General features: G+C 39.2%; 2 protein-coding genes across 5 annotated transcripts in view; both read right to left on the bottom strand.

Moving 5' to 3' along the window:
• Positions 1-57,162, bottom strand: part of LOC106877346 (thioredoxin domain-containing protein 11) — a 78,292-nt gene extending 21,130 nt beyond the window's left edge. The window contains exons 1-14 of one of the 2 annotated variants that reach the window (XM_089347788.1): positions 56,897-57,017; positions 55,465-55,554; positions 43,801-44,023; positions 40,070-40,190; positions 36,960-37,066; positions 35,554-35,647; positions 33,998-34,113; positions 32,721-32,789; positions 29,140-29,271; positions 27,432-28,412; positions 25,083-25,131; positions 23,377-23,591; positions 22,353-22,465; positions 18,958-19,038 (exon numbers count right to left, since the gene is read on the bottom strand). In XM_089347788.1, coding sequence (XP_089203914.1) covers positions 18,958-19,038; positions 22,353-22,465; positions 23,377-23,591; positions 25,083-25,131; positions 27,432-28,412; positions 29,140-29,271; positions 32,721-32,789; positions 33,998-34,113; positions 35,554-35,647; positions 36,960-37,066; positions 40,070-40,190; positions 43,801-43,989 — 2,267 coding nt within the window. In that variant the 5' untranslated portion in view covers positions 43,990-44,023; positions 55,465-55,554; positions 56,897-57,017. Of the gene's footprint in view, positions 1-18,957; positions 19,039-22,352; positions 22,466-23,376; positions 23,592-25,082; positions 25,132-27,431; positions 28,413-29,139; positions 29,272-32,720; positions 32,790-33,997; positions 34,114-35,553; positions 35,648-36,959; positions 37,067-40,069; positions 40,191-43,800; positions 44,024-55,464; positions 55,555-56,896 lie in introns of both variants that reach the window. The other variant, XM_089347787.1, reaches the window with a different exon arrangement.
• A 19,252-nt stretch (positions 57,163-76,414) lies between these two features.
• On the bottom strand, positions 76,415-131,889 carry LOC106877347 (BTB/POZ domain-containing protein KCTD20). 3 transcript variants are annotated; one of them, XM_014926231.3, is made up of 11 exons: positions 131,782-131,889; positions 127,122-127,165; positions 103,111-103,323; positions 91,718-92,059; positions 88,787-88,889; positions 87,452-87,572; positions 86,357-86,454; positions 81,638-81,737; positions 80,514-80,624; positions 78,385-78,438; positions 76,415-77,377 (listed from the first exon to the last, which is right to left on the bottom strand). In XM_014926231.3, exons 3-11 carry the CDS (start codon positions 103,215-103,217, stop codon positions 76,941-76,943), a joined length of 1,473 nt encoding a protein of 490 aa, XP_014781717.1. In that variant the 5' UTR covers positions 103,218-103,323; positions 127,122-127,165; positions 131,782-131,889; the 3' UTR covers positions 76,415-76,940. The 3 variants fall into 3 exon arrangements, with proteins under 3 accessions (XP_014781717.1, XP_014781715.1, XP_014781716.1); XM_014926229.3 differs by lacking the exon at positions 127,122-127,165; XM_014926230.3 differs by lacking the exons at positions 127,122-127,165; positions 131,782-131,889 and adding an exon at positions 116,252-116,317.
• Between the last annotated feature and the right edge of the window lie 5,611 nt (positions 131,890-137,500).

Genomic DNA, 137,500 nt, shown 5'->3' with positions numbered 1-137,500 from the left:
GGCACGGGAGCCAGTCTGGGGGTACTGGCATCGGCTACGTTCGGATGGTGTTTTTTACATGCCACCAGCACAAGAGCCACGATCAATTGGTGCTTTTTATATTATTAATGTTTGTTTTTATATCCAGTTATATTAAAAACAATTCTATATTAATTTGGTGGGTTACTCTCTACTTTTGTAGAGTATAAATTTATTATTGACATCATCATCATCATCATCATCAACATCCAGTGTTGACTTTTCAGAGTACTCTGAAATCACATGATCTGGCAGTTCCGGCGCCAATACCAGACGATTATTGTCTGCGCTATAGTATATGTCTGTGCACTTAACATCATACGTCTACAGGAGAGAACCCCTTAAAGTGAATACCAGAGTATTGGACACTCAAATAACATATCCCCTAAGTTATATGAGACAAGTACCTGATTAAGATAAGTTAACTAGTCAATCTTACAAAAAAAATTATAAAAGGGGTGTTCCAGCATGGCCACAGCTCTATCAATGAAACCAGTAAAAGAAAGCTAAACAATACAAGAATTTATTTTATTTTTATTTTTATTTGTGGGAGCATGATCGTTACCAGCATCACCTTACTAGCACTTGTGAAAACACGTTCAAGCGAGGTCATTGCCAGTGCCGCTGGACTGGCTCCTGTGCAGGTGGAACGTAAAAAACACCATTTTGAGTGTGGCCGTTGCGAGTACCATCTGACTGGCCTTCGTGCTGGTGGCACGTAAAAGCACCCACTACGCTCTCGGAGTGGTTGGCGTTAGGAAGGGCATCCAGCTGTAGAAACTCTGCCAAATCAGATTGGAGTCTGGTGTAGCTATCCAGTTCGCCAGTCCCCAGTCAAATCGTCCAACCCATGCTAGCATGGAAAGCGGACGTTAAACGACGATGATGATGATGATGATGATGATTTCTTCTCTGCTAAATTTTTCCCCAAAATTTTTTTAATTTTTTGCCAAATATCTGAGAAGATGATTTCCCATCTCGTTAACTCCAAGCATCGATATGAACCAGAGGAGTGACTGCCATCTCAGCTTGGTGAGACAGCAATAAATCTCTTACAGACTGATTTTCTGCCAAACTACATTCTATGTATATAAGACTTCGATACACCAAAAAGAACTATTCTTCCACTTATATCTTCTGATAATAACTGACACCATAAATAGTAATAATAATAACAACAATAACAACAGCTACAGTAACAACAACAACAACAACCCCACCAGCCAACCACATTCTGCTGATTGTTCTGAAGTTTATGGCTCTGGTAATTCTGGTAATGAAGCATTACTAAGGAACCATTTAGGGAAATGGTTAACAGACTAATGTGAGAGTATAAAGGGCAAGTGTATACACACACACATAACCTTTTCACCATCCAACACAAGATCACCTCCTCCAATGCCTCCTCCCCTCTTAAAAGTTTTTTGTCTTGCAAGTACTTGGATACCCTGTCAGTGCAGGTGCCACTTAAAAGCACCGGTTGTCAAGTGATGTGGTAGGACAAACACAGATACACAAATACCTACACACACACACACACACACACACACACACACACATATATATATGATGAACTTCTTACAGTTTCCATCTACCAAATCCACTCACAAGGCTCTAGTCAGCCCAAGGCTATAGTAGAAGACACTTGCCCAAGGTGCCATGCAGTGGGACTGAACCCGGAACCATATGGTTGGTAAGCAAGCTTCTTACCACACAGCTGCTCTAGTGCCTATAATTATATATTATTAAGAATTATATAAAAAAAAAATTGTTAAAATATTTTGTGTGTTGTAGAAGTATAATCAGTTTATCACTGTTAAATTTCAACAACAAAATCTCCTGTATGGATCTCGAAGGATCATATGGACCCTGGCTGATAACCACTGATCTAAAGAAACATTAACCCTTTAGCGTTGATTACTCTGTTAAATGTAATACTTTTTCACTCAAATCGTTTTTAATTAATCATGCATTATCTTATAGCTTTGAGGTTTCAATGATGTGATTGTTTATTTTTAGAATGTCAATGTAGGTTATGTATGAGAGGCTAGATATCGCCAGTTTGAATATAAAATATGTAGAATATCTGGGCTGGATATGGCCGGTTTAAACACTAAAGGAACACTAAATCACTGCCAATAATTAACAGGTACTGTATTTGATGGTATAAAAGACAAACACACCATACATGTGACATGTACCCCAATTTCAACAGCACATATTCAGGAAAGAAGTTTTTAGTGCATTAAACCATTTTCTATTTAAAGAAATTTAACATATAAAACCTAGGGTGATTTTTTTAAATCATTTTTGGAGGGAAAAAAAGTGCATTGTAAAACCAAAGTAGAAAAATGGAAGGCAGAGTTGACCTTTGTAAGATTTTAACCTAAAATGTAAACCATAATTTAAAACCACTAGGTATTTTTTTTTAATGTTGCTCTACAGATTCTGTCATAAATAACGATACAGGTCGTTATCGACTTACAACCACAATTGGTTCGAGTTGATTGGTCATAAGTCAATTTGGTCATAAGTCAATTTAGTCTTAAGTCAGCTTATAGGCCTGCATAGCTTTCTTTTACATTTTTACTTTCTTAAAGTAAATTCTCAGGTAGAAGACACGCAGCATTCTGTATTATACTATTATACTGGAATTAGTCAAAAATTTCAGAGTCTCAAGCAGTCATCTTATAAACAAATACGAGGTTGCCTCGATGTCTCCACAACAGGATAGTCAACCAACACAGTGGCGATTGATAACCAAATCTAGGGGAAGCGTATGTTGGTTGACATCATCCATAGACGAGTTAATTTCTAAGAAACTAAACTCATTAGATTTCAACTGGATTATCTATTACTGCTGCCGGGAGCTGGCACACCAATCATCGTAAACTTGACTGATCCGAAGTCAGATAGGTTGTAAGTCGACAACAACCTGTCTTCCTTTCGACTGAACACATAACTACTGTTTGACAGTTGAGATATAGTCTGTTTAATTAATTAAGTATTAATCAATTCAGTTTAATTAATTCGGTATATTATTGGTACTAATAAGATGTTACCCTGTTGCTAATGAAATCCCAATGCAGGATTATTAGTAATTATATACTTATATTTTGGCCAGTGCCCCTTGACTGGCTCCCATGCCGGTGACACATAAAAAGCATCATCCAAATGCAGTTGAGTCCAGGTCTGCCTGACTGGCTCCCTTGCCGGTAGCAAGTAAAAAGCACCATCTGAACGTGGTCGATGCCAGTACCCCCTGACTGGCCTTCATGCTGGTACCACATAAAAAGCACTATCCAAACATGATCAATGCCAGGCCCGCCTGACTGGCCTCTGTACCCGTAAAAAGCACCCACTACACTCTCGGAGAGGTTGGCGTTAGGAAGGGCTGTAGAGACATTACCAGATCAGATTGGAGCCTGGTGCAGCCGCTGGCTCTCCAGACCTCAATCAAACCATCCAACCCATGCCAGCATGAAAAACAGACGTTAAACAACAATTATGATAATTTTAACTAAGAGAAAATAACAGAAACAGTAAAAAAACTAACTTTCTTCAGAACCAGAAAATATATCAGCTCCCAATAATCACTAACCCCTTACAAAGCTTGACTGAAGCCATCAGCCACCCACCCTGGAAGGGCATCCAGCTGTAGAGACTTTGCCAAAGCTGACCCTGCCTGTGATTGTGCCATGAAAAGCACTCAGTCCACTCTGCTGGGTGGTTGGTGTTAGGAAGGGCATCCGGCTGTAAAAACCCTGCCAAAACAGTTACAGAAGTCTGGTGCAGGCTTCTGCCTGGTCAGCTGCTGTCCAACCCATGCCAGCATGGAAGGTGGACGTTAAACAATGATGATAATGATAATGATGTTGATGATGATGTGTAAACAGCTTCATAAAGAAGCGCCGATCTCTCAAAGTAGATGTCACGTGTGGAAGAGGGTAACCCAGAAAGACATGGGACGAAGTACTAAAGGACAACCTCAGGACACTGAACCTTTCAGACAAGATGACAAAGACCCAAGATACATGGTACCTGGCTGTATTCAAGAATTCTCGTACTCCACAGCAGAAGAGGTAAGTGCATCTCCACAGCAGAAGAGGATTAGCCTACAAGAATCCTGAGCCAGTGTCACATAAAAAGCATTCATGCAGTACCATGCAAAAGCACTTAAGCACATTCTGTAAAAGTGGTTGGCATGTCAGGAAGGGCATCCAGCCGTAGAAACCATGCCAAAGCAGACCAGAGCTTGGTGCAGTTCTCCAGCTTGACAGCTCTGGGTCAAGCTGTCCAACCCATGCCGGCATTGAAAATGGACATTAAACGATGATGGTGGTTGTGGTGGTGGTGATGATAAGGAGGAGGAGGAGGAGGAGGAGGAGGAGGAGGATACAGAACAGGCTTCTTTCAATTTCAGTCTACCAAATCCAATCATAAGACTTTGGTCAGCCTGAGGCCAAGAAAGAAGATGCTTGTGCAAGGTGCCACGCAGTGGGACTGAACCCAGAGCCATGCGGTTGGGAAGCAAACTTCTTACCACACAGCCATACCCTGTGCCTAATTACTACAGGCTCTACCTTTCTTCCTGATTGGAAAAGATTTTTAAAAAATAGCCACTGACCACCTCCAATTTTTTTTTTTTTTTTTAGATTTTAATCTTTCCTTCCAGTCTCTGATTTGCATTTATTCAAGATGGAGATCAATCACTTGCAGATTGCTCTCACTGGTCTTGACGGGACTTGCAAAGGCCATGGGTGCAATCAGAGTTTAAAGAAAGCCAAACAGACTTTAAATAACCTCAAAACCAAAAGAGCTGGTGAGAGAGAGAGAGAAAAAAGAAAGACTAAATACTATTAAATATTTATTCCGAAAACAGTCTACTGTTAAACAGACAGGTTATTGAGATCGTTAATTATGATGTAACTTTTGACTTAACTCATGGCAAAAAAAACAAAACGCAAAAAAAAAAACAATTAAAAGCTAAACAGAAATAATTTTTAAAAATTCATCTCGAATCTAAATGCAAAAATAATTCTGGCTTCAGTTTTTCGAAAAGAAATGAAAAACCTCCCCACAGGGTTTCAAATTACACGAGTCCTTTTCTAAAGAAATCAATTTCCAATCTCCAAAGAAGAAAGAAAATATTATTATGATTATTGTTATTCATCATAATCATCATCATCATTATCATTGTTATTGTTTTTGTTGTTGTTATAAAATAAACTTGCTTATAAAATAAACTTGCTTTAAAAAAAAATCAATTTTCTATTTTAACTTTCTTTTAAATTTTCATTTATTTATGTGTGTGTGTGTGTGTGTGTGTACGAGTGTGTGTTGTAAGTTTCCAGCCAAGAATCAATTTTAATGTGTGTACATGTGTACACGTTTAGGAGGAATGTGTACACATCCAGACAGGCACACACACACATACAAATATTATGCACAGCAGGTACATGAACACAGCCACACATACACTCACTGTTTAGCTGGTGTATGCACACATCCACTTACACACACACACACACACACGTTTTGTAGCAGCATGCAGTCATACGCCCCCACCACACATGCACACATATACACACACACACACATACACAAACACACACATACACACACACACACACACAAACGCACATTCATATGCCGCTACCACACACACACACACACATACATGACACAGAGCAGGTGTATGCACACAGGCACAAAGGCACAAGCACACACACACACGCACACAGCCAATTATGTACAGTGTTTAGCTGGTGCCAAATCCCAAATGTGTGTTGTGTTGGGCAAATTTGGAGCCGAAGCAGAAAATGAAAAATGACAAATGAGGAGCTAAAAAAAAAAAGAGAAAACAAAAAATTTCAGTTTCAAAGGAAATGACAAAAAAAATTGGTAAAATTGAAATTTGTCTTTCATCTTTAATTTGTTTGTTTTCTACTCTAGGCACAAGGCCCGAAATTTTTGAGGAGGTGGGGGGGGCAGTCGATTAGATTGACCCCAGTACGCAACTGGTATTTAATTCATCGACCCGAAAGGATGAAAGAGTCGACCTCGGTGGAATTTGAACTCAGAACGTAAAGACAGACGAAATACCACTAAGCATTTTGACCAGCATGCTAACGTTTCTGTCACCTCGCCACCTTTCATCATCATCATCATCATCGTCATCATCATCATCGTCATCATCATCATCGTCATCATCATCATCGTCATCATCATCATCATTATCGTTTAACGTTCGTTTTCCATGGGTTGGACGGTTCAACTGGGTTTTGGGCCCAAATATTCTTTTCTACTCTAGGCACAAGACCCGAAATTCATGGGGAGGGGGTGGGGGCCAGTCGATTAGATCAACCCCAGTACGCAACTGGTACTTAATTTATTGACCCCAAAAGGATGAAAGGCAAAGTCGACCTCAGTGGAATTTGAACTCAGAACGTAAAGACAGACGAAATACCGCTAAGCATTTCGCCCGGCGTGCTAACATTTCTAACAGCTCGTTGCCTTACCTTTAATTTGTTTCTGTCATTAGACTCTGGCCATGCTGGAGCACCACCTTGCAGAAATCTGATTTAGTCAAATGAATCCACCCCACAACTTTGTTTTTTTGTTTTTGTTTAAGCCTGATAATTTTTCAATTGGCCCCTTTTGCTGAATGGTTACATTAAAGGGATGTAAACATACCAACACTGGTTGTCATACACTGGTTGTCATGAATGACCATGGGATTGAACCTAGAAAGTTACCCTTCGAAGCACAAATCCAGGCAAGGTTGTTTGTGGAAGGCCAGCAATCGCCCATGCATACCGGCCTCCCCTCTCCACACCACTGATGTTTTCCAAGGGAAACGCAAAGGGGCCGATACAGCTTGGCACCAGTGATGTCGCAACTCATTTCTACAGCTGAGTGAACTGGAGTAACATGAAATAAAGTGTCTTGCTCAAGAACACAACACATAGCCCGGTCCAGGAATCGAACTCTCAGCCTCACAATTGCAAGCTCAACGCTCCAACCACCGAGCCATGCGCCTTCACATCGGGACATTCACACTGAGCCATGCGCCTTCACCCTCTACTATTACCCCCAAGGTAATAGTAGAAGATACTGGCCCAAGGTACCACACATTGGGACTGAAACCAGAACTGTGTGGTTGGGAAGCAAGCTGTTTACCACATAGCCACACCTATGCCTATCTTCGTAATCAATTAGGGTATTTTTAATTAAGGAATCCCAGGTCTTTCTATTGGGTGTAAATTTATTAGATGGGCATTGGAGCCAATGATAAAGGTTGGGCATGAAGAACAGGTATTAAAGGCAGATCTAAATCTCCTTCATTGGAATTTCAACATCAACACAGGTTATGTATGTATGTATGAAGGATAGCAGGATTCTTAAGCAGATGCTATATGGAGAACTTGTGAATGGAAGGAGACTCCAGCAGAAACCAAGGCTGCGATTTAAGGACTGTGTCAAGTCATCATTAAACGCCTGTGATATGCAGGACACTGATTGGGAGAACAATGCCTGTCATCGCCACAGATGAAGGAAGCAGGTTAAGAAGGGGATCGACACTTTTGAGAGAGCACGTATTCTGCATGAAGAATTTAAGCGTGCTGCGCGAAAGCGCACGGCTCGTATGGTGAATGGGGAAAGCTTGGTCTGCAATGTTTGCAGTCGTGTATGCTTGTCAAGAGCAGAGCTCATTAGCCACCACCGGAGCCACAAATGCAAAATATAAGTTAGTCCTAGAGCGCTCAATGTTTCTGAAGGTCAGCAATGGTCTTCCTCGGTCACAAGTGGATGGCCATCATGTATGTATGGATGTATGTATGTGCAGATTTGTAATATTTTATGTATGTATTCTTATGCATATTGTTGCATATCTAGACATGCTCAGATATATTTAAATGATAAACCTCTGGAAAGTTTTACAGATCTTTACAGTTCCAGTGATGGATTGGATCTGTAGACTTCAAATTAGCTTTCTCCTTTCTGGTTTTGAGAAGCCTAATTTCTCAAGATTGGTATTTAGGCAGTTTGTTACATATCCCAGGGCCCTAATAATTACAGGTATAAACCTGAACTTGTAATCTGGATAGAATAGCCACAGATTTCTCAGTAGTTCAGCATAGCTATTCTCTTTTTCACTGATCTTCAGCTTTATATTAACATCCGCTAAGTAGCTAATTTCTACAACTGTGCACAGTTTCTCTTCTCTATCCCAAATCATTATATCAGGTCTGTTGTATATATATGTATCTATGTATGTAAGTACATATGTATGTGTGTATCATGTATAAACTTGTGTAACAATTGTGTAGACATAACAAGAAATCAAATATGTCACCTACAGATTTTCTCAAAGAGCAACAAGCCACTTGCAGTTCAATCATAATGATACATATACCATATGTAGGTTGGTGGAGTCCTAAAGTATCAGAGACAAGGTAAGACATTGCTCCCCCCATTCCCCCTCTCTCTCTCTCTTGTAAGTCCCACATGTAAAGAACACTTCAAATATTCAAATGTACACACAGACACACACACACACACACATGCACACACACACACACACACACACACACACACACAATGCTTGAAGTGAGCAAACAATGAAATCAGCTGTTGAAGAATATCCTCCTGACAACTCTTCAAAATGGCATTGATCTTGTCACTAACAATGGTTTAGTGAAGTTTCAGACAAGAGGAGGAAGGGAGGGAAGGAGGGAGAGAGGGAGGGAAGGAGGGAGAGAGGGAGGGAGGGAGAGAGGGAGGGAGGGAGGGAGGAGGGAGGGAGGGAGGGAAGGAGGGAGGAAAACAATAAAGGAAGGAGAGAGAGAAAGGTATAAAAGACAGACTGAGACAGAGAGAAGAAGAAGGGGAGAGGAAGAGGGGAACAAATGAAGGACACAAAGACAAGCAGATAGAAGAGTAAAGAAAGAAAGAAAGAAAGAACGAATGAAGGAAAAAGAAAGAAATACGGAAGAAACAAATAAAAACAAGTGACAAACAAATGTAAAGTGCTTCCAGGCTGGCATAATAATAATGGTGTTGTTAGAGAATGAGGGGGGGTGCAGAAAAAGAGAATGAGAAATCTGATTGAGAGGAAATTTTCCAGTGAAACTGGGCGTCTGTCTGAGAAAACATTGTCTTAACCTTGCAGGAAACTTTATATTCCTGATGGAATTAGACCAGAACAGAATGGAATGGAAGAGAATAGGACGGAATGGAATGGAACGGAATAGAAAAAAGAATTGAAGAGAATGGAATGGTACAGAACAGAATGGAATGGTATGGAACAGAATGGATGACAATATGGAATAAAAGAGAATATTTCAAAGAGCGCATACAATATTCTACACTTTACAAAAAAACATGAAGAAATAATGTTAATAAATGTATTCTAAATATAAAGGATTGTTACATATTTTTATTATTATCATTATTATTATTATTATTATTATTATTATTATTATCATTATTATTATTAAGGCTGAGGGCTGGCAGAATCATTAGCACACTGGATGAAACGCTTAGCGGTATTTTGTCCATCGCTACATTCTGAGGGACATGTTCAACTGGTTACGGTCAAACAACGGACCAGCAAATCTGTGGTATTGAGCAGAATATTTGCTGTAGCCCATCTTTTTATACCAAGACAAAACAATGTACATGATGACACTTCCAATCAGTTAAGATCAGAAGCCATGCGAGCCACTGTCTGGTACTGCATCTGGGCATGGTCAAACAACTGACAAGCAAATCTGTGGTATTAAGCAGATTATTATTATTATTATTATTATTATTATTAATATTATTATTATTATTATGTGTTTGCCTTTTGCTTTATATTTATACAAGTTGACTCTAAGTCTCACCCAGAAACCTCAAGAGACGACAAGTTCAAGTTGGTGTTATCACTAGGGTACCATATATTTGGTTTTACGCAGATATTGTTTTAGAGAATGTCTGTCAAAACATAGGTAAATTAGAAATCATCATCATCATCATCATCATTATTTTATGTTTGACTTTTGCTTTGCATTTGTACAAGTTGGATCCAAGTCTCACCCAGAGACCTCAAGAGACAACAAGCTAGAAGTTCATGTAGATGTTGTGCCTAGGGTACCATATTTTTGGATTTGTACATAGTGTTGTTCTAGAGAATGTTTAAGAAACCATAAGAAAATTATGTGTTTGCTTTAAAATTTGAGATCACATAAACAGTATTTTACGTAGGATATGGGCAGTTCCCATGAGCACTATCTTTTGAATTTCAGCCATTTTGGGGTTTCCTGGTATCTGAGCTAGGTAGTAATCAGCCCGTTTCGCTATCATTCCCAGGGCACCTATGACAATAGGTATTTATTATTATTATTATTATTATTGCCACCATTAAGCTAATAGAATTTCCATATGGTGTTTCAAAGATTCTATTCCAATGGGTCCATCCAATACTCTGGCGATTCTTTGGCGATTCTTCCAACGCACTACCCTGGTGCTAAACAACAGTTACAACAACAACAACAATGGTATTTATTCTCCATAAACTGACAACATTCATTCCAGCTGCTCTGTTCTCACAATGTACACATGAAAGCAATGGTAAACTCGAAAAATAATTTTCAACATAGATGTCCATTCTTCCAGCGCCATAATGCAAAACATTTATTCAAGATATACAAGCTGTACAACTAACACCAATTATTAGTGATCTCTTGAACTGTTTCTTTAAATCTCAGAATATATTTATACCCACTCTTCTACCATTTCCTTTCATCGGCACAGCTTTAAAACCTACCAAATGCAGTACTGTAATTATCGTTAGTGAATGTGATAAATTTTTTTTTTCCTATTATATCAGCTTTTCGCCGAAGTATTCTTGGTGTATTTTGTAACAGTTTTAACTATTTCCATTCAGTTGGGTGTTTTTGGATCGCAATTAGCTTTGACTGCCATCCAGTATTTTTCCTTTAACCTACAGAATAATTACAGGGAAGATTTTCGCTTAACCATGCTTGATTCTATCTGCAGCAGTTCCACAGGAAATCAATTCTATATATCTCCCTTTTTCCTTTTTATTCTTTTTTTTTTTTTTTGCCATGCTTAATCAACTGCACAGATGGCAATTACAGAATTCACAATCGCTTAAAATTTGGTACCATCACATGAAAATCATTGATGCCTCTTGAGAATCTAAGTTCTCTTTAACAGTGAGAATATTCCATGTTTTGCAGGTAGATTTTTGTTTTTTTTTGATGTAAAGTAATAATGTAATTTGATTTTTGCATATTTAGAGGGGAGGGGGAAAGAGATATTGATGTTCTGGGACTAACCAGTTCCTTCAGACAAAACGTTAATTTTTTTTTTTCTTTTGTTCTTAATTTGGTTGGCAATGTTTCTCTTGAAAATGTGTCTATCACTCATTAGTCAGAGTCACTAGGCAACTGAAAAGAAATTATGTATTTCTTATCACAATGATACACACACTCATACATATGTGTGAGTGTGTGTGTGTGTGTGTGTGTGTGTATGTACCGGTCAACCCATGCCAGCATGGAAAGTGGACGTTCAATGACGATGGTGATGATGATGACAGAATAATAGAAAGAAAAAAGTCAACCAGAAGTGCAGGCATGGTTGTGTGGTTAAGAATTTTGCTTCCCAGTCACAGGTCTCAGGTTCAGCCCCACTGTATGACATCTTGGGCAAGTGTCTTCAACAATAGCCCTGGGTTGACTAAAGCCTTGTGAGTGGATTTGGTTAACAGAAACTGAAAGAAGGCGACAAGCTGGCAGAAACGTTAGCACGTCGGGCAAAATGCTTAGCGGTATTTCGTCTGTCTTTACGTTCTGAGTTCAAATTCCGCCGAGGTCGACTTTGCCGTTCATCCTTTCGGGGTCGATAAATTAAGTACCAGTTATGCACTGAGGTCGATGTAATCGACTTAATTCCTTTGTCTGTCCTTGTTTGTCCCCTCTATGTTTATCCCCTTGTGGGCAATGAAGAAATAAGAAACTGAAAGAAGGCCATACTGTGTGTGTATGTGTGTGAGAGAGAGAGAGAGAGAGTGCTAGTGTCGCATTTTGACATTGCATGGTAGTCGTAAATGAGCGCCACCAATACACAAGCAGTGTTCTTTATTTCCAATCTTCTAAGTGAATGTGTCTGGCCATGGGGAAAAATTATTTTGATTGAAAACAGGTAAGAGCTGGTAAGAAGAAGGACATCAGGCTATAAAGAACGTGCCTCGATAAATTCCATCAGACCCGTACAAGCATGGATTAGTAGAGGTTAAAGTAATGATGATGATGATGATGATGAGCCTCAGTGAGATATGAACTTGGAACATAAAGAAATATAAGCAAATACCACAAGGTATTTTGTTTGACACTCTACCGACTCTGCCATCTGCCTAACACTAAATGACTCACAGAAAGAGATTAAGAAGTTACAACAAAATTATTAAATACTCTCTCTCTTTCCTTTTATCATTGTCTCATTCTGTTAATTACCAAATGTTAACTACTAGAAATAGACTGAAAGAAATTAATTAATTAACATATTTCTGCAGTAATTAGTTCAGCTGAACATTATAACTGGAATTGCTCTGATTGCCATTCCTATGACAAATAAAAAGTATGACACAAAATGTTTTCATGCAAGTGCACACACACATACACACACACACACATACAATTGTATGTGTGTGTATAAATATATATGCATACATGCATACATACATACATACATACATAATACGTACATACACACACAAACACACAGATACAATTGTATGTGTGTGTATAAATACAAATACACAATACATACTTATAGACATACATTCATACATGCATGCATGTATATATACACACTCACACACATGCATACATGTATACATAATATGTACGTACATACATACATACACACATACATAGATACAATTGTGTGTATATAAATACACATACATACATACATATATACCTACATATAGACATACATTCATACATACACATTTACGTAAGTACCTACATACATATATATGTACATACATAACCTACATACATACATACATACATGCATACATATACTAGTTCATTATGGCATATACTAGTTCATTATCACAACATTCATAAATTGATTTAATAAATTAATTAAATTTACTAGATCACAAAACAGTCATAGACATCTGCCATGTTTCAGATTGTTTCATGTATCAAATGAATTTAATTAACTTATGTAATTAATTTATGAATTTTGTGATGGATAAAATCCTTGGGTATACTCCATAGTAATTTTTAGTATGAAAAATAAACAGTGCCACAGTGTCTGTATTACACATACATAAATACATACAAGCAGATTGTCTTCAAGGACATAAAAAAAGAGATTAGCTGAACTGGTTTCAATCCCGTGTTGGGATTATGTCAGCAATTGAGCACTTCGATAAATTAGATCAACGGGTTTGCACATACATACACACACATATATATACAATATACTATATATATATATATATATATAAAATTAGTGTACATTTAAGCACAAAAGAGGTGACCCTTAACAAGCAGCCTAATATACTAGAAGAAGCAGTCACAATGTCAAAAACATCAAAAACGTTTTGACTGCTCCTTCTAGCATGTAAGGCTGCCAGTTAAGGGTCGCCTCTTTTGTGTTTAAATGTGTATATATACATATATATATATATATATATATATATATATATATATATATATATATATATATATATATATACATATACACATACATAAATGATATATATAAAAATACTTACATTGCGTGTGTGTGTGTGTGTGTGTGTGTGCATGTCTATGCATGTGTGGTAAAATGCTGACTTCCTAACCACATGGTTCTAGGTTCACTCCTATTGCATGGCACCTTAGACAAGTATCTTCTACTATAGCCATGGGCTAAATAAAGCTTTGTGAGTGGATTGGGTAGACGGAAACTGAAAGAAGCCCATTATATGCGTGTGTGTGTGTATGTGTGTGTGTGTGTGCACGTGCACATGCATTTGTTCCCCACCACTGCTGACAACTGATGTTAGAATGTTTACATCTCCATAACTTAGCAGTTTGGCAAAAGGAACTGATAGAATACCAGGCTTTAAAGAAAATACGTATTGGAGTCAATTCATTCAGCATAAGAATTCTTCGAGGCCACGCCCCAGCATACATATATAGAGAGACAGCGAAGGAGAGAGAAGGAGAGAGTAAGAGAGAGGGAGAGGAAGAGAGAGGGAGAGGAAGAGAGAGGGAGAGTAAGAGAGAGGGATAAAAGAGAGAGAGACAGAGAGACAGACAGACAGACAGACAGAGTGATAGTTAGTAATATTCTTAGCAGCTAGTTTAATTGTCAACTAATTGTGTTCACCAGCTGAAAACATTTACAATCATCATCATCATTGTTGTCATTATCATTTCAAAGTCTATTTTTATATGCTTGCACAAGTCAGACAGCAGATTTTCTACAGCCAGAAGCCATTCCTGTTGCCAAGCTTCTCCTATTTCCAAGCAAGATAAGATTTCCCCAAGGCCAGACATGTTTTCAGAGAAGACTGCAAGTAAATGACATTGTTTGTATGATGATGATGATGATGATGATGATGATGATGATGGTCGTCGTCGTTTAACGTCCGCTTTCCACGCTGGCATGGGCTGGTTGGTTTGACTGAGGACTGGCAAGCCAGAAGGCTGCACCAGGATCCAATCTGATCTGACAAGGTTTCTACAGCTGGATGCCCCTTCCTAATGCCAACCACTCTGAGAGTGTAGTGGGTGCTTTCTACATGCAACTGGTACGAGGGTTAATCAGGTGGCAGTGGCATTGACCATGTTCGTATGGTGCTTTTTATGTGGCACCAGCATGGGAGCCAGTCAGGCAGCGCTGGCATCAACCATGCTTGTACGGCATTTTTACATGCCACCGGCACGGGAGCCAGTCAGGTGGCACTGGTATCAACCATGCTCGTATGGTGTTTTTTACATGCCATCATTATCTTATAACGACACTTCTTTATAAATATTGCATGATGTCAAGACAAACGGACAAACGCGCGCACACACACACACACACACACACACACACACACACACACACACACACTACAGCCACCATCATTCATTATCCATCTTCCTTGGAAGCACTCCATTTCACATTGCTCCTGTACACTCAGCTCGCAAAAATTAATATTATAGCAATGGACCAATTTCGTGTCCAGATGGGGACTATACACACCACAGAATCCAGGAAACTGACTCCATTAGTCTATATGACTCAGGATGTGGTTTTATTGGATGGCCTGACAGGATCCGGCAGGCTAGAGGACTGCATCAAATTCCAAAGTCTGCTTTGACTTAATTTCTACGGCTAGATGCCCTTCCAAACACCAATAACTTTACAGAGTGTGCTGGGTGCTCTTTCCGTGGTATTGGCACTTGTGGGGTTGCCAGCAGTTAACAAAACAAAAAAAAATGGCCCTCCCACAACTGAGAGGAGGTGTATATATTATGATGGGCTTCTTCCAGTTTCCACTAACAAAATCCACTGACAAAACTTTGGTCAGCCTGAGGCAGCAGCAGAAGACACTAGCCCAAGGTGCTGCACAATGAGACTGAACCCAAGGCCACATGGTTGGGAAGTGAATTTCTTAATCACACAATCATGCTTTATTTATCATCGTTTAACATTCACTTTCCATGCTAGCATGGGTTGGACAATTTGACTGAGGACTGGCGAACCAGATGGCTGCACCAGACTCCAATCTGATCTGGCAGAGTTTCTACAGCTGGATGCCCTTCCTAATGCCAACCACTCAGAGAGTGTGGTGGGTGCTTTTACGTACCACCGGCACGAGAGCCAGTCACATGGTACTGGCAATGGCCACGCTCAAAATGGTGTTTTTTAGGTGCCACCTGCACAGGAGCCAGTCCAGCGGCACTGGCAAAAAGAATTGCTATCATCACCATAGCTAATGGAAGAGGCTTTGAAATGTTGGCATTCACTGTTTAACCTTTCCGTTACTGCATTTATTTTGAGATGTTCTGTATTTCTTTCAATTACTTTAAATATAACAAAGAATTTAGTAAAATAACTTGGTTACCATTAAGCTAGCGTTAGGAACATAAATTGTGACTAAGGTTTGGTGGAAGATTTTAATTCAAAACTTATGGAAACAAGACATTTGTACTCAAAGCCAGAACCGGTTTCAACCGGGTTGGTAACGAAAGGGTTAATGTCCACTCTTTAACCCTTTTGTTACTGTATTTATTTTGCGATGTTCTGTGCTTCTTTCAATTACTTGAAATACAACAAAGAATTTAGTAAAATAACTTAGTTACCATTAAGCTAGTGTTAGGAACATAAATTGTGACTAAGGTTTGGTGGAAGATCTCAATTCAAAACTTATGGAAACAAGACATTTGTACTCAGAGACAGAGCCGGTTTCAGCCAGGTCAGTTAATGAGATGGTTAAGTATTAGCAGCTGAATTAGTTACAGTGATGAGAACAGATCTCACAGTACTTCATTCCAAAGGACACATAGCCCCTTACATCATCCTTTCTACTGCACATGCTACTTCATAATCCTCATCTCAAGATACGAGTTAAAAATCTCATTTATTCGGCTCTCAGTGTGTCACCCAAAAAAATCAATAGTCATATATATCATCATCATCATCATCATCATCATCATCATTTAACATCCATTTTCCATGCTGGCATGGGTTGGACAGTTTGACTAGGAGCTGGTAAGGTGGAAGGCTGCCCCAGGCTCTGCCAAGGTTTGCATTGCCTTTCATCCTTTTGGGATCAATTAAACAAGTACTAGTTGAACAAAGAGGTTGATGGAACCGACTCACCCCAGCCCCCCAAAAATGGCTGCCCTTGTCACAAAATGTGAAACCATTATTATTATTATTGTTATTATTATTATTATTATTGTCATTATTATTATTATTATTATTATTATTATTCCGCCAAGGTCAACTTTGCCTTTCGTCCTTTTGGGGTCGATAAATTAAGTACCAGTGAAACATTGGGGTTGATGTAATCGACTAGTCCCCTCCCTCCAAACTTGAGGCCTTGTGCCTCCAGTAGAAAAGATTATTATTATCATTTTTATCATTCTTCGTTTAATGTCCGTTTTCCATGCCGGCATGAGTTAGACGCTTTGACTGGGGACTGGCAAGCCAGAAGGCCGCACCAGGCTCCAGTCTTTGCCTTTGCCTTTCATCTTTTCGGGGTCGGTAAAATTAAGTACCAGTGAAACACTGTAATCGACTAGTCCCCTCCCACAAAATTTCAGGCCTCGTGCCTATAATAGAAAGGATTATTATTATTATTATTATTTGACATTATGTTTTGTAGTATTCCCTCGTAATCTATATCGACAATTTAAGATTTAAAAAAAAAACAAATTCTATGATTTCAAGGGAGGCAATTTCAAGGGAAATAACTAAGAAATAAAAACATGGAGTTATTGCCCTTGTTAATGCTCCCCGCCCAGCAGCATTTGTTTTCGTTTTTCAATTCCTTCCCTGCTAAAGCAGGAGTTTATCTTACTGGACCCATGGCGATCTAATCATTGATCACCATGGTTCCTTTTTCAAAAAGTGTTCTATGGCTAGATAGCCTTCCTCACACCAACACTTTTAGCTGCTGCTTACAACTTCAAGAGATACGGTGTACCTTTTCTAATACTGAGATCATCATCGGCGTTTAACGTCCGCTTTCCATGCTAGCATGGGTTGGACGATTTGACTGAGGACTGGTGAACCAGGTGGCTACACCAGACTCCAATCTGATTTGACAGAGTTTCTACAGCTGGATGCCTTTCCTAACGCCAGGATGCCCTGGAGGAGACACCCCTTCGGTCATGACTGACCATGGGATTGCACCTAGAAAATTACCCTCCCAGGCACAAGTCCGGGAAAGGTTGTTTATGGAAGACCAGCAGTCGCCCATGCATACCAACCTCACCTCTCCACGCCACTAGTGTTATCCAAGGGAAAGGCAAAGGCCGATACAGCTTGGCACCTGTGACATCGCAACTCATTTTCTACAGTTGAGTGAACTGGAGCAACGTGAAATAAAGTGTCTTGCTCAAGAAAAACAACACGCAGCCCGGTCTGGGAATCGAACTTACAACCTCACGATCGCAAGCTCGACACTCTAACCACTGAGCCATGTGCCTTCACTGTACCTAATATACCTCTTATAAAACAGGGGTGCAGTGTATGTGTAGCAAAGAAGGATACAGTGTACCTATCTTAAAACAGAGGTACATACAAACAGAGGTACATCACAGAGGTTCATTACAAATAGGTACATCACAAACAGATGTACATCACAAACAGAGGTACATTACAAATAGGTACATCACAAACAGAGGTACATCACAAACAGATGTACATCACAAACAGATGTACATCACAAACAGAGGTACATCACAAACAGATGTACATCACAAACAGAGGTACATCACAAGCAGAGGTACATCACAAACAGAGGTACATCACAAACAGAGGTACATCATGCAATAAACTATTAAGAAATAAAATGGCAAGCAAATTACTATTTTCCAAATTTTCCAAAATATAATCAAAATATATAAGTAGTTGGGTGGTAAGAGCAAGTGTGGGTGTGAGTAAGAAAGGGTGTGTGTGTGCATGTGTGTGGGGGTGGGCTGAGGGGTAGATGTGTGTGTGTGAGTGAATGAGAGTGTGCACAAGTGAGTGTGCATGTTTGTGCATTGTGCTACAAGAGAAAGACTGAATCTCGATAAGAATGACTTCACAATAAACAGAGACAACGATAGTGTGCTACCCCCAGCACCATGACCAACACCACTAGGACCACAAGGAGAAGGAGGAGCAGTAAGAGAAGGGACACATGAAGCTACTTACCGGCCAGAAGGGAAGAAGAGCAACGTAGGGTATGTATCCGCAGTGTACTCCCATGGTAAGTCTTCCGTATCACCATTGATCCTAAATAACAATAAGAACAATCAGACATGCAAATGGTTTGGTTTTGTTATTGAATTGGTGGTGGGGGAGGGGGCTATCTCAGAGGAAAAGGAGCAAATGGTCCCATGATTCATTTTTCTTTCTTCTTTTTCCACAGCCTTCCCACCACTCTGAAAGATGGGTAAAGTAAGATACAACACATTGCGATAATGAGTTGCCTACAGAAGAGAAAGAACTGGTTTGAACTGTTTGCAACAGAATGTGAAGAGGTTACTAAAGGCAGGAAATAGTTAGGGAAAGGTGTCAAGCCATGGGATAGATTAACTACACCACCCAAAAAGAGTAATGGAGGGCTGCCAAACCAAATGAAGGATCAACACTACCATCCCTGATAGATCAACTCCACCATCCCTAATAGATCAACTCCACCACCCCCAATAGATCAACTCCACCACCCCTAATAGATCAACTCCACCACCCCTAATAGATCAACTCCACTACCCCTAATAGATCACTTCCACCACCCCTAATAGATCAACTCCACCACCCCTAATAGATCAACTCCACCACTCCCAATAGGTCAACTCCACCACCCCCAATAGGTCAACTTCAACACTCCTAATAGGTCAACTCCACTACTCCTAATAGATCAAACTCCACCACCCTTAATAGATCAATTCGACCACTCCTAATTCACCAACTCTGCTGAAGATACAGGTCTGGGTGGGGAGAGCAGGTGACGTCACCTGGGTGGAGGATCATCAAGTTTCCAAGATCACACTGTATGACAAACTCTGCTCTGCTCCCAGTGATAGAGCAACCCCAGAGAAGAAGTACAAGGACTCCCTAAAGAAATCCCTAGGTGCCTACCACATCGATCACCACAAGGGGTCTGTTCTTGCTGCTGATCACGAAGCTTGGCATCTCATTGTCCACTGGGTAAAGGCCTCCTCTGAAGACACCCACACGACCATACTTGCAGACAAGAGAAAAAGGAAGAATACCAAGGAGACAGCGACCAACTCTGGCAAGCCTATCTTCCCATACAACCTCTGCAGTGGTGCCTGTTTGTCCCAAACTGGACTTGTTGGACATCGGTAAGCTTGTAAATAGACGTGGATATCTGACCTCCGTAAATCTTCACTCAGGAAGCCAAACCAAGAGGAATGTGTGTGTGTGTGTGCTTGAAAAAAAAGTTTTTTATAGGCGCAGGAGTGGCTGTGTGGTAAGTAGCTTGCTTACCAACCACATGGTTCTGGGTTCATTCCCACTGTGTTATTTCTTTACTACCCACAAGGGGCTACACACAGAGGGGACAAACAAGGACAGACAAACGGATTAAGTCGATTATATCAACTTCCAGTGCGTAACTGGTACTTATTTAATCGACCCCGAATGGATGAAAGGCAAAGTCGACCTCGGTTGAATATGAACTCAGAACGTAGCGGCAGACGAAATACTGCTAAGCATTTCGCCCGGCATGCTAACGTTTCTGCCAGCTCGTCTGTGTGGCAACTTGGGCAAGTGTCTCCTACTATAGCCTCGGGCCGACCAAAGCCTTGTGAGTGGATTTGGTAGACGGAAACTGAAAGAAGCCCGTCGTATATATGTGTGTGTGTGTGTGTGTGTGTGTGTGTGTGTGTGTGTGTGTGTGTGTGTGTGTTTGTCCCCCCCAGCATCACTTGACAACCGATGGTGGTGTATTTACGTCCCTGTAACTTAGCGGTTCGGCAAAAGAAACAGCTAAAATAAGTACTAAGCTTCCAAAGAATAAGTCCTGAGGTCGATTTGCTCGACTAAAGGCGGTGCTCCAGCATGGCCGCAGTCAAATGACTGAAACAACTAAAAGAGTAAAAAGAGTAAAAGAGTAATAAAATGTCAGAGTTATGTCCCTGGAAATATCAGCTGCCATCTTTTAGTATTTTGTTTTCCCCGGTTGTTACTGTGTTTGAAACAGACAGATTTTTCTGGAATATACAAATAAGTGAGATGATCGAAGTGGACAATTCAGCGCCGACAATTCAGAATTTTACAGAATTACATAATACAATTAAGGTGTTGTAACTGCTGTTTAGCCCAATACAGTATTCATTGAACAGACGTTCCAGCTATGATCATCCCGGTGACACAGCAATTCAGCACAAAGACAATTAATAATCATCGTCGTTTAACGTCCATTTTCCATGTTGGCATGGGTTGGACGGTTTGACTGAGGTCTGGAGAGCCAGTGGCAGCACCAGGCTCCAATCTAATCTGGCAACGTTTCTACAGCTGGATGCCCTTCCTAATGCCACTCACTCTGAGAGTGTAGTGGGTATTTTTTTACATGCTACCGGCACGGGAGCTAGCCAGTGGGTACTGGCATCGGCCACGTTCAGATGGTGCTTTTTACATGCCACCGGCACAAGTTCCAGTCAGGCGGTCCTGACATCAATCACGTTTGGATAGTGCTTTTTACATGCCATTGACACAGGGGCCAGTCAGTGGGTACTAATATATGTAATTTATTATGACATTATATCAGTGTTAGTTGTATATCTAAAATGCATGCACAAGCAACCTACAAACACGGCAGTCACAGGATAGATTAAATATACATAAACAAAAAGCATACATATACATGAAACAAACACCAGCAAAAAAAACATATATACACACGTCCATACCAAATAACCTTTACCTAATGCAGTTCTATATTTACAATATTTACATTTGAAGGATATTTGTCCTCATCAGGTTCAAAATTTCCTCAAGACACCTGATGAAGGCTGGAGGGTATATCAGCCAAAACGTTGTATTAACAAACAAGAGGAGGACAAATATGCATTAAATGTAAATAATGTAAATAACCTTTACCTAAGTTCAATAAGATTCTCTGCCCTGAATTGTTGCGTCATGGGAGTGATCATAGCTGAAACGTCTGTTCAATGAATATTGCCTTGGGCTAAACAAGTGATAATATCTTACCCAACTTTATGTAATTCTTTATGTTCTTCTCCACCTAAAGTCTTGCTGCCTCAACAAACCAAGGAAACTTGTACATGGACGTTTGACATGCCAAAAACAACAGCTAAATCTCCCTCAAAATTACACTCTACTGTCTTCGATATAAAAGGACACACCGTAAAATATAATAAAAAAACTCCTAAAAAAGTTGGATGGTCACACGTGGAACACCTCTAATCATAACCAGCTCAACCAGGGCCTAACGAGAAAGCTAAACAATAACAACAATATACCCTCGACAAATTAAATAATTAACACTTTTTAACATGAAAGAAAAACAAAGCAACTATGAAATATATTTCTGTTGTAATATCACACCTGAAGCTTACCTGGCAAATAGGAGACTTGTAGCTGCTCGGAAGTATTTAGCTAACGACAGGTAGATGTGGGCAAAGCTAGCACAAAATCCACACCAGGGGGCATAATAAAGTAGCAGGACATCCTGGCAAAAGAGAACAATAGTGTTTTGGTAAATAAAGAATTATTTTAAAATTCTTCTGATGAATAAGTCATGTCATCATAATTTATATTAATGCTGCATATATTCTTTTCTGCTCTCGGCACAAGGCCTGAAATTTTGGGGGAGGTGCCAGTCAATTAGATCGACCCCACTACACAAATGGTACTTATTTTATCGACCCCGAAACAATGAAAGGCAAAGTCGACCTCGGCAGAATTTGAACTCAGAACATAAAGACAGACAAAATACCGCTAAGCATTTCGCCCGGTGTGTTCACGTTTCTGCCAGCTCGCCACCTTGTAATGCTGTGTATATTATATACAATATCGTATTAATAAGATTCAACAACAGCCATATACATGTGCATCCTCAGGTGACCAGTGAAAGCATTGATGCGTTGAAACAATTGAAGTGAATTGTAATAAGGCTTCTCCGATCCATCTTCTCGTATTAAAACTTCTTTGTTTAAACTCTACAGATCTTTGCATATTTCCACAGATACATCTAGTGACAGGAAGTCTTACTACATGCTAACATTTGGTAGCCAATACCAGGAAAGAAGCTTTGGAAAACACACTATGTTACCCAAAATGTGAATGTGTGGGTGTGTCATAGTGGACTGTGTAGGTGCAGGCATGACTATGTGGTACAGAATTTGCTTCCCAGCTACACAGGTTCAAATTCATTCCCACTGCACAGCACCTTGGGCAAGTGTCTTCTACTATAGCCACAGGCCAACCAAAGCCTAGTGAGTGGATTTGGTAGATGGAAACTGAAAGAAGCCTGTCATTTGTGTCCATGCACGTGTGTGTGTGTGTGTGTGTGCCTTTCCTCACCCCCAGACAGACATCTCTGCTTAAGAGAACTGAAGGCAATGATCTTTTGCAACTTACCTTTGAAGTGTTTAGAACAATTTTGTGAAATGTGTGTGCTGTTACTTCTGTGATATACAGATATTTGGGTTCACTGTCAGCTGAGGGATCAGGCGGAGGCTGGTGATCACAGTCTTCCGGGTTCAAACTGCAATTTAAACTACCGGCACGATCAACAGGGGCTGTCAACATCTCCCTTTCTAAATGACCTTCAGTATAATTCAGAACAAACTCAGCTGAAAAACAAGAAGTAAATGAACAGTTTAGAGTGACCAACACATAGACCATCATCATCATCATCATCATCATCATTATCTAATGTTTGTCTTTCCTGCTGGCATGGGTTGGACCATTTGGCAGGAGCTAGCAAGCCAGAGAGCAGTGCCAGGCTCCGGGTTGTCTGTTTTGGCATGGTTTCTATGGCTGGATGCCCTTCCTGGTGCCAACGACTTTACAGAGTGTACTGCATGCTTTTCATGTGACACAAGTACCGATGCATGGGTGCTTTTCACAAGGCACCATTATGGGTCCCCTTTACGTGGCACCAGCACGGGTACCCCTTATGTGGCACCAGCACGGGTACCCCTTATATGGCACCAGCACAGGTGTTCTGTACATAGCAACAGCAAGGCATACTTTTTCCTGGCTCCAGCATGAGTGCATTTGCATAACCCCAGCACAGGTGATTTTTATGTGGCACCCGCACCCATGAGCTCACAAGACAAAGACCTCTCAGCTAAGGAGTAAAATGTTCATCAAAATGGCAGTGCCCTAGCATGGCCACAACCTCTGGTTGAAACAAGTGAAGCTACATTCTTGCTGATTACATTCATTGTTTAATCCAGGACCAAACAAAAAATAAATGTTTACTCTCTGATATTTTCACTGGATTCAGTCATTGGTATTGGACGTGACCATGCTACAGCACAACTGCTTGAATTCCATAAACAACCTTGCCCAGACTTGTACCTCGGAGGGTAACTTTGTAGGAGCAATCCCACGGTTATTCATGACCAAACAGAGTCTTTACCCATTTTTTTACCCTTTTACAGCACTGCTCTGAAGGGTTTTTAGTCAAGTACCTTCTACTACAGCCCCAGGTACCACTGGGACTAAGCCCAAAACCATGTGGTTGGGAAGCAAACATCTTAACAACATTATCGTCATCATCATTGTTTTAATGTCTGTCTTCCATGCTAGCATGGGTGGGATGGTACAAGAGCCAGCCAGGCCAAAGTTCGCACCAGGCTTCTGTGAGTGTTTTGGCAGGATTTTTACAGTGGGATGCCCTTCTTAACACCAACCACTCAGCAGAGTGGACTTAGTGCTTTTTACATGGCACAAGCACAGGAAAGGTCAGTTTTGGTGAGGTTTCTACAGCTGGATGCCTTTCTGAACGTCCAACCACTTTACAGTGTGGACTGGGTGCTTTTAAGTGGCACCTGCACTGACAGGGTCACCAAGTACTTGCAAGACAAGAAAAAATAAACACACTTTTAAGAGGGGAGGAGGCATTGGAGGAAGTGATGATGGAAAGGTAATAGTGAGACAGATACAGGTGTCTTGCTATAGTACCCAGCTGGAGAGAGACAGATCAGGAATGAAGACAGAAATAGGTAGGCTACTGCAAGGAAAATATACGGTTGCCCAACTTGAGGGAAGTGCAGGAGAAGGAGAGAGAGTGGGAAACAGCAGGATTCCTATTAAACAACTCAAAAAACACTTACCAACTGAGGTTTTAGAGAACGGCTTCTTAAGGACATAATTTTTTTCATCCTGCAGAAAAAGAAACAAAAAATTGTTAGAAGGGCATTGTAGTTCGCTTGAAGTATTGTGGTAGAGAAGTAGAATGAATGAATGAAATGAGAAAAAAGGAAGGCTTCTAACAATGCAGGAAGTTTTAAAAACCTTTATATTTTAGGTGCAAAGGCCTATCTTCAGATGAGACAGCCGGATGGGCAGTGACCATTCGGTCATCCAAAATAGCAGGATCTATGTAAATCCATATTTCTTTAACTGTATTTTTCTGAAGATAGTCCTTTGCATCTGAAATTTATATAAATTTAAGTGCAAAAGAGAAAAGCTAATAAAACATTTTAAATAATTTTTTTAAAGATTAATTAGCTTTTTCTCTCATGCATGTTTGTCTTTTTAACATGAATTAAACAAAAAGGATTTGAAATTCTTACACTGATATTTCAGTGTTATTATGAAAGAGTATTATTTAGCCAATGTGCCACATTAAATTGAGAATGGAAGTAATTCACCATAACATAGCTTTATTAGTGTGAGTCGGAGGCTCATCGTTATAGCATGGCTAATGTTACAACAACAATAATAACAGAAAACTCAGGGATCACGGGGGCAAAGTGGATGAGTTCCTTTTGAATGTTGGGCCTCACAGAGGCAATGACTGAGACCTTTGGCATTATGTCGTGCTTGAGAAGAAGCCCCATCAAGCTGAGCAAAATCACAGTCGTGGCAGATACCAGTGTCACACAAATTGGCACCCATGTTGGTGGCATGTAAAAGCACCCCAGCATCACACAAATAGCATTCGTACTGGTGGCACATAAAAGCACCCATTACACTCTGGGAGTGGTTGGCATTAGGAAGGGCATCCAGCCATAGAAAACCATGGCAAATCAAACTGGATTTGGTGCAGCTTTCCAGCATGCCGGTCTGGTCAAACTTTCCAGTCTTCATGGTTGATTAGGTGCACACAACAACAGAATCTGTATATTTTTCATGGTTGATTAAAGTCACAATAAGTTTCATTCTGACATCACTGTTGATTTGATATACACCACAACAGGTACTACTTCTATTTCATAGTTTATTAAATACACAACAACAGGTTCTACTTATTTTTTTATGATTCATGACATTCGAACAAGGTCGTTGCCAGTGCCACTGGACTGGCTCCTGTGCAGGTGGCACGTAAAAAAAACACCATTTGAGCATGGCCGCTGCCAGTACCGCCTGACTGGCCCTCTTGCCAGTGGCATGTAAAAGCACCCACTACACTCTCAGAGTGGTTGGCATTAGGAAGGGCATCCAGCTATAGAAACTCTGCCAGATCAGATTGAAGCCTGGAGCAGCCATCTGGCTCGCCAGTCCTCAGTCAAACCGTCCAACCCATGCCAGCATGGAAAGTGGACGTTAAACGATGATGATGATGAAATTCACAATGGCTTCCCATCTCACTTTGTGGTTAATCAGACACACAACAGGTTCCACCACTTTTTCATGGTTGATTAGATATACAAAACAATAACAGATTAGAACACTCATATTTCATGGTTGATTAGATTCCAGTAGAAAGATATACAACAACCAACAAAAACCATCTAATGATAGAAAAAAAAATATGTAAAACAATAAAAACTACCAATTTCCCCCCTTTTGGTATCAAATCATCTGAGACCATTCCTGGTTCTCGGATACCAACCTACTTGTTATATCAAGGCTGTTCGTACACAAGCATTGTATAATCTGCCTTTCACTTTGGCAGATTGTACAATGGCAGTGTACGAACAGCCATGCAGTATGGCAGTGAGACATGGGCTGTGACTACTTAGGATATGCGAAAACTTGAAAGAAACAAAGCCAGTATGCTTCCCTTTATAATTTAGTGTAAGGACCTTTCTTTCAGTTTATTCTAAATATCAGCTTAACCCTTTAGAATTTAAACCAGCCATCAGGCCCAAACATTCTAACGGTTTTCTGTTCAAACTAGCTACATTTGGCCCCTCACACCTACCCTACAATGTTACTATAAAACTAAACAATCACATCGTCAAAATTTCAAAGCTAAAAGACAATGCATAATTAATTCAAAACCATGAAAATCAATACGTATTACATTTGGCAGAGTAATCTGAATGCTAAAGAATTAACAATGTGAAAACTAGTTATTTTACGAAATTCCCCCAAAATTTTTGATTATTTTCGATATCAATTGAAACGCAGGTTGTGTATTTAGTTAGCAATGTGGTAATGAAAGGCTTAAATAAAATACAAGAATAAAGTAGAAAAACAAAGATGATGATAAAACAGAGACAGTTTCTTCTTACCGCCAAGTCCACCATCACAACTGCTGGTTGGTCAGTTTCTAGTAGTTTTGTGCTATTCAGACCAAACCGATCAGCAAACATCCAATGGTTTGTAAGATCCATAGCATAGAAATGGACAGTCTTGTTGGTTCGGCATGACAAACCAGAAAAATTCTTAACAAGAGTTAATGACAAAACATTAAAATTGGTGTCAATAGGAACACCCTGTACAAATTGTAAATTATAATGATCACATAATTGTTGCGTCCGATTCTTTAAGACTTGTATGATGAAAGGATCTTGTAGTGTGTTATCTACAGAACTGTTAGAAGGATCTTTAGAGGAGGGAGTCTTGTTAGCTGTTTTGGAATAAGAAACGTTAGAAGAATCGGAGGAAGAGGAAGGACTTGGAGGAACAGGAAAAGAGAATGAAGAGGAAGAAAAAGGTTTGGTAGAATTGGTTGTGAGTTTATGCATTTTATGACAGCAGACCGATTTGTACTGAGTGGGAATGTAATCTGGAGAAAATTGAAGGCACTTGTTTTGTAAAGTACTGTAAATACGGTCTTCATTGAATTTGTAAGTTGATCCCTTGGGACAGTTGCACGGTACGTGACAACTTCTGGCCGACTTCACACTGTTGTAGCAGACTTCGCACACATTGCGATAAAGGTGTCCCTCCAATAAATGTTTCTGTAACACACTCACACAGCACTGGCAGACGAGCAAAGATGAAGATGCAGGGAAATACTTGCTGCTGGCAAGATAGGTAAATGGGAGACTTTTAGGAAGATGCTGCTCTGCTTTTTGTGAAACAACACGATGAGGATCTGCTTGTTTAGCATGGCTAGGGAAACCTTCCCGCTGTTGCTCTTTGCTACACTTTGTAAGTTCTTGCAGTTTCTTCATAGAAGAAAGACGGTGAGTTAAACTGTACAACAGGTTTTCATTACTGATTTCATCCATTTCACATTTAGCATATTCTAATGCAATTTCTCGCAACTGTTAAAACAAAAATAAAAAAAAGATTTTAAAAATATTTTAAACTGACATGGAGTGACAAAAGCATACATAGTTCTGGGTTCAGTCCCACTGTGTGGCACTTTGGACCGGTGTCTTCTACTATAGCCTTGGGTCGACCAAAGCCTCGTGAATGGATTTGGTAGACGGAAACTGAAAGAAGCCCGTCGTATATATATATATATATATATATATATATATATATATATATATAGCAAGTGAAGCAACCACATCTTTGTCTCAGTTATTATGTATCACCACCAGGTAACATACATAATCAACTAGCTCCAGCGATCGCTAATTCACAAGCACTCGTAGACAGACTTGCACTCCATTGATTATGACGAGGGTTGCAGTTGATCTGATCGACAGAGAAGCCTGCTTGTGAAATTAACGGGCAAGTGGGCTGAGCACTCTACAGACACATGTAACCTTAATGTAGTTCTCAGGGAATGTGACAAAGCTGGCCCCTTTGAATTACAGGTACAACTCATTTTTGCCAGCTGAGTGGACTGGAGCAATGTGGAATAAAGTGTCTTGCTCAAGGACACAATGTGCCACTGGATATTGAACTCACAGCTTTACGATTGTAAGCAGAATACCCTAACCACTGAACCATGCATGTCGTTATTGGCTTACTGACCCTCCCAATACACAACAAGCTGGAATCTTGCAAACGAAATACAAAATGAAGTGAAATATATCTTACCATGTGGTAATTGTGATTTACATGAAATAAAGGATAATGGTTAGAGAACATAATTAAGGTGGGACCCTTTGCTATTTCACTAGACAGCTGAAGACTCTTTGTTCCTGAGGGATTCAATATTTGGACAAGAGGCTGCAAAATAAATAAGAAAAATACAATAAGGAAAAGAAAATAAATTAGTGTTTTCTCAAGTCCCTTAACCCTTTTGATACTAACCCCACCTTAGACTGCCCCTAGTTCCATGATATGAATTTCCTGTTTTAAAGTGATCTAAACACAAAAAAATCTTCCATTAAAATTTCATGGTATGTTACAAACATAAGGTTAATAATTCTTTCTAATTTAAGCAGAAGGCCAGTAATTTTTGAGGAGAGGGGAAGTCGTTCATATCGGCCCTAGAGCTAAACTGGTACCTATTTTATCAATCCTGGAACTGATGAAAGGCAAAGTCAACCTAAGCAGAATCTCAACTCAGAATTTCAAGAAAAAGGAGAAATGCAGCTATCCATTTTGTCCAGCTTGGTAATGGCTTTGCTAGCTTGCTGCCTTCAAAAAAAAACATCAGATTAATAATGACAAAATTCATCATCATCATCACCATCATCGCTGTCGTCGTTTAACGTCCGCTTCCCATGCTGGCATGGGTTGGACGATCTGACTGAGGACTGGTGAGCCAGAAGGCTGCACCAGGCTCCAATCCAATCTGGCGAAGTTTCTACAGCTGGACGCCCTTCCTAACACCAACCACTCCAAGGGTGTAGTGGGTGCATTTTTAAATGCCACTGACACGAAAGCCAGTCAGGCAGTACTGGCATCGACCATGTTTGGATGGAGTTTTTACATGCCACTGGCACGCGAGCCAGTCAGGCTGTACTGGCATCAACCACGATCGAATGGTGTGTTTTATGTGCCACCGGCATGGGAGCCAGTCAGGCGGCACTGGAAACGATCATGCTTGAATGGTGCTTTTAACATAAATTCTTTCTGAGTTCCCAATTAATAGAAATGAAGACAATATATATCAATAAAGATACAATTTAAAAAAGGGGGGGGGGGGGAGTTAAGAAACAACAGTTCAGGAAAAGAATCTACATACACTCATAGATGTCTTACCTTCCTTGCACTCGGGCATTTTAAACTTGGTGGAGCCCATCCCTCTCCTTGCCTGTCCACAGTCAATTTCTTTCCAAGAAAGATAGGTGGGGCGGAGGAGAGAAGGAGGACAATAAGAGGAATAGAGAGGGGAAGAAGAAAGCGGGAGGCGGATCGACATGTGACGATTCCATTTTAACACTGAAACTACAATGTAATGTCGCCTCAGTCTTTACAAAATAATGGGATAAAATCTATATTATGGGGAAGTAGGACACTTGGAGGTAGACTAAGTTAAAAACTCAACAGTTGGCAGAGTCGGACGACAGAGGTGGAAATCTTATTGAAAGAGTAGATGGTTACGAAAGATAACTCTAGTATGACTTTTCAACATAAGTTATTTCCCTTTATATCACAGTGTGTCCTTCATGAAGGAATTTTCACTACACGACATATTTTGGTGACGTTGGGTTAAAAAAAAAGAAAGTGGTAAGAAAATCACTGCTATTCAATAAATTGGTTTCGATTTCATGAAAGACAACAACGACTCTGAATCAAATCCCCGAAGGATGATAAGGGATACCATAACGATTCTAATTCACCCCTCTAAAATATGTACAAACCACATTAGTGAACAAACTATATTACACAAGTACACACACACACCTGCTCGTTCTCTCTCTATCCCATAGAGAGAGAGAGAGAGAGAGAGAGAGAGAGAGAAATACACACATGCCTGCTCATTCTTTCTCTCTCTTTATTTCTACCAAAATTAGTCGATGAGATGGTTGTTCTCATCAATGAAGATAACTTTAAAGAATTAATATTTTTTCTCTAACTGCTACATCAAGTACACTAGCACTGAAATTACTATTAAAATGAATGCCATGTCTTAAATTCTAGAATATATACCCCTCCACACACGCACACAAACACACACACAACAAAGACAGGAGGGCCACACCAAGTAACATCAACAGAATGCTTTAATAACATCAGCCTATTTGGACAGAGATGACTGGATTAACCCTCTAGCATTGAGATTATTGTTAAATGTAATGCTTATTGATTCAGTGTTTAGAAATTAATCATTGCATTATCTCACAGCTTTGAGATTTTGATAATGTGATGGCTTATATTTAGAATGACATTGTGTGGGTTTGGTGTGAAAGGCTGTATTTGGCCAGTTGGAGCATAAACGTTAAAGGATTAAACTATAACAAACAGAGAAATAGGAAGCATGCAGTTATGAGGTCCCTTAGTCCTGTCTCACCAAGGTCTATTCAACCTCTCTAATGGGAGAAATGCACTTAGTACCCTTCTGTAAAGGGGTTGGCATTAGAAAGGGCATCCAGCCATAGAAACCCAACCAAATGACACACATGAGCACCAGGCTTTAGGAACAGTGGCTCTCCCAATAAGGAATGACTCAGATCATAATGATAATCCAACACATGATCAGATTAATTAGGTTATTTTCTAATGAGATCTTAAATGAACTAATATTCCAGTAATAATTCCTTCTCTTAAGGCAGTGAGCTGGCAGAAACGTTAACATGCCGGGGCGAAATGCTTAGTCTTTAGACTAAATGCTTAATTTAAAGTCAGAATAAAACGCCACTAAGCTTTTTATCTGATATGTTAACAATTCTGCAAGCTCCACTGCCTTATAAGAGAAGGAAATATTCTTTTCTACTCTAGGCACAAGGCCCAAAATTTTGGGGGAGGGGGTCAGTTGATTAGATCGACCCCAGTACGCAACTGGTACTTAATTTATTGACCCTGAAAGGATGAAAGGCAAAGTTGACCTTGGCTGAATTTGAACTCAGAACATGAAGACAGATAAAATGCTTTTCCTGACACTGGTATACGCCATGACTGCAATTTTTCTTGGCTTCTCAAGCAAGACATAATACCAAAGGCCTTGACCATTGCTTCTGTGAGGCCCAACACTCGAAAGGAACTCGGCCACTATGCCCTCCATGAGGCCCAACACGCAAAAGGAACTCGGCCACTTTGCCTCCATGAGGCCCAACACTCGAAAGGAACTCAGCCACTTTGTCTCCATGACACCAAATGCTCATGGAGGCAAAGTGGCTGAGTTCCTTTCGAAAGAAAAGAAAAACAAACATTAAAAATATAAAAGAGTAAATTACTGAGATAAAAAACATCAGAACTACCCCACCAAGAAAAAGAGAAAGGGTGGAAAGGAGGGAGGGAGGGAATTAAGCAGCAAAATATGGGTGGGGAGTAATAGATTGTACACCCCAGATCAAATATCAGGAGTGTACAATCAAATGTACATGAAATGTTTGGGGCATTCAGCCATGCCTCACAGACATAACTTCAAAGCCATTACTGCAGAGAATGGCCGGTGACACTTGCTGCAGTAGCAACCCCCACTTCATAGGGCTAACAAGCAATTTTTTTTTTTTGTTAAATTATTATCCCCCAGTGTTTAAAAAGCAAAACAAAAGTGATGTTCTTACTTGTTGTTGCTCTTGGAAAGCCCATTTCACCAATTCTGAACTGGTAAAATTATCCAACTCTGGATAATTCTGAAACAAATATTCAAAATAAAAATGCAATGAGTTTATGTTTTCAAGAAATTAAACACAAAGAAAATGATAAATAGTAATAGTAGTAGCAGCAGCACTACATCCACTACTTGTTGGTGATTCCCTACTACTCCTGGCAGATTGTTTTGGGTAGTCATTGCTGGAGAGGGTTTTACAAGGTCAGAGTTCAAATCTTACCTCAACTACTTTAAGTCACCTTTTATGACATGCAATGGAAATTTCGGGTCTATTCTTCAACATGCCAGTCTCCAAACAGCTAAATACTGACCTTAAATGCACCATCGATTCATTGGCTTATTTGGGGGTTAGATGGATCTGCAAATTCAGATATTTGGTTTACTGGCTAGATCACTGATTGACAACCTTTCTCAAAAACTGGTCTACAAAAATTCATGAGGAAAACCTCAAGGATTATCTAATATCTTCTTTTTCAGATGTCATACCTACAGATATTGATAACCATAGATCGTTGTGTATATATACTCATATATATAATATCTCCTCCATAGTAAAAGAGTTATCTCTTATTTCTTTATTGCCCACATAGCTTTATTGCAAAACATAGAGGGGACAAACAAGGACAGACAAAGGGATTAAGTCAATTACATCGACCCCAGTGCGTAACTGGTGCTTAATTTATCAATCCCGAAAGGATGAAAGGCAAAGTCGATCTAGGTGGAATTTGAACTCAGAACATAGCGGCAGATGAAATATCGCTAAGCATTTCGCCCAACATGCTAAGGTTTCTGCCAGGAGCCAGTCAGGCAGGCCTGGCATCGATCACATTCAGATGGTGCTTTTTACATGTCACTGGCACAGGGGCCAGTCAGGGGGCATTGACATCGATCACATTTGGAAAGTGCTTTTTACATGCCACCGGCATGGGTGGGGTGGGGAACAGTCAGTGGGTACTTGTATCAACCACATTCGGATGGTGCTTTTTACATGCCACTGGAACAGGAGCCAGTCAGGGGGCACTGGCCAAAAATAATACTCCTATAGCACTCATTTACTGGTTGAAGTTAGTTGGGTGTGGTCATACTGGAGCATCACCAAATTGGATCTAGAGTGGTCATTTTAAATGACCAGATGGCTTGCACCAAAACAACACTTGTACAAGCAGTGCAGCCACTGCAAGGATGAACTAGACAGCTGAAATGAAGAATTTGTCCAAGAATAATACATACCAATATGATACTGCCATGTTTAACCAAAACTGCCGAACTACTTTTGGGTGGCATATTTAATATATCGGTGTGATAAGGAGAAGTTAGAACTCCAAACTTGAGTATTTGAACAGGACCTGAAATAAAGACGAAAACGTATTAGGGTGGATTGTGAACATAACTGGGGTAGAACAAAGAAGTCCTGAGAGAAAATGGTAAGGTTAGATTACAGAATATTTGTAATTTACAGACAAGATAACAGGGGATCAAGATGCATTGGTTTATGTTGTTTTATGCTGTTAGTGGGACCCGAAAATGCAAAGAGAAATAAGCATTAAAATTATTGGGAGAAGCGGATAAGATGGCGGGTAAGAGGAGAGGGATGGAAGATGTGGGAGGGAGGATGGAGAGGGACAGAGGAAGAGGGAGAGTGAGGATGCAGAAAGAGTAGGAGTGAGATGGGTAGAGAGAGAATGGGAGGGAGGTGGAGGGCAACAAATGAGGCAGGGGAGGGGTGAGGAGGACGACAACAACAACAACAACTATGATGGAGGCAGTAAAGAGTCAAGATACAGAAGACGAGGAGAAGGCACGTAAAATAAAACCACATCATCATCATCATCATCATCATCATCCTCATCCTCCTCCTCCTCCTCATCCTCATCCTCCTCCTCCTCCTCCTCATCATCATCGTCGTCGTTTAAGGTCCGCCTTCCATGTTGGCATGGGTGGGATGGTTTCGCAAGAGCCAGCCAGGCAGAAGCTTGCACCAGACTTTTGTGTCTGTTTTACATCCATATTAGGAAGAGCATTGGCGTTAGGAAGGGCATCCAGCTGTAGAAACTTTGCCAGATCAGATTGAGCCTGGTGCAGCCATCTGGTTCACCAGTCCTCAGTCAAATCGTCCAACCCATGCCAGCATGGAAAGCGGACGTTAAACGATGATGATGATGATGATGATGATGATGATGATGGCTTTTCTATAGTGATGAATATAGGTTCAGGCATTCTTTTACAACCAGGCACTCTTCTTGTCATAAACCCTTATCAGTTTTTCAAGTGAAGGATCTCTTATTCCACACGTCTTTGAATGCATAAGGCCAGCAAACAATTTGCAGACAGGGGATAACAAGTAATTAACCATTATTTAGTAAAAAAAAAAAAAAAAAAGGTGCAGGAGTGGCTGTGTGGTAAGTAGCTTGCTTACCAAACACATGGTTCCGGGTTCAGTCCCACTGCGTGGCACCTTGGGCAAGTGTCTTCTACTATAGTCTTGGGCTGACCAAAGCCTTGTGAGTGGATTTGGTAGACGGAAACTGAAAGAAGCCTGTTGTATATATGTATATGTATGTGTGTTTGTGTGTCTGTGTTTGTCCTCCCCAACATCGCTTGACAACCAATGCTGGTGTGTTTATGTCCTTGTAACTTAGCAGTTAGAATAAGTACTAGGCTTACAAAGAATAAGTCTTGGGGTCGATTTGCTCGACTAAAGGCGGTGCTCTAGCATGGCCGCAGTCAAATGACTGAAACAAATAAAAGAGTAAAAGAGTAAGTAGAAAAATGTAAAAAGTACTTACTTCGTTCAATTGCCCTCATTGAAGCGTAATAAAACTGTTGATATCCTGGTGGTTGAGGGGAGGAATTAAAATCAAAATAACCAATTACGGCATTCTAGAAGAGGAAAAACGGTAAAAAAAATATATAAAAGAAATAAGAAACATTTTGCTGGGTTTTTTGTATGTTTGTTTTTGGAAAATTCATAAGTGCTTGGTTTTGTTAAAGGTTCCTTGACATGCTGGAGCACTATAATCTTACAAGTAGTGTCAGTTGTTTCTAATCTTCCATGGAAATATGTTCACCCATGTGGAAATACGATGTCTGACCAATAAGTAACCAGACTGATGCCATAGTAATGAAGCTAAAGCACGCAGAGTGAAGCAGTTGGCATAGATTGACCTTGACCTCTGCTGTGCATGCACACTAAGTTCTAACATTCTAGCACACTTCTGCTGTTTACAGCAGTACTTGGAAGGAAGGTGTGTCACACTGACCATGACAGAGAAAGGTGTCGTGGCGATACCTGATCAGAGGCCGATGCAAAGTTGCAGAAAGCATATGGAGAGGAGTGAATGAGGTACACACAAGTGTATGAGTGGTTCAGACATTTCCAAGATGGCTGAAAAAATGTCAATAGTGACGGACGTTTACGGAGACCTGCAACAAGCAGAACTGAGTAAAACATTGCAGATGTGTGTGCAGCTGTAAGAGGAAATTGTCGAATCACTATCCATGAGTTATCAGAAGAGGTGCAGATTAGTTACGGTTCAGTTAAGTCCGTTATCATCGAAGATTTGGGTACGAGACATGTGTGTGCCAAAACTACTTGCAGCTGACCAAAAAGACACTTGGGTTTCAGTTGCACAAGATCTACTTGATTGTGTCGAGAACATAAAGAACTTTTTGAAAATTTTGCATAGGCGCAGGAGTGGCTATGTGGTAAGTAGCTTGCTTACCAACCACAAGGTCCCAGGTTCAGTTCCACTGCGTGGCACCTTGGGCAAGTGTCTTCTACTATAACCTCGGGCTGACCAAAGCCTTGTAAGTGGATTTGGTCAACGGAAACTGAAAGAAGCTCATCGTATATATGTGTGTGTATGTATGTATATGTTTGTGTGTCTGTTCTTTGTCCCCCCCCAACATCGCTTGACAACCGATGCTGGTGTGTTTACGTCCCCGTAACTTAGCGGTTCGCCAACAGACACCGATAGCATAAGTACCAGGCTTACAAAGAATAAGTCCTGGGGTCGATTTGCTCGACTAGCGGCAGTGCTCCAGCATGGCCGCAGTCAAATTACTGCAACAAACAAACAAATAAAAGAATAAAAGAAATTATTATTATTATTATTATTATTATTGCTACTATTTCATTCAGACAATTAGTATTTAAGAAAGAGACATAGATACGTTAGAAAGAAATACTCACATCATGTAAAGAAACAAACTTCTTGATCCCCTTTTCATCAAAGAGATGAGTAATTGGATAAATAAGGTTTTCAAGGAAATGTACAAAATAATCAGCTGTAGGGATACCTGTAATTATATGAAAAAAGTTAATCATTACTGAAATATTCATCATCATTATCATCATCGTTGTTTAGTGTCTGCTCTCCCTGCTGACATGGGTTGGACGGTTTGACTAAGGACTGGCAAGCCGGGAGGCTGAACCATGCTCCGGTCTGATCTGACAAGGTCTCTACAGCTGGATGCCCTTCCTAACGCCAACCGCTCCAAAAGTGTAGTGGATGCTTTTTCATGCCACCGGCATGGGGGCCAGTCAGGCAGCACTGGCATCGATTCTGCTTGAATGGTGCTTTTTATGTGCCACTGGCATGGGAGCCAGTCAGGCGGTACTGGCACTGACCACGCTTGAATGGTGCTTTTTACATGCCACGGCACAGGAGCCAGTCCTGTGGCACTGACATCGACCACGCTCAAATGGTGCTTTCTACATGCCCGTGGCAAAGGTGCCGGTCAGACGGCACTGGCATCGCCCACGACAACAAAATGATTAATTATATTCACTTTAATAATGTTTGTTGACGCTTCCATATCGTCTCATGCTATGTCATGGTCCATCAACTGTTTTAATGTCCACTTTTCTATGCTTGCATGGATCAGATAGAATTTATTGAGGCAGATTTTCTACAGCAGGATGTCCTTCCTGTTGCCAACCTCATCTGTTTCAAAGCAAAGTGATATTTCACCATGGCCAGACATGTTTTCACAGAAGACTGGAAATGAAGGACATTGCGCATCATCATCATCATCATCGTTTAACGTCCGCTTTCCATGCTAGCATGGGTTGGACGATTTGACTGAGGACTGGTGCAACCGGATGACTACACCAGGCTCCAATCTAATTTGGCAGAGTTTCTACATCTGGATGCCCTTCCTAACGCCAACCACTCAGAGAGTAACAGTGAAAAAACAACCCCTGTAATTAGTGGCAGCAGTGTAAAATTACCAAATGTTTAATCGGGTTGCTAATGATACACATACACACACACACATACATATGACCAAAGCTTTGTAATTGAATTTGGGAGGCAGAAGTTCCCATCATGTGTATACATGTGTGTAAATGCTAGTGCCTCCTAACATACACACACACACACACACACACACACACATACAACAGGCTTCTTTCAGTTTCTGTCTACCAAATCCACTCACAAGGCTTTGGTTGGCCCAAGGCTATAGTAAAAGACACTCGCTCAAGGTGCCACACGGTGGGACTGAACCCGGAATCATGTGGCTGGGAAGCAAGCTTCTTACCACACAGCCACTATTAAATAGTTATATATTTGATGTAATACCACGCCATCAGTCAAGACCAATGATGACTTGGTAGCAAGAATTATATATTTGCTAATTGCTTTTTTATGTAGTCATGTGGTTGCAAGGCAAGTATAGACTTATTTTTGGTTCCCCTGCACATGACAGCTGGAGAGATAAAGAAGGCTGCACCAGCCCCTCTCCCTCCACACACACACACACACATATCATATAATAAGCAGGGAACAGGTGTGATATTCAGAGCTTTGTAGGTCATACATGCACTTCTAGTGTCTGACACGTATCCAACACTCTAGCCTATTCTGAATTTGGTGACCTACACTGAGTAATGGAGTGGAGTGTGGAACCCACTAATCATCTTGAATTTGGTTGCATGTAGCACATAACAGCACCCCCTACTTTGATATACATATATATATATATTTATTTATTTTATTCTTTTTTTATTAACTTGTATCAGTCATTTGATTGCGGCCATGCTGGAGCACTGCCTTTAGGACTTATTGTTTGTATACCTAGTACTTATTCTATCGGTCTCTTCTGCCAAACTGCTAAGTTACGGAGACATGAACACACTAACATCAGTTGTCAAGCAATGCTAGGGGGACAAACACAGTTACAAAAATACATACATATGTATATATATATATATACACAATGAGCTTCTTTCAGTTTCCATCTACCAAATCCACTCAGAAGGCTTTGGTCAGCCCGAGGCTATAGTAGAAGACACTTGCCCAAGGTGCTACGCAATGGGACTGAACCTGGAACCATGTGGTTGGGAAGCAAGCTTCTTTTCTTACCACACAGCTACGCCTCTGCCTGTATATGTATATATATATATATATATATATATATATATATATACATACAGCTCACAGATATATATATATGCACATACACACACACTCACAGATACACACACGTGCACACATGCATACACACACACACATATATATATATATATATATATATATATATATATATATCTATAGAAAGTCCACCTCAACTGGCCCATGTGAGAATGGGCTTCCACACAGTTTCCATCAACCAATTTAACTCACAAGGCATTGGTCAGCCCGAGGCTGTAGTAGAAGACAATTGCCCTAGGTGCCATGCAGTGGAACTGAACCTGGAACCATGTGGTTGGTAAATAAGCCAAACCTATGTCGTCATCATCATCATCATCATCATCATCATCGTCGTTTAACGACCACTTTCCATGCTGGCATAGGTTGGACAATTTGGCTGAGGACTGGCGAACCAGATGGCTACACCAGGCTCCAATCTGATCTGGCAGAGTTTCTACAGCTGGATGCCCTTCTTAACACCAACCACTCCAAGAGTGTAGTGGGTGCTTTTACGTGCCACCGGCACGAGGGCTAGTCAGGTGGTACTGAAAACGGCCATGCTCAAATGGTGTTTTTTATGTCCACCCGCACAGAAGCCAGTCAGGCGGCACTGGCAACGACCTTACTCGAATATTTTTTCACATGCCACCGGCACAAGTGCCAGTAAGGTGATGCTGGTAATGATCACGCTTGAATGGTGCTTTTTATGTGCCACTGGCACGGGGGCCAGCCAGCGACCCTGGTGACAATCACGATTGGATGGTGCTCTAACTTATTAGCCAAACACTTGTACAATTATATTTTGTCAGCAAGTAAGGGAGACAACTGCAGACATGCTTTAGCCTTATTGAAACCTCATTATAGAAAACTGAATAAATCATTATACCTGTGTACTGAAACCCATCCAAGTTGGTGTGATAAACATACAGCATTGGATGGGATATGAATTTATACTTTCGATGACATTCTCCTTCATTCCACCAACAATTAACAGCCACAAACTTGACCTGAAAATAGTGAGACATAATTATATATAAATGTTAATAATTACCTGTGTATGTGTGTGTGTGTGTGTGTGTGTGTGTGTGTGTGTGTGTGTTTGTGTGTGTGTGTGTGTGTGTGTGTGTATACGTGTGTGTGTAAGTGTTTGTACGTGTGTGTAAGTGTGTGTGTGTACGTCTGTACGTGTGTGTGTGTGTGTGTATGTGTGTGTGTACGTGTGTGTGTACGTGTGTGTGTGTACGTGTACATGTGTGTGCGTGTGTGTGTGTGTGTGTGTACATGTGTGTGTATATGTGTGTGTATGTGTAGGTGTGTGTGCATACGTGTACATGTGTGTGTGTATGTGTGTTTATTAGTATTCAGCAGAAGTAACAGACTGACTCAACTTCCTGTTTTGTTATACAATAACCCTGAAAACAATACATTCAGAATTCTCAACTGTAACACATACCCCTCACAGCAACGCAACAACAACAACAACAACCACATACTGGATATTAAGTGCTTCAAGTGGAAACAGCTGGGATTTTAACTTACCTGCCTACCTACCTACCTACCTACATTGTATACACACACACACACACACACACATATATATATATATACATACATATACATACACACACACATTTATATAAACAATATATATACACATACATATATGTACACATACATACATATATATATATATATATATATATATATATATATATATACAGATACCCACAAACACACATATTTATACACACAAACACACATTTATATAAACAATATATGTGTGTAGATATATATATATATATATATATATATCATCATCATCATCATCGTTTAACGTCCGCTTTCCATGCTAGCTTGGGTTGGACAATTTGACTGTGGACTGGCGAACCAGATAGCTGCACCAGGTTCCAATCTGATCTGGCAGAGTTTCTACAGCTGGATGCTCTTCCTAATGCCCACTCTGAGAGTGTAGTGGGTGCTTTTACGTGCCACCGGCATGAGGGCCATTCCTGCAGTACTGGCAACGACCACGCTTAAAATGGTGTTTTTTACATGCCACTTGCACAGGAGCCAGTCCAGCGACGTACACACACATATTTACATACTAACTTTTAAAGCTTTGACACAACAAAACACACACACACACACACACACACACACAACATTATGATGTGGTTTGTGAAATTCTGAAATATTTATATATTTATTTAGAAAACTAACTTCTGAGACTGTTTAAAATTGGGTACCTTTACTGACACAGACCAAAGAGCTATGAAATAATAGTACCTTATTTTCAACTCCACTGAATTAAATAATTAGAATTATAGCAAGGCTGTCAACTTATGACCTTCCAAATCTATTGACCAACCCTTCAGATATACATTCAATACGTTTCCCTATTAAACTAGTTCATTAAACTTGGATATTAAAGCACAATTAAGAACAATTACAGATTGTGTACTTGAGTGCAATAATGAACTTTAATGACACAGTATCTATTTACTGTTAGATAGACTAAGCCATTTGCAGATAATTTCTCAGAACATTCAGTTGATTCTCCTCCAGTTCTACAGATTGAGTTATACAGCATCATCATCATCATCCTCCTCATTTAATGTCCGTATTCCATGCTAGCATGGGTGGGACGGTACCACGAGCCAGCCAGGCCGAAGCCTGCACCAGATTACTGTGACTATTTTGGCAGGATTTTTACAGCTGGATGCCCTTCCTAATACTAACCACTCAGCAGAGTGGACTTCGTGCTTTTTACGTGGCACAAACACAGCCGAGGTTAGTTTTGGCAAGGTTTTTCCAGCTGGATGCCCTTCCGAACACGAACCACTTTACAGTGTGGACTGGATGCTTTTAAGTGGCACCTGTACTGACAGGGTTGCCATTGTTATAATATCCACTTTTCCATGGTCATGTGGGTGAGATAGAATTCAATGAAGCAACTGGATGCCCTTCCTGTCACCATCCCTTAACTGTTTCTATGCAAATATTTCCCTATGACTGGACAAGTTTTCATGGAAGTTTGAAAACAAAGGACACCAACTGCATGACTGGTGACACTTGTTTAAAACTATCAAACAATGTCAAGACAAGGAGACAAAACACACCCCCCACACACACACACACATATACAAATGTGTATATATATATGTATATATATATACATGTATATATATCATCATCATCATCATCATCGTTTAACGTCCGTTTTCCATGCTAGCATGGGTTGGACGATTTGATTGACTGTCTTTTTGTTCTGAGTTCAAATTCCACCACAGCCAACTTTGCCTTTCATCCCTTCAGGGTTGATAAAATAAGTACCAGTTGAGTACTGGAGTCAATGTAATCGACCTACTGTCTGCCCTGAAATTGCTGGCCTTGTGCCTAAATTTGAAACCATTATTATTATTATTATTGCTTTTGCACAGCTCCTAACCCTGGAGATGTACTACAGTGTCAGCTGTTCACTACCAGTGAACTAAAGTAACACCCATTATTTTTCGAACACCTTCTGGAGTATTCGAGCAGTTTCAAGCAGTGCTGTTTTCTGCAAGTGCTCCACCCTTATTGCAGCCCCTATTTATTCCACGTACTTCTTGAGATTTTTGCTCACTGTTCCGAGAACTCCGACAATTACTAGTACTACTATCACCTTTTTTCAGTGTCCACAACAGCTTAACTTCTCAAGCTAACCTGTCATATTTATTGACTTTTCTTTCTTCCTCATTGCATACCTTGTTGTCAGCTGGGCATGCTATATCTGTGATCCAGCATCGTTTGCTTTCTTTGTCATTATTATTATTATTATTATTATTATTATGATTATTATTATTATTAAGACGGCAAGCTAGCAGAATCATTAGAGCATCAGAAAAAAATGCTTAGTGGCATTTCACTTGTCTTTATGTTCTGAGTTCAAATTCCACCAAGGTCGACTTTGCCTTTCATCCTTTCAGGTTCGATAAATTAAGTACCAGATAAGTGCTGGGGTCAATGTAATCAACCTACTGTCAGCCCTGAAATTGCAGGCCTTGTGCCAAAATTTGAAACAACAACAGCAGCAGCAGCAACGACAACAACTACTACTACTACTACTACTACTACTACTACTATTATTATTATTATTAAGACCGCGAGCTGGTGAAATTGTTAGCATGCCAGGAAAAAATGCTTAGTGGCCTTTCACCTATCTTTATGTTCTGAGTCCAAATTCCACCAAGGTCGACTTTGCCTTTCATCCATTCGGGGTCAATGAATTAAGTACCAGTTGAGTACTGAAGTTGATGTAATAAACTAGTGCCCTCCCACAAAATTTCAGGCTTTGTGCCTGTAGGAGAAAGGATTATAATGGTATAATTAAGGGAGCAAGCTGGCAGAATCGTTATCACACTGGACAAAATGCTTAGCAGCATTTCATCTGCCTTGACATTCTGAGTTCAAATTCCACCACTTTCATCCTTTCAGGGCTGATAAAATAGGTCCCAGCTGAGCACTGGGGTCGATGTAATCGGTCTACTCTCTGCCCTGAAATTGCTGGCTTTGTGCCTAAATTTGAAAGCAATATAATAATACACATTTATATGTAGAAGGAAATTAAGAACTTACCTGGTCTTTCATGAAACTGGCTGCTTTATGGAACTCCCATCTGACAGCCATTGACCTGGTGCACCAGGGAGCGTAGTACATGACGAAAATGATTTCATCATCTCTTACAAAGTCTAGCAGGGAACTGATAGAGCCAAAAGGGAATTCCACAACCAGAGAGTCAAAAGGGAAGAACCTCCGAGGGGGCATCGGAGGCAGAATAACAGGCTTCGAGCTGAATGCACTGTGGGAAGAAAGAATTTGAAGAAATGTATGAGAAGTCATGGGAGTTGCAGAAAGGAGAAACAATTAGGCTGTTAGGAAAATATAAAACGACATCGTCATCATCATCATCGTTTAACGTCCGCTTTCCATGCTGGCATGGGTTGGACGATTTGACTGAGGACTGGTGAACCGGATGGCTACACCAGGCTCCAATCTGATTTGGCAGAGTTTCTACAGCTGGATGCCCTTCCTAATGCCAACCACTCCGAGAGTGTAGTGTGTGCTTTTACGTTCCACCAGTACGAAGGCCAGTCAGCCGGTACTGGCAATGGCCATGCTCAAAATGGTGCATTTTACGTGCCACCTGCACAGGAGCCAGACCAGTGGCACTGGCAACGATCTCGCTCGAATGCTTTTTTCACGTGCCAGTAAGGCGATGCTGGTAACGACCACGCTCAAATGGTGCTATTTATGTGCCACTGGCACAGAAGCCAGACAGCTGCTCTGGCAACGATCACGCTCGGACGGTGCTGTGCCAACACGATTTCGAATTCACTTGCCCCAACAGGTCTTTGCAAGCCGAGTTTAGTGTCCAATGAGGGAGAGGTTGGCATGGGTGCCACCTTTTGATAGCAACCTGCCTTAGAATGGCCCCTGGTTCTATGATCCAAACTTTCTGTTTTAAAGTCATCAGCATCATTGTTTTCACGTCCACTTTTCCATGCCTGCATGGGTCAGGAGGAATTCATTGAGACAAATTCACTCACAAGGCTTTGGTCAGCCCGAGGCTATAGTAGAAGACACTTGCCCAAAGTTCCATGCAGTGGGACTGAACCCGGAACCATGTGGTTGGTAAGCAAGCTACTTACCACACAGCCGCTCCTGTATCACTTTTTTTACTTAAGGAATGGGAAAATACAAACAACCTGAATACTAAAGGATTAAAACAAAAAATTTGCATCACAGAACCAGGGACAGTCTCAAATTGAGTAAAGCAAAGAGAATTCTAGAGACTTGCCTAAGCTTTCAATTTTGTTATTTTCTTCCCCTAAGAGCATAACATTTGAAGTATCACAAATCATGGACAGTAAACATTATTGGGTAGAAATGAGTCAGACCACTTAAGTATAATTACAAACAATAGGTATTACAGGAGCATTCCACTTAGTTGCATTTAAGTACTTTAGAATGGAAGAAAACATGTTTTCAGACCAGAAACAACCATCAGCAAAATTTGTAAAGCTTACAATAGTATTCCATTCAAACTTATACTCACTCCTCAGAATACAAATAGGAATGAAATGGGAATGATTCCATTACAGAGGCTTTCCTTTGTGTTACTGTAAAAAGAACAAAATTTTCAAGATGTTTCCCGCATAAGAATTAAGGTACTTTGAGAGATATGAAGTACATTTGGGATTTTGTTTTCAACATACACACACACACACACAAACACACAACAGGCTTCTTTCAGTTTTTATCTACCAAATCAACTTATAAGACTTTGGTTGGCCCTGGGCTGTAGAATAAGAGTGCCATGCAGTTGGTCTGAGCCCAAGGTAATATGCAGTGGGACAGACTCCAAAACTATGTGGTTGAGAAAAAAACTTCTTAACCACATTGCCATACATAATATCTTTGAATACATTTCATAACACTTTTGAATAAAATAATATTAAGCCTTAGAATAAATAACACATTTTTCAATCAATATAACTAACAAACAAAGCAAAGAATGAACAGTTGTTGTCAACAAATGTCTGGATTGTCAAACAATGATAGATTTATGTCATAACGACTGAAAGATTTATTTTTACATTCACATCATTCAAGGAAATCACAGCTAAATAAAATTTCTTTAACTAACCATTTCAAAATTTAGAGCAATGAGATTTTATAGAAATTTTTACATCTTTATAGGTGCAGGAGTGGCTGTGTAGGAAGTTTGCTTCCCAACCACAGGGTTCTGAGTTCAGTCCCACTGTGTGGCACCTTGGGCAAGTGTCTTCTACTATAGCCACAGGCCAACCAAAGCCTTGTGAGTGCATTTGGTAGATGGTAAATAGAAGAAGCCCAGTGTGTGTGTATGTGCATGTGTATCCTTTCTTTACGTCTGTGTTTGTCCACCACCACCACCACTTGACATACACACACCACATTGGCGTGTTTATGTCTCCATAACTTAGCAGTTCGGCAAAAGACTGACAGAATAAATCCCAGGCTCAAAAACAGAAGAAAACCAAGTACTGGGGTTGATTTGTTCAATTAAAATTCTTCAAGGCGGTGCCCCAGCATGGCCGCAGTCTAATGACTGAAGGAAGCAAAAGATAAAGGATTTGCTATCTATAAACTATCTATACATAGTTATGTGTAAGAGTGTATTTGTGTATGTGTAGTGTAAATACAATGAACAATAGCTTAACATTTTGGACATTAGCCCTTCATCTGAAAAGAGGAGCACAGCAGAAGTGAAAAGGAGAAACAGTCAGTGAGAGAGAAAACTTTGGCATCGAGAGTTACACTAATGCTAGTACAGGGTGCCACTGCATAGTGCCAAAGACTGCAAATTTGCCATCAAAATATAGGACAAAATATTGCAACAGCCAAGGCCTTAAAAGCCCACAGCTCTTCAATATCCTCCTGAAAGACCTGAGAGACTTACAAGGGGTGGATGAAACTAAACCTCTTACTGTCAAGTGTCCCAGATGAACCAACTTCACAACAGGAAGTGCAGATGAGGGCAGCAGCATCAAACTCCCTCATGCACCAAACATCAATTTCTAAAAAGAATTAATGAAGTAAAATTATGTAGCAACACCAAATGGCGATGCCCCAGCATGGGCTCATGAGCTGAAACTAGATCAAATCAAATCAAGGGTTAGAAACTAGATGGGAATGTTGTTCTCTGGTAACAGAGAGTGAAGAAGGGAGGAAAGAGCAAGTGTATAGATGCAAGTGTAAGAGTGTGTAGCGATAGCTAAATAGTTGAATGATCTCCCTTGCAAAAAAGATTATAGAGTAACCTCCTTTTCTAAGTTTCCTGAAGCATTTGTGTCATGAGATGAGATTCTTAATTACTCAAGAAGCTTAGCGTTTCTAGAATGTCCAGCTTTCCATTAATAAAAACATCTTGCTAGACCTGTTCTTCGCTTCTTAGTCGATTAGACTTAGAGCCATTCACGTCAATGCTATGTCCGTCTATTTCTCTACGCCACATGACTGAAAACAACCACTTAGCTGTTGTTTCTATATTTCCTATCTCTGAACTTTCTTGCATAGATTACTTCATTCAAGTAGATTCTACATTTTGATTACGTATCATCCTCGACCAGTAAATAAAATATATTTTTATGTAGTAAATATATAGTTCTTGAATTTATTCTTCATTTCTATATAAACTCCTGTAATAATATACACGCAGCCACATCAACACCTTGTACTGACTATATATAACCACAACAAGTGTATCTATGTCTGGAAGTGGACATGCATGCATGTCCACTTCCAGACATACATGCACACACGCCTACTTCCAGACATGCATACATACATACATACATGCATGCATAACCAACTAACTTACAATTTACAAATGCAATCTGTAAGTGGAACAGTAAGAATATGCAAGACTTTTCTCAAGTTTAAAATGTAGCATTGTTTTTGTTATCAACATTCCAAAACTGGAGTTTTGTCTCTTTGTTAGAAACCAGATCCTTCTTCCAAGCAAGAACTTAAGTAATTAAAAATAGAAGAGGGTATACATACATATGTATGTATGTGTGCGGAGGGTATCAAATATGTATAAATGGATTGCCACTCGTTTCAATAATGAGTATTCAGATGCTTGATTAACTGAGCTACCTTCTCACTTCAAGATTATGTGTTTGTTTATTTTTAAGACATTGCAGAGTTGGTGTAAGAGGCCAGATCTGGTTGTTTTAAACATAAAACAGGGAGAATATTTTGACTGGACTTGACCAGTTTTAATGGTAAAAGGTTAAAAATTGCAAAAGGTTTCTTGGAAGGAGATTTATTTCTCCTAACAGCAGTCAGAGAAGTTCCTGAGAAAGAATGGACAGACATTATTGACAAGAAGGAATATAACACAAATTAATCACACAGTTGTTTTTCATAATGTTCATTAACTGCTAAGGTAGATTTTTTTTTTGTTTTTGTTTGCTTTTTTTATCACCAGAATGTATCTTTAAACAGATAAGTTTTTTAAATCTTCCACTTGACAAAACAACAATTTTACTACGAATAATATTCCCAGAATTTTTTATCTTATCTTTCTCAAAGATAAGTCAGCTGAAGCACATTGATTATTTTACATATATAGTCATTATGTAGCCCAAGGTTAGACCTGACTGAGCAGACCTATGATTAAATGTGTTCGGTTACCACAATCCAGTGCTTTTGTATATCTAGAACTCTACAACAACAGAGTATGATTTGAAGGAGATCTGGCTGCTATTTTTAGCAAGTTCAGTAGCAGCTGAAATTTCATTTGATTTCAAATTTGTAACCTTCTACAGACAGAGTCTCTAAAAACTTATACAAAGGAAGCTATTCATGCAATAAGAACCAAACAGTTAAGATGTTTTTAATCTTGCCAGAGAACAGATTTCTTAAACACTGCTACTGTGACAAACTGGAATTTTGTCAGTTACAAAGACAGAGGTTCTAGTTGATCCGATCAATGGAACAGCCTGCTTATGGAATTAACATGCAAGTGGCTGAGTACTCCTCAGATATGCATACCCTTAATGTAGTTCCCAGGTAGATTCAGCATGACACAGATTGTGATAAGGCTAGCCTTTTGAAATACAGGCACTACTCATTTTCGTAAGCTGACTGGACTGGAGCAATGTGAAATAAAGTGTCTTGCTCAAGGACACAACATGCTGCTGGGAATTGAACTTGTAGTGGTTATATATAGTCAGTACAAGGTGTTGATGTGGCTGTGTGTATGCTATTACAAGAGTTCATATAGACATGAAAGAATAAATTCAAGACCTATATATTTACTACACAAAAATATATTTTATCTACCGGTCGATGATGATACATAGAATCAATATGTAGAATTTAGTTGAATGAAGTAATCTATGCAAGAAAGTTCAGAGATAGAAAATGCAGAAATAACAGCTAAGTGGTGGTTTTCAGTCATGTGGTGTAGAGAAATATATGGACATTAGAAAGCTCCCCAACCACAGCTGTCGCTGTTGCCAGGAGAGACTCCTATGAATATTGTTGCTAAGCGAGATGAAGCTTATAAAGCCAGTAATTAACTCTAGTTTCAATAAGGTTAGGAATAAGAAACAGATCTACTCTTGTGGGCAGGGCACTCATTAACCATCTGTAACCTTATAGCTATGGGCAGCAAGCTGGCAGAATCATTAGCATGTCAGACAAAATGCTGAGTAGCATGTCTTCCGGCTCTTTATGTTCCGAGTTCAAATCCTGCCAAGGTTCATATTGCCTTTTATCCGTTCTGGATCAATAAAATGAAATACCAGTCGAGTACTAGGGTCAATGTGATCAACTTGTTCCCTACCTTCAAAATTGCTGGCCTTCAACCCGACAATGGGCCAGTGTCCTATTCAGGGAGAGGAGGCACAGGAGTGGCTGTGTGGTAAGTAGCTTGCTTGCCAACCACATGGTTCCAGGTTCAGTTGCACTGCATGGCACCTTGGGCAAATGTCTTCTACTATAGCCTCAGGCCGACCAAACCCTTGTGAGTGGATGTGGTAGACGGAAACTGAAAGAAGCCCGTCGTATATATGTACATATGTGTGTGTGTGTATATGTTTGTGTGTCTGTCCCCCCAACATCACTTGACAACCGATTCTGGTGTGTTTACGTCTCCGTAATGTAGCGGTTCGGCAAAAGAGACCGATAGAATAAGTACTAGGATTAAAAAGAATAAGTCCTGGGGTCTATTTGCTCGACTAAAGGTGGTGCTCTAGCATGGCAGCAGTCAAATGACTGAAACAAGTAAAAGAGTAAAGAGTAAAGAGAGTAACCAATGTTGGTGTGTTTTTCCCACTGCCCCGTAACTTAGCAGTTTGGCAAAAGAGAGACCAATAGAATAAGCACCAGGCTTTACTAAAAAGATAAACAGTACTGGGGTCAACTCAACCAACTAAAGTTCATCAAGGCCTTGCTCCAGCATGGTCACAGTCTAATGACTGAAACAAGTAACAGAATAAAGTATTTTTATCAATTTCTAACACAGGCTTTGTGGTTAAGAAGTTTGCTTTGCAACCATATGGATTCAAGTTCAATCCCATTGTGTGGCACCTCGAGTAAGTGTCCTCTACTAAAGCCTTGAGGCAAGCAATGCTTTGTGAATGGAAACTGTAAAGAAGCCCACCTTGTGTATTTGTATGTAAGTATGTGTGGACATGTACATGCATTCTTTTATTTGTTTCAGTCATTTGCCTACAGCCATGCTGGAGCACCACCTTTAGTCGAACAAATCGACCCCAGGACTTATTCTTTGTAAGCCTAGCGCTTATTCTATTGGTCTCTTTTGCCAAACCACTAGGTTACAAGGACATAAACACACCAACATCAGTTGTCAAGCCATGGTGGTGGGACAAACACACACACAAATACATGCATACATATATATAACATGTATGTATTTATATATATATATATATATATATATATATACAACAGGCTTCTTTCAGTTTCTGTCTACCAAATCTACTCACAAGGCTTTGGTCAGCTCGAAGCTACAGTAGAAGACACTTACCTAAGGTGCCACACAGTGGGACTGAACCCAGGACCATGTGGTTGGTAAGCAAGCTTCTTACCACGCAGTCACTCCTGCGCATGTATGTATGTACGCAAGTGACATGCGTACTTACCACTCATTGTTAAACAATAGGTATTGATGCTTAAGTCCCTGTAACTTAGCAGTCCGGCAAAAGAGAATGATAGAATAAGTAGCAGACTTCAAAGAAATATTGGTGTCTTTTGACTGACTTAAACTCTTGAAAGTGATGCTCCAGCATGACCTCTGTCTAATGACTGCAGCAAGTAAAAGACAAAGTACAAAAGTGACAGGGAAGGGGGTTAAATCAAAGCCGGTATTTTAACATGTATTTTATTTTATTGACTCCAGGAGAATGAAAGACAAAATTGACCACAGTGAGATTTGAACTCAGACCATTCATCATCATCATCACCATCATCATTTAACGTCTGTTGTCCATGCTGACATGGGTTGGACGGTTTGACCAGGCTGGCACGCTAGAAGGCTGCACCAGACTCCATGGTTTTCTGGCATCGTTTATGACGGCCGGATGCCCTTCCTAAAGCCAACCACTCAAAGAGTGTAATGGGTGCTTTTACGTGCCACCGGCACGGGTGCCATTTGCGTGAGACCCGGGGTGTTTTTATGTGCCACCAGCACAGATGCCAATTTGGGTGAAACCAGTATCTGCCACGACTGCGATTTTGCTCGGCTCGATGGGTCTTCTTCTGAAACACAACAAAATGCTAAAGGTCTCGGTCATTGCCTCCATGAGGCCCAGCTGTTAAAGGTTGATTAAATGCTTTGTGGTATTTATTTCGATTTGCATTAGCGATTTTGCCAACCCACTGCCCAACGTTTACATAATTAATTAACACAAAATCATGAAATTATATTTGGATGAAAGGACATATCGATATTAGAGTGATTTACAATTTGCGTAAGCAAAATTAAATGATTAAATATAGAAAGCAATAAAAATACTACGAGAGAGCAAGTTAATAGGGAGAATTGTGCTTAAGAATCGATTAAACAAACACGTTTACACACGCATGCATGCATAGATGGTCGGGTGTAGGAGAAGCGGGTGGGGAGGAGAAAACAAAAAAAAAACCGGTATCGTGTCGTTTCTTACAATGTGTGTGGTCAGCTGATGTGAAAATGCCAATCATTAACAAACACATGTCAAATATACACACAAACAATATATACAATGCGAGCAATCATGGAGGGGAGAGCTCTTATTGGCCACGTGGTGCTAGAAATACCAATCAAAGCTCTGTTGGATCAAAACTTTAGTGTCTTTAAAAAATACACACATTAACCAATATGTTTTAGGTTAATATAGTCCAGGGCTCTCTAGCAGATAGAAGAAAAAAGTAGAAAAACGACGTGATGGTTGTGGTTGGAATGTCGTTAAGTACAAGCCTGTTCACTCAGAGGTAACTCAGGGTTAAACAGCAATGACATAAATGTGCATGAACTAACTAAAGAACTTCTATGTAGTCTCTCGGCTATCTAGAAATAGCAGCCAAACCAGCCTGAAATAAACATCCTAATGGGACACATTAAAGCGACGATGTTGTATCGTATACAAAATAAAAAAGAGAGTGGACACGAGTGGAACGTCTTAAATGAGAAGTCTGCTCGTTCGGTAGAACACAAATACATATATACAGGCAACTGGTGCAATAATCTCCATGTGTCGTGTGAACTGAGTAAAACAACACAGATAGAGTGTCAAGATTGTCGTTAAGTGGGGTTAAAGAGCTATTTTTTATCACTACAGACCATCCTTATTTTCCTTGGAATTTGTTCATTTCGTTTACTGTTTTCAAAATACGTTTACAGAAACGGGAATTTTAAAGGACATTCTCTGGGCAGGGATCACACATACACACACGTGTAGAGAGAGGGGATACTGTCATGGTTTCGTGGTTAGGATAACTACAGTTTGGTTTTCAGTCCTCTAACTCAGCACCTTGGAGGTCCACTAAAACCACAAGACATGTGAATTTGGTAGACAAAACCCAGTCACATAAGTGTGTGCGTGGGGGGGGGGGGTTATTTCTATGCTGGGTTATATAAAAACAGTTTAACTTTAAACTGAAGAATAACTCAATACATTTTAGCAGATTAAAAGCTGAGATGCGTGTGTATGTCAAGCTTGTATTGTCTCCCATAGTCTGAAAAAACGGCGACGGTGTTGGTTTTTTTACGTCCCCGCAAATTAGCGGTTCAGCAAAAGGAGTTCGATCGAATAGGTACTGACCGTAGTCCAATGATCGAAGCAAGAAAATGAATAAGTAGATAGATACAAGCGCAGGAGTGGCTGTGTGGTAAGTAGCTTGCTTACCAACCACATGGTTCCGGGTTCAGTCCCACTGCGTGGCACCTTGGGCAAGTGTCTTCTACTATAGCCTCGGGCAGACCAAAGCCTTGTGAATGAATTTGATAGACGGAAACTGAAAGAAGCCCGTCGTATATATGTATATATATATGTGTGTATATGTTGTGTATCTGTGTTTGTCACTCCAGCATCGCTTGACAACCAATGCTTGCGTGTTTACGTCCCCGTAACTTAGCGGTTCGGCAAAAGGGACCGATTGAAAAGTACTAGGCTTACAAAGAATAAGTCCTGGGGTCGATTTGATTCGACTCGACTAAAGGCGGTGCTCCAGCATGGCCGCAATCAAATGACTGAAACAAGTAAAAGAGTAAAAGATACACGCAGGCACACACAAGCGAGCACAGAGGTGCAAAACAAGGCAAAGAGAGAGAGTAAAATAGTGTTGCATTGAAACGGAAAAGACTTCACAAACTGTTATTCAGAGTTTCTTAAAACTGATCGTCAGACGGCCGGGAGTATTTTGAGCAATGTAACGGTTTGAAGCATTATTTTCACTAAAGTCTTTTCAACTTCAATAAAACACAACACACACACACACACATATATATATATATATATATATATATATATATATATATATATATATATATATAAGAAGCTTGACGGTTTCTGCAGCATATTCCCCGCCTTTTTCTACCTCAATTTGGAAAATCAGAAAAATCTGTGAAATCGGTTAAGCCTTTAAAAATAAACTATCTACAAGATACCCCGTGCATTTTCAATTTATATATATATATATATATATATATATATATATATATATATATATATATATATATATATATATATAGATATGCAGAATTCTCAGTATGTTGGAGAAGCAGGTTACTGTCAATCCCTATATATTTATGATTATATATATATGTACATACATACTGGTAGATAGATAGATAGATAGATAAAGCAATGGTAGTGACACGATTTGCTAAAAATGTTGAGACGACGACAATGAGAAAGAAACAAGAATATTTCAAATTCCATTAAAAATCATCAATAATAATATGAAGAAGAAAAAACTGCATTTAGTTTTGGGTCGATTCTAGTTCCAGCTGATTGTAAGAAATCAATGTTGATGTTTAACATGAGGTCAGTTCTGATTTGAGCAGGCCTTAATGATGAAAGACGGCAAAAACGTTCTAGCGAGGGCTAACCAACCACGACTGCATTATGGAATTATTTAATTTTTGATAGCAGGAATTTGGCCGTTATTTCTAGGAGGTCGACCACCGCATAGAGGTTGTTGCCCTTATTGATTCGCTCGTGGAAGGATGTGTGTGTAAATGCAGTTAGTGTTTTATAATTAAATTACATATATTCAAAGTATATATCTGTGTGAACACACATATATATGATCATAAATGTGGACATATTCAGAATTATAAACTCGTATAGATCTTAATTGCGAATGGTTAACCACTGAAACTAGTTTATATATACTAGTAATATCCTTGAGAAATGTAAGAATCCCCCCACACACACACAATAACCAATTCTGCCACGCGTACATGACTCCTCTACAGACGAGCCAGCAAGAGTCTGTATGTGGACGTTCGATTTCCTAAAAATAGCTCCTAAATATCCCTCGAATCACTCTGCCGTCTCAAAAGGAAAGGATATGTTACAAAACGTAATCTTACATATATTCATAAGAAAGAAGGAATGGCCGCAGCTCGAATGTCTTTGATTATATGAGTGATTGCGCAATCAAGGCTGACCTGGGGTTAAACAACTTGACTCTTGTCAAGATAAATTCTTTCAAATGAAGACGATAGCCCTAGAGGAGTAGCTTTCTAGGAACAGACAACGCGACTCGGTTTCGATTTCCCGTAAGCAGATCAGAACACAGGGAACGAGGTATATGGGCCAGTTAGCATGGACCCATGATTTTTTTTTTAATGTTACCCTCTACCCCAGGTTTATAAACTAAGGAGAAAGGTCTTTTGATAAAGAACGATATATAAACCGTTTTTAGTTTCATTTATATTTTGTTCTGCTGGCAATACATCACATACATTACATGTACATACCAACAACCGATGCATAAATGATATGTATTTAACGTTAATTACTAAAAATACTGAGTAATTAAAAATTGTTGATAGCAGTGGTGAAGGGCATACACTCCACAACTGGCCCGGATTTATTAACAATATTGTACGAACCTTGTCGATAAAAATCATTCTACATTACTAGAAAAAATGTTTATGGTGTTGGAAAAGGCAATAAACATCACATGTTATTCACCCAAGTCAGAAATATTTGTTAAAGATCATATTTCTTGTACCTATTTTGAATATTTCTTGTGGTGATTTATTCATACGTCTTCCATCTGGGGCCCATTTATTAGCAATTACTGCTGCTCTCTATCCAGGAACTGCACATAATCGAAGACTTTAACACAGAACACAAATAAATCATATATTTATACGAAGAATGAATAGAAAGCGGTAAAACATGTTTTAGTTTGTTGTAAGCAACGGACATCGTCGGTGTTGTTATGAAACGTAATTAAATTTTATAACAAACATCGTTAATTTAACATAATCACAATAATTCGGTAATTATGACATTTAGCCAAAGGTCAGCGATGATCAAAGGCGTTCCGGCCACGACCATATGATAAATCCTGTCTTTCAGTCGCAGTATCCAAGATGATTTCTAAAGAGAGAAGGATGTAATTAGAAGTAGATTTAACTGCTATTTCTTCTAGCCGGTCGAGCGAACACGGTTCCCCTTGTGTTACTTTCAACTGCAACATTATTAACCCCATTGGTGTTGGGTTTTATCAATGTCAGCTGGAGGATTATTGTAATCTAATTAATGATCATATTGCCTGTCTGTTCTACCAAAAACAACGAGTATAGTTCCCTACCAACATCCCATTTTTCCTCTCTACAGACGAACACAACAAATATGTAAGTTACCAGACGGGAGGGGTGGTCATCCAAACTTTCGTTTATGTTTGTAAACACGGACTTTTTAAACCGATATTGCAGGTTCTTTTATTTTAGCCTTGTTTTCTGGAAGGGTGTGGGTATATTTCAAGGGTCAGTAGAGTCGTAAGAGCATAAGATAAAATTATTTGTGATATTAAATGACGACCCTTGATGTTCGGAGTTCAAATCCTGTACTCTTCGTCCTTCCGGTGTGATCGATAAAATAAAGTAATCAACCAATATACCAGATTCGATTTAACATTCTTCAACAGCATCTTAAATTAAACAAGACCGGGCTTTATGACGGATTAAATAAATCATAGTATATTCCAAATAAACTGTAAATAAGTTAATCTACACATGCATTACATACATTTAGAATACATACATACATGTATGTGTGTATGTACGTGTGAAAAGAAGTTTTAGGAATGAATTATACAAGGAGGATCTTCAGTAAATATAAATTAAAATATCAATTATCAGTTGATCATTTAACTTTTTCCCAACATTAAATAATTTACCATAACAATACATGCTAAAGACTAGTCTATCATAACATACATCATGTATACAAATCCATACATACATATATATATATATATATATATATATATATATATATATATATATATATATATATACACACACATATATAGATAACCATAACAGGGCCGACTAGCCGCACTGACTTGGCTAATAGCAAGGCAAAAACAGGCACGATCGATGATTTAATGGATTCATTTAACTGATGGATGAATGTTAGAACAATATACGAACCTGTTTCCATATCTAGAAATAAAAGCCACGACCAAAAGGAAGATTAAAACGAATAGTTGCGGGTGCTGCGTCATGGCCCTGACGCAGACATGTGGCAACCACTGCCACATCCTCCATTGGCTCCACGTCACATCTCGCATTATCACACGAGATTTTACCATTTCGACTGCTTTTTTTCTCAGCAGTGCCACTTGCTTCTTCAGGGATGATGGCTTAATTGTTTTAGCGTCAGATTTTATAAACCTTAGCATCTTTGTCGTCTTCTGTTTGAACATATACATGAGTGTATGTGTGTATATATATATATATATATATATAAAAGGAGCAAAAATACTGGAGATATATATATTTATATAAGGGCATTACTATAGAAGAATGCCTCACGCCAAACTACCATAATAAACACAATGTATTTATTATGGTAGTTTAGCGTGAGGCATTCTTCTATAGTAATGCCCTTATATAAATATAAATAAACATATTCTAGGGAATAATGATGGATTTTTCCCTTATGAGTTTTTCACGCTAGTTCTTTGATAAAATTCTTGTAAAAGATTCTATCCTATTATTGAATTTATATATATATATATATATATATAAACACTCACATATATACGGTGGTGGAGTGTTTATGTAGATATATGTTTAAAAATACGTGTAGATACATATGTTTGTGTATTTATGAGTGACCATATACAGGATGTCCACAAGGTCTGGGTACATGGAGTAAATAAAATCATAACATAAACCATTAAATATAAGAGATAATAATTTCTTAAAGTATGTGTTAATCCCCATGTACCCAGACTTTGTGGACACCTTGTATATATATATGTGTGTGTGTGTACATATATGTGCGTAAATGTAAATAGATGTGTAGGTATATTTTTGTATGTATGTCTTATAAATATATATATGCTTACAGATCTATGTATGTGCATGTACGAGGGCGTGCTGAAAAGCTTTCGGCTTTAAGGAGGATGCGAAAGGCCTGGTTGGCGGCCCAACCTTCCGAATTCTTCTACAGGACTTAGAAAACACGAAGGACCGCTACAATTAGAGTGTGAATCTGAGAGGGGAATATGTTGAATAAAATCATAAGTAACTAATCCTCCTGTATTTTCTTTTACTCAAAGCCAGGAACTTTTCAGCATCCCCTCGTGAGTCTAAGAGACCATATATATATATGTCATATATATATATATATATATATATATTTAGATAAGGCCGGTTTATGGAATTTCCCTGGGTTTCACGTCCCTACAGCGCTTATCTTTACAGCGTATCGTCAGATCGCAAACCTATATATATATATATATATACACACACACACAAATATATATATATATATATATATATATATATATATATAGTATGTGTGTGTATATACACGTATATGTGTCCCTAATATATATACTCTTTTACTTGTTTCAGTCATTTGACTGCGGCCATGCTGGAGCACCGCCTTTAGTCGAGCATATCGACCCCAGGACTTATTCTTTGTAAGCCTAGTACTATTCTATCGGTCTCTTTGGTCTCGATGCTGGTGTGTTTACAGTGACGTAAACACACCAGCATCGGTTGTCAACCGATGTTGGGGGGACAAACACACACATATATACATATATACGACGGACTTCTTCCAGTTTCCGTCTACCAAATCTACTCACAAGGCTTTGGTCGGCCCGAGGCTATAGTAGAAGACACTTGCCCAAGGTGCCACGCAGTGGGACTGAACCCGGAACCATGTGGTTCGTAAGCAAGCTACTTACTGCACAGCCATTCCTGCGCCCATGTATACAAAAATGTATTATCACCACTAGTATTTTGCATTCATCATTTCCATGTTTGCTTGTGTTGAACGGCTCTTCTCTAACACAGCATCTCACCACATGTTTCCAGTATCTTATCATCTTCATGAGGTTCAACTTCTTGAAATCGTCTTTCACAACTTCTTTCCATGTCTTTCTTGGTCTTCGGCTTCTGCAGGTTTCTTTCTCTTGCAGATTCTCCTCACTTCATGGCCATATTTTGCTACCATGCAGCAACACACTTCATACACAAGTATCATACAATCTGCTCTTTACTCAGAAACTGAATCGTTTTATTACCTTATTATAGGCCCATAGGAAATTATGCCCACAGGCATATAGCGTAGTGGATAAGAGTGCCAGCTACTAACTCTCGGATTCTAAGTTCAATCCCAGGGAGGGACCCGAAAAATAATATCAACAGAAAAATAACATCAGCAACATACCTTAGGAATTAGAACAGCGTAGAAAAATGGAGGGTTAGGTTCGAAATTCTAACAGAACACCTGATGAAGGCTGGAGAGTACATCAACCGAAACATTATGGTAACTACAAACAAGATGAGGACACCTATCTGTCTAATGTAAATAATGTACATAATTCCTCATTCCAAAAATATGGAAGAGTACTTTAACAGAAATAATAACTATATGATCTTATTCTTATTTCTTATTCTTACTCTGTGCTTTTCGAACACTCTCTTCTACTGCTCATCAGGTCACCAAGGTAAATGAGTACCTTTTTTTTCATTTTTGCCTTTACTTGTCTCAGTCATTTGATTGTGGTCATGCAGGGGCAATACCTTGAAAGGTCAAATAAATTTACCCTAATGCTTATTCTTTTTAAAGCCTGTGCCGCTGGACTGGCACGTAAAATACACCATTCTGAGCGTGGCCATTGCCAGTACCGCCTGTAGAGTGGTTGGTGTTAGGAAGGGCATCCAGCTGTAGAAATTCTGCCAAATCAGATTGGAGCCTGGTGTAGCCACCTGATCCACCAGTCCTCAGTCAAATCATCCAACCCATGCTAGCATGGAAAGTGGACGTTAAACGATGATGATGATGATGATACACTAAACATTATTATTATTATTATTGCCTTTGCACAGCTTCTAACGCTGGAGATGTACTACAGTGTCAGCTGTTCCCTACCAGTGAACTAAGGTAACACCTCTTATTATTATTATTATTATTATTATTCACTACTTGGAATCAAACTAAGGAGACAGTCACAGTGGTCCCTGTCCCGACACAAGCTGCAGCTCATCTGAATTAATTTTCTTCTTAATCAGTTGTGCCATAACACTTTCTGTTACTTTCATAACATAATCCCCCAATTTGACAACTTTTTCTTGTTGTTCCGTTCAAGAACATATGCTTTACTGTTGAAGTAGTAGTAGTAGTTGATGATGATAATGCTAATACACTAGCCAAAGGGAATGACTCATTCATGAAATACTTGGTTAACTGTGCAAGTGACTTGGTCCCTTTTCTACTTTCTCTGATGGTCCAGTTGCTTCCCCTGCTTTTATGTATCTTTATTTGCCATTTCGACCTTATAGTTGTATCTCTTCCATTACTCCTTCTACCATCAACCAGCCATCCTATAGCTTCTCTCACTCTCTTCAATCATCTTCTTACTCCCATGATCCTCATGTACTGCACCTCTCCTACTAATCTACCTCTTCTATTTTGGTTATATTGATTCGATTGTATTCAATCTCCCTACCAACAACTGTCATGTAACTTCAGCCTCTCAGTCACACTTTTCTAATTCAAATCCTTTACCAACAACCGTCATGTACCTTGGTTCATTACATCAAATATGTTAGCACTGACTTTACTATAAACTGAACGTATTTATTCATAAATCCATTTTCCAAGTTTGGTTGCCTTCACTATAATAAACAAAGCACATTTCTTCTTAGCAGCTCATGTGAACAAAACAGGTGAAGTCCATGTGCAGACAAGTTAGCCAGAAATATTTTCAATCAGATACATGTAAGCATTTTACTGATGTCAAATTTCTGGAGAGCAAAGGACAACTGGTGAATGACATAAGGGAGCAAGTCCTTAGAAGGAAGAGGAAAAGAAGAAGGGGGGGAGAAGAGGAGGGGAGGAGGAGAAGAGAAGAGAAGGGAAGGGAAAGGAAGGGAAAGGAAAGGAAAGAAGGAGAAAGAAAGAAGAAGAGGAGAAGAGAAGGAGAAGAAGAAGAGGAGTAGAAGGAGGAGGAGGAGGAGAAGACAAGGTAGATAAAGAAGAAAGAGAAGAAGAAGAAGAAAGAGAAGAAGAAATGTGAATTAAGAAATTATTGGACTATTGTTAAGTACTCTGAACATGGACACTGCAGAATGTTGGTTGGATGACATGATTCACACCTGAGAGTCTCCATATTCTCTGACATATTCTTTGATTCTCTAATCCTGTCCCATGTCAAAAGAAATCCTTTATCTTTATTGCACATAATAAAATAGAATTACAACATATGCAATCCAAAGTTTGCTGTACTTTATTATCAGTAGAGTTGTTATCAGTATTAATTCTATACCCAAGATAACAACAGACGAAAATCCATTTCTGTTTATTTTGCTTAACCTACTTCTTAAAAAGTAATTAAAATAAATTCTTATATTAATGGAGGTAGTTGAAATAACGAAAGTAAAATATTTACCTATATTCCCCAAGGTAGTTAAAATTAAACCTGGACTCTTCTCTCTTCCATCTTTCCTCCAAGCCAAAGCGCAAAAAATAAGACCTATTGAAGCAAGTGTAAACAAACCAAAATCGTTGACATGACCAATGACAGTACTGCCTGATTGGCACTCGTGCCAGTGGAATGTTGAAAGCACATCCGAGCATGATCGTTGCCAGGGCCACAGATTGGCCCCCCGTGTTGGTGATACATGAAAATCACCATTCGAGCATGATCATTGCCAGTGTTGCCTTACTGGCACATGTGCCGGTGGCACGTGAAAAACAACATTCGAGTGTGGTCGTTGCCAGTGCTGCCAGACTAGCTCCTGTGCAGGTAGCACATAAAAACACCTTTTGAGCGTGGTCGTTGCCAGAACAGCCTGACTGGCCCTCGTGCCGGTGGCATGTAAAAAGCACCCACTACACTCTCAGAGTGGTTGGCGTTAGGAAAGACATCCAGCTGTAGAAATTTTGCCAGATCAGATTGAGCCTGGTGCAGCCTCTGGCTCACCAGTTCTCAGTCAAACCATCCAACCCATACCAGCATGGAAAGCAGACGTTAAATGATGATGATGATGACTTCCAAAGTTATATAGACTAGTAAGGCTGGTTTCCTGGTTTCTGTGGCACATATATTCTTCTCCTGGGTGGGATGTTGGTCTGTTACAGGATTATTTTTGTCAGTTGAGAAGACCACAGCAATGGGAAATGAAGTGTTTTGCTCAAGCACACTATGCATCGACTGGCTCGGGAATTGAAACCACAATCTTATAACCGTGAGTCCAACACCCTAACCACTAAGCCATGCACCTCCACAATGAGATGACTGAGTGCAGCTTGTGTTCTTGAGCAAGGCATCTCATTTCATGCTGCTTCAGTCAACTAAGGATAATGACAATGATAATAATAAATGCAACTAATCTACTGGGTTTTTACAGCATCACTGTCCATCCTTAAAGAGGTATGACATTATAAACAAAATGAATATTTGATCATCATAAATATGAAATAAAGAACTGCCAAGAAAACAATTTGCAGGATTTGTTTTGCTTTTTGAAATTTAATTTTATTGTTTTTTTTTTCTTTAATCAGAAAAAATGGAAAAGAAAAAAGAAAGTGAAAAGAAAGAAACAAACAAACAAGAATTGTCAAATGTATAACAAACAACACATAAAACATTGTTTCATAAAAAAATATTGGGGACTGACAATGAGCAAGAAAGTATATTATCCATTATGGAAGACTATTCAATGCAATCGTCTCTCAAACAACATGTGATTTTACACTCATGCAGAGAGAGAGGGGAGAGAGAGAGAGGGGAGAGAGAGAGAGGGGAGCAGGAACTCCCTTGTTGCAAAAACACCCATACACACACCACTTTGTGCTTGAAGAAAAGAGGGGCGGGAAAGCTGTTTTATTAACATTAAATTACTGGACAAAAGTCACCAAAATTAATTGGTAAATATAAATACACACATACATATATGTGTGCATGTATGTATATATAAATATATATACACACATATATACACGAGATATAAGCATTGGATTCAAGTTATCAAGCGAAACCCACTGTAAGCACTGCGAAGACCCAGCTATCAGATAACAAAGATAATTGAAGTCCAACATAATGTGACAGAATCATGCAACTGAAAATCTGGGATGTGCAAACAGTAATCACTGTAGAGTGGATTATGAAACAGCTGTAACCTCTAACACTCTTCTGACCTCTTACCTCAATTTATATATATATATATATATATATATATATATATATATATATATATATATATATATATATATATATATATGTATATATATATATATATATGTATATATAAATGAGCAATTTTAATTCTCTGTAAGAAGAGTGTATCAATACAAATCACATTTGTGAGGAAGTAGGGCATAACAAATGAATACACACACCTGCTAGGAAAACATGCAATGCACAGAGTTGGGTTTTTATCTCACCTAACGTTTACAAAGAGGGGAGAAAAAGGGATGGGAAAAAGGCTTAAGATGAAACTCAGCTGGGAAATGAAAAAAAAAATTTTTTTTAATGTCAAACCTTATGAAGGTTCTCACATGAAAGAAAAAAAAAGTCATATTTTAATTTCAATAGAAAATTCTGTTGTATGCAAAAGTTGTAATTTTTCAGATATATATATATAAATTTTAAAAATATACACTATATATATTTATGTATATGAGAAATGCTAAGCATTAAGAGGAAATAAGAGAAAAAGAAAGAATGCAAGATCTTGTATTCACATAAATAAATAAATGAGAAATTACACTAGGAAATGCAAGAATGGTTTACAAATGGGTGTTTAGACCAAAAATAAGCAGGATTAGAATGGTTATTATTAATGATAATCTTGCAAAGAATGATGACAATATATTCCTGCAACACACACACACACACACACACTCAAAAGCTTGCACCTTTTTGTTCTGAACTGTTGAAGAGAGAGAGAGAGAGAGAGAGAGATGGTGGTGGTGGTGGAGAGAAGCTGTTTTAATTAGTAGAGTGATAAGGTCTCATACCTATCAATGCTAACGATAGATATGAAGTTTGCCATGTTTGGTAAACGAGACAGAAGGATGTGATATATTCACACACAAATTTGAAGAGATATGGTTATTCCGGAGAAACCAGAGGTCAAATTACAACAAGGTCAATATGCGTGTGTGAGCACATCATATATATATATACATACACACATATATATATATATATATATATATATATATATATATATATATATATATATATATATATATATATATATATATATATATATATATATACGAGGTAGCTGGGAAGAGTAGATACATTGTGGACTTCTTCAAACAAGAGTTTGTATGGAAGTATTCAATGTATGTTAATTTTATCATTTCATCACTGAATTGTTGATTTTAGTAAAAACTTATTGTACTCTCAATCTAAGTTTATATAACTACACAATATATATATATGCATATATACACAGAAACACATATGTAAATACTGTATTCTGAAGTCTTCAACAGACTAAGAGTCTTCACCAAATGTTAGTCATTAAATTTTCTATTTGTTAACAACTGACAGTAAATTATTCTACTAATCAATCAAACTGCTATTTGTATTATATTCAGCAATCAAAACAAATACCTTTATATATTTGTTTTGATTGATCAAAACAAATACCTTTATATATATATACATATATATATATATATGAATGTATACACACATGTCTTAACTTTTAGCACATAAAATTTCACCTCTAAATCCCTAACCCACCTTTGTCAATTTTGCTACATAAATATTCTATGAAAAAAAATTTGTTTCTTTAGAGAAATTTTAAGCAAAATATTACAAATGGTTAAAATGTGTGTGTGTGTATGTGTGTGTTTAAATAACCACAATAAGGGCTGGTGTTGAGTTAGTATTGGCATATCTGAGAAGATAGATAATAAAAACTCGTCAAAAGAAAAGAATTGTGATTTCTCACACTGTTGTAATAGCTTAAGAAGTGGATAGAGGTAAGAGTTTATACTGAATCAAATTGATATCATCCTCCTTGTTTACTTATTTTAATAAAATGAAAGCTAGGATAACGATGGGAAGGAATAAAACTCACATCGCATCATTTAGTTCTCTGCAGACTCACTCGCCTCCAACTCTTTTAATAATGTTTCTAATACAGGCACAAGGCCTGAAATTTTGTGGAGGAGAATCAAATTGACTCCAGTATTTGACTGATACTTTATTTTTATTGATCCCAGAGGGATGAAAGGCAAAGTTGACCTTGGCAGGATTTGAACTCAGAAAGTAAAGCGCTGGAACAAATCCTACTAAGAAATTTGTACAACACTAACATTTCCACCAATCCACTATAATAATATTGTAAAAGAGAATAAGGAAAAAAATTGTTAAATTACCATAATTACAAGTATGAAAGTACAAACATAGAAATTATAGCAAAATGTTTTTTTTCCTTTGTTCATTGCTTTTTTTTTTTTTTTTTAGCTGAGGTAGTCTCCCAGATGGCACAGTCCACTGGCTGTTAGGAGTAAAAGACCAAAAGTAGTACAAATAGCAAAAGTTCTCAAACAAATGAAGGATCTTCCACAAATCATGTAGACAGCCGTGTTTCCATCTTATTTTTGGTTGTATATATTAATTTTTTTTTTTTTGAAGATAAGAAAACAAAACAAAAAACAAACAAGCTATGAAAAGTCATTTGATTTCATCATGTTAATTCAATAGAACTTGAATTTTATAAGCAGTGATTAATTAACCACTTCATCAATGAAACAAGCTGCACCCAAAAAGTGGAATGGAAAAAATAAAAAATAATTATGATTTTTTTTTTGACACCTTTTGCAATCTGCTTCAGAAATGTTGATAAAGTATACACACACACACACACACACATATATATATAGACATAATATTGTTAGTGGAGAGGTGAGTCTATAGAAACATGGCCAGTCCAACCAGATCAGAGAATTCCAAGTCAGATCTCTGAATGCCAGTAAGGTTAATCAATAACTCTGAGTCTAGCAAAATATATCTTGACCAATTTGTGGTTATGGACCAAACAAGTATATGTTTTATATATATATATATATATATATTCATGTGTGGGTCATTGCCAGTGGCACATAAAAAGCACCCAGTACACTCTGAGAGTGGTTGGCATTAGGAAGGGCATCCAGCTGTAGAAACATGGTCAGTCCACTCAGACCAGAGAATTCAAAGTCAAAACTCTGAATGTCAGTAAATTTAATCAATAACTAGCAAAATATATTTTGCCTGATCTGTTGTTATGGACCAAACTAATATATGCATGTATGTATACATATAGATATAGGTATGTACATATATGTATGGATATATGCATATATTTATATATTATTTATGTTACATATATATATATATTATATATACAGTGATAGCTTGCAGTATGAGTTTAATTCGTTCCATGACCGAGCTCGTCTTATGATTTACTCGTTTTACAAATCAATTTTCCCTATTGAAATTAACTAAAATATAATTAATCTGTTTGAGCCTCCCAAAAACCACTCAAAAATAATTTTCTATGGGTTTTAAAACAGAAAAGGTGGAGTTACAAGTAAAATGACAATTATAAAGAAGAGAACGCAAAAGAAAAATGTAAACTCGTTTTATTAACTGAATTACCTTAAAGATAGGACGATTTGTGCTTGTACTGCGGATTCCCGCTTGTACTTCAAGACAAAAATTCACACGAGTCTCAGCTTCTACAGCAATGGAGCACTCGTACTGTGAGATTGTACTGTATATTATAGTAAAAATTAAATTAAGTATTTTATCTAACTTTTTTACAGGGTTCAAGGATTAAAAACTATGTTTATTCAAGAAACCTATAATAAAGTACAGAGTTCCATTTATGATAAGGAACATCTATAATTATTACAGTTTGGTCTGTTATAACTTCACCTGTTTCCACTTTCTTCTTCATCATCATCATAATTTAATGTCTTTCTTTCATGATGGGATGGGTTGAACAGTTTGACAGGTGCTGGGAGACCAGAGGACTACACCAAGCACCACTGTCTGTTTTGGCATGGTTTTTACAGCTGGATGCCCTTCCAAATGCCAAACTATCAAATTGCATGAGCAACACAAGATGCACTGTTGAAGCATACACAAACACGTGTGCATGCATACATAATTTCTATCATATATGTGAGTCAGTGTTTTCTCTGGAGTGGTGATGGACTGAGTTGTAAGGCTCAATGGAAATACAGATGGTTTGTAGCAGATGTGACATATATACTCAGTGCATACACAGCATGAAGAGGATTCTTATGCTGAGCTGAAAACATACTTGATACAAAGTACAACTACAACATATCAGCATAAAAAAAAATGTTTTTTTTTGTTTAAAATTCAATTTCAAATAATGCTTTGAGAGAGAAAGAACAATTTTCTATTTATTGCAAAAGAAACTTAAGGGTATGAGTTTATTCCAAATTCAAATTCTGCTTACAAAAAGAAAATTGTGTGTGCATGTGAGTGTTGATATAAATATGTAAGTGCATGTGTGTGTGTTTGTATGTATTTTTTTATGTGCCCTTTTAAAGCCTAGCCAGGCTCATGGTCTAGGTTTCCCGGTTTCTATGGAATATGTTTTCCCCCCAGCTGGACGGGACGCCAGTCCATCGCAGCATTACTCAAGAAACAGGAAAAAAGAGTGAGAGAAAGTTGTAGCGAAAGAGTACAACAGGGGTCGCCACCACCCCGTCGGAGCCTCATGGAGCTTTAGGTGTTTTCGCTCAATAAACACACACAACGCCCGGTCTGGGAATCGAAACTGTGATCCTCCAACCACGAGTCCGCTGCCCTAACCACTGGGCCATTGTGCCTCCACAGTTTGTATAAATATATATAAATATATAGATGTAAATGTTTGTTTTTGTGTTCAACTGTAATAAAAACAATTTAATTCAATCTGATGGGTTACTCTATACTTCTGTAGGGTACAAACTGATTCTTACACAAGAATATTGTTGGCAGTAACTTCAACATTTCAGCCAGGTAAGCCATCATCTGATGATGGTTTAACTGGTCAAAACTTCAGAGTCACTATCAACAAAATTCTTGTTTAAGAATAAATATCTGAAAATAAGAGAGGTGGATCAATTCCAATGAAAATATTTTAATTTCCAACAGCTCGAATTTTAGGGAATAGGCAAATTGACTTCAATCATCTCCAGGACTTGACAGTTAAGTTTATATTACTATCCGTTCCAGAAGGATGAAAAGTGAAGTTGACCCAGGCAGGATTTGAACTCAGAAAGCAAAAAGATGTAACTCATATACCCCAAGATAATTTAGCCAAATTCAAATTGTGTCTACCAATGCCCTGCTCTAATATATAAAAATAATAATAATTATCAAAGAGCATATTACGATGTTTTATATCCAACCTTGCTCCAGGTACATTGCACACACTGTGTGTGTGTGTGTGTGTATGCATACACAGCTATATTAACTGTATTCAACAAGTTTTATTGACCAAAACATATACACACCTATGTGGAGGTACATGGCTTAGTGGTAAGAGTGTTGGACTCATGATCATAAGATTGTGGTTTCAATTCCTGGACCAGGTAATGTGTTGTGTTCTTGTGCATAACACTTTATTTCACATTGCTCCAGTCCATTCAACTGGAATGAAGAATCCTACAATGGGCCAGCGTCCCATTCAGGAAGGAATATATATGTCAGAGAAACTGGGAAACCGGCCCCGTGTTCCTTGAAGGAGTAATGTGGACTAACTAAACGACTGTCAGTCAGATACATTAATAGGTTTCATGTTGTTGTTGTATTTGCTGTCGTTATTTAATCTTGATTTCATTTCATTAGCTTACATCTGTGCATGTGCATCTTAACTCAGGGGTCACCAAAGGGGGGTTCAAAGGACCCCCTAAGGGTTGGCAAGGAATTACAGGGGGTTGATGATAGCCAAGGGGTTGGCCTGTGAAAGACCAGCTCACCCAGATGAACTGCTTGAAATACTTAGTCAGCGCCATGAAACCTGGGAAAACATGATGCGTTTTTCACGTTTTCTAACCGTGAAAACAATTTCATAAAAATTGAAAGTTTAATACTGTATACTCGTACATGTAGTTTTAAATGTAAAAAATGTATCATCTTCAATAGAATTTCTTAATTTATTGTATCTGTATATCTTAGCTAACATTTTAATTACCAGCATCAGGACCCGGTATGCATTTTAGATATGGTATGGTAGGGTAGGGTATTAAGATATTTTGAATGAGGAGGTTGGTCGATACAGAAGTGGCTAAAAGGGGGTTGAAGCAGAAGGAGAAGTGGCTAAAAGGGGTCGATGGTTGAAAAAGTTTGGCAACCCCTGTCTTAATTAGAGACTTACAATCAAAAGCATTCAAGCGTTGTTGTTTTTTGTTTTCTTTTTTCTCAGGCAGTGTAAACAGGACAACATTGTGTCCTTCCATAATTTCAAGGAGGATAGTATGATATGAGGGAGATTAGACTGCTATTTTAACTGGTCAAGCAACCATACACAGGAAAGCAGCTAGGCTCCCTCTCTCTTTTTGTATTCAAGGTAATTAAAAAAAGTTTTTTTAAATTTAATTACTTTTTAAATTTGTTTTGTTTGTTTAATCAGCTGTATCCTTCATTTATTGAAATCATTAAATTATTCAATTTCAAGTGCAGTAGAATGAAAAAAAAAAAGAAAAAAAATAGAAAAAGGAAGAAATTTTAATAGTAAAATATTCAATAAAAAATTTCTTGATGGAAACATATGTATATGTGTGTATATATATATAGGTGTGTGTATGCGTATATATATATATATATATATATGCGAGTAAAAATAAATACAAAAAAAAGGGGGGTTTTGTATGATTGTGTATAGAGGAATATATTATTTTGTTTAAAAGAGTTCCAACACTGTCTGTTTTTTATGTTTTATTTATATTCCTACAAAACCAATGTGGGATATAGAATATGGAATATACAATATACAATATAAAATAAAAATGGATGGTACTATGAAATAAAGTATTGAATGTTTTATTGAATATATGGAATATGTCTTAGTGAATAGATGAAACATTGAGTGTTCAATATAAAGGATTAAATATATAAATATATAAAGGTGAATATTTTCTATACCTTGTAGTATTTCCAAAACAAAATACCAAAGTTAGGCCGAACATTAACAAATCAGAGATATCTGCACTTAAACGCATACAAAACGATGAAACAATAATAATTAAACAAGCAGATAAAGGGGGTGCAATCGTCATCATGGATGTGGAATACTACAAGGATTTAGTTGAGGAACAACTAAAGGATACAACCTTCTATGGTGAAATACCCTCGAACATAGACCACCACATCATGAAGAAGATCAACCACCTAGTTTCTAAACACTACAACTCACTCACTGACAATGAAAGAGACTACATCACCAACTTCGAACCAAAACCCAGTAACTTTTACGGCTTACCCAAAATACATAAGTCAGAAGATATTCAACAGGCAGTAAAAGAACAAGGAAGTGAATACATAAAAGTGCTACATCCAAAAGATTTAAAACTTAGACCCATTATAGCTGGCCCAGTATGCCCTACTCACCGTCTAAGCAATTTCATCGACATTCTTTTGAAGCCACTTTGTACATACATACCCAGTTTCATTCGGGATGACATCGACTTTTTATCCCATCTTCCCAAAACCACTGAAACAAATTCAATCCTACTGAGCTTTGATGTAGTAAGCCTATACACAAATATCCCACATGATTTAGGAATAAAGGCGGTTGAATACTGGGTAAACAAACACAGAGAAGCAATTCCCAACAGGTACACGGTGACATTTATACTAGAATCAGTGAGACTTATCCTGGAAAATAATACCTTCTTCTTCAATGGTAAGAACTATATCCAAATTAAAGGCACGGCTATGGGGATGAGGTTTGCTCCCGTTTATGCGAATTCGGTGATGGGTTACTTGGAACAAAAACTCTACCAGGAAATAGAGGAGAGATATAACACCGAATTTAGGAAGTTTATAGAAAAAGCGTGGAAGAGATACCTGGACGATTGCTTCATAATCTGGACCAAACCTCAAAGCATTGTGGAAGAATTTAACACCCTCCTGAACAACCTACACCCATCCATCCAATTTACAAAGGAGATGAACAGTAGCAAATTACCATTTCTAGATATAATGGTAATTAAAAAGAACACCGCCATTACCACAGATATATATTACAAACACACAGACACACACCAATACTTGAACTTTAAATCGTGCCATCCACCCCATACAAAACGCAACATACCATACTGCCTAGCCAGGAGAATATGTACTATTGTAGAGGATATAGAGACCAGAAATCAGCGCCTGATGGAACTGAAAGAATTTCTGCTGAAGCAAAAGTACCCATCACGACTCATAGAAAATGGTATCCAGCGGGCTTCGAAAATACCCATACAACAACTGAGGACACCGCAAAGAAAAGACAAACAGGAAAAGATCATTCCATTTATAGTGACACAAAATCCATGCCACCAGAACATCTTTAATATCGCCAAAGCGAACTTACCGATCCTTGCACAAAGTAAGGAATTGAGAAATATCATTACAGATCAAAATATAACTCTCAGTAAGAGACAACCTAAAAACTTGAAAAAGCTATTAACAAAGGCTAGGTTTGACCTCAGCAACAAAAATCAAACATTCACTGTATCCAAATGCAATGATAGCCGATGCGGTACATGCCGATCAATCCATACCGGCCCATATATGAACACAAAAACAGGGAAAATATTCACCAATGCGAACATGAACTGCAAAAGTAGAAATCTAATCTACTGCATCAAATGCCCCAATTGTGAAGAACTGTACGTTGGCCAGACAGGTAATGCACTATCGGAACGATCACGGGTACATCGACAACAGATTAAAAACCCAGAAGTCCGCCAAATACCACTGTGTAACCATCTGGCAACATGTGGTCATCAAACTTTTATTATATTTCCATTCCATAAACTTTACAACCGGAATGAAATTGAGAGAAAATGCAAAGAAAAGGGCTTTATTAAGAAATTCAAACCCACTCTTAACAAACAATGATTAAATTTATCTTACTTGGGGTTTAAAAATCTTATCCCTATAACTAAAACACAAAAAATCTCTCAAATATCATCATTTCTAAAAATAGATTTGGCATCATTTCTAAGAACAGCCAAACACCTACTGGGGTTTAAAAATCTTATCCCTACAACCCAAACACAAAACACTCTCAAATATCATCATTTCTAAAAATAGATTTGACATCAATTCTAAAAATAGCCAAACACCTACTGCTGCTGTCCAGAGGAATTGGTATAAAAGACAGAAAACCAGCCAGCCTATTACAGTCTGTTAAAGTCTATCATACCGGCCATGATGAAATACTACAAAGTATAGAAAATATGAAATACCACAAGGTATAGAAAATATTCGCCTTTATATATTTATATATTTAATCCTTTATATTGAACACTCAATATTTCATCTATTCAATAAGACATATTCCATATATTCAATAAGACATTCAATACTTTATTTCATAGTACCATCCATTTTTATTTTATATTGTATATTATATTATATATTGTATATTCCATATTCTATATCCCACATTGGTTTTGCAGGAATATAAATAAAACATAAAAAACAGACAGTGTTGGAACTCTTTTAAAAATAATATATATATATATATATATATATATATATATATATATAGGGGTGTGTGCGTGTGTGTGTGTATATATATATATATATATATATATAGGGGTGTATGTGTGTGTGTGTGTATATATATATATATATATTCTTATGATGGTGAGGCTCATTTCACAGAGAATAAATGTCACAATCAGTTCAATAAAATGCCTCACCATAACAACCAAACTGGATTTATTTAATACATAAAAAGACAAAAAAAAGGTTTCTTTCGACAGAGATTTCTTCTTTCTTTTTTTTCTCCTCAAGTTTATTCAGAGTTTGATGGGAAGCGAAGAACAAGTAAATTGGCTCAATTGCATTTAACACTGTGGACTTTGTTTAAGATACCCAAAGACCAGATAAGGGGCGAGGATGATGTTACATTAGGCGACAGGCTATGTCTACCTCCCCATTAAACATAGGGATATGGTCCTTCTGCTGGACTCCCACGCGGGTTTCTGTTTACCAAATTTAACACTCACAAAGTGTTCGTCAATCTGAGGATGTGGTAGAAAATATTTGCTTCAGGTAGAGTGCTGCAGGATTGAACCTGAGAACACACATATGCAAAATGGATTTCTTGAACCACAAAAGTGTACTCACACACTCACACCCTTTCTATTAATCTAAGTGTGTACGTGAGTGCATGTCAGTATTATGTGTGCATGTGTGTATGGCCCATGGTTGTTGTCTGTGAAAGAGCTGTGATAGTATGGTTGGTGCTATACTCTATGCTCTGTAGAGAGGCCAAATCTATTGTTGGCACAGTTACTTGTATGTGCTTGTGTGTATGTATGTATGTATCTACATATTTATATCTACACATATATATATTTCACTTAGGCATTGCAAGATCAAATAACCCAATGTATTACTCCATATATGTAGGTTTCAGAATGAAGTGTTGGCTGAGTAGAGAGCAGTAATAAGAAAAAGAGATGACAAAGGAATAAATGATTACCTTACGAACTTCATTAGCTTACAGCTGTTTCTGCAATAAGATGCAGTGGACTCATAGTTGAGTGCGTGGATAGAACCTTACAGCTTCATCAGAGCCTCAAATATGAAGTGCAATTTATTTGGGAATATATATATACCTATATATCATCATCATCATCATTTAACGTCCGTTTTAGATGCTGGTATGGGTTGGACAGTTTAACTGAGGTCTGGAGAGCCAGCGGCTGCACCAGGCTCCAATCTGATCTGGCAGCTGGATGCCCTTCCTAATGCCAACCACTCAGAGTGTAGTGGGTATTTTTTACATCCCACCGGCACAGGAGCCTGTCAGGCAGTCCTAGCATTGTACATGTTCAGATAGTGCTATAGTGCTTTATATACATATACATATATATATATATATATATATATATATATATATATATATATATATATATATATAGTTGAAATTTACAGAAAAACCAAAGACAGGTGTATAAACAACAAGCAGGTGTATTAGTTTGACACTTGGGAAAGTGAGAAAGTCTTTTACGTTTCGAGCCTATGCTCATTGTATAATCACAGGTCATCTCTGACCAAGCAATCATACGAAGCCCAAAGGTGACTAACTGAAGATTAAGGACATGCTTCACTGAAGACCACACTGACCACTCTTCCAACATGCAGCCATGCATCTTGTGGTGTGGGGATGCAATGCTACAACCTGGATGTGTTGCATTTTCATCACTGTCCAGTCTAATTCTGTACGCCCACAGAGTCTGCCAGTGAACAAGCAAGGTGGACTTGGTCAGAGGGCAACAGTTGCCACCTTTCTGCTCTGTTTGTTGATGATGCTGATGCTAGCAAAGTGTTTGGGACTGTTCAGATTAATACATTATGGTTATTTCCATATGTGTGTGTGGAGGGGGTGTCTATTTATGTATGTGTGTGAGAGGGCTGTCTGTGTATTATTTACATTGGATGGATATGTGTCCTTATCGTCTGTTGTTACCACAACATTTCGACTGATTTACTCTCCACCCTCAATCAGGTGTCCTGGTAGAATTTTTAACCCAACCCTGGATTCTCATTCCTAAGATGTTTTTCTGCTGATATTATTATTATTTATTCAAGGCACTGCTTGGAATTGAACTCACAATCTTGGGGTTAGTAGCCCGCGCTATTAACCATTATGCTATATATTCATGGGCAATTATAGAGTAATGGTTAAGAGTGCGGGCTACTAACTCCAAGATTGTGAGTTCAATTCAAGGCAGTGCCTTGAATAAATAATAATGAAAATAACATTAGCAGAAAAATACTCTAGGCATGAGAACCCAAGGTTGGGTTCAAAATTCTACCAGGACACCTGATGAAGGGTGGAGAGTAAATCAGCTGAAACGTTGTGGTAACAACAAATAAAATGAGGACACATCCGTCCAATGTAAATAATGTAAATAATGTACAGAATTCCTCATCTCTAAAATACGGAATGGCTGTTTGTATGTGTTTATGTTTGTCAGACCTATACAGGAGAGTCAGTTTTTAGGTGATGTAGTACTGCTTTCAGATGTTATATATATATGTATGTGTATGTGTTTGTGGTAGGGATTAAAGGTGATATTTCTAGTGACAGGAAATGTAAGATTTTTAAGTTTATCGCAGTAGTAAATTGTATCCTATGCACATTCAAGCAGTCTTTCCTGAGTAAGTATTTAAGTACAATTGTGTAAGTGGTCTGTGTATAAGTGTACTTTGCTCTGTGCGTTGTAGAAAGAGGAGGAGGGAAGGATCTATTGTTTGTGTACACAGCTGTTTCTCTGTTGGCCAAATATGGTAATTGTGATTGCTTGAAATGCGTATATTGTTTCACTATGTTTTTTAAGTGCATTGAGAAGATGTATGTAACTTCTAGTACTTCTGTTTTCAGTATATGTGTGTGGTATGCTTATGTTGTGGTACATAATAAATGGTTGTAGTTGATGTTTTCCAGTGTTGCTGGTAAAGAAGAGACAGACAGAGTGTGGGTTTGGTTGGTTCTCCTTTAAGCCTGTTGTTTTGGATTCAGTGTGGAGCAATTGTGTGTGAAGAATGACATGAAGTGAATATGATGCCATCTGTGTAGGAGACTGTGTGTGTTTTAAGGAAGTATGCGAAGGACGTGCATGAAAACATAGGCTGGAAGAATGGCAGACAGGATGGATCCCTATGATGGTACTTCATTTGGAAAATGGAAAATTCTGGAAGTGTTTGTTCTGGCACCACACTATATGGACTCAAAGACCTGACAAAACTTGTTTGCTATCCATAATTTTGTCTTGGTTTCTAAGATGGTGTTGAGTATATTTGGGTGTGAATTATATTACAGCCAATATATATATATATATATATTTCGCATCATTACATGTTTTCCATCATCATCATCATTAACGTCCGTTTTCCATGCTGGCATGGGTTGGACGGTTTCACAGGAGCTGTCAAGTTGGAGAGCTGCACCAGGCTTCAATTGTCTGTTTTTGCATGGTTTCTATAACTGGTTGCCATTCCTAACGCCAACCACTATACAGAGTGTACTGGGTGCTTTTTATGTGGCACATTATATATATCTATATCTATATATGTATGTGTATATATATATATATATATATGATAACACTGCACCCAGTCCACACTGTAAATTGGTTACTGGCAGCAATATTAAAAAGGAAAAAAAAAAATAAAATAAAAACCCTACAAGGAGGAAAGAACAGAGGAGACAGGACCCCATAAATAATGATAATTGGTCTTTATTGCAAAGTGGCAAAGGATCACGACAAGACCTGTCCAAACGATGCCAGCAAGGGAGACAAATGCAAAATTATATATATGTGTGTATTCAGTATAGCTTAGATATATGTATGTATTCAATGTGTGTGAGTGTGTATACTACCATACTTATTCTATACATGTACAGAAGAGAAAAAAAAATTGATAAAAATAAAAAAAAAATCCATACTCTCTCATCTTTATTACATTTGCTGCTTGTTATGTTTATATTTACACATCAGACTCAGGCTATACCAAGGTCAAGCTTTGCAATAAGCAAAGAACGGACAGAAATACACCACCAAGGTCCAAGATTACAGAGAAATTGTAGCTTCTTTTATTTATTATTTCTAGAGCCCCAATTTTGTAATAATTCAAAGGACCAAAACACCAGCAGAACCCAATATTGCAGAGAAAAAAAGGTGTTTGAAATTTTTTCAAGCACGATCAAGACATGCATTTTGTTTTTGTTTTTTTTTTCTTTGTTCAGTTTATTCTCCGTCTCCTTCGGGAGGCAGCTGCACCCCTGGGTAAGGTTCTGAAGGTGATGGCTGAGGAGGGATGACATTGAAGCTGCCATCGTGCAGCCGCTGATGGTGTGCATTAGCATAAACTCCTACGAAAGACGAGGCACCATTACCACCTCCATCTCCTCCAATATCGTTTCCACTAGCAATATTACCACCACCACCACTGAATCCAATACCTCCCCCACCTCCTGTATTTGCATTACCTCTGTTTTCACCACTACCACCACCAGCACCATTGTTGCCTGCTCCACCACCGACCTGAGGCGTGTCGCTAGCAGCCGCAGCCAAGTTGGTAACAGATTTGCTCTTGACGCACTGGAAGTCTACGTGTCGGCTTTTTGCTTCCTCTTTTTCCCATGACATACGCAGGAAAGGACGTTGTACGTAGTTATAGATCACTGCAAAGAAAGACAATAGTGTGTTATAACATTTCAAATGTGGTTTTGTTATTGTTGGTGGTGTTGTTGTTTAGCCCCTAAGTTATCACAGACATAGGATCAAAAGTAATGTCAAACAGGAACCTCCTATCTTTTTGTACATTGGAGATGATACTGATGTGTCTTTCTTACATTTTCATGGTACTGGGGTACTAATTTGGTTGTTATTTCTAGCTGGTTGATTAATTGCTAAGTGGCTCCTACATTGGATTGTTTCAAATTTATTATAAACTAGCTTAACCTTTCCGTTAGTGTATTTATTTTGAGATGCTCTGTGTTCCTTTCAGTTAATTTTAAATATAACAAAGAAGTTAATAAAATAACTCGGTTATCATTCAGCTAATGTTAGGAACATAAATTGTGACTAAGGTTTGGTGGAAAATTTTAATTCAAAACTTATGAAAACAAGACATTTGAACTACAGAGCCAGACCCGGTTTCAGCCAGGTTGGTAATGAAAGGGTTAATGTCCATTCTTTAACCTTTGTTACTGTATTTTGAGATGTTCTGTGTTTCTTTCAATTACCACCGTGTGGCACCTTGGGCAAGTGTCTTCTGCTATAGCCCCAAGCCGACCAAAGCTTTGTGATTGAATTTGGTAGGCGGAAGTTACTGTCGTGTGTGTTCCTTGGGCCTTGAGCCCAATAATGACACTTTGTGCATTGAGTACATATTAAATCTTATTAAACTTGACCAATATTTTTCAAGCAATGAACAATTTTCGTCAAAACAATGAAAACTGATTTATGGGGCACAGGGATTTTGAGAACGGTACTCAGATGATGAGTATCATGGAATAAAACTCTATGAGAGCCTTGACAACAGGCTGTTGTGCACTCTTACAGAATTAGCCAGAACAAGAAAAATCAAGAACTCTACAAAGTGAAACAGAAATAATAATCACTGTAAAGATAACAGAATTCTTAGAAAGAAAAGACAACAGCAAAATAAAATGGATCTCTATCTTACCTTCTGGCCTTCCTCGAGCACGTTTCTTGATTTTTTCTTTGTACGTTGGATACCCTTAAATAAATAGATAAATATTCAGTTATCACCATCAGCAACATATTAAACAAACAGAACATATAACAGTGGTTTGTCACCATCATTATTACCACCTTTTTAACACCCACTTTTCCAGGCTTGCATGGAACAGAGAGAATTCACTGAGGCTGATGTCTGATTACCTGATGCTCTTCCTGTTGTTAGTCCTCACCTGTTTCAAAGCAAGGTAATATTTTCACATGGCTGGACATGCTTTCACAGAAGATTGCAAATGAAGGCCACCACCTCTATGCTTAATAGTAACGCTCATCATCATCATCATCATCGTTTAACGTCCGCTTTCCATGCTAGCATGGGTTGGACGATTTGACTGAGGACTGGTGGGGCAGGTGGCTACACCAGGCTCGTTTACAACTATCCCAAGATATCAAGACAAAGACACACACATGCGTTGCTCCACTTAGTCCCACCAATCTTGTATCTTGAAGATTCACCTCACCACCAATATTTTTATCACTTTCCAACTCCACCCAATCATTTCCATCCTCTCTTCTGAGATATGAATAGTCATGCCGCTCCTCTGGAACAAGAAATCTATTCTGCTCCACTTCTCTGCTCTCATATTTCACCCCTCTCAACTCCTCATGTCCTAGCATACAGTTACCCTCCTTGGGGTTTGTAGTCTTGCATGGCAACTTCACTGATGCTAACGACATGAAAAAAAGCCACCAAGTACATACTGTAAAATGGCTGGCATTAGGAAGGGTATAATGTCATAGAAACCAAGCCAAAGTAGACACTGGAGTATGATGTAGTCCTTAGACCCACCAGATCCTGTCAAACTGTCCAACTCATACCAGTATCAAACATGGATGTCTGATGATGATGTTAAAACCCATATTCTAATCCTGACAAAGATGTTTTTGAGAATGTGATTAAGATGGCCTGGGTAAGATTATTAAACTGTATCTGGCGATGAAACTCCAGCTTGAGAGTTCAAGAGTTTTGGGAGTGAGGAATGACCCTTAGTCACCACTGCCACCAGGTCTGTTCTGAGTCACAATTCTAGTATCTATCAAAGGCCCCAGTTGGGGGCCAAATAACAGATAATGGTCCTGGGACTAAGACAAACAGGACTTGGAAGAAGACTGGTCCCTAGACATGTGTCACATGGGCCCATCGGTGTATAGACATGCTCTGATGTCACATGAAGTAGCTTCCATGCGTACGGGTTAAAGAGACCCCGTGCCTCAAGTGGAAGCTGGGGAGTGCAAGCGAATAGCAAAGTAAACTGTAAATAAAGAGGCAAAGGGAAACCACTGCTATGTATTTTCCAGGGGATAACCATGAACCTTCTGACTTCGGAATGGAGGTCCATGACTGTTGACACCTCTGACAGACACATAGCACATTGGGGTGGGGTGGGGGGTGTTAAAAACTATAAGGTACGTGATGACCCTGACATTTCTGGTGTTACATAAAAAGCACCCAATACACTCTGTAAAGTGGTTGGCATTAGGAAGGGCATTCAGCTGTAGAAATCATACTAAAACAAATTATGGAACCTGGTGCGGTTCCTGGCATTGCCAGCTTCTAACAGGCCATCCAACCCATGCCAGCATAGAAAATGGCCATATGATGATGATGATGATGATGACAGTACTGGCTTAAATATTGTTATGAAAAAATCACAACCTCTTCGAAAAACCTACCATCCCTTATAGCATCAAAGGCATTGCTCTATAACAATGAACTTTGTACAAATAACGAAGTTACATCCCCTTATGTACTATAATGATTAGTATTAGAAATTATTCATTGAACCTAGTGAAGACAGAAAGGAGTACAGTGGGCATCTGGTGGCAGAAAACCTGGGCATCCAGCAATGGAAAATCTGGGCATCTGGCAGCAGAAAGCCTGGGCATCCAGCAGTGGAAAACCTGGGCACCGGTGCTATGAAAACCCTGGGCACTGGCACAGCGGGAAACCTGGGCACCAACACGGCGGAAAACCTGGACATCTAGCTGCAGAAAATCTGTCTCAATAAATTCAGTTTAGCATTGTTATCAATAAAATATTAATTAGATATTCACCTTCAATTCCTAAGCGAATTTTCTTCAGTCCTCGTTCTTTCAGTACCTGTTTGGCGACATCTCTGTTCTCAATGTATCTAAAGAAACGATACAGCTGGGTGTTGTAAACAACTGGAAGAAACAAAACACAAATATGAAACAATGTTATTGTTGACATGTCTACAAATACAATTGGCAATTAACATTTGTATCATGAATAATGGAGCACAATTAGGAGTTGATTAACAACTTTCATCCTCATCATCACCAATACTATCAACACCACTGCCACCACCTTCAGAGTGCCACTCCCAGCACCTTCCCCATCATCACAACCATTAACACATAAAGTGCGACGGGCCACAATCGTGGTCGACAGGCCACGATCATGCCCCAGATAGATGCATTTAATTTATGGGTGCTCGTTGGGATCTAATGTTACTCAAACGCTCCGATACCCCCCAGAATGCAAGAGGACTAATAGTTCAACTAATGACTTTTCAGATGATGTAAAACTTGCCACCATTATATACTAAGAAGATATTTTAACTATTTTTTTGTTTTTTGATGTGCTGGTGGCACATAAAAAGTGCCATTCGAGCATGGTCGCTGCCAGTGCCACCTGATTTGCTCCTGTACCGGTGGCACGTAAAAAGCACCATTCAAATGTGGTCGTTGCCAGTGCCGCCTGACTGGCTCCCGTACCAGTGGCACGTAAAAAACAGCATTAAAGTGTGGCCGATGCCAGTACTGCCTGACTGGCCCTCGTGCAGGTGGCATGTAAAAGGCACCCACTACACTCTCGGAGTGATTGGCGTTAGGAAGGGCATCCAGCTGTAGAAACTCTGCCAGATCAGATTGGAGCCTGGTGCAGCCTTCCTAGCTTGCCAGTCCTCAGTCAAACCATCCAACCCATGCCAGCATGGAAAGCGGACGTTAAATGACGATGATGATATTTGTGCATGGGAGTCTCATTCTCATAAAATGTGCTCAGCAGTCCATGCTATTTAAGTGCAAGTCCCAGTGCTTTACGGGTTAATACCATTATTTCCACCCCATCACCACGACAACCACAACAGCTGCCACTGTTGTGGTTGTGGTAATAGCATAAACAAATAAGCAAATAATAAATGGAATTTACTAACTTTGCGAATATTCTTCCCCCATTTGTGGTGGATATTCTTCATCCCAGTCCACAACATCTTCATCAGCCAATACCACAATGTGACATTCTCTGTCTCCACGCTGAAATATAATGGTGGGAATGAAAAGAGGAAAATATTAAATGCAATTATCAAGAAAAAGAATTTCAAGTCACATACACAAACAAAATTAGCCAAAACGTTTGCTTACTCTTTTACCGATTTCAATGACTAGACTGTGGTCATGCTGGAGCAATACTAATTTTTGCTGTTACTACATACATATATGAATACAAGCACCCACTACACTCTTGGAGTGGTTGGCGTTAGGAAGGGCATCCAGCTGTATAAACTCTGCCAAATCAGATTGGAGCCTGGTGTAGCCATCGGGTTTCACCAGTCCTCAGTCAAATTGTCCAACCCATGCTAGCATGGAAAGCGGACGTTAAACGATGATGATGATGTCGGTTTTTAGATATTAAATCTCTGTAACAGAATGCAAATAAAGTGTTCCCCTGATAATCCGTTGTAGTCAGGTATCCAAATGTTCTTGGAATATTCAATGCCATGTTGAAAGTAACTGCAATGGTGAAACGTACATAGGAACCAAATAATTATGCTGGGGTTTATCTTAATTTTCCACTATATATTCTTTTACTTGTTTCAGTCATTTGATTGCGGCCATGCTGGAGTACTGCCTTCAGTCGAACAAATCAACTCCAGGACTTATTCTTTGTAAGCCTAGTACTTATTCTATCAGCCCCTTTTGACAAACTGCTAAGTTATGGGGATGTAAACACACACCATCACTGGTGTCAAGCGATGTGGGAGGGGACAGATACACAAGTACACACACACACATCATCATCATCATCATCGTTTAACGTCCGCTTTCCATGCTAGCATGGGTTGGACGATTTGACTGAGGACTGGTGAAACCGGATGGCAACACCAGGCTCCAGTCTGATTTGGCAGAGTTTCTACAGCTGGATGCCCTTCCTGACGCCAACCACTCAGAGAGTGTAGTGGGTGCTTTTACGTGTCACCCGCACGAAAACGGCCACGCCCGAAATGGTGTCTTTTATGTGCCACCCGCACAAGCCAGTCCAGGGGCACTGGCAACGATCTCGCTCGAAAATCCTACAGGAGCCAGTCAGGCGGTACTGGCAACGGCCACGCTCAAAATGGTGCATCTCATGTGCCACCCGCACAAGAACCAGTCCAGGGGCACTGGCAACGATCTTACTTGGCTTGCCGGGTCTTCTCACGCACAGCACATTTCCAAAGGTCTCGGTCAGTAGTCATCGCCTCGGTGAGGCCCAATGTACGAAGGTCTTGCCTCACTACCTCAGCCCAGGTCTTCCTGGGCCTACCTCTTCCACGGGTTCCCTCAACTGTTAGGGTGTGGCACTTTTTCACGCAGCTATCCTCCTCCATTCTCACCACATGTCCATACCAGCGCAATCGTCTCTCTTGCACGCCACAACTGATGCTTCTAATGTTCAGCTTTTCTCTCAAGATACTTACACTCTGACGGGTATTCACATTGACATTACACATCCAACGGAGCATACTGGCTTCATTCCTTGCAAGCTTACATATGTCCTCAGCAGTTACAGCCCATGTTTCACTGCCATGTAGCATGGTTGTTCGTACGCATGCGTCATACAGTCTGCCTTTTACTCTGAGTGAGAGTCCCTTTGTCGCCAGCAGGGGTAAGAGCTCTCTAAACTTTGCCCAGGCTATTCTTATTCTAGCAGCTACACTTTCAGCGCACCCACCCCCACTACTAACTTGGTCGCCCAGATAGCGGAAGCTATCGACTACCTCTAGTTTTTCACCCTGGGATGAGATAGAAGTTGTTTCCTGTTTGTTTGCAGTCTTTATTGCACCTGAACATCTGCCACAAACAAAAACTAACTTGCTAGTTAACCTGCCTTTGATGTTGCTGCACCTCTTATGTGTCCATAGCTTGCACCGGGTACATCTTATAGAGTTACTACCTACTCCTTTTCTACATACTGAGCAGGGCCATCTACCTGAAGGGGTTTGTGTTTTATCTACCTTCCTACTTATTAGGATTTTGGTTTTAGCTAGGTTGACTCTAAGGCCCTTCAATTCTAGACCTTGCTTCCACACCTGAAACTTCTCCTCTAGTTCTGATAGTGACTCCGCAATTAGGGCAAGGTCATCAGCATAGAGGAGCTCCCAGGAGCAACCTGTCTTGAACTCCTCTGTGATTGCCTGGAGGACTATGGTAAATAAGAGGGGGCTGAGGACGGAACCTTGGTGGACCCCTACCTCTACCCGGAATTCATTGCTGTACTCATTTCCAACCCTCACCTTACTGGCAGCATCTCTGTACATGGCTCGCACAGCTCTCACTAACCATTCTTCTATCCCAAGTTTCCTCATTGACCACCAGATAAGGGATCGGGGGACCCTGTCAAAGGCTTTCTCCATGTCAACGAAAGCCAGGTACAGAGGTTTATCCTTAGCTAGGTATTTCTCCTGCAACTGTCTCACTAGAAATAAGGCATCAGTAGTGCTTTTACCTGGCACGAACCCAAACTGCATCTCATCTAAATTGATTCGCTCCCTAATTAGTTGGGCTATGACCCTCTCTGTAACTTTCATAACCTGATCTAACAGCTTGATGCCTCTGTAATTATTTGTATCTAAAGCGTCACCTTTACCTTTGTAGCAGTTGATTATGATGCTGCTACACCAGTCATTGGGTATGACTCCTTCGTGTATCACCTGGTTCGTAATACGGGTGACTAGGCTATAGCCAACACTGCCAGATATTTTGAGCATCTCTGCAGTGATTCCTGATGGGCCGGGGGCTTTCCCGGTCTTCATACTCTTAATTGCTTTATCTACCCTGGTACTATCAACTCGGATAGCTGGTCCCTCTATTGGGTCGACATACGGCAGGCTCTCTTTCTCCCATTCATTCTCTTTATTAAGCAATCTATCGTAGTGGCATCTCCAGACCTCTTTCTTTGCATCCACATATATATATATATAAGGCAGTGCTACAGCATGGCCGCAGTCAAATGATTGAAACAAATAAAAGAATATGTATATACAACAGGCATCTTTCAGTTTCCGTCTACCAAATCCACTAACGCGGTTATAGCAGAAGTCACTTGCCCAAGCTGCCATGCAGTGGGACTGAACCTGGAACCATGCAGTTGGGAAGCAAGCTTCTTACCACACAACCACTCTTGCACTTATTATATTATATATGAACTGTCACCTGGTCGTTAAACGAGATTCAGAATGATGACTTGCATGTTTATTCTTGATAGGTTTTATCAGATTCAAACGTGAATATGCAAATTGCTGTTATGTTCATCGCAGGAGAAGAGCTTCCTCTTTACGATGAATATGTGTTCATGACACACTTGATTAAGTAGTAGAAGGGATTCTGGGACATTGGTGTTTCAACATGGTGTGTCTCACTAGCCAGAAGTGCCGTCAGACCAATGAATGTAACAAGAGCTGATGGTCTTGTTTATAATTTCAGCAAACAATTTATTCACTGATTCGTGCTGATATATTTTCAGTGAATTGTGAGATTCAAAATGATGACCACCACCACCACCACCACCACGTTCTGGTGTTTGCTGAATTTTCTTGAGAACTATCTTCTTGGTGGTCAGACCGTAGGTGGTCTTCTTCTAGCAAAAGGGATGTCCACTTAGTGGTCATCCCTCTTATATGTGTGTGTGTGTGTGTGTGTGTGTGTGTGTGTGTGTGTGTGTGTGTGTATATATATATATATATATATATATACGGTTTAGATATAGATTCAAGGTTTGAATATGGTACTTATGCGAAGGCACCCGAATATCGCATCCCAAAAGGATGGGTGATTAAAATCAAACAATAAGCAACACGGATTTCAAAAGTGATTGCAGTACGCACGTTTCATGCTACTTCAATTTATTTAAGTAATGTGAGCATTACCTTAAATGCAATATGAAGAGCAATCTTCAGCTGCACGAAAAATGTAGAAAATGTAGAAAAAAGACATATTATGGCAACATATTAAATCCAAGTGGGAGAGAGCATATAAAATCCAAATGTGAGGAAGAATATATAAATCCATCTTGACATAGCGGGGTCTATCAGGCTAGTAATTAATATATATATATATTATCTTTATCTTATATTTACTTTGTATTATATTATACTCATTTATTGTGCTTTTAATTATTAATTTTTCTATGTGATAGTGGATTTTCATCAATGAGTTCATAAAACTTGGTTCTTTTCCCTAAAGCTATATATTTTAATCTGTAAAGCTCAATTTAATTCTAATTTTTTATAAATTGATTTTAATTGAGTTTTTACCTGTAATTTTGGATTTTGTCCCTAATATTATTATTATTATTATATATATATATACTTAGGAGAATTTACAAACCACTTTATCAGCCTTCCTACCAACATACCTGTCTACACTTATAGACTCACCTACCAATATGTAATTTTAGCAAACCTTTTGTGGCTGCCAAACATAAAGCTATTATACTATGGTTAATGAATTTACTACTGAATGGTTAGTCATTAAAGGGCCTGTATACTATAAAAAGCTATTTTTCTCTTTTGCTAATTACTGCTTAACTTCTAATATCATCCCATCATTGACATATGCCCAATTATTATAATAAGAAGGATTATTATTTTGTTGTTTGACTTTCAATTCCTTACCTTTGCACAAGCAACCATTGGAGGGAGTATAAACTTCTCTAAAAATTCTTCAAATTGCTGTCGGGCACCTTCATTGGACAATTCATGCAAAAAACCACCTACAATAAAGAAATACATTAAATTAGGATAAAAATTTCTTTAGTCATTATCAACATCATCATTTAATATCTGCTTTCCATGCTGGCATGGGCTGGACGGTTTGACTGAGGACTGGCAAGCCAGGAGGCTGTGACTTTTAACATAGGCAAGAAACTTAGGAATGGGAAGAGAATAGTTGATTAGATCAACACTAGTACATAGTAGGTTGGTACTTGACTGATCACAGGAAGATGGAAGTTTAAGTTTGCTTCAGTAGGATTTGAACTCTGGATGTAAAGAGAGTCCAAACTAAATACAGAAACTCCAACAATTCTGCTAAATCACTGCTCTAAAGATAGAAATAATGAAGACCACTCCTTCCCCACTTCGGTCATGAATGACCATGGGATTGCACCTCTGAGGAACAAGTTTAGGCGAAGTTGTTTGTGGAAGACCAGCAGTTGCCCATACATACCAGCCTACCTTCTCCACACCAATGATATTTTCCAAGGGAAAGGCAAAATCTGATACAGCTTAGCACCACTGACATTGCAACTCATTTCTACAGCAGTGTGAACTGGAGCAACATGAAATAAAGTGTCTTGCTCAAGAACACAACACAGAGCCTGGTCTGGAAATTGAACTCACTATCTCATGATTGTGAGCCCAGTGGTCTAAGGAATGATATTGACAACATTAAATAGTTAAGTGACCAAGACCTTTGGCGATATGCCATGCTTGAGAAAACCCATCAAACCAAGTGAGATCGTAGTCATGGTCAATACCAGTGTTGTGTAACTGGCACGTAAAAAGTACCCTTCAAACATTGGTGCCGTCTGAATGACTAATTTAAACTACAGGAATAAATGCGTTTGACACAGTAATCTGAACACTGAAGGATTAAATTGATCGCAATGGTGATGACTCCCTAATAAGACCATGGCAAAATGAGGAACCTGGTTAAATCTGATGACAAACAGCCATGAATTGGCACGGAATAAAAAGAAAGGTACTTACGAAGGTTTTGACATTTCACTGTGTCTGAATCAAAAGGAATGAGGAGATAATCACAAGCTTCGCGAAGTTCCTGAACAGACACGCTGGGGGGACAGCGTACCAGGCCAGTTTTGTAATAATTCTGGAGAACAAGAGGAGAAAAAAAATGTTTAGAGAATGGAAAAAATATTTCAAACTGCTGACAATATATCACACACTATATGTATGTAGTGTGTGTGTGTGTGTTGTTGCGAGCTGTATATTGTGTTTGTTAGAGACCATTGTAGCGTGGATGGTCACTGAAGGCGTCACCATTCTTGCGGGGTCAAATTGTGATAATGATTGATGCTATATTTTCATTAATTGAGAATAAAATCAGGCTGGCTGTAGTACAACAAAACCAAACATTTACACACACACACTCATATGATATGTTTCTTTCAGTTTCTGTCAATCAAATCCACTCACAAGTTTTGGTTGGCTCAGGAACACTTGCCCAAGACATCACACAATGGGACAGTATGACAGGATCCTGTCAAACATTCCAACCCATGCCAGCATGGAACATCAATGTTCAATGATGATGTTAATGACAACGGGCTCCTTGTAGTTTCCATCTACCAAATCCCCTCACATGGTATTAGTTGGCCCAAGACTATAATAGAAGACATTTACTAAGATGCTGTGCAGTGGAACTAACTCTGAGACCACATGGTTGTAAAGCTGACTTTTTCTAATCACACATCATTCCAAAAATAGATCCTTAATTTGCAATGAGGTGATATCAATGGCCACAAAAATTAAGGGGATAGAAGCAGAATGTGTCATCTGACAACAATAAAATGATGAAGTGTAGAACTTGTTCATCTAGGGGTCAGAGATTCTGAACTGGGGTCTACATAACCCTAGTGGGGCCCATATATTGGTTATACTTGTACAATTCATAAAAATATTTCATCATCATCAATATTTAACGTCTGTTTTCCATGCTAGCATGGGTTGAACAGTTTGACAGGAATTGGCAAGGCCAGGGGCCCAGACCAGTTTCTATAGTCAGTTTTAGTATGGCTTGAATGGCTGGATGCCCTTCCTAATGCCAACCACTGTACAGAGTATACTGAGCACTTTATACATGGCGCCAGCACAAACACCAAGGCTTTTTACGTGACACTTTGGTTTTAGGATATCAATTCTATTGTGATGGGCAAATATAAATTTTTTCAACATCAAATGGTTGTGGTGATCCTGTAGAATAAAACAGGATTCAGAGGGGTTCATAGGTAAAAAATGGTTGAGAACTAAAAGACGGTCTCTTGCAAGAGTGAACTTGTTAATTCAGAAATGAATACAACTCACCAATATTGCATGGAAAACAGTTGAAGAAATACCATCTGCCACTTCATATTCCCCTCTCTCATTTGGGCGAGTAAAGTTGTTTTCAAGAGAAGAGGTGAACATTCTGGAAACAGATGAGAAAAAGAGTAAATAAAATAAAAGTCAATGTTTCTATTTTTTTTTAAAGTACATTTACAAACCAAAAACCAAATAATCAATACACGCACAACATATTAATTAAATTGATACACTAAAATAATTTGCAAATAAGTTCATCAAACTATTCAAATACAGATACACAACCAATTTTTCTGCACCAATAGTTCCAGGCCTTTGCCAATAATGCTGACACCTTAGAGGTGTCAAATAAGGGCTGAAAATCAATTAAGGCTGTTTATCATTTTTTTTTTTTTTTTAGTCTATGGAGAAATATTCAAATTTGAAATGTCTGTATGCCTTCTATGTAGGTTTACTTATAATATATCTCACCATAACCAGTGGAGCGCTAAGAGCACCGTCCGAGTGTGATCGTTGCCAGAGAAGCTGTCCGGCTTCCGTGCCAGTGGCATGTAAATAGCACTATTTGAGTGTGATCATTACCAGCGTCGCCTTCCTGGCACGTGAAAAGACATTCAAGCGAGGTGGTTGCCAGTGCTGCTGGACTGGCTCCTGTGCAGGTGGCACGTAAAATACACCATTTTGAGCATGGTCGTTGCCTGTACCGCCTGACTGGCCTTCGTGCCGATGACACATAAAAGCACCCACTATACTCTTGGAGTGGTTGGCGTTAGGAAGGGCATCCAGCTGTAGAAACTCTGCCAAATCAGATTGGAGCCTGGTGCAGCTATCTGGTTCACCAGTCCTCAGTCAAATCGTCCAACCCATGCTAGCATGGAATGCGGACATTAAACGATGATGATGATAATCCTGTGTGAATTGGGTTCCCCACTGACAGGCTTCTGACACTAAATAAAGTGCTAAGCACTTATAATATGCAACCAACAGCAAGATGACCTGCTATGGATCAGACCGTCCCAAAGTGTGTATGCACGATGACCAGAGACCACATGTGAAGTTGTATTCGCACTGAAACTCTGAACATGACTCGTTGGTCAGAGCTGGCTCAACACACCCTAGATGAATGCCGTCACCAGTACAAGAAGCAGTAGTTGAATGCAAGTTAGTTGCTCTGGTTATCAGGAGTCCTCTGGAGCCACAAGATTTGATGAAGGCAAGTGTCTACTATAGACTCAAGCAGACCAGAGCCTTGTGAGTGGATTTGATAGACAGAAATTGAGAGAAGCCTGTTGTATATATGTATTTGTTATTTGTGTCTGTGTTTGTCCCCCCACCATCACTTGACAACCAATGTTGGTGTGTTTATGTCTCTGTAGCTTAGCGGTTCAGCAAAAGACACCCGATAAAATAAGTACTAGGCTTACAAAGTCCTGGGGTCGATTTGTTCAAATAAAGGCAGCGCTCCAGCATGGCTGCAGTTAAATTACAGAAACAGGCATGGCTATGTGGTAAGAAGTTTGCTTCCGGCAAGCTGGCAGAATCATTACCAGGCCGGGCGAAATGTTTAGTGGTATTTCATCTGCCGCTACATTCTGAGTTCAAATTCCACCGAGGTCAATTCTGCCTTTCATTCTTTCAGGGTCGATGAAATAAGTACCAGTTACACACTGGGAGTCGATATAATCGACTATCCCCCTTTCTCCCAAAATTTTTAAGGCCTTGTGTCTAGAATAGGAATATTTATTATTATAGTTATGGTAGTGTTTTATCGCCCTTTACATTCTGAATTTAAATTCTTATTTCTTTATTGCCCACAAGGGGCTTTAAACATAGAGGGGACAAACAAGGACAGACAAAGGGATTAAGTCAATTACATTGACCCCAGTGCGTAACTGGTACTTAATTTATTGACCCAGAAAGGATGAAAGGCAAAGTCGACCTCGGCGGAATTTGAACTCAAAACCTAACAGCAGACACATACCACTAAGCATTTCGCCTGGCATGCTAACAATTCTGCCAGCTCACCACCTTTCTGAATATAAATTCTGCCAAGGTAAATTTCACCTGTTAGCATTTCAGAGTAGATGTTGTGCAGTGGGAACGATGTAATCGACTTAACTGCTCCCTTGAAAATTTCAGGCCTTGTACTGATCGTAAAAAGGATTATTATAGTTAGGAGTAAGGAGTGTGTTTCAGCCCTTATAATATGTTATTAGTGAATAAAACAAATTTGTGTCATGAATGCTTGGCAGCAGAAAAAGCTTATAATGGCCAAGGGAAATAAATCCCTTCACATATGATCATGTCTGGATTAAAAGAAGTACTGGATCGTCAGTTGAGGGGAAATCAATGAGCTTGTACAAAGAACATGTTAATGACAGGTAAATTAATATAGTTCTATATTTAAGAGATGAGGAATTATTTACATTATTTACATTTGACGGATATTTGTCCTCATCTTGTTTGTTGTTAACAATGTTTCCACTGATATACCCTCCAGCCTTCATCAAGTGCCTTGGGGAAATTTCAAACCTGGGTTCTCATTCCTAAGAATATGGCGTAGTGGTTAAGAGCGCGGGCTACTAACCCCAAGATTCCGAGTTCAATTCCAAACAGTGACCTGAATAATAATAATAGCATTGAAAAATACCTTAGGAATGAGAACCCAAGTTTGAAACTTCCCCCAAGACACCTGATGAAGGCTGGAGGGTATATCAGCCGAAACGCTGTGTTAACAACAAACAAGATAAGGACAAATATCCATCAAATGTAAATAATGTAAATAAGGTAATTTAAGTTTTCGAAGTCATGAAAGACTAGAAATTAACAAACAGTTAAGAATAAAGCTAAAAGTTGAATAATCACACACAAAAAAAAAAAAAAAGATTTTGAAATAAAATGTTGAAAGATAATAAAAATTTTAACGAAACCAACCTCTCAAGCATGGTATTTGGTTGAGCTCTGAATAAATCAGGATCAACGACAAAACGGGTATCATCAACCACCAAAGTAATGCGGTCGCCACTGCGACAGCTCATGCTCTTCGAACCTCCAGTGTCTGATTCAGATTCGCAGGACTTGAACTGGTCCAAAGGCAGTTTCTTCTGGTGGTTGCGAGGATCGCCTGGGTTGATGCCATGACAGTTCCAAACAAAACGACTACTGATCTTCTTTTGAGCTTGGTCCGTAGCCTCATTATCACTGCTGCGGCCTTCTAAACTCATTGACCGGACTCGATTCACAAGGCAAGGTTTAGAACGAGGAGGCCCAAGAGAACTGCAAATAAAAGAATTTTAAATTTATTATCATCATTTCAACATCCAATTTTTCAATTTTTGTACAGGTCAGGCAAAATTTGTTGAGGCAGATCGTCTACAACTGGATGCTCTTCCTATTGTCAACATTTACCTGTTTCCAAAGAAAGTAAGATTTCTCCATGGCCAAACATTTCTCATGGAGGATTAGAAATGAGGGGGGACCACTTGTATGATGGTGACAATTGTTTACACCTATTCACATGCATGCACATGTACTTGTGTGTGTGTGTGTGTATATATATATATATGTACACGTGTATCTATGTATGTATATATACACACACACATATATATGCGCGTGTGTGTGTATGCATATATATCTATATCTATATATATATATATATATATATATATATATATATATATATACACACCACATCACATCACAACACATCACCACACACACACCAGCACTGACCAATTCCTATCCCCACATTTTCGCACCTACACATATACACACGCACATGTCAAGAGCACCAGACCTCTTCACACGCACATACATACTCTCGTACACACGCGCACCTTCGTTTTGGGATCACTACTATATTATCTCCCCTCCTTAGCTCTCCTGTATGACCCTTCTGTCCGGCAATCGCCATGATAGATCACTAGCCACTACATACATTTTTTTTCTCTCCTTGTTTCTTTCTGTGTTCCTTTCTGTGGAAGAGCATAGGCTCGAAACGTTAAAAACTTTTTCAATTCCTAAGCGTTATAGTAATACATCTGTTTGTTGTCTGAATCCAAAACCATGGGAAACAAACTTCATAGCCATGTCTTTGCGGACATAGCATCAACAAATACATTATTGTTTTATGTCATGGAGGTTTAGACCCTCTAGAGGGACATGAAATAATTTGTTGAACTCAAAATACAGGGTGATTCAAAAGTCGCCATACATAGGAACAATTTATCTTTTTATAAGAAACAGTTTGTAAGAACAGTTTCTTTTTTATTTAACAGGCTCTGTATGATTACCATTGCCTTGAATACACATGGCAATCCGTTTTACCCCACTCAGTGTGAACTCGTAATAGCACATCTGGTGATACGTGTGTAAAGGAGTTGGTGATGCATTCCTTCAACTGATTTATGTCTTTTATCTTTCTTATTTCTTTATTGTCCACAAGGGGCTATAAATATAGAGGGGACAAACAAAGTCAAACAAAGGGATTAAGTCGATTACATTGACCCCAGTGCGTAACTGGTACTTAATTTATCGACCCCGAAAGGATGAAAGGCAAAGTGGACCTTGGCGGAATTTGAACTCAGAACGTAACAGTAGACGAAATACCGCTAAGCATTTCGCCCGGCGTGCTAACGTTTCTGCCAGCTCGCCGCCTTGAAATGTCTTTTATCTTTCTGCGATACACCATACCTTTCAAATGCCCCCAAAGATAGAAATCAAGAGGGGTCAGATCAGAGAATCTAGGGGATCTTATAAATTGTTTCTTATAGCAGAAATAAATTTTTTCCAATGTATGGAGACTTTTGAATCACCCTGTAGACAAAGCTTCAAACAATGGCATGTACAGAGTGGGTTAAAAACTCTTTGCATAGAAAAGTTGAAGGGTGCCTTTTTCTATCTAAAGGCTTTTTAGCCCAATATTTATAAGCTATTGTTTACAGTTTTATCTACTTCATGTTCTACTGATTAAAAAAACACAAAAAAGCATCCCTTTTCGTTTTCATGTTTCTGAAAAATATTTTGTACATTTTCAAATATTATCAATGCTGTAGCTGAAATTATATATCAAATGACCACACCCTTCTTCGTTAGTAGCACCGGACAAAAAGAAAGCTTATTTATAGCAGTTTATTTTCTTTCTGTCTCTTGAGATTAATTGTAGGAATTAATCAAGATATAAAATATTCATTACAAAATATTCATGACTATGAGTAACCAACTCGTGAGAAATCTCCAGGGAATGTTTACAGTCCAGCATATTAAAATGCATTGCCAACTGAAGTAACGTTTGATGTTACCATCATAACCATACCATCATCGTTTAACGTCTGCTTTCCATGCTGGCATGGGTTGGACGGTTTGACTGAAAACTGGTAAGCCGGGGAGCTGCACCAGGTTCCAGTCTGATCTGGTATGTTCCCTACGGTTGGATGCCCTTCCTAATGCCAACCACTCCAAAAGTGTAGTGGGTGCTTTTTATGTGCCACTGGCATGGGCACCAATTACACAACACTGGCATTGGCCACAACTATGATCTCACTTGACAGGTCTTTTCATGCATGGTATATCACAAAAGGTCTCAGATATACAAATATACATGCATGTGTGTGCTGTTGTAGTTGTAGATCAGCTCTGACTGAACAGACCCATAACCAAAAGCCTTCCAGCCATGACTATCTTGTCCTCAGACATTATACATCTAGAACTACATTATCTAATGTGCCTCTCCACTTTGCAAAACAGTAGGGTGCAACTTGAGTGAAATTTGACTGCTGTATGTATATTTTATATTAAGGTATAGATATAAAGATATCATTCAAAGTATCTTTACTTTCTCTTTCCTAATAGGTGCAGGCAAGGTGTGTGGTTGAGAAGCTTGCTTCCCAACCACATGTTCCAGGTTCAATCCCACTGTGTGACACCTTGGGCAAGTGTCTTCCTCTATAGCCCTGGACCTTGTGAGTGCAAATGGTAGGTAGAAACTGAAAGAAGTTCATAGTATACATGGGATTGATACATTCAACTAAAAATTCTTCAAGGCAGTACCCCAGCATGGCCACAGTCTAATGACTGAAACAAGTAAAAATATGATGAAAGCGAAAACAAGAAAAAATACAACAGACAAGTTTTAACCCTCTCAGACCTGAGCCCCTGCGTCTAACTTAACTCTCTTAGACCTGGGCCCATGACTAACTTAACCCTCTCAGACATGAGCCCTAGTGTCTAACTTAACCCTCTCAGACTGTAAAGAGTCTGGGCTTTACTTGTTTACCAGACAACATGCTGGGTTCATTACATGCTGGTTTCATTGCAAAAAAAAAAAAAAAGTTCTTTTTCAAATAAAAACACAAGCAATCAACTGCTTTGGGGAACACCCTTAACAATGAGTCATCAACGTACTTGATCACAAAGCTGCAATGTGATCAGTTGTCTATTTTTAGCATTTTATCTTCTTTTTCTGTGTGTGTTGTCCATTACTGCTTTAATAGGACAGCAATAGAAATCACGTTTAGGCTATTTTCGCCATTCTGGGAACACGATGCAATAAGATTAAAGGTGTTAGCATAATGCTTGAAAGGTAAGGGTCTTTAACATTTTAGATGCTAATCCTTCATCAGAAAAACCAGAAAGGGAGAGAGTAGGGAAGGAGACAGAAAAAATGTTTTGGGGCCAGGGGGGAAAACTCATCATCATTGTTTAACGTCTGTTTTCCATGCTGGCATGGGTTGGACAGTTTGACTGAGGACTGGCAAGCCAGAAGGCTGCACCAGGCTCCAATCTGATCTGGCAAGGTTTCTACAGTTGGATGCCCTTCCTAACGCCAACCACTCCTAGAGTGTAGTGGGTGCTTTTTACGTGCCATCAGCAGGGGAGCCAGTTAGGCAGCACTCAGGAAGAGAAAAAGTGGTGGGGTGTTGTATAGGAGCATATTTTATGTAGGGAGATGGACACAGGGGGAGGTGTGTAAATGGTATGTGGTGTGGGTGGTTAGATAGGGATGAGTAGAGATGTGAAAGAGTGAGATAAGAAGTGATGGGTGGGAGGTAAATAGGTGTGAATGTGATACAGGTGAGAGGGAAGCATGGGAAGGGAAACAAAACTGTGGGAAAAACAGCAAAGAAAACAGTTTGTGAAAAAATGAGAAGAAAAAAAAAAAAATCAGGAACAAGGTCAAAGGAAAAGCTACAAAGTCAATAAATAGAGGCAAAATCTAATAAAAATGAGAAAGTTGGGTATAATAGTCAAAGAAAAAGCAGTTGAGTGTGAAAGAACATGTAAAAATAGAAAGGATTATACATATGTGTGCGTGTAAGTATTTTTGGGTCACCTTGTTTTGACAGTGCGTGATAATTGTAAATGAATGAGACGGTGATTAATTTCAAATATTGGTTTCAAGTTTTGGCACAAGGCCACCAATTTTTTTTTTGGGGGGGGGGGGAATCTGCTGAGACCCCCTTTGGTCATGACTAGAAAGTTACCCTCACAGGCACAAGTCCGGGCAAGGTTGTTTATGGGAGACCAACAGTTGCCCATGCATACCGGCCTCCCCTCTCCACGCCACCAGTGTTATCCAAGGAAAAGGTAAAGGGGCTGATACAACTTGGCACCTGTGACGTCGCAACTCATTTCTACAGCTGAGTGAACTGGAGCAACGTGAAATAAAGTGTCTTGCTCAAGAACACAACACGCAGCCCGGTCCGGGATTCGAACTCACAACCCCACGATCGTAAGCTCGACACTCTAACCACTGATTGCAACTGGTATTTATTTATTGGCCCCACTAGGACGAAAGGTAAAGAGGACTCTGGCAGAATATGAACTGCCACCAAGCATTTTGCCCAATGTCCAATCAATTTTACCAGCTCACTGCCTTCCTTTCAAATATTCCGTGAGAAAATATCTGGCCATGGGAAAATATTATAACAGGTAAGGGTCAGTGATGACAGAAAGAGCATCATCATTGCTGTCATTTAATGTCTGCAGCCATAAAAATAAATGTTTCAATAAACTCCATCCAACCCATTTAAACATGGACAAATGGACATTAAAACATTGATAACAGGAGCACTCAGAGAGTGCAAACCTCCACCAACGTCCTCTCAACGATTAGCCGGGGATGATTTTTAAAATGAAAATATCTGAAATAAACTCAACTGCTCTCACAAACGAGTATACTAAAAATGAACCCAACTGCTCTCAAAAATTAAGTAAAAAAAAAAAAAAAAATCGGAAAAATAATTCAGAATCCTTGTCCGGTACCAGATCGATCCCAAAATCTAATCAGTTTGTACTAGTCATGAGGCCAAATATCTCTGAAAAGTTTCATCCGAATCCATCCAGCAGTTCTTGAGATATCTTGTCCACGGACAGACAAACAAACAAATAAAGAAACACGACTGAAAACAATACCTCTGCCTTCACTAAGGCAGAGGTAATGATGCAGCAATTTGTTTTTAATTTTGCTTCTCTTTCATCAGAATAAATAACAGTGTAACTGTAAGGGTTGATAATGCTAACCATGTCGACTTCCAAACTAATGACATGGACACTGCTTAAATGACAGGCTTCCTTGTAAGTTAATTATTTTAGTATTTATGTTAGTGTCAACAGACTGAGAAATCAATAAAACCAGTGACACATCCAGCATACCATACTTGTTACTCCCCTCCAGCAGGTGTTCATTTTCTGCTTTTATCATCATCATCAACATCATCCAGTGTTTTAAATCCGAGTTTTGCCCCCGTTGACAGGTATGGCCAGATCTACCTCAAAGCCATAGCAACCGAGGTAGGCAGGTGCAGCCCACCCCAACCTTTGGGCTGGCTGGTACCCATTCTCCTTTGCTATCATGAGGTTTTTTTGGAGCTGGATTTTCTACAGGGAGCATGCCCTTGCTTACCTCCGACTTCAGTTTCTAGACACGAGTGGTTCCCAAGACCAAGTCCTCTACCACAATTTTTAAGAAATGTGGTGGAAAACTAGCTCAGGAAGGCAGGGACACTACTCCCTGAGACCCCTTTCGGAGACCGCCCCCTGTATGTATGTATGTATGTATATATGTCACACCTGTATAATTCCTGGGTAATACTTAAAACTGCATGTGGTAGTAGGGCCTTGGTATGGGACTTCCAGGGCTTTGAGGAGAGTGAAACCACATCTTGGCCACTAATGTTTCCAGGTCTACTCTGACCCAAAGTAGTAGCACTTGTTAGGGTCCCAGCTGTGGATTAACTAGCATGAGTACCACCTGCTTCAAACCTAGGCTATGGCTGCTCCAATAATCGGTGGCGACTTGATCAGTGAATCTTGTGTGACGGTCGACAATCAACAAGATGAGCTCTTACAGATCACATTATCTCAAAGAGTGTATGCATGTGACCAGGGACCACATGTGAACTAGTATTCCCACTGACACTCCAAACATGAACTCTGCACCTAAACAACAAATGACAGCCAAGGCACAACACAGGTTCTCCAAACTTCCTCAACTTGCTTCATGAAACAACCAAATCTCTTTTAAACAATCTGTCCTTATAATATGGGATGTGTGTTTAATCTTAGACAAGAGGTCTCCAAAGTGGTCGATATCGACACCTGGGGGCTTGATGAGACCATTCAAGGGGTCGACAAATGCACATCTACTTATTATTTATTTATTTATTTTCTTGTACATGCCTGGGGGTTGATGAGGGGTCAAGGATTCCATGAAGGGGTCGATGGTCTAAAACGTTTTGGGGCCCCTGTCATAGATTGTCATAATCCTTTTTACATCCATTTTTGTTTTCTTTTTGTATGCCAGCATACCCTGGATGAGACTTCCAGGTAGGGGCAGACTGAGCCATCAGTCAATCGGGCACTGCCCGAGGGCCCGGAGTTCTGAGAGGCCCGCACTCTACATGTTAACTCTACTAAATCAATGCTAAGGGGTCCGATAAACAGTTATACCTGAGGGACCTTAATACTCACATTCCACCCCTGCTTTCAGGGTAGTTTTCTACAATGGATGCCACTAACTCATAACATTTTCAAGGAAGGTACATCTACACACATCGAGTTGTCAAGCTAGCAGAAATATTGTTTGTGGTATCAATGTGACAACAGACACACACACACACTAACACAAACATATGTATATATATAATGGGCTTCTGTACAGTTTCCATCCTTGAAATTTCACTCAAAGCACTGATCAGCTTGAGTGTATATGAGAAGACATGTTCAACCAAGGTGCCATGCAATGGGTTTGCGAACAGCCTGCTCATGAAATTAATGTGCAAGTGGCTGAGCACTCCACAGACACATGTACCCGTAACGTAGTTCTCAGGGATATTCAGCATGACACAGAATGGGACAAGGCTGGCCCTTTGAAATACAGGTTCTACTCATTTTTACCAGCTGAGTGGACCGGAACAACATGATACTTTTACCTAAATATTACAACAACATGTTCACAGCAATGACAGGAAAAGCAACAGCTGGAGATGTCGATTGATTAGTTCTTTTTTAAATTTTGTCTTTGATTATTTCAAGGTCACAGGTTTATTTATTTGTGTAGAGTAAGGCAGTCTGAGGCTACCAAACAATTTATCGATATATTTATAGACAACTGCAACATAATTTATCAATGAGAGCCGAAAAGCCTTTTCATTGCTTTCTTCTGTAGGTATGAACATCATCATCATCATTTAATGTCTGCTTTCCACGCTGGCATGGGTTGGATGGTTTGACTGAGGTCTAGCAAGCTAGTGGGCTGCACCAGGCTCCAATCTGATCCGGCAATGTTTCTACAGTCAGATGCCCTTCCTAACGCCAACCACTCCAAGAGTGTAGTGGGGGCTTTTTACATGCCATTGGCACAGGAGCCCCTTAATACTTTTCAGGAAGTAAGTTGTCGTCATCTTCATTGTTTAACATCCACTTTTCCATGCTGTCATGGGTTAGGTGGAATTTGTTGAAGTAGATTTTCTAAAGTCAGATGCCCTCTCTTTTGTCAACCCTCACGTTTCAAAGAAGGGTAACATTAAACCATGGAAAACAACAAAACAACACTGCTTGTATGACGACGATGTTTATTTACAGTCATCACATGACGTCAAGACAAAGCTACACCCAAACACTCTCATATATATATATATAGGATGGGCTTCTTTCAATTTCCATTTAGCAAACCCACCCACAAGGATTTGGTTGGTTTAGAGTTACAGTAGAAGACACCTGCCCAAGGTGAGTCACTGCAGGACTGAACTCAAGGCTATATAGCTGGAAAGCAAGCTTCTTAACCACACAGTTACATCTGCAACTACATATGTATAAAACTACACCAGAGTAGGCACATAAATGTGAAACAAGGTGGAAAAAAAGAGTACTCAAATACCAGAGGTAGAGTAATGTGCTTTATTTAAAAGCAGCAGAAATATAACAAAAGCTGTTACTCAGAGTTTCACGTTTCCATTCGTCGGACAGTTTTGTTACAAAACTGTCCAACAAGCAGGAATGTGAAACTCTGAGTAACAGCTTTTGTTATATTTCTGCTGCTTTTAAATAAAGTATGTATAAAACTATACAGTCTTATAAATATTTCTAAGAGATCCAGCAAAGTACTCTATAGCCATATATTGCATAAGGAGTTTAGCATGAATTATTGCAAGGATAACACACAAATTATTGTTTATTAATATATTGCAAAGCAAAGAGGGGCAAAATACCCTAAAGTGAAAACGATATAGTTAATATTGCCTGTTGATATTTTAATGACACTATTAATGTGTTGAGAAAGGCATGTATGTCACACAATCACATCCTACTTTGCTACTCATTTATACCCACTGCATCTGCCTATGGTGAAGGAAGACAGGTGATCAAATGTAAGGACATTAAACCACAGCAGTCGTCAGAATCTCCTCCGACTCAGGTGGTTACAAGAAGAACAACAAAAATACTGAAACTGGCTAAAAATCTGTTACAAAAACAGAGAACTGCACAAGTGAAGACAAACTATTAAATGTAAAAACTAATTAATGCAAACAAAGCAAAGATAGATTAACATTAAACTAACTTAGCAGATTAATGAGTTATCTAATTATGTCACACATCCTGTTTGTCTATTTTGTTTTAGCATTTGGTCTGCAGGATTTTTGATGTGGACTGGAGGGTCATCGTATCAATAATAAACACATCATCTGATTCCATTTCACTCATTTATTTTTATTTGTCAATTGTTAACTATTTAAATAATTAACTAATCGATTAGATAAAACAGTTCTATATTTATTTAAGAGATGAGGAATTATGTATATTATTTACATTTGACGGATATTTGTCCTCATCTTGTTTGCCGTTAACACAATGTTTCGGCTGATATACCCTCCAGCCTTCATCAAGCGTCTTGGTGAAATTTTGAACCTGGGTTCTCATTCCTAAGGTATTTTTCAATGTTATTATTATTATTATTATTATTATTCAGGTCACTGCCAAGCATATGACATAGTGGTTAAGAGCGCAGGCTATTAACCCCAAGATTCCGAGTTTGATTCCAGGCAGTGACCTGAATAATGATAATTATCAGAGGGGCACTCCGTCAGTTATGACGACGAAGGTTCCAGTTGATCTGATCAACAGAACAGCCTGCTCGTGAAATTAACGTGCAATTGGCTGAGCACTCCACAGACATGTGTACTCTTACGTAGTTCTCGGGGATATTCAGCGTGACACAGAGTGTGACAAGGCTGGCCCTTTGAAATACAGGTGCAGCAGAAACAGGAACAAAGAGTGAGAGAAATTTGTGGCGAAAGAGTACAGCAGGGTCCCCCCCACCGGCCGAAGCCTCATGGAGTAGAGAAGGAATATAACTCAAGAGATCAAGAATGGTGATGAAAGGACTTTGACAAACTCAGATGATTGATTGACCAAACAATTAATCAAACAACTGATTAGTTAGCCAATTATTTATTTCATTTAATAATTTTTTCAGTGGGGTAATTGTTTAAGTTTAAAGTGAATAGATCTATCATTTTTCTTGCTTTAACCTTTTCATGACTGTTTTTATTTTGAGATGTTCTGTGTTTCTTTCAGTTACTTTAAATATAACAAAGAATTTAATAAAATAACTCGGTTATCATTCAGCTAGTGTTAGGAACATAAATTGTGACTAAGGTTTGGTGGAAGATTTTAATTCAAGACTTATGAAAATAAGACATTTGTACTACAGAGCCAGAACCAATTTCAGCTAGGTTAGTAACGAAAGGGTTAATCTCCACTCTTTAACCCTTTCATTACTGTATTTATTTTGAGATGTTCTGTATTTCTTTCAACTTCTTTAAATATAACAAAGAATTTTGTAAAATAACTCAGTTATCATAATGTTGTATTCAGAGCCAGAACTGGTTTCAGCTGGGTTGGTAACAAAAGGGATAAGTCATTAGACAGTAATCATCTTGAAGAATTTTTAATTGAATAAACTAACCCGTTTTTTTAAAAAGCCTGATACTCATTCTGTCAGGTTTTTTTTTGTTTTTGCCGAACACACCAACACCATTTGTCAAGCAATGGAAGGAGATAAACATCATCATCATTTAACGTCCATTGTCCATGCTGACATGGGTTGGAGAGTTTGACCAGAGCTGGTCAGCTGGAAGGCTGCACCAGACTCCAGTCTGAATTGATAGGGTTTTCTATGGTTGGAGGCCCTTCCTAATGCCAACCACTCGGAGAGTGTAATGGGTACTTTTACATGCCACCAGCAGAGGTGCCATTTGCGTGACACCAGTATCTGCCACATACACAAAACACAGATACACACACACACATATATATATATATATATATATATACACGACAGGCTGCTTTCAGCTTCCGTCTACCAAATCCACTCACGAGGCTTTAGTTGGCTATAGTAGGAACCCAAGGTGCCATGTAGTGGGACTGAACCCAGAACCATGTGGTTGGGAAGCAAACATCTTATTTCTTTACTGCCCACAGAGGGGACAAACAAGGACAGACAAACGGATTAAGTTGATTATATTGACCCCAGTGTGTACTTAAATCGACCCCGAAAGGATGAAAGGCAAAGTCGACCTCGGCGGAATTTGAACTCAGAACCTAACGGCAGACGAAATACCACTAAGCGTTTCGCCTGGTGTGCTAATGTTTCTGCCAGTTCGCCGGAAGCAAACTTCTTACCACACAGCCATGCCTGCACCTATGATAGGGGGTTTGAAAAATTAAAATTAAAGGTGAAGGGGTTTAGGGCTTTCTTTGTTCTCTTTTCACAAATAGAAAGAAGATAGAAAAACTGAATTTGTGCAAAACTTTGGATTTCTCACCTTGTACGCTTAATGCAAGCTTTCTTTCTGTCTTCAGATTCCGAGTAATCCTCCGTGTCACTACTGGCACTATCATAAAGGTGTTCACGGTGATACTGAAAAGCCATAACCCTCACACTAGCTCAGTGGAGGGTCTCAAAATGGAGGGAGGAGGACAAAAAAAAAAAAACAAACACCTTGCCAATGATCGGACTATTTCACATCAAGAAATTACTGGAAAAGAAAGAAAAAAGAAACAAATTATTGGTAGACATCATCAACATCAACACCATCATCTTTGTTCTTACATCCACTTTTCTATGCTGTCAGGGACTGGATGAGACTTCTTGAGGCAGTGTTTTTATGACCCCAATCACTTTCATATTGACACCCTTTTTAGTTACCACTTATGACACAGAAATATGATGTACCTAGTCTAAAAATCGGGGTATTGTCAAAGAAATCAACCCCATGACTTATTCTTTGTAAGCGCTCCAGCATGACCATGACTGCATATTCTTTATGCTTCATGAATAACATTCTTTGATGTTTTCAAAAATTACATAAACCACAATAATGTAAATCCCTGTACATCTGAAGAAAACTGTAGGGGATGTTGTTTGATAAGGGACCACAAATTCCTCGACTTAGGGAAGAAGGTAACAAAATCTGGCTTGAGTTTACATGTGCCTGGTCGATTAATGATAACAGAGAACTAATACTGTAATTACTACAAGAACACACCTTCCAGTAGATTGTTTCCTTGTGAATGCTGAATTAAACAAAAGCTCCTTTCATGTGTTGGGCCTCATGGAGGCTAAGTGGCTGAGTTCCTTTCAAGTGTTGGGCCTCACAGAGGCAATGACTGAGATCTTTGACATTATGTCATGCTTGAGAAGAAGACCCATCAAGCCAAGCAAAATCACAGTTGTGGCTGATATTGGTGTCGTACAAATGGCACCTGTGCTGGTGGCACGTAAAAGCACCCATTACACTCTCAGAGTGGTTGGCATTAGGAATGGCATCCAGATGTAGAAACCATGCCAAATCAGACTGGAGTCTGGTGCAGCCTTCCACCACGCCAGCCCGGTCAAACCATCCAACCCATGCCAGCATGGACAACAGACGTTAAATGATGATGAAAAGCATAGTCATGGCTGTGTGATTAAGAAGTTCCCAGTCATATGGTTTTGGGTTCCATCCTACTGTATGGCACCTTGGGCTAATTTCCTCTACTGTAGCCTTGGGCCAACCAGAGCTTTGAGAGTGGAATTTGATAGACAGAAACAGAAGAAGCCCATCATTTATATGTGTATACACATGTATGTGTGTGAGTGTCTCCTTGTTTTAACATCATGCAAAAGTTGTAAATGAGAGTCACTGTCATATAAGCAGTGTCCCTGGTCTCCAATCTTCTATGAAAATATGTCCAACTACAGGGAAGTATTTGCTTGGAAATTAGTGATGATTAGTAACCGGAAGAGCATCCAGCCACACAAAATTTGCCACAATGAATCCCAGCTTACCCACACAAGCATGGAAAAGTGAACATTAAAACAATGATGATGGTAACTTGTTAGAGCCATATTATCAATGCTGTAAAGAAAGTAATAATTGTTATTTCTATTTTAAGAATTACTACCATGTTTTTAACATTATAAGATTCAACATTAAATGAATAAAATTCCTTCATTTTCCATCCAAAACCAATACAAAATCACACACACATATAAAACAAATGATTAGGCTAACTTACTAAGAGCAGATCATTTCTAAATAGCAAAGTCAGATAATGGTAAATGCAGTGAAGAAAGGCAGAAGAAAACAATGGAAGACCAAATTCCAGAATGTCAAAAAATAAATAAATAAAATAAAATAAACAAAGATCTCTAGGAAACCATTTCTGCAGACCACCACCTGCTGTTTCTCATATAGAAGAATATTGTCAGAGTCAATATTGGTAGTTCTTTAAATGTCTTTCAGTCTTTTACCAATATGCTCATGTTGGCACCATTTCAAGCACTAAGGCATCATTGATAAAGTAATGCTCACCTAAAAACCTTGAAAGATATTTTTTTTCTAAATGGCCTAAGTGAATCTAGTGTGTTATAAACACACTAAAAAAGTTTATAAGCCAACAAGAGGGCCATTGTATGGTTACTTTAACTCCTAAAAATAGCAGTCAAACCGCCCTCCTACTCACTCTCCTATTTAACATCCACTTTTTCCATGCCCACATAGGTTGGATGAAATTTGCTGACGTAGTTTTCTACAGCTGGATGCTCTTCCTGGTGCATACCCACACTTGTTTTGAAATAAAGTAATATTACCCCATAGCCAAACAAGTTTTTCAGGAAGACTAAATACAAAAGACACAGCTTATACGACTGTGATGCTTGGTTGCAACTAATATGCAATGTCAAGGCAAAGAGAGAGTAATATACACACACACTTGTGTGTGTGTGTGTGTATATACATACATAGACACACACGTATATATATATATGTATATGTATATATATATATATATATATATATATCATCATTTAACGTCCGCATTCCATGCTAGTATGGGTTGGACGATTTGACTGAGGACTGGTGAAACCAGATGGCTACACCAGGCACCAATCTGATTTGGCAGAGTTTCTACAGCTGGATGCCCTTCCTAACGCCAACCACTCCGAGAGTGTAGTGGGTGCTTTTATGTGTCACCCGCACGAAGGCGGTACTGGCAACAGCCACGCTCAAAATGGAGTATTTTATGTGCCACCTGCACAAGAGCCAGTTCAGGGGCACTGGCAATGATCTCACTCGAAAATCCTTACACATGTCACGGGCACAAGTGCCAGAAAGGCGACGCTGGGCACAGGTGCCATCCCGATATATATATATATATATATATATATATATATATATATATATATATATATATGCACTCACACATAGATATATACATACATATACATATATATATATACATAAACATCTATACATACACACACACACACACATATACATGCATATATATACACACATATATATATATACATGTATACATATATACACACATAGATATATACACATGCACATACACATACAGATATATATATATATCAAATCAAACTAAATGTAAATTGTAGCTGATGCCAGTGTTGCGTGACTAGTTCCTGTGCTGGCGGCATGCAATAAGCACCATGCATGCGTGGGTCATTGCCAGTGCCTCCTGACTGGCTCCCCGTGCCGGTGGCATGTAAAAAGCACCATTCAAACATGGTTGAAGCCATTGTGACATATCCTCTTGGGGCAGAGATAAATTTTAACACAAGAATTTATGTTGTGATGACACCAACACAGCTTTTTTTTCTGATTATTATATAAGCTCTGTCTTAAGGCCATTTACAAATACACTGTGACATATTGCAAACTGAATTTTTAACAGCTGACTAATGAGAACACATGTTAACTCAATAATAATAAAAAATTTTTAAAGAGGGGAAAAATGTAACTATTGCCATATTCATTAAATACCAAAAACCTTTAATCACTGGAGTTAAAATATTCATAAGTTAACGTACAATATGCGATTGGTCATTAACCTTATCTTTAAATTAGAATTACTGATTGCTCAGAGATGGAAAAATTTGCATAAATTCTTCTTTTGCTTTCAAACTTATTTCAGCTTCATTTTGCTTACTCTGTGCATGTTTGTGTGTGAGGTGCATGACCTACAGGTTAGAGCAGATGTTCTCAGTCTTTTTTTTTAATATGTGGGCCAAGTTAAGGCAGTGAGCTGGCAGAAACATTAGCATGCCAGGTGAAATGCTTAGCAGTATTCCACGTGTCTTTATGTCCCGAGTTCAAATTCCGCCAAGTTTGAATTTGCTTTTCATCCTTTCAGAGTCGATAGATTAAGTACCAGTTGCAAACTGGAGTCGATCTAATCGACTGGCCCCCCACCACAAAAATTTTGGGCCTTGTGCCAACAGTAGAAAAGAATATAAATTGTTTTATTAAGGCGGTGAGCTGGCAGAAACATTAGCATGCCGGACACTGATATTCAATATATCATCAACAGGAGATTTGGTTGTTTTGTCACTGCTAGATATCTGTCACTGAAGAGCTCATAGCAGGGTAAAATTATGTGATCTGGCAGTTTCGGTGACCATAGCAGAGAGTTCTCGTCTGTCAACAATATTGATAAGGGTGCTTGTATGCACCATAAGTCCATATGAGAGACCCCCTCAAGGTAAATAATGCAGTATTCTATGTTCCAACACAACCTCCATGTTAAGTTGGAGATGAAGATTACCATTCGGTATTCATAGCACTTCCGTCACTAATAATTATGTATTACATTTAAGTTGAAAGATACTTTCTATAGAAGATTACTTTACAACAGAAACTCAGAGTAGCAATAGTGGGAAATATCAACACACATATACACACGTGAAGACACGTGGCAATGTCTGTCATCACTCATTAAAATTTTATATATGTATCAAACTCAAATCAAATGGAAATTGTATTTGTGGCTGTTACCAGTGCTGGTGGCACACGATAAGCACCATTCATTCATGCGTGGGTCACTGCCAGAGCTACTTGACTGGCTCTCCGTGCTGATGGCACGTAAAAAGCACTGTCCGAACATGGTCAATTCTAGCCCCTCTGCCCTGACTGGTTCCTGTGCTGGTGGCACATAAAAAACACCATCCGAACGTAGCCGATGCCAGTGCCGCCAGAGTGGCTCCCGTGCCGGTGGCGCATAAAAAGCATCCACTACACTCGCAGTGGTTGGCATTAGGAAGGGCATCCAGCTGTAGAAACATTGCCAGATCAGATTGGAGCCTGGTGTGGCCTACTGGTTTGCCAGTCCCCCAGTCAAACCGTCCAACCCATGTCAGCACAGAAAACAGACGTTAAACAATGATGATGATGTACATACACACATATATATATATTGAATTACAAGTAATTTTGTTCAAAGAACTTTTCTATATATTTATGGGGCATTATGGACATTATCATCATCAGTGTTCAACATCTGCCTTCCATACTAGCATGGGTAGGATGGTACCACAAGAGCCAGCAAGGCAGAAGCCTGCACCAGACTTCTGTGTCTGTTTTGGCAGGGCTTTTATGGCTGGATGCCCTTCCTAACACCAATCACTCAGCAGAATGGACTTAGTACTTTTTGCGTGGCTCAAGCACAGGCAAGGTCAGTTTTGGTGAGGTTTTTACAGCTGGATGCCCTTCCAAACACCAACCACTTTACAGTGTGGACTGGGTGGTTTTAAGTGGCACCTGCACTGACAGGGTCACCAAGTAACTTGCAAGACAAAAAAACAAACACTTTCAAGATGGGAGGGGGAACTGGAGGAGGTGATCTTGTGTTGGATGACAAAAGGTTATAGAGAGACAGAAACAGGTGTCTTGTAGAGGAAGTACAAGGTTACCTGACTAGAGAGAGAGAGAGGGAGAGAGAGAGGGAGATCAGGAATGAAGACAGAAACAGGTACGCTACCGCAAAGATAACACATGGTTACCCAACCTGAGGGAAGCACAGGAGAAAGAGAGAGAGAGTGTGGTGCCAGTGACATGTAAAAGGCACCCACTACCTATGTAAAACCCATTTTACCTTCCTTCCATCGCAAAGTTTCTGACAGACATACAGAATAACAGTGGAACATATTAATTTCATTAACTTAGATATATACACACACACACAAACACATACCATCATCAGTTTAACATCTGCCTTCCATACTAGCATGGGTAGGATATATTTATATATATGTATATGTATATTTTGAAAGCACAAAGTTTGTTTATAAAAAAACAACTACGAACTAATATAGTTCTTAAATTTGACAGAAAGGAGCAGGCTGGTTCACTGGTGTAATCGGTAACAGCTGCGTTAAGAAAAGGATGTGGGTTCAAGACCCATGCATACGGGGAAGCTTACTTTTTTCTGTCGAGGGCTTATATGCCCCATTATTAGTCTATTTTCCTTAGTCATTTGTGCAGTGATCGCTATAAGCTTTAAGCTTATAAAAAAAAACTACCATTATTATTATTAACAGAATATATATCACCACCAACAACACCACTGCCACAGATGAATGGAATGGATGTGGTTATTGAATTATCAGCGTCTATTATCTTCTGTAATATTATACTCAACAAATAGATGATCAATTATTATCAGTACAAATATGGCATAAGAGTTCATAGCAGGGAGAAAGATAGTATGTTCAATGCAATATAAATGTCTGAATTACATGTTTGTGTACGGAATGTCCTTGTGCTATTATCTATGATTTTGGAATATTTTCTAATTATAGTGCACTGGCGGCAATTAGGGAACTAATCACTATAATTATCAATCAACAACATCATCATTATCCTCCAGTTTTGAAACATTATCGCAGAGAAGAATTATTTTTGGAGAAATTTTTTTCTGACATATTAAAAAGATCCTGCTGAATAAATTAATTATCAATGTACAAAACAAATGAAACAAATTAAACAGAAAGATATAAACAGAATAAAATGGGAATAATAATAATAATAAAAGGTTTCAAATTTTGACACAAGGCCTGCACTTTTGGGGGAGGGAGTAAATCGACTATATTGACCCCGTACTCAACTAGTACTTACTTTATCAACCCCAAAAGGATGAAAGGCAGAGTTGATTTTCATGGAATTTGAACTCAGAACATAAAGATGGACAAAATGTTGCTAAGCATTCCACCCAGCTTGCCACATTAAACTAATAATAATCCTTTCTACTATAAGCACAAGGCCTGAAATTTTGAGGGTGAGTCTAGGCAATTACATTAACTCGCAGTGCTTAACTGGTACTTGTTTTATCAATCCCAAAAGGATAAAAGGTAAAAATTAACCAAGGCGGGATTTAAACTCAACTCATCATAATCGTTTAATGTCCGCTTTCCATGCTAGCATGGGTTGGATGCTTTGACTGAGGAATGGAAAGCCAGCGGCTGCACCAAGCTCCAATCTGATCTGGCAAGGTTTCTACAGCTGAATTCCCTTCCTAACGCCAGCCACTCTGAGAGTGCAGTGGGTGCTTTTACGTGCCACCGGCACAAAGGCCAGTCAGGCGGGCCTGGTATCGATCACGTTTGAATGGTGCTTTTTACATGCCACTGGCACAGGAGCCAGTGAATGGGTACTGGCATCGGCCACATTCAGATGGTGCTTTTTACATGCCACTGGCATGAGAGCCAGTCAGGGGGTACTGGCATCGTCCATGTTCGGATGGTGCTTTTTGCATGCCACCGGTACGAGAGCCAGTCAGGGAGTACTGGCATCAGCCACGTTCGGACGGTACTTGTTGACTGTAAAGTCAAAAAAATTGCTGCTAAGCATTTTGTCCAACTTGCTAACAATTCTGTAAGCTAGATGCTTTATTATTATAATCATAATTACTAATAACGATGATGATGATGTGGCTTGGAAGAACCACTTTTGTGGAGAGCATCATTTAAACCCTTCTGCCATCAGAACGTGGTTATTTTAAGATATGGACACTGTTTATGAAATTAACCTTTTTAATATACTTTCATTGAAATACAAAGCCTTCGAATCAATTTTGAAAATAATGACAAATTTAGTAAAGTAATTTTGTCACTGTTTAACCCATTTCTGTTGAGATGCTCTGTGTTTCTTTCAATTACTTTAAACATAAAGGTCTTGCTTCCGTGCTGGTGGCACATAAAAAGCACCATTTGAGTACGATCATTTCCAGCTTTGCCTTACTGGCACTTGTGCCGGTGGCATGTGAACAAAACATTGAACTGACTCCTGTGCAGGTGACACATAAAAAATACCATTGGAGCGTGGCTGTTGCCAGCACCGCTGGACTGGCCCTCTTGGCGGTGGTACGTAAAAAGCACCCACTGCACTCACGATGTGGTTGGCGTTAGGAAGGGCATCCGGCTGTAGAAACTTTACCAGATCAGATTGGAGCCTGGTGTAGCCATCTGGTTCGCCAGTCCCCAGTCAAATCGTCCAACCCATGCTAACATGGAAAGTGGATGTTAAATGATGATGATGGAAAGAATTTAGTAAAATAACTTAGTTATCATTAAGCTAGCGTTAGGAACATAAATTGTGACTAAGGTTTGGTGGAAAATTTTAATTCAAAACTTATGAAAACAAGACATTTGTACTCAGAGCCAGAACCAGTTTCAGCCAGGTTGGTAATGAAAGAGTTAAGTTTAAGTTTGGAATATTCTTTTATTTGCTTCAGTCATTTGACTGCAACTATGCTGGAGCACCACCTTTAGTCAAACAACTTATTCTTTGTAAGCCTAGTACTTACCATATGTTGGTGTGTTTACATCTCTGTAAACACACCAACATTGGTTGTCAAGCGATGGTGGGGGGGACAAACACACACGACAGGCTTCTTTCAGTTTCCATCTACCAAATCCACTCACAAGGCTTTGGTCAGCCCGAGGCTATAGTAGAAGACACTTGCCCAAGGTGCCACGCAGTGGGACTGAACCCGCAACCATGTGGTTGATAAGCAAGCTACTTACCAACAGCCACTCCTGCGCCTAAATATGAAATTTTGATACAAGGTTTAATTTAGTTCATGGGATGCACACCAAACAGCAAGAATCCAAACAAAAAGATATCTAATCATTCTCAATACACTCAGATTTAAATGTGAATATCTGATTGTTGTTTTCCATCATCAGAGGTCATCTCTTCCCTCAAGACTACATCCCCACTTGGGTGAAGGTGCTTGTCTTGTAATTTACTTGGTAACCTCACAAGTTTCCAGTGCCATTAAAAAAAAAAAAAGCAACTGGTGTGGTTTCTGAAGTGGTTGGCATCTAGCAACAGAAACAATGCCAAAAAAGACATTGAAGCAACACTCTGGCTAGTTGGATCCTTGTTGAACTGTCCAACTCCCGCCAACAAGGAAGGCAGATATTAAAATGATGATGAAGTACAAAGGTGGTATAGACACACAGCAGAAAATTTCGAAGAGAATGACAAAGTAACTATACCCTGGTGTATACTCCTGCCCCAACACACATACATATGTGCAGAGGGAGATCAAATGATAATCAACATGAACGTGATATTATCATCAAGGATGATGTGGGAAGGAAATGCCTCTCAACTGACATATCAGTCTCAGAAGATAACATATCTTTCAATGAAATGAAAAAATACTCCAAATATAAAGATGTGGAAACAGAGATAAGCCAAATGTGGAGGCTGAAAGCAAAAAACAATCTCTATAATAAAAATAATAATAATGTTGTGGGAATGATTGAAAACCATGTATTTAAATACATAGGCAAGGACTTAATACATACAACATACAGAGAATAACACAGCTAGTCAGTGCACACATCTTGCACAGTGTACTCAATACAATAGTAACATCAAAACAAACACAAGCAACTGCATCTACCCAAAGCACATATTGTTATTACCAAACATTACACATAGGCGCAAGAGTGGCCATGTGGTAAGAAGCTTGTTTACCAACCACATGGTTCCACATTCAGTCCCAAGCATGGCACCTTGGGAAAGTGTCTTTTATTAAAGCCTCAGGCTGACCAAAGCCTTGTGAGCAGATTTGGTAGAGGGAAACTGAAAGAAGCCCGTCATATATATATATATGTGTGTGTGTGTGTGTGTATTTCTGTGTCTGTGTTTGTCCCCCAACCATCATTTGACACCGATAGAATAAGCGACAGGGTTGCAAAGAATAAGTCCTGGGATCGATTTTTTTTACTAAAAGGCCGTGTTCCAGCATGGCTACAGTCAAATGACAAACAAAAAAAAGTATAAAAGAAAATATTTAAAGAACACATTATCTCATACCAAGCTTCATGTGGTAATAATAATGATGATGTCTAATTTAGGCACAAGGCCAGCAATTTTAAGTGCAAGGGGTTAGTCGATACTATCAACTCCAATATTTGACCAGTTCTTTATTATCATCGCCGTCGTTTAACGTCCGCTTTCCATGCTGGCATGGGCTGGATGGTTTGACTGAGGAGTGGTGAACCAGATGGCTACACCAGGCTCCAATCTGATCTGGCAAGGTTTCTACAGCTGGATGCACTTCCTAACACCAACCACTCCGATAGTGTAATGGGTGCTTTTTATGTGCCACCAGCACAAGGGCCAGTCAGCTAGCGCTGGCATCAACCATGCTCGAATGGTGCTTTTTACATGCCACCGGCACAGGGGTCCAGTCAGGCAGCACTAGCATCGACCACGCTCGAATGGTGCTTTTTACATGTCACCAGCACGGGGTCCAGTCAGGCAGTACTGTCATCGGCCTTATCAATCCTGAAAATATGAAAGGCAAAGTAGGCTGACAGGATTTGACCCTAGAATGTGAAGAGCTGGAAGAAAAGGTACAAAACATTTCTTTCTCAAGCTCTGACAATTCTGCCAGCTTTCATGTCTTTATAAGAAAATCAATATTGTTTCTAATTTAGGCAAAATGCCAGCAATGTTTAAATGGAAGTCAATTATATCAACTCTAGTGCTTCACTAGTACTATTTTTTTTTTTACCCCAGAGAGATGAAAGATAAAGTTGAGCTCAATGGGATTTGAACTCGGAATGTAGGGCTAGAACTAAAGGCATTGTGTTTAACACTTCTTTCTAATACAGACATAACAACTGAAATGTTGGGGAAATGTGGGTAGTTGATATCAACACCAGTACTTGACTGGTACTTTATTTTATTGATCCTGGAGGGGATGAAAAGCAAAGCTATCCTCACTAGGTTTTGAACTCAGAACACAAACTATACCAAATGCTACAACGTATTTTGTCTGACACCCTAATGATTTTGCCAGTCACATATTAATAATAATAATAATCCTTTCTACTATAGGCACAAGGCCTGAAATATTGAGGGAGGGGTTAAGTTGATTACATCGATCCCAGTGCTTCACTGGTAATTTACTGATCCTAAAAAGATGAAAGGCAAAGTTGACCTCGGCAGAATTAGAACTCAGATTGTGCAGACAGACAAATTGCTGCCAAGCATTTTACCCAGCATGCAAATGATTCTGCCAGCTTGCCACCTTAATAATAATAATAATAATAATTATTATTATAATTTCAAATTTTTGCCACAAGAGCAGTTTGGAGGAAGTGGTGATGAGTCGATTACATCAACCCCAATGTTCAACTGGTACTGAAAGGCAAAGTTGACCTCGGCAGAATTTGAACTCAGAATGTAGCAACGGGTAAAATACCACTAAGCATTTCGTCCAGCGTGCTAAGGAGTTTTCCAGCTAACAGCCTTAGTAATAATAATAATAATAATAACAGTATTTTCTGGTGCAAGGCCACACATTTGAAGGAAATGGAGGAGTGTGTATTGAACTGCATCAGCTCAGTATTATAACATTATGTTACAGAACTCAAAGGGCAGAAAAACAAAATTGTTCCCATCCTCGCTACTTGAATAATACTTTTATTAACCCAGGAAGGATGAGAGGCAAAAATCTACAAGAGAAAGATTTGAACCAGAACACGATGGGATTTGACTAAACACCACAAGATAACATGTTGGGTGATTTACCAATCCAGCTGTCTACTCAATCCTCCTCCCCATCTTGACCTTTCTGTGCTTGCATGGGTCAGGCAGCATTTGTTGCGGCAGATTTCCGGTGGTCACATGACCTTTGGTTGTCAACACTCACCTGTTTCCAAGCAACATAATATTTCATATAACCAAATGTTTTTTTGGTTTTTTTTCTACTGAAAACTGGAAATGAATAACAGCTTGTTTGACAGTGATTCTAGTTTACAAGCATCATGTGATGCCAAGACAAAGGCACACACACAAACACACACATATATCATCATTTAACATCTGTCTTCCCTGCTGGCATGGACCGGATAGTTTGAAAGGAGCTGGTAAACTCCACTGTGTTTTTTGCAATGGTTTCTAAGGCTGGATGCTCTTCCTAACGCCAACCACTTAACAGAGTGGACTAGTTGCTTTTACAAGGTACAACAGGTTTCTTTCAGTTTCCGTCTACCAAATCCACTAACAAGGCTTTGATTGATCCTGGACTATAGAAGACACTTGCCCAGTGTGCCACGCAGTGGGACTGAACCCGAGACTATATGGTTGGGAAACACACAGCAGCGCCTGCGCCTATAATTATAATAGATCTGCAGACATGAATGTAATTCTATATATATACCGCGTGTGTATCTTTGCATCTGTGTATATGTGAGGGGGGGATATTTTTCATCCGTTCTAACGGGTGCGGTTTGGAAGGCAGTTTCGTTCGCTCCACTCTCCAGGAACAAACTGTATTTCTTTATAAATGCCACTCTTTAAACCTGAAATTCTTGGCAAACGCTCAACTCCTTAATATTTCTCACAAATAAGGAATGCCAAGCTAATTAATATTCGGTGGAGGTGCGAAAAATAATTGCAGTGACGCTCTTGTCTCTGAATGAATGAATGAATAAATCGATAAACGATAACAAAATCGTTCGACTTAAAATATAATTACATGACAAAATAAAGTCACTGCATTCGTTTTTCAATTCTAACTTGGCTAAGCAGTAGACACTGAGGAGTCGCATCGTGGTCGTGCGAGTTGCTAAAAACAGCAGCTACATCTCCTTTGAGTGTTTTTAAAGATATTGAACAATGTACTACAAAATATACAAAAAGGTTAAAAAACAGAATTCCACGAAAAACAGGACAAATCGGTTGAAATTCAGGAGATATTATTATCATGGGGGGAAATCCCTGGGAGATAATTTATCTACAAATATGCGTGAACTGGAAGTTGTTTATGAAGCATAAATATAAGATATATAAATGGTGGTGTTGAGAGACGAGGTAGTCGAAGAATGGCCAGCAGTTTAAAGAATCTAAGAACCTGGAGGAGAAGTTGGATTAACTATTTACTGTTTGTTGTTATTGTCCAACGACGAGATACACAAATATGAGATATAATACTACTAATAATAATACCTATAAAGGAAAAGGATTATGTTGTGCAAAGACGAAATTAAGAATCAAAAAGAAATATTTGAAAGAATGATAATTATGATTATTATAATACTAGGTTATAGTAGTGGTTAAAGTCATAACAAACAAGAAACAAAATACCAGAACGTACCAGTCATGTATTTGCATCAACAAGCCGATATCAACAAACGTCATTATCCAGCAGCCATTGTTATATAAAAATTGTGGAATGTGGTGAAAACGAAATTGGAATATTTTATAGTTACAAGTTCACTAAAATATTATATGAAAATAAAAATACGACAAAAAGAAAAGGGAGAAGAATTCAAGTGTTAGTTTACTTATTGCTAAACTTAATTTAATGTTTAAAATTAAAAATAATAAATAACGTCAAATCATGAAGTATTTAACTAGGAAAGTATCTTACTATTATTTTTAAATTACAATGTTCGTTACAAATTCACCGAAACGAATAAATTATAATGAATGTAATATATTTTTTTTCGTATGTGTATTTCGTGTGCAAGATTCTTGATGTGGATACGTGTGTTGAAAGAAATACAATTAAACCTTGGGAGAGGCATTATGCCGGTAATAAACACACGCACTGGTTCAGTCCTTTATTAATTTATATAGTTTTTTGTTAAATTATTTCATTGCACTCTTGCAATCTCTTCAGTAACTTGTCTCTCCACTTCCATTTATTTTGAATGTATGATCTGGCGTTGTTTCGAAACTGTTTGGTATGAGCATGTGAGTGTGTGCAAGCTCGTATGTGTGCACGCTCATATGTGTGCACGCACTTATGTGTTCGTGCTTGTCCATATGTGTGTTTGTAACAATTTCGTTTATATCAGATCAGATAGAGACTTTTTAATTAATTTATTTACGTTCATATTCCGCATCATATGTGTGAACAACACATGCAATCATGGGCAATTGTAAGGCCCTCATCTACGTGTATTTGGTGTTTAAAATTGGTTGCGTTTCAGTTATGAGGACCGACTCCTGTATTTGTCGCAACGATGCGTCACCGGGATGTCTAGACAGGATTTCTATGCTAATTCTGTCCAGTACACCACCATGTTGTTCTTTGGCATGCTGGTAGAGCACCGAGGTTTGTTTTTGATTATTATAGTCCCTCCAATGTTCGTTTACACGCTCAGCCAAACTTCTTGCCGTTTCACCTATGTATGTCGTGTTTCTGTTTTTACACTCACCATCCATACAGCTTATTTTGTAGACTACATTTCTGGCTTTGCAGTTGGCACCAGGACTATTTTTGCACACAATGCAACTCTCCTCAACACACCTTGTTCTTCTGAAGGGATATGTTTTACATATTATTGATCTAATTGATCTCCCTGGTTTTTCTATAACATTTATCCTCAACTTGGTACTTTTGAGGATTTTTCGAAATCTGCGGGCCAGTTCTCCGTGTGGCATGGCGTCCACAAACATTACTCCCTGGAACTTGTCGGTATTGTACCACGTGGTCTTTTTGTTTGTTTTGTCACTAATCCTTTGTAGTCTATTCCATATATTTTTGTTTTTAACTTTTCTTTAAAACTAGATCTAAACTGTGGACGTCGCTTCTCAGGATTTGTTTTACATTACTTAGGTCGAAGCTGACAATGTTCAGTTTGAAATTCTTTAAAAAGGTACGACTCAATTCAGCGGTTAAGAAGTCCGTTTTGCAACCAGATGGTTCCAAGTTCGATGCCGATGTGCGACACCTAGGGCAAGTGTTTGCTCCCACAAACTTGTGTTGTTCCACTCTTTTGAGTGAGCGGAATTCAGTAGATAGAAACCAGACTTATGTGTGTCTGTGTGTATTACTGAATGACAGGGAAACAATAATTACGCAATCGCCTTCATTAGCTTTCTGCTGTTTCTGCTATGAGAAGCAATGCACTCAGAACTAAGTGCTCGTGCAACATCTTGTAGCTTCCACAGAGCCATTAAAACGAAGTGTATGTTTATTTCAGAATGCATTTAAATGGCAATTCAATTAATTTATATCATGCTCACTATGCACCTATTCTAATCTATTCCATAGAATATGTATATTCAGTTCTAATAACTGGTTATTAGTATTGCTATGTGAAAGCAAAATCTCATATATATATATATATATATATATATATATATATATATATATATATATATAAAACAAATAATAAATAAGTATATGCATATATACGTACAAGTATGTGCATACCTACATCTACCTGTATATATAGGTGCATATCTGGGTACAGGACGTTGCAAACAAAACGCAGACAAAAAAATAATAATAACCAAGAGTACAGAAAACACACAGGCCACATAGAGAACATTTTCATTCATCAGCTGCTCCCATTCTAACACAGGCGTTTCGCAGTGGTTTGGCAAAAGTAACCAATAGAATAAGTACTAGGCTTGCAAAGAATAAGTCCATTTGTTCAACTAAAGGCGGTGATCTAGCATGGCCGCAATCAAATGACCGAAACAAATGAAATAGTAAAAGAATATAAGGTGGGTGAGCTGGCAGAATCGCTAGCACACCGGGCAAACTGCTTATTAGTATTTATTTCTTTACGTTCCGAGTTCAAATCACCGAGGTTGACTTTACCTTTCATCCTTTTGGGGTTGATAAAATAAGTACCAGTTGCATACTGGGGTCGATGTAATTCACTAACCCACCATTCTCGAAATTGCTGGCCTTGTGCCAAAATTTGAAACCAATATTCTGTTAGGATTTACTTTCCAATGAAATGCCTTGTCACCAAATTTGTTCTTCTTTGAATTATTACTGTTGTTGCTGTTAATGTTACATCATCATCATCATCATCATTTAACATTCATTTTCCATGCTGGCATGGGTTGGACAGTTCGACCAGAGCTGGCAAGCAGGAATGCTGCACCAGGCTTCAGTCAGATTTGGCTTGGTTTCTATGGCTGAATGCCCTTCCTGACACCAACCACTTTACAGAGTGTGCTGGGTGTTTTTCATGTGGCACTGGCACATGTGTTTAGTATAGGGCACTGGTATGAGTGCCTTTTATGTGGCACTGGCCCCAAATAGTACAGATAACAAAAGAGGTAATATAAAACCATTACAGCAAAACTTCCTTTACATCTTAAACAGTCCACACTAAAACATAAGACCAGTAGCAGGCTGGGTCTAAAAATATTGGTTGCCAGGAGACTAAGGGGGCCCACCCGAAACTACAATGCTTTCGTTTATTTATTATTTTTTTGTTGTTGTTAAAGGTATTCTTTTTAACTGTCTACAAACACAGCCAGGCTGAAATAATTAATGCATTCTTCCAGGAGTGAATAAAAAATTCTCAAACTTGAGGGGATGCTAACATGGGCCCCCATATGTGGATTCTGATGGCACAGGAGCCCACTTGCCATCAGGCAAGCTGGCAACCTGGCCAGTTCGCCACTGCATAAGACTTAGACACTTCACCAAACCCAGCTACAGCAACTCTTCCTCAGACAACATACTCTCCTCTACAAACCCAGTTACCACAACCATCTGGTAAACCATCCCTTGACTGTCCTTAGACTCTTCACCTGTTATCACCTGTACATCCATGAAGAAAGCAAATGCATTTTTACATCGTTCGTAAAGTATGATGGAATAGAATTTTTTGTCAAGAAAACAGAAACAAGATTCTCAGTATTCATCAACGCCATTACATTAGTGGCAGTTATAGCTCATATGATTAATGCAATATTTATAGATGCAATCAAAAGATGCATCTCACGAGAAACATAAGAATAGATACAACCCCAAATACACAGCAGAAACAACTAACCTTATAAAATACCAAAAACACCCTCTGATATAATTACAACAACTTTATGCACAACCAAAATAAAATTCATCATCAAATCACTAAAGAAGGAAATAAATAAATAAATCATATATCCTTTCCTACTCTAGGCAAAATGCCCGAAATTTTGGGAGAGGGAGTCCAGTCAAGTAGGTCAATCCCAGTAAGCAAATGGTACTTTATCGACCCTGAATGGATGAAAGGCAAAGTTGACCTTTGTGGAATTTGAACTCAGAACATAAAGACAGACGAAATACCTCTAAGCATTTCGTCTGGTGTGCTAACGTTTCTTATTTCTTTACTGCCCACAAAGGGCTAAACATAGAGGGGACAAACAAATTAAGTCGATTAGATCGACCCCAGAGCGTAACTGGTACTTATTTAATCGACCCCAAAAGGATGAAAGGCTAAGTCGACCTCGGCGGAATTTGAACTCAGAACGTAGCGGCAGACGAAATACCGCTAAGCATTTCGCCCAGCGTGCTAACGTTTCTGCTAGCTCGCCGCCTTCATAGTGTAAAATATTCTTTTCTACTCTAGGCACAAGGCCTGAAATTTTGGGGGAGGGGGGCCAGTCAATTAGATCTACCCCAGTATGCAACTGGTACTTAATTTAGCGGCACTGGAAGGACGAAAGGCAAAGTCAACCTTGGCGGAATTTGAACTCAGAACGTAAAGACAGACAAAATACCACTAAGCAATTCACCTGGCGTGCTAACATTTCTGCCAGCTCGCCACCTTAAATAAACCACAAAACTATCAGAAAAACACTGTATAGCAGGGGTGGGGAAACCCCCTGCCCATGAGCCCATTTTATTGCACCCGCAGGCTGGTATTCTTATATGTACAAAATATAGTAAACTTTTAGATTATAAAATTTATACAATATTCATATGCTTATTTGCAACATACGTTGTGTTTCCACTACAACTTAAAATGGTTAGACTCAAACAGAAAATTGTCCGGCAATACAGTGCAGGCATGGCTGTGAGGAGGAGGAGTTTGTTCTCCTTTATCACAAGAAAGGGTCCGTAAGAAAAGTGTTGGATGACCAGTGCGACCGAGAAATTATGTTCGCGGAGTGCACAGTCAGTCCATTGTGGCCTCTGCAGGTGACTGCAGAGGTAGTACAGTATTCAGTGTTGTCAAGGGTCATGGAGACCCTAGACAAAAAAGAGTTCGCATTCCTTTTTGCGGGTCCTGACTTGTCGCTGCAGAGTTGTCTGCAGGCAGCGGGTCAACTTGCCTGGGGACCCAAATGATTGGGGTCTTTTTTCATGTATTTTTCATGTTTTTTATTGAACTGTTTGCACATTGATTTCGAGGGGTTTTCTGTCGGCGTGCGCCGAATACCTCTCTCATTTATATCATCCATACCTTATCCTTCATGTCCAGCCCGCTTTGCTTCTGGCAATTCTATGTACAGTCTATATGGCTAATTCGATGAAATAAAGAAGCTGGCTTCCCAACCACATGGTTCCTCATTCAGTCCCACTGCATGGCACCTTGGGCAAGTGCCTTCTACTATAGCCACGAGTCGACCAAAAGCCTTGTGAATGGATTTGGTAGACGGCAATCGTCTGACAGGTACTTTTATTTTATCGACTCTAGAAAGATGAGAGGTGAAGTTGATTTCATCACGACTTAATGATCAGAGGCGTTCCAGCCCGAGCCATCTTGCCTTAAACACGCTGTTATTTAAGACCTACATTATCCAACGTGTCTTTTTTTTTCTTTTCTTTTTTTTATTAAAGACAATACGGTGTACAGTAAGTTTAAACAGACTGAGCAATACAGTTGGCCGTATTGAAGCCAACTTTTGTAGACTAGTTTGTAAAGAGGTATGTTGTATGTGTAAAAGAGAGAGGGGGATTGCTATATAGGAAAACACAATAGTGACAAGCAGAAAAATGAATATATTAAAACGGTTGGATAGTTAAATGTGTCAACATTCACAGTAATAAAATATGAAAACGAAAAATACAGAAGGTTGATAAAAGATTGTTTTTGTATGAGAAATAAGAGATTTCTCCAAGGGACGTAACTCTAAATTAACACGTTATATGAAGTGGTTCTTGACATTGTCGCCACAGCTGATTAAGTTATTGCTGTTGGTGTTTAACCCAAGGCCAGCACTGAACGAGTTGACTCGTTCATTAAACTTACTTTAGACATAATCTACTCCGCTTTTTTCCCCCCATACAGTGCAGGCGTAGCTGTGTGGTAAGAAGCTTTCTTCCCAACCACATGGTTCCAGATTCAGTCCCACTGTCTGGCACCTTGGGAAAGTGCCTTCTACTATAGCCACGAGTCGACCAAAGCCTTGTAAGTGGATTTGGTAGACGGAAACTGAAAGAAACCCGCCGAGTATATATGTGTGTGTGTGAGTGTTTCCCCGCTACCGCTTGAGAACCGATGTTGGTGTGTTTACGTCCCCGAAACTTAGCGGTTCGGCAAAAGAGACCGATAGAAAAGTACTAGGCTTACAAAAAATAAGCCCGGGGGCGATTTGTTCGACTAAAGGCTGTGCTCCAGCATGGCCGCAGTCAAATGACTACAGCGTGTAAAAGAGAGTGTATCTAGGACTACGTGATCCAATATATCCTTCCCGCTTTTTTTTTTTTTTGTTAAATATGGTGAAGGTGCTTTTTGAGGGAGATTTAACTTATTTCTAACAGGGGCTCCAAATATTTCTACAAGCAGATGTAGTTTATTGTAACTGCTCTGAAATATCTTAGGCTATTATTATTGTTGTTTAACCCCTGGCATGGCTATCTGGTCAAAGACGCTCACTTTGCAATTCTGTGGTTCTGGGTTCTATCTCACTGCAAAGCCATCTTGAGCAAGTGTCTACGACTATTGTCTCAATTTGACCAATATCACGCAAGTGGACTTTGGTAGACGGAAACTGTACTGAAGCCTTTGTGTATGTATAACTAGTAGCCCATTATACCCATCATGTGTATGTATAACTAGTAGCCCATTATACCCATCATGACTATCCGTCTGATAAGGGTACACCAGGCACATACATCACAACCATATGTACACAACATGGTGATCTCATATCAAGATAAACAGGTGGGGGCCCAGTTAGAATTTTCTTCAGGTTGAGTAGCCCATTCCGCTCAAAAGGTCCCTGAGTAAGGTTTGTTTAAGGATGTTCAGCAAAACACTCATGTTTCCAAAGTGAATTATTCAAACCCCAAAGAATTCCTCTCAACACATGGCTATGATGCTCCCCCACTACTTCTGCTCATGATCAGAGATGCACATATCGTCAGCCACCAAGGGACATGCTCAACTGGTTATGGTCAAACAAATGACAAACAAATCTGTGGTAGTGAGCAGAATATTTGCTGTAGCCCATCTTTTAAACCAAGACAAAACAATGTACATGATAACACTTTCAATCAGTTAAGATCAGAAGCCACGAGATTCACTGCCTGGTACTGCATCAGGGCATTATTATTATTAAGGTGGTGAGCTGGCAGAATTGTTAGTATGCTGAATGAAATGCTTAGTGGTATTTCGTCCATCACTATGTTCTGAGTTCAAATTTTGCCATGGTCAACTTCACCTTTCATAGTTAATAAATTAAGTACCAGTAAAACACTGGGGTTGATGTAATCAACTAACCCCTCCCACAAATTTCAGGCCTTGTGCCTTAAGTAGATATTATCATCATCATAATTGACTCAATCATGTATTTTTGGATTTTCTAATACACATTCTTAGCATTAACATATGTTAATTACTTTGACTGCTGATAAGTTAACTCAAAGAAGTACATAGTATAATGACACAAATGGCAACAATGAAACCAGACACAGCAATAATACAGAATGGATTTTCCTTTGTTGGGGAAACAGAAAATATTTGAATTTGTCTTCATATGCTCCACTTAATGTACTTTTGAAGTTATAAACAAAATTTCCAGTTAGTACAGAACCTCACACTTCTCAAATCAAGACTTACATTAATATATGTCACTTGAGGACAAATAATGAAAGCTTATAAGAAATTATGTAGCAGTTATGTTGCTGTATAGTTGTTGAATAACTAAATAAGTGCTTTAAAGTCTGTCTCGTCTTGCTTAGCAGTGATTCAGAAAAAAACACAGTATGCTAATTGTAAGCCATGTTATGCGTATGATGAACAGATTGGTGATAACATGGGTCAGTGATCACTCAAAGATTCTGCTTGTACTGCAAAAGTGCACCCCTAGTAACCATCCATGATGCTCAGGACAACTTGGGGTCTCAGAACGAAACCTATTTCTCCTGAATAATCTATTATTCATTTATCACTGATTTATTTAAGTGTTTTTTACAGGTTTTTTTTTTTTTTAACCAAATACCTATGGTAAATGAAGATGGCCTAGCACTCCATCAGTTAAGATAACAAGCATTCCAGTGGATTCAGTCAATGGAAAAGCCTGCTCATGAAATCCATGTTCATGTGGCCAAGCACTCCACAGACACATGTATTCTTAATGTAGTCCTCGGGGAGATTCAGCGTAATATAGAATGTGACAAGGCTGGCCCTTTGAATTACAGGTACAACTCACTTTTGCCAGTAAAGACAAACTGGCACAGCAAGAAATAAAGTGCCTTGATCAAGGAAACAACAACATAACGCCGGGAACTGAACTCACAACCTTACAATTGCGAGCCAAAAACCCTAGCCATTAAGCCTTGAGGATATGCCCTACATCGTCATTATATGTCTGCTTTCCATAGGGGCATGGGTTGAGCAGGTTGTTATAGTCCAAGTCTTTTTTTTTGTTTTTTTAAGTTGCTGCCCTCCAAGACAGGTTGGAAGACCACAATTCACTTGTATGTTTCAATTTTGGCATTGTACAGTTAGACGTCCTTCTTTTCACCAACCATTTTATTTCTTGACCATTCTTCATCCATTAATATTGCTCTCTACACCTACATATTATACTGGCCAGCCCATCCCCCTCCTAAGACCACGAAATTATTTCCTCATACACTACGCCTATTTCTCTCTCTCTGTACCCACTCCTGCAACCTACCCAAATATATCATCTCTCCCGTCCCCCAGCCAATTGTATCATCATTACTATCCTGCAGCTAGCATCCTTCTAGCCTCCCCAACTCATGTGCCTATAGATGTTGCCTGCCATAACTCTCCCATTTTTCCTATCTCTTCCTCACCCTCAACTTGGACCCTGGAGTGCCACCTGGACACCTCATTACCATTATCTCTTTGGAGATGCTAATATTTCATTCTCACTCTTCTACATGTGAGCACCCATGTAGCTCCTCTACAACACAAACCTGCTCTACCCCAATCTCTTTCCTCATACCCTAACTATGTCTAACATAAGGATGAACCCCATTCCCATTCTTTGGGTTTTGCAGATTTGCAAGCTGCCTGGCAACCTCAATAATACTAGTGGCATGAAAAAAAAAAGCCCCCAGTACAATCTGTAAAGTGGTTGGTGTTAGGAAGGGCATTCAATCATAGAAACCATCCCAAAGTAGACAACTGGACCATGATGCAGTCCTTGGACCCATCAGGTCCTTGTTAAACCATCCAACCCATGCAAACATGGAACATGGATGTTAAATGATACTGGCAACGGCCACGCTCAAAATGGTGTTTTTTATGTGCCACCTGCACAGGAGCCAGTCCAGCAGCACTGGCAACGACCTCGCTCGAATGTTTTGTTCACATGCCACCAGCACAAGTGCCAGTAAGGCGACGCTGGTAACGATCACGCTCAAATGGTGCTTTTTATGTGCCACCAGCACAGAAGCGAGACTGCTGCTCTGACAGTGATCCCGCTTGGATGGTGCTGTTAGCACTCCACTGGCACGAGTGCCAGTCATCGAATTTGGTTCAGTTTCGATTTCACTTGCCCCAACAGGTCTTTGCAAGCAGAGTTTAGTGTCCAAAGAAGGAAAGGTATGCATAAGTGAGCTGGCTACACCCCTGGTAAAGGCCACGGATTATGGTCTCACTTGTCTTGCTGGTTCTTCTCACGCACTGCATATTTCCAAAGGTCTCGGTCAGAAGTCATTGCCTCGGTGAGGCCTAATGTTCAAAAGTCGTGCTTCACCACCTCATCCCAGGTCTTCCTGGACCATTTGCTGACAGGGAATGTCAACAAACATTACCATTTTTTGCCCAACACCTTCAAAGTTACAGAAGAAAATTGATTGTAAAGTTACAGAAGGCATTTGCCCTTTGTATTGAGACCATGAAAGCACATCCTTAGCATAGTCAGGAATACATCTCAAAGATTAGCCCTTCTCTTTCGGACCAGAACATTTTTCAGCCCCCAACAACTGCTGATATGCTACAAAGTTTAAATGAGGCCCAAGCTGTAATACTACTCCTACATCTGGAACAGATGTGAGAGTAGTATTACATCTGGAACACATCTACTCCCACATCTGGAGCGCATCCAGGTAAGGGCTACTCAACTGAGTAGCACTCCATCACTAACAGACGTACACTAGCCTCTGGTCCACATGTGTACTGTCCTCTCTCTCTATCTTTTTTGTCAAGACTATAATGACCACTGCTCCTCAGATCAGGTTGATCTCATACCTCCACCACTCATGCACCCCTGCTAACTCTCTCTCATCACCTTTGGTGCATCCAACACCCACCCTCCCAACACTATGTCTAATCCTTCATGCCTTAAACATCAACCCCCAAACCTCCACTCATGTCATTCTTGCATATACCCCACTACCTCCACTCATGTCATTCTTGCATATACTGAACTGCAACAGTTAAAATGAAACATTAACAGCCGTAATCTCATCATTCCTGGAAGGACTGCAATCATCATGGGCCCTGTTCTTTCCTCCAGACCCAGAAAGTTAAAAAGACAATCGTTCATTGTTTAACATCTGCCTTCCATGCTAGCATGGGTTGGACGAGTTGACTAAGGACTGGTGAACCAGGTGACTACACAAGGCTCCGATGTGATCTGGCAGAGTTTCTACAGCTAGATGCCCTTCCTAACGCCAACCACTCCAAGAGTGTAGTGAGTGCTTTTACGTGCCACCGGCACGAAGGCCAGTCAGGCGGTACTGGCAATGGCCACGCTCAAAATGGTGTATTTTACGTGCCACCTGTACAGGAAAGCAAAAACAAACTCTGCATCTGCACAACCATTCTTGCCCCTATTACTCAGAATAAAGTACTTACTAGATTTTACATTGGCAAATCCTGACATCCTGACATCAAATACTCTAACAAGTAAAAAGAAAAAAAATCATAATCTTTCGGTTACACCATTGCTTATTTTAACAATCTTCAGAAGGCAGTTGAGAAGCAATTAAAACCAATTCAACAGAGATTGAGACAGAATTCTAAGCGCCAGCCTCACTTACAGCAATCAGTAATACCAACACCGGCTCTATTACATTTGTGTCAAGAGTAAAGCTGATTGTTTTAACAATCAGTTAGCAAACATAACAAGCAATTTAATTTAGAAACAAACCAATTTCTAATGCCATTTTTAAATTGACTAATAATTAACGAATATTTATCGTTACAAGTGCATCTGTATTTTCAACATTTAAATAAATAACATTCAGAGAATGTTCCCTAGCAACAAAGTGGAATGTTTTCTCTCTCAAGAAAGACTTATCTTAATGCCATAAAGATTGAGTTATTCATTAACCTATGAATTAGTAGTTGTTTCAAAAAATATTAAGAATACTGGTGCAGGCATTGTTGTAAGAGGTTAAGAAGTTCATCATCATCATCATCGTTTAACGTCTGCTTTCCATGCTGGCATGGGTTGGACAATTTGACTGAGGACTGGCGAACCAGATAACTGCACCAGGCTCCAATCTGGTCTACAGATGGATTCCCTTCCGAACGCCAACCACTCCGAGAGTGTAGTGGGTGCTTTTATGTGCCACTGGCATGAGGGCCAATCACGCAGTATTGGCAACAGCCACGCTCAAAATGGTGTTTATGTACCACCTGCACAGGAGCTAGTCCAGCGGCACTGGCAAATGACCTCACTCAAATGTTTTTTTCACGTGCCACGTGCACAAGTGCCAGTAAAGTGACACTGGTAACGATCACGCTCAAATGGTGCTATTTATGTGCCACTGGCATAGAAGCCAGACAGCTGTTCTGGCAATGATCATACTCGGACAGTGCTGTTAGCACTCCATTGGCACAGGTGCCAGTCATCGAATTTGGTTCGATTACGATTTCACTTGCCCCAACAGGTCTTCGCAAGCAGAGTTTAAGCTTCCCAAAATGGCTATGGGTTTAGTCCCACTGCACGACACCTTGGCAAGTGTCTTCTGCTATAGCTTTGGGCCAACCAAAAAAATCTCTTCCAACGTTCATTCATCTAACCCATGCAATCATAAACAAGTAGATGTTAAAGCGTTGTACAATGATGGAGAAGTTGGTGCAAATATACTGTTCAGAGTTCTTGTGGACCAAATCTAGAATTTGCGCTTGATCATAAGCTGTAGTTAGAGACGATGTTATATTCTCTAGATGCCGTTGAGAAAATACATTTGTGTTAAGACTAGAAATAAAGACATCTCTTATTGATTTTTCGCAGTATAATGCAGCAGTAATATTCTGAAAATTGCAGACATTCACCACTTGGCATGGTGCCTGAAGAAATTCATCAATTGACTCAGCTAGATATTGTTTTCATGCAGCTAATTGGTGTCTGGTATTATCTCATTCCTAGCCTTCATCAACATCATCATCGTTTAACGTCTGCTTTCCATGCTAGCATGGGTTGGACGGTTTGACTGAGGTCTGGAGAACCAGCGGCAGCACCAGGCTCCAATCTGATCTGGCAATGTTTCTACAGCTGGATGCTCTTCCTAATGCCAACCACTCCAAGAGTGTAGTGGGTGCTTTTTACATGCCACTGGCACAGGAGCCAGCCAGGTGGACCTGGCATCAACCATGTTCAGATGGTCCTTTATACATGCTACACACACACACACATATATATATATATATATATATATATACACACACACACACATACATACAGTGGCAGACTGGGTCTAAAAATATTGGTTCCCAGGAGACTAAGGGGGCCCACCTGCAACTACAATGCTATCATTGAATTTTTTTTTGTTAAAAGTATTCTTTTCAACTGTCTACAAATACAGTCAGGCTGAAATAATGCATTCTTCCAGGAGTGAATAAAAAATTCTTAAACTCGAGGGGATGGGCCCCTTAGATACTAACACGGGCCCCCATATATGGATTCTAATGGTGCAGAGGCCCACTTCCTATCGGGCAAGCTGGCAACCTGGCCAGTCCACCACTGTATGTATATATGTATATATATGATATATGACAATGATAGCAATGATGATGATGATTATTATCATTATGGGTATAATCATCATCAATGCTATTACTATTGTTGCTGTTGCTGTTGTTGGCACGTGAAAAGACATTTGAGCAAGGCCGTTGCCAGTGCCGCTGGACTGGCTCCTGTGCAGGGGGCACGTAAGATACACCATTTTTGAGCATGGCCGTTGCCAGTACCGCCTAACTGGCCTTCGTGCCGGTGGCATGTAAAAGCACCCACTACACTCTGAGTGGTTGGTGTTAGGAAGGGCATCCAGCTGTAGAAACTCTGCCAGATCAGATTGGAGCCTGGTGCAGCTATCTGGTTCGCCAGTCCTCAGTCAAATCGTCCAACCCATGCTAGCATGGAAGGCGGACGTTAAACGATGACGATGATGATGTACGAGCATAATTATTCCTTAGAAATAGAAGTGGCATTTGAATTAACATACTTCTGGTCATAGGTATTTTTCTATCTTTTTGAGTAAATATAATGAGTGAGTAATTGGAGTGAAAAACCAATTGCACCAGAGACTAATAGGCATTAAAAACGCATGTTTGAGATTACTATCAAAAGAAATGATTGAAAAGAAGGTTGGGATTTCTAGTATTGTAATCAAGAGGGACATATTCTTGGGATCAGTTCATCACAGGGACCCCTTTAAACAGAGTTCTGTTTGTTTAGAGTCAACTCAGTGCTAACAACATTATAATCCCCAAAGTAGTACAAGATAAATGTTATTCAATCCAATTCTTCGATTCAGCTTCCATTCCTCTTCAGTGCTTTCATGTTTTTACTATTACACCCGTTTTACGAGACGGTTGTAATAGTAACAAAATACCAGAAAAGAGCACAAAATTGGGAGACAAAAATATTTTTAGGAATTATATTTTTTAGATAAAAAAAATTTTCGCACAAGGTAACAACTACCCAATTCTTTCTCCATGAACTAGTAATGGCTATTCCAAAAGTCTGCTGATCAACTATTGCATCCGTCTCATGAGATGGGTTTATAGTCAAAATTCACCCTTCAGTAACTATACGTCACTTGCATCATTAAGGCATAAATATCATACAATGTCATTTCTCTCTCTATTTCTATACATCTAAGAGCTTTTACTAAAGTCGTTGCCGTTTATCCAAAGCTCAGCCCTAACCAATCACCGAGTTGATATTGTGACGCAATCTACTTTGCCTTTAATCCAAATGTGGGAAAGACTTCCTTTTATACTCCTCCACAAAATTTTTTTTAAATATTACACATGGTGGAAAATTGATTTTCTGCTATGTCTTATAATAATAATGAGGAGGAAGTCATAAAAATTAAGAATTTCTATTTAAAAAAACTTTATTGCATTATGTATATTCATGTCCCAAGGTTGGGCAAATTTCATAGATTTAGACAGTTTAGGCCTTAATGTTAGACAAATTGTGACAGGATACATAATAGAGAAATGAAGTTTAATAGAAGTTTCTAATTTTTATGACTTTCTCATCATCATCATTATTATTATTATTATTATAAGACACGGTAGGTAATCAATTTTCCATGTGTAATATTTAAAATAATAATTTTATGGTGGAACACAAAAGGAAATCTTCCCCAAATGGGTTCCATAAAATTCCAGATACCCCAAAATGTGAATAGAATTATGATAAAATACCTAGGAATACATTTAGGACACAGAAACACATGTTTATGTGGTTATGAAGTTCATTTCACAACCACGTGGCTTCGGGTTCAATCTCATTGTGTGACACCTTGGACAGGTGTCTACGATAGCTTCGGATGACGAAGGTTTGAGAATAAAATGTTAAAACATTCGTGAACGGAAACTGTATGGAAAAACTCGCCGGGGTGGTCTATAGGTGTATTTAATAGGTCGCCCGGTTTAACACTACCACCTGGCCATTAGCGAAGTTAACCTTGTTACAAGCATTCTGATTAAATTTCCAGCCTGAGAATAACTGGCTCCCATCTTCCCACCAATTTCGGAAGCTCTAAATAAAAATTAAAAATAGGGGTGGGGATCATAGGCACTTTCATTCCTCTTTGGGCGAAGAATGTTTGTCTATTTTGTTTCTAGCAGGTCGAGCGACAACGTAGAAATGTTCTTATTAATACGTTCGCTAATGAAGTAATCGCTGTTGTTGTTGGCAAACATTGTTTATTAAAGGACAGACTCGTTAATGCTTCGCAGACCTTTCTACGTTTCATGTTTTCAGAAACAAAGCGAGGTGGGTACAATTTACAACAGGGAGGGGGGAGAGAGTTAATAAATAAGTATAAGGAATACACCATTATTCCTATTGCATCAACACACACAAATAAATGACAAAGCTTTGCGTATATTCCAAAAGGAAACACCAGTGCGTTGCAGACATCATTAGGTCTCAGTCCTCGTTATGTAAAGAAAAAAAGTGAGTACATGCATTGCTACACATTATAATGCAAAGTAACATTTGTTTCAAAATGCATTAGCAAGAAGACACGAGGTAAAGTAAAAAAAATACCTGAAATTAGTTGTAGGCCGGCAAATGGGGGAAAAAATTTACCATTCATATATTCACATCAACAAGCTGCTATCAACAAACGTCAATCCGGTAGCCATTATTGAATGCAAAATTTGGAATCAGCGGTAAACGAAATCAAGATTTACGTAAAATAAATGCCTTTTTGTAATAATTAACTTTGTTTGTTTTTGCAATGTAAGATGATTATAATTTAAAATTTTTCTTCAATGAAATTGCTGAGTATTTTTTCATGAAATTAGCATATCAATAATTTGTAACATTTAGGGACAACCGTTACAAAATTTAAGCGAAACGAAATAATAATCTTTTCGAAGCCTGTTCAACATTTACTTTTTCCCTAATTATGTTTTTTAAAAAAAGAGCAATGTTAATTAAAACTCTTTTAGTTTGCTGAGTCTGGAGGAAAGGGCGGATCCCAAAACTCTTGCAGCCCTTCCAAGACTGGCAAGATTGAAGCTGATAATACTCCGTTTCATATTTTGCAAGTTAATACTGCAGTAAGATATATGCAGGGAAAAAAATTTCACAGTACTAACTCATTGAACATAAAACCCCAGAAACAGCTGTAAAGTGTTACCTGCATTTTTCACTCTTTTATTTGGACAGGTTTTTACCAACCAGTTCAGGATAAACCACTATAAAGGACTACTGTGACATTAGAATATTAACTCTCGTGATATATACCTATTTAAAAAGAATTACTATGAACTCTGACTTTACTGTAGAACTTGATATAAATGACTTGATACTATTTACAACTGCCTGTCCATTTTTACTATGTGTGTGTATATATATATATATATATGTGTGTGTGTACTATGGGCTTCTTTTAATTTCCATCTAAGTCCACTTGCAAGGCTTTAGTTGCTGTGGGGCTACAGTATAAGACACTTGTCAAGGTGCTATGCAGTGGGACTGAACCCAGAACTATGTCGTTGGGAAGCAAAATTCTTTATTTCTTTTAAATTGCCATAAAGGCATTACATAGAAGGGGGAACTACAACACATGTGGGGACATATAACAATTAAAATAAAAATATGATGCTATGAATGACACATGAAAAGGAACATAATGATACGTGAATTATAACTAAGAAATGAGAATATGAAAAATGTGTTACTCACCCTACACTGAGTAACACCACTCGCCACCTCTGAGTCCTGAGTCCTCTTTAGTCTTTGATCTAGTCTTTCGTTTACCGTTTTCCCCATTGCTGAGTGACAGCACTCTCTACTCCATGTACACATAACCTTTTTCACCGGGAGAGGGGGTCTTGTAAATTTTGTGGTGTCTGTTCTTTCTTCTTTTTTTTTTTTTTTGCCTGTGGAGAAATATATAAATATTTTACAATTATATACATAATTATAACATATGTGGTGTGTTTGTTCTCGGAGAATTTATGGTGGTAACAGTGTCTTTTGATGTCAATTTTTCAGTGCGTGGTGAGGCGCAAGCCAAGCCCTTGTTATAATTATGTATATAATTATAAAATATTTGTAAAATTTACCTATGAGGTTTTATTTCCTCACTGAACCCCTGGTAAAAAATCATTAATGATTTTTATCCTTTCTGATATATATATATATATATATATATTTATTTATGTGTATATATATATATATATATATATATATATATATAAAAATTGATATTCTTTTATTCTTTTACTTGTTTCAGTCATTTGACTGTGGCAATGCTGGAGCACTACACACACACACACACACACACACACACACACACACACACACACACACACACGCACATATGTATGTGTATGTCTTTAGTATACCCCTTCTATTGTATTTATTAACATCTCGTCTCTCGTGTGTATATGGCGTCCACTTACCGCTCTCTTAATATCAATAGTTTTGTATTTCTATCATGAAAATTTGAATTGTTCTTACAAAAAGTCTCAAAAAAACCCCCAAAAACAAAACGAGTCTCTCTATCTTGTCTCTCTCAATAAAGTTTGTGATTCCCTTACTCGTGGTATTCCCACACATTCACACTTCCACCACCTACACTGGAAATTTTCCTTTCTCCTGTCCCTCTCACATACTCCTTACTTATACTAGCATCCTATCAATGATGATACAAAAAAGAGCAGAGCAATCCCCCATGATATTATAAACATTAATGATTTAAGAATACCAATAATTCATTCTATACTTACTAATAATAGTTGTAAGCTATACATACCTTCGTGGTTAGACACAGGAAGTGTGAAAAGTGAATGAATGATGATAAATTTAATGCGAAGACAGAATAATGAAGGTGAACCTTTCTCTTATAGGACCAAGGACTGAAATTTTGTGGGAGGGCGCTACTTTATTACATTGATCCCCAGTCCTTGACTATGCTTATTTCAATGACCCTGAAAGACAAAGTCAACTTCAACAGAATTTGAACTTAGAACAAGTATGCTAGCAATTTTGTCAGGTCATTGTCTTATAGGGCAGGCATTATAATAAACCTTTCTACTATTGGCAGAAGGCCTAACATTTTGTGGGAGGGGGCTATTTGATTACCTTGATGCCAGTGCTTGACTGGTACTTATCAACCCTGAAAGGATAAAAGGCACAGTCAACCTCAGTGGGATTTCAACCCAGAATGTAAAGACAGATGAAATGCTGCAAAGTAGGGTCCAGTATGTGACAACTTGCTGGGGTTGCCTACTGGACCCTAGCAGTGGGAAATTTAGACAGTGTCACGTGACAACTTGCTGGGGCAGCCTGCTGGAGCCTAGCAGCAGGTATAAAAAGGGGAATTTGACAAGACAGTCAGTCGGACGCTGACACTCGTTGATGCTGCATCGAAGAGGCCAGGGAACAGAAGAAAGAAGACATGCACCGAACACCAGAGCTGAAGACACCTCCGAAAGGGGGGCCCCACCACGTCAAAACGGTAGAGGAGTAGGGGCCAAAACCGGACGTGGTTCCTCCTGATGATGTCTTGAGCTAACTGGATCCTATAAAGGAGCTGTTGTGGTAGCAGACCATGGAACATGGTTGAAATTCCTCCTGTCTGGCATGCTAACAATTCTGCCAGCTTGCCACAAGAGAAACATAATAATTCTACTTTTGGCACAAGGTCTGAAATTTGGGACTTGTGGTGGTTTATTTGGGGCTAGTCAATAATATCAATCCCAGTGCTCAACCGATAGTTATTTTATTGACTCTGAAAGAATGAAAGACAAAGTGGACCTCAGTGCAATTTGAACTCAGAATGTAAAGATGAACAAAATGCCGCTAAGCATTGTGTCCGATGTAAGCTGTGGATACACACCAGATGAAGTGAAATCAAAAGGCAGACTAGTAAGGAACATAGGCCAGCTATGAATTTTTTTATGATTTTGATGGCTGCATCCAATGAGGAACCACAGACCTCTTTTACTCTTTTACTTGTTTCAGTCATTTGACTGTGGCCATGCTGGAGCACCGCCTTTAGTTGAGCAAATCGACCCCAGGACTTATTCTTTGTAAGCCTAGTACTTATTCTATCGGTCTCTTTTGCCAAATCGCTAAGTTTCGAGGACGTAAACACACCAGCATCGGTTGTCAAGCGATGTTGGGGGGACAAACACAGACACACAAACATATAGACACACACATACATATATACGATGGGCTTCTTTCAGTTTCTGTCTACCAAATCCACTCACAAGGCTATAGTAGAAGACACTTGCCCAAGGTACCATGCAGTAGGACTGAACCCCTGAACCATGTAGTTTGTAAGCAAGCTGCTTACCACACAGCCACCCCTGCACCTCTGAATTTTTTTTAGGACTTCCACCTTCAAGATTAGCAGGAATATTGGAATAAGTACACTCAAACCAAGGATCTAATTTACTTTCTAGCAATACAATGTAACTTTTCTAAAGGCTCTCACACTGTGAGCCTTGTCACACTGTGTCACACTGAATATCCTCAAGAACTAAGTTAAGGGTACACGTGTCTGTGGAGTGCTCAGCCACTTGCATGTTAATTTCACGAGCAGGCTGTTCCGTTGATCGGATCAGCTGGAACCCTTGACGTCATAAGCGACGGAGTACCAACATTACATTTCATTGTCCAGTTTTATTTCAAGATTTCTTACCAAGAGAGAAAGAGCTGGTTTCTAACCTAGGTCCAAGGCTCCTTTATTGGAATTTCAACATCAACAACAGAGTATTTTTGTTTGTATGTATGTATGTATGTATGTATGTATGTATGTATATATGTATGTATATGTGCAGATTTGCATATTTTGTTCTATGTATTCTCGTGCATATAGCTGCATATCTAGACATGCTCATATATATTTAAATGATAAACTTCTGGAAAGTATTACAGATTTTTACAGTTCCATTGATTGATTGGACCTGTAGTCTCCGAATTAGCTTTCTCCTTTCTGGTTTTGAGAAGCCTAATTTCTCAAGATTGGAATTTAGGCAGTGTGTTACATATCCAGGGACCCAGTAATTACAGGTATAAACCTGAACTTGTAATCTGTATGTATGTATATATGCATGTATGTTTACACTATGGGTTTCTACACAGTTATCACCCAGGAAATTCACCCGCATGGCATTGGGTGGCCCCGGGCTATAGCAGAAGACACTTGCCAAAAGTAATGCTGTGTAGTGAGACTGGATCTGAAACCACATGATTACAAATCAATCTTCTTAACCACACAGCCATGTCTATGTCTATCCCCCAAATTTCATTTATAAGGTTTTTGTTGGTCCAAGGGTGTGGATAAAGACACTTGGCTGAGATCCCATGCAGCAGGATTGAAACCTCAGACAACGCGGTCACAAAGTAAACTTCTTAGCTATTCAGCCATGCCAACTGGTTAATATTCTGTTTGTTGTCTTATCTTCATTAATTTGCATTGTCAATTTATCATATTTAAGATAAGAAACGTGATTCATCAGTGTGTATTTATCCTCCATTGTCATTGTCAGCTTTTGGAACTCGCAGTTTTCAGTATAATGTCAAGATAACATTCATCCAAGATGAATTCATACTGCACTGGTGGGTCGAAGAGAGAGAGGAGGGAGAGGGGGAGAAAGCACTTAAACAGGATGCAATCAACATATTTATTTTATAAAACAATGATTTTTTTTTTTTTTATGTAAGCTCAAGGTTACAATTTCTTTTGGTGTGTTGGGTTAAAAGGAAATAGGGTTTATGCGTTAAACAGAATGTGAAGTGATGATATTAAGCCTTCAGCATTCAGATTACTCTGTTAAATCATCATCATCATCGTTTAATGTCCGCTTTCCATGCTAGCATGGGTTGGACAGTTTGACTGAGGACTGGTGAAACCAGATGGCTACCCAGGATCCAATCTGATTTGGCAGAGTTTCTACAGCTGGATGCCCTTCCTAACGCCAACCACTCTGAGAGTGTAGTGGCTGCTTTTACATGTCACCCGCACGAAGGCCAGTCAGGCGGTACTGGCAACGGCCACGCTCAAATTGGTGTATTTTATGTGCCACCCGCACAAGAGCCAGTCGAGGAGCACTGGCAATGATCTCGCTCGAAAGTCCTTGCCTTGAATTAATGATGTTTTATCTTATAGCTTTGAGATTTCAATGATGCAATTGTATATTTTTAGAATGTCATTGTAGGATAGGTGTTAGAAATCAGACCTGGCTACATGTGGCCTGTTTAAAAGCTAATGGGTTCAATACTGTACATGTGATACTGATTC

Source organism: Octopus bimaculoides, chromosome 2, assembly GCF_046866305.1.
Source record: "Octopus bimaculoides isolate indiv1 chromosome 2, ASM4686630v1, whole genome shotgun sequence".
Taxonomy (NCBI): domain Eukaryota; kingdom Metazoa; phylum Mollusca; class Cephalopoda; order Octopoda; family Octopodidae; genus Octopus; species Octopus bimaculoides.
This window is presented reverse-complemented; position numbering and strand designations above follow the sequence as displayed.

What these genes read in the sequence shown, in the direction of transcription:
- LOC106877347 (XM_014926231.3), bottom strand. Translation starts at nt 103,217, where the DNA reads ATGGCTTTTCAGTATCACCGTGAACACCTTTATGATAGTGCCAGTAGT. An exon ending in CAATGGTTGCTTGTGCAAAG is followed by an intron (nt 81,738 to 86,356) that starts GTAAGGAATTGA and finishes ATTATATTTCAG; the next exon opens with CGTGGAGACAGAGAATGTCA. An exon ending in TGCTCGAGGAAGGCCAGAAG is followed by an intron (nt 77,378 to 78,384) that starts GTAAGATAGAGA and finishes CTTTCTTTGCAG; the next exon opens with TGATCTATAACTACGTACAA.